The sequence below is a fragment of the Hyperoodon ampullatus genome (genome assembly GCF_949752795.1).
Source record: "Hyperoodon ampullatus genome assembly, chromosome: 11".
NCBI classification, from domain to species: domain Eukaryota; kingdom Metazoa; phylum Chordata; class Mammalia; order Artiodactyla; family Ziphiidae; genus Hyperoodon; species Hyperoodon ampullatus.
The window spans coordinates 18,174,165-18,318,343 of NC_136924.1; the positions used below are offsets into that span (position 1 = coordinate 18,174,165).

General features: G+C 39.7%; 3 protein-coding genes across 4 annotated transcripts; 2 read left to right on the forward strand and 1 right to left on the reverse strand.

Annotated features, from left to right (window-relative positions):
- Positions 1-11,131: 11,131 nt before the first annotated feature.
- On the forward strand, positions 11,132-24,645 carry NUDT4 (nudix hydrolase 4; the record flags this gene model as incomplete). 2 transcript variants are annotated; one of them, XM_079715257.1, is made up of 5 exons in its annotated part: positions 11,132-11,230; positions 21,308-21,418; positions 22,208-22,252; positions 24,063-24,150; positions 24,443-24,645. In XM_079715257.1, 5 exons carry the CDS (start codon positions 11,132-11,134, stop codon positions 24,643-24,645), a joined length of 546 nt encoding a protein of 181 aa, XP_079571383.1. The 2 variants fall into 2 exon arrangements, with proteins under 2 accessions (XP_079571383.1, XP_079571384.1); XM_079715258.1 differs by having other exon boundaries at positions 24,066-24,150.
- Positions 24,646-34,487: 9,842 nt separating this feature from the next.
- Positions 34,488-69,756, reverse strand: UBE2N (ubiquitin conjugating enzyme E2 N). Its single transcript, XM_079714380.1, has 4 exons — positions 69,698-69,756; positions 36,708-36,954; positions 36,374-36,514; positions 34,488-35,514 (listed from the first exon to the last, which is right to left on the reverse strand). The coding sequence occupies exons 1-4, from the start codon at positions 69,725-69,727 to the stop codon at positions 35,474-35,476; spliced, it is 459 nt and encodes a 152-aa protein (XP_079570506.1). The 5' UTR covers positions 69,728-69,756; the 3' UTR covers positions 34,488-35,473.
- A 21,180-nt stretch (positions 69,757-90,936) lies between these two features.
- On the forward strand, positions 90,937-122,571 carry MRPL42 (mitochondrial ribosomal protein L42). Its single transcript, XM_079714309.1, has 5 exons — positions 90,937-91,093; positions 95,594-95,657; positions 96,857-96,941; positions 103,018-103,181; positions 122,404-122,571. Exons 1-5 carry the CDS (start codon positions 91,024-91,026, stop codon positions 122,447-122,449), a joined length of 429 nt encoding a protein of 142 aa, XP_079570435.1. The 5' UTR covers positions 90,937-91,023; the 3' UTR covers positions 122,450-122,571.
- Positions 122,572-144,179: the final 21,608 nt, after the last annotated feature.

The following is a 144,179-nucleotide window of genomic DNA, read 5'->3' on the forward strand; positions in this document are numbered from 1 at the left end:
CTGTCTACACAACAGAGTCCAAACTCACTAGCCTGCATTTAAGTCTGTGAGGTAGCTAGTGTCTGCTTCTTTGGCCTTGTCTTCAGCTATTCTCAGCAAGCAGCTTTCGTTTTCCTGAAGATTCTCTTTCACACAGCAGTGCTTTTGAACATGACCTTCCCTTAGCCTGGGCCCGTCTTCTTTCCCTATATTGCCTGGACACTCTCATCTTAAGACCTCTGCTGCCAGCCTTCCTGGAGACCCAGGGAGAGTAGTACTCTGGACATACATCCACTATTGTTCTACATCCATTATTGTTCTTCTTTCTCAACCTGCAACCATTTATTTTTCTTCCCTACTAGACAGTACTTAAGGGACTTGTCTAAAATTGCACAAATTATATGCTACAAAATAAACAGCAAAGGCAAAATTTTCCTAGAGACAGTTTTCCTCCTCAACATTTTTTTTTAATTTATTAATTTATTTATTTACTTTTGGCTGCGTTGGGTCCTCGCTGCTGCCCTGCGGGCCTTCTCTAGTTGCAGTGAGCGGGGGCTACGCTTCCTTGCGGTGCGCGGGCTTCTCATTGAGGTGGCTCTTGCTGCAGAGCACAGGCTCTAGGCGTCCGAGCTTCAGTACTTATGGCACATGGGCTCAGTAGTTGTGGCTCACGGGCTCTAGAGCGCAGGCTCAGTAGTTGTGGTGCATGGGCTTAGTTGCTCCATGGCACATGGAATCTTCTCGGACCAGGGCTCGAACCCATGTCCCCTGAGTTGGCAGGTGGATTCTTAACCACTGCGTCACCAGGGAAGTCCTCCTCCTCAACATTTTACAGAGTGAGAAAATATTGTTTGAATATCACAGAACACATTTTTTTTTTTTGGTGTTAATTTTCGGTGTCCTTAGAGAGCTAATGGAGATTTTAGGGGGCCTCCAAATATGCACTACTCTATGTCTTTAGACAGTCTCTGCCCACAAAACCTTTAGTGAATATGATATTGCAACAATCTTATGCCAGAAAAGCTGCTTTAAGCCTTGATCAATTTCACAAAATGTTAACTGGGTAATATTAATTATTATCGTGAATTTTTAGTCTTCAAAAGAGAGAAAGGAAGAAAGAAACTGTCACATGCTCCAGTACCTTTTAAAAAGTCACTCTAAGAAATAAAAGGGAACTCGACTCCACTCCCACAACTGGGTCACAAGCTCCACTGGCTGAAGTAGTTGAGTGCTCAGTCACATGAAATAGTTCTATTTCTCAGAACTTGTCCAAAGGGATCTCTCCTACCTGCAGAGATAGAAGTATGGAAAAAAGAATCTTTCCAATACCTTTAAGTTTGACCTGCTTCCTTTTTTTCCTCCCTTCCTGTCCATTGATTTAAGTCATCGGAGAGGCATGGAAATAAAATGGGAAATTGGTGGGGGCTTCCCTGGTGGCGCTGTGGTTGAGAGTCCGCCTGCCGATGCAGGGGACACGGGTTCGTGCCCCGATCCCGGAAGATCCCACATGCCGCGGAGCGGCTGGGCCCGCGAGCCATGGCCGCGGAGCCTGTGTGTCCGGAGCCTGTGCTCCGCAACGGGAGAGGCCACAGCAGTGAGAGGCCCGCGTACAGCAAAAAACAAAACAAAACAAAAAAAACAAAAATAAAATGGGAAATTGGAAAGGGAAGAGGTAGTGAAGGATGAAGGGGAGGGCAGTAATGGGGGGGCTTTCGAGGTATCTATGCCTGCAGTGGCTAAGGTTAAATGAGGTCAACCACAAAGCTACAGGAACCTCACCACTTCCTACTTTGCACATAACAGGCTGAGCTCTAGCTCTGACTTAAAGGTGAATGGTCTGGAGAGAACTCATTCGTTGTACACCAGTTCCTTCCAGAACTTTTAAAAATCATTATTGTTGGGATTACACATGCTTTTATTCTTATTAACCAGTGTGAAAGCAATTAAGATTTGGCTGGGGGAAGAAATACAGAGACACTCTATTCTAACATAAAAACGAACATGCTCATGATAGAAAACTGGGAAAATACAGAAAAGTGTAAAGAAAAAAACTCCACCTATACTCAAGGATCTATATATGACTATATTGTATGTACTTTTTACACTTCAACTTTGTAACAAGTTCTTGCCTTGTTTTTAGAAACTACTTAAAGTTTTTTATAGTTACATAGTAAACTTTGAAGTGGATATTGTAATTTATATAACCATTTCTCTACTACTAGACATTTTGGTTTTTTTCAAATATTTTGGAATAATAATATGGATTTAACCCTTTTAAAAGCTCTCAATACCAGCAATGAGTAAACGAGAACTCCTCCAAGAAGGTGTAGGCAGCAGTAGGAGAAAAGTTTAGAAAGTACTGTAGCCACTGGTTTCCTTTAGCCAAGAAAAACAGGTACAATATCATGAATTATGGACAAAAGCAGGAAATACTCTGAAATTTCCTCAAGAAAAATGTATTTAAGCCTTTGTTGACTTGAAGGTAGGACCAGTTCTAGGAAGGCTTTGGGGGAAGAGAGGAATGTTGAACAAGGAGTACAAATAAATGAGAGGCGGTGTAAAGACATGCAGTTGGGAAAAAGAAAACTCAGGCTCTCATGTGACACCTCTCAGAGTTTTTCTCCCATCGCTGCTTTTGATGGTGACTAGACTGTCTGATAAGCTTTGCCACAAGTCCTTAGGTGGAACAGTTTCTTAAACAAAGAACTTTAACAGCCATTTGTTGACAGCAATCTCCTTTCTACCCTAACTGTCTTTTCACCACATCATTCACCTTTTCCTATGCTCTTTAAACTTTACCAGCAACAGAGTAGGGGGCAGATGTTATTGCACAGAATCCACATGGCTGGAATCACACTGTGGGAAGGAATGCTTTGAAAGTGATATAGAATTTAGGGTCTCCCTAAAATCTAATTTCCCTGGATTTTTGTGGCAGTCTGGGGAAAACAAAATGCTATTTTCATTATACTTTCATTTGATTTTCACTTAAATCAAGTTTTTTTCTTATAAAGTTACCTTAAAATTTTGAGTTCATTCTGTTTTGCGAAAAGTGTTTCCAATTATTATCACTGTTCGTCTTCACAAAACCCTGAGAGATGGGTAGGCAGGTATTAATACCTCTATTTCAGAAAGAAAAAAACAGATGAAGAAAATAAAGGCACTGCCACCAGAACCCAGATGTCTTGTCTTTTGGCCCAGTGTGCCTTTTCCTACAGACTGTCACAGTGGCTTTGGCAAATGGTATTGTTAGAAAGCCTATGGAGACATGGCTTGTGCTTCTGTGATCAGATATCTCAAAATGGTTTTGTACTTCAGTTTCAAACCTAACATACAAACCCTGAGTATTTTCCTCAAGCACATACTGATGTATTCTGTCTTAAAACATCCCTAAGTTTCTTCAAATGTCAATTTAAAAATTTTCTCATCTAATTAACCTACATATAAGTAGGAATCAAAGATAACTTTACCATTAATTTTTCCAAAAAGTTAAAAGGGATAAAAATGAATCTTCACATATAGTACCATATTTGAAAAACTATGGTTGACATTTAAATGGCAAACAAAACTAGGAAATGCAAGTGTGTCTCTTAAATATAGAAAAAAACACTATGTGTGGCTTAAATAAGTGAATATTTATCCTAACATTACCAAACTCTGTCAAATAAGATAGAACAATACTTTTTTTTTGATGACTAGATACATAAAGGTTCAGCCTGAAAAATTCATCAATAGAAAATGCATCTGTGTATGGATGTTTGCCTTTTAAACTAATGTGACTTTTATAGAAAACTGGAATACAGAGGACTCTTGGAGAACATAAAACTGAAATAGAAGACATCTTCTATACACAACACTTTAATGTATTACTAATTTTCTTTTCAAAAATGAAAGGAAAAGTGATAATGAAAGCTACTTTCATTAGCGATGGGGGAGTCTGTGTGTGCGTGCATGTGTGTATGCACATGTGTGTTATTGTTGAAGAGCAGTTTCCAAGAGCCTTCAACTAGCCTCTGAATGTGGTTATAATCTGGCACTTGTCCACGTTGAATTAAACACTCTACTCTATACTGCTATACTACTTTGTACTGTTTCATGTTTCCTGGAAAGACTGCAAGTATCTTTGAAACTGGAGGGAAGGGGGCAGGGCACAACCTTTGAAAAAATGACACAGCCTGAGGACATGACATAAACTGATTAGAACCAAATGGGTCCAGGATGGCAGACAAGTCCACTTCCACTAGACCTTGAGCCTCAGTATAAGCTCACTGTAACACATACCCACAGGCACCATGACAGTTCCAAGGCCAACCGTAAAGGTCAAAAAGTGGGCAGTGGCCTAATTCCTGGAAATCCCTCCCCCTTCCTGAAATAGCAGGAATACTCCTCCCACTCATTAGCCTATGAAATTACCCACCCCTATAAAAACTGACGACCCCATACCCTGGTGCCTTTCTCACCTTCTGAGATGGCTCACACTCTGTCTGTGGAGTGTGTTTCTCTCTAAATAAATCCAATTCTTACCTATCACTTGGTCTCTCACTGAATTCTTTCTGCAATGAGACATCAAGAACCTGAGTTTCATTAAGTCCTAAAACCAGGTGTGCGATCTCAGTTGGAAGACTGTGGGTTTTGGCCGGGTTTGAGTCCCAGCCGCATGGGTTCAAGTCCCAATCTGGGTTTTGGCTGGGTTTGAGTCCTGGCACGTGGGTTCAAGTCCCAATCTGAGGTGCATGATTTCCTCTTCAGGTTAAGAACTCTGGCTTCTATATCTTTTGTATCCTCCACAGTGCCTGCCACAATGTCTGTATTGCATTTTAAGAAATAACTTCATCCAGTGTTCCATGAGAACCAGTCCTATTAACCATCCAATCTTAGAAATAAATTATTCTCATTCTCTGAACTATAAAACCAAAGGTTATTATTATTTTGTGGAACATCTTGACTCTACAATAATCTGCATTTGCATATGGTTTCAAGAGGATGATGATGACGATGATGACAATGATGATGATGATAAATAATCACTTTTCTGTGGTCACTCCCTGAAGGTTTTAAAGCCTCAGACACAGTTTGTAAGTGTAATGGCGGTAGTAAGAAAGTAACAGAAAGCAGGGAGTCCCTCATCCTTGAATCTCTTGTAAGTTGTCCATAGGGTATGGAGAGACCCCTTAGGAAGGAGAGTTGGAGTAATCACATAGTTATCTGGGAGCTCAGACACATTAACTCATACTAATGTATAACTGTTACTGGGAAACTTCTTGTCTTACCCAAATCTAAAATTAATTCCTTTTCACGTGACAGGTATTTACTAAAACTGCCTTCATTGTGTTCTATCTGTTCCTCTTTCCTCGTTCTAGACAATTTCTGTCCCTACATCAGGATTCTGATTTACAAGCTTATGACCAACCCATGACTGTAATATCTTATTATTGAACCCCACATCTGGGTTATTGACAGTGTCACCTGATTCCAACTTTGACTCTAGCTTCCTAACAAAAGATTCAGACTCCTATTGCCCTTGTCCGGGATTTTTAGGTGGGTCCGTTTCAGGTAGTGGTTCTTACTCCTATTGAGGGGTTCCCTGAAAAATGTATGAAAGCTGTGAACTCATCCCCTGTAAAAAAGATATATATGTACGCAAACACACACAGATCTGCATATAATTTCAAGAGATTCATGATCCTTTAGAGGCTCCTTTTGAGGGATATCTACTGGTAGGTTAACCTATAGTATAAAAAAAAAAACTGCATCTGTTTTAGTCACTACAAACAGATGCAATTAACCTTTGCTGGAGTCTGAGAAAAGCTAGTGCTTGTCTTCATCACTCCCAAGATTTTCCTCCTAAAAAAATCACCAAAGTAATATATGTACATTGTAGAAATGTTGGAAAGTGAGGAAAAGCATAAATAAGAATTTTCAAATCACTCACAATCCCAGCACTAAAGATACCCAATTGTCAATATTTTAGTGTATTAATTTCCAGTCTTTTTAAATTCATATTTGTTAGACTTTCACAAAATCCTTCCTTCAAATTCTCCTTCACTTTTATATAAGAATCTGTTGTGCATTCAAAGACTTAGTTCAATCTTCAGGCGTATAAGAAACTTCCAGGTTGCCTAGGAATTGTCCCAGGCCTGCAAACTTTTGAGCTCTGAGTACAAATTTACCTCCCAGTTATCTTTATCTAAACAAAACATGGTCTCTAGATGAAGGTTAGGTGTCCAACAGAGACTGCTATTGTGTCTTCTGGTTATTAGTTCTGCCATCAATGTTTGTCACTATGATGATAATTATAGTTCTGGAATCCTGAGTTCAACTCTCATCTCCACTGCCACCTTCTAATTTTGTGAACTGGATAAATTACTTAACTCATCTGTGCTTCAATATTCTCATCTGTAAGATGGGAATGATGATGGAGAATAAATGAGTACGTGGAAAGTATGTAGAACAGACTATTACCCAGGAAGCACTCAATAGATACTAGCTATCACTGTTATCATTTATATATTGTTGTTGCTTCCATTCCTCCATGATGTTTTCTGCGTTGTTAGTTCTACTGTCACTGTTGATTGAAGAGGTAAAGACTCCCCTTTTTAAACATGATCACAGCCCCCAAAAGTAACAATAGTTGCTTAACATAAAATATTCGGTGTTCATATTCCCTAACTGTCTTCCAAATGTCTTTTGTTTTTGTTTGTTTGAATCTAGAGCAAAACAAGGTCTACACATTGCAACTGATTAACATGCATTCTCTTATGAGCAAACATTCTTTTTTTAGCCTTTATCCCCAAACAAAAATGCAGAATTTGTTTTTGTTTATGTAGCAAAAAACAACCTTCTTCGAATGAAGCAGAAGTTCAAAATGCTGTCCTGGAGGAGTCTGTGAAAATGTCAAGTCATCGCCTTTACTGAGGAGATAAGCACTTGGCATATACCTTTCTCTGAATGATAAAGAAGGAAAGGAGGAAGTGTGCTTCCCGGTAAGCTTTTTTATTAGCCACAGAGAGCTGAATACAAACATGATGCTCGTGAAACAAAGTGCCCTACAGTAAACAGAAATTGAGGAAATAGAAAATGGATTGTAAATCTGGAAACCATTTCTCTATTTCAGTGAAAGAGAAGATTATAAATGGCCAAACCAAATAGTCTGCTTTTAAAGTTTCGCAAACGCTGGTTGGATTGATGAATCCTTCTTAGGATTTTTAATCCTAAAGCTTGAATCTAATTTAAAGCTTTTGAATTTTCAGACTTTGCTCACTCCATTCTAGTCTGTGCCTTTGGTAAAAGAAAACAAATCACTTTAGGTGATATAAAATTAATCACGAGTTCCACTTTCATGCCTCATTGTAAGACTGTCTCTTACAGATTCCACCTTAAACAAAGCCCCTTTTTCATTTTAAAATGGAAAGAAATCTCAGAATACAACACACACAAAATAGTAATTACCACGTAATAGAAGAAGCAGGATAAGCACACAGTAATACAGTGCAGGAGTTAAGAATGTGGGCTGCAAAGAGAGAACGCTGTCCCCTGTTTCTTTGCCTGTAAAATGAGGACAATAAATAGAAGCTGTTTCATAGGGCTGCTTCTGGGATCACCCATGAGATCATGAGAAGCACCCAGCACTGGCTAACACTCTGTAAAGGCTGGTTATTATTATGATGAGAAAGACACAGGAAGGGATCTTTTGTCACAATTGGTTTTATCAGGAGAGGAGCTGACTTCATGGTAGCAGTGTGAGTCAGTTACCAGAGAAGGCAGCAAGCTCCCTGCACACATCCCTGTCACACCGCCTCCAAGACACTCTACTACTATTAACAATACATTGTTAAAAAAAAAACCCAGGTAAAAGAACTATCCTACACAGGCAGTGTTAAACGGTTTCCCTCTCTGGTGTTCTAAACATTCGAAAATAGTACAAGAAATGGCTCTGTGTATAGTAAGTTCTAGGTAAGATGATACTGTGGTAAGTGAACTAAACAGAAATTAACCTGAAATTGGACTCTGATCCCCTAGGGAACCCGCCGGTGCAGCCCAGTCCTTACTGGCCTTGAGGAGGAAAAACAACCTTGCTTCCATCTCCACTGTGATCTGACTAGATATGATCTAAGCTTTGAACAGTGCATTTCAGATGATGCATAATACGCATTAGACAACACTAAGCAGGGAGCTTCAGGCTGGGGTGTGCACCCTAATACTGAGGAACTGACACAGGAAAATGAAGACCTAACATTTGTAATTCAGCCTTTCACTATTCTCTCATTTCAGTCACACAAGTTTCCTTTTCTGTTAGATCCCTCTCAAATAATTGCAATAATATAGTAAGTTAATCAGTTAACAAAAAGGGGAGGGGGTAGTTATTCATAGTATCAAAACATTCTTCATTCTAAATGATTTGTTGCATAATTCCTTTTAAATAGACCTTCCCTCACAGTGTGAGACTCCACAGACCTCCCCAAGCGCCTGGCCCTCTCCATTACTCCTCTAGTCCTTGAGAAAAGGAGGGAGAAAGAGATCTCCAATGAAAAGTTCCTTGTTAATAACTTAATCTTATGTTTCTTTAAATGCTTTCTAGTTTTAAAGGATTTTCAGACCCACTGTGATATCGCAGTTAAGCTTTGTACGAGGTGGTATAAATCATATCATACCCACTTGAGAGGTGAGAAAAGCTATATATAGTAATTGGGTACATGTGAGACCTGAACTCAAGATCTTTTCAACCAAGCCCTATGGTCTGGAGCTGGAAGCAAGTGGCCCTGTTCTCCTGCTCACTAGTTTCGTGCTGCTGCCTTTCCTGCCTTTGGTGAGTTGGTTCCAGGCGTCTCCTCCTTCCTCCCCAGTTAATTCTGATTCATGCTTCGGCTCATGTAATTACTAAAATGGGAAGGACTGGAGTGAACCAGCATTCAGTCGATCAGCATTTAGTGAACGCCAACTAGAAGCCAGACCTCTGAAGAGTTTTAAGCAAAGAGAGACGTAATCTTCCTTGTCACTTAAAAAGACTACATAGAGTGAGACTATCACTTTATCAATTTGAGCCAATTATCTAAAAATAATATTTGCATATTAGCTGTACTGGGGTCCCTAGCTAGCCGTGCTCTATCTGGAAATAAACTTCAAGTGGTTTCTTTAAGAAAGCTAAGGCTTAGAAAATGTCTCTGCACAGACTTGATAAGGTTTCCAATTGTACCTTGGTAAAAATCTCATTTCTTAAATCACTTATTCAACATTAAGTCATTGTACAAACTTGCACCTGATGCAAGAAGATGAGTTAGATGCAACAGTCCTTAACCTAAAGGAGGTCAGAGCCTAGAAAAAGAAGACCAATGCCCACTTTGAGCTCTCCAAGGGCCCCCAGGCTCTCAACAGTCAGCCCCCACAGTTCCCTGGGCCAGAGATGGAACCCACCTCCCCACACCCGTGGTGCAGGCACACTGGCCTTTTTCTTTCATTTCTACAAACTCTCCTCACTCCCTCCCCCTCTGGACTTTGCGTAAGTCCCAGTTCCCCCAGCCTTAAAACTGCACCAGGCTCCCAGTCTACTTAGCTCCTCCTTCAACCTCAGCTCCTGCCCTGCTGCCTTCTCTGACTTGCAGATCTGGTCAAATCTCCCCATTAAACCCTCTACCACCTGAGACCTTGTCACATTTGTAGTTTCACACGTACTTGTGTGATTGACTGTCTGCTCTCAGGTGCCTAGGTTCCTGGCACGGCAGGGGCTGGTTTTAGATGCCAGCGCCTGGCACTCAGTAGGCCCTCCAGGAATGAAGACTGAACTGTCAAATGGGGCTGGACCTAAGCGGCCCGGGCTCTGTGGACAGGACAGGACGGAGGGGGTGAGGGTCTCCCCTGAGCTTCCTTACCACCTTCCTTAACACTAAGACAGGCCTCCTGGCTCCCACCTTGGCGCTTGCATGAAAACGTAAAAGTTGTTTGTCCCAAGTCCCCGAGAGACTGTACTCCCCTAGAGAGCAGACATTCCACTCTATTTAGCGTTGTGACCCCAGCACCTGTCGGTGCCTGTTAACTAAGCATGAGATACACTTAGGAGATATTAGCCATTGCCGGCATTAATGAATGCATTCTGGAGGGTGGGACAAAGTGAGAGACGTTATCCAGGGCTTTAAACAAACGTTTAAGCTTGAGTTGACTCTTGAGAGAATACAAGCGACGCTACCCCCAACCAAAGACTGAAAAACAAAAAGGAAATCTGCCTTCTCCCTTCCCCTGCAAAACAAAAACAGTAAAACCTCTTAACCAACGTCTTCACCTTTCCAGGCCTCCACTCTCTTCTGTCCCCGCACTTGACAGACGCTCTCTGGACGCGTACACAGTCACTGCGGAGACTGCCATCGCGGCGACGCCGCCAGGCATTTTCTGACCAGGGAGCGACTTTTCTGAGGAGGTATGTGGTTAGAACCCCTCTCGCGGAGAGGCTATTTAAGACCCTCACAGGGAAAATAACGGGATTTATACATAGGGAGGTAAGGGTCTTTGCTTCTCTCTGTCCCTTCGCTGGCATTTTGGAGCCCGGTCCTCCCACGCCGAGCTGGAGCTCCAACCCTCCGGCGCCGCCGAAATCCAGCAGCCTGAAGGCCGAAGCCCCGTCCCCGCCGCCCCTCCCCCGCCGCAGCCGTCTCGGCACGCAGGCACGGAGGCGCGCGCAGGGCGGTGCGCCTGGGGGCGGGGCGTGCGCGGTCCCCTTAAATACGGCGGAGGGGGCGGTGCGAAGCTGCCGCGGCGCTGCTGCCCAGTCGGCGCCAGTTCCTGCCGCTGTCTCCTCGTGGCGCGATCCTCGAGCCTCGCTCTTTCTCCGGCGGCGGCGGCGGCGGCGGCGGCGGTGGCGGCGGCTGCAGCAGCAGGAGAGAGCGGAGGGGAGCGGGCGGCGGGCTCCATGGAGAGCGGCGGACGCCCGGGAAGAGGCGGCGCTTCCTCCCCGGCACCCGGGCTCCAGTGACCGGCGCTCGCGCCCTGCACCGCGTCGGAACGGCCGCCGGCTCCGGGACTGACCCGGCCTCGCTGCCCTTCCCCGCGCCGCCGCCTCGCCTTCTTGCTCCCCGACTCGCCCTCGCCCCCACTCCCCGGCTGGGTGGCGGCGGCCAGGCCCCCGCGGCGGCGGCCGGAGCAGCAGCGGCAGCAAGAGCCCGCCTCTATGATGAAGTTCAAGCCCAACCAGACGCGGACCTATGACCGCGAGGGCTTCAAGAAGCGGGCTGCGTGCCTGTGCTTCCGGAGCGAGCAGGAGGACGAGGTGAGGGCGGTCGGCGCGCTCGGTGCCCTCCTCGGGGGCGCCGGGGCGGGGTTGGGGTGGGTGTTCGTGCTGGCCGGAGTAGGAGGGTCCTTGCCCTTGCCCTTCCCTTTCTGCATCCCCTTCCCAGCCGACCCTCCGTCTGGCCCCAGGACTGGAAGGGATTAGCCCACTCCTTCCTTCTCTCCCGCCCTCCCTCCCTCCTTCCTTCCTTTCTCTGGGTTGATTGTGGAAACAAAGGGGCTCGCCCAGCCCTATGCTCTCCCACTGGGTCGTGGTTAGGACCGGAGGCCGAGACACCTCCTGGCCCCCGGAAAGGTCCCGGGCCGTCTAGGTCCCGCCTAGGGGGAGTTACCACTTTAACCTGCGAACTGAGCGTGAAGCGAGATAAAACCTTGAGTTGTAACAGGGAGGGTAGCAATGGCGTGAGTGTTGCAGCCCAAGCCCTTCTGCCTCTGTTACATTTTCCTCCCGTTACAGCAGTTTGCGGTTTCAGATAAATGAAGGCATGATTATGGAATATCCAGTCCCCGTGCTTTAAAATAAAAACTCGTTCGATCTAGTTCTGTCATTTCCACTTTCAAGTGGATCCTTTAACTTACAAGCACTTGGCATATTTATACTTGATTTTTTTTTTTAAACAAGGCCTACTCTTGGAAAGTTTTCTGGCTATAGAATGATGGGTAGTGAAAAATGTGGAGTCACACCAGAAGGGAGAAGATGGACTAGAGTTGGGCAGAGTTGCCATTTTCAGACAGTAATCTCTAGCACTCTGCATATTTATCAGAGCTTCTTTGCTATGTTTGGCTTGACGTCTGGAGAGAGGCAGTCTTGTTCTAAGAGGAAGCAGCAGTCAGTCTTCTGTAATTCACCCATCAGCATTGGGTTGATAGTGAGGCCGTAGAGGTTTTCCTGGAGAACAGTTTTTATTTATTTGTTACATTTATTTAATTTAAAAATGGTTCACTGCTTTAAATTTCCATAGAGCAATAATAGTCGATTGGTAGCCGATGAAAATCTTTTAGCATTGCCACTTCTAAAATGGTTAGACAGGGAAAGCATTAACATTCTGAGTTCTACTTCCATAACCAATTATGTCCAATAAAATTACAGGGTAAAGCTGGAGACGGGAATTTAATGGCTTCCTTATTGCCAGTCCCTGTAGTTAGGGTGAGTATGACATAGCGTACTCTCAGTGGCTTAGTTGTTCTTACTATGCTAACAAAGATCAAAGTGCCTCAGAATGGTGCTCTTCAAACTCTTGTCTTGCCTTTATTTTTTGAAAAGAAACCAAGCCCTTTAGTGCTGATCCGGTGCTCAGTTGGGGGTCTCTAAGTGGTTAAACTTAAATTCCAAAGGAGTTTTCAAGGGAAATTGGTGTCTTTGAACTGGGCCTATTTAGGAGAGCCAGAAAGTAGAGGGGGAAAGGTTTTTAGCATTTACAAAGTCAACAAGCTTTAAGTGCATTCTGTTAAAAAGATTAGAAGGTCCTTGAGGGAAGGACCATGTTAGGACAAAGCAAACTTTGAATATAAAATAATACAGTAGCCAGAAGTGATCAAGATAGGTCAAGAATCTTACCTGGGGCTTCCCTGGTGGCGCAGTGGTTGGGAGTCCGCCTGCCGATGCGGGGGACGCGGGTTCGTGCCCCGGTCTGGGGGGATCCCACATGCCGCGGAGCGGCTGGGCCCGTGAGCCATGGCCACTGAGCCTGTGCTCCGGAGCCTGTGCTCCGCAGGGGGGGAGGCCACAACAGTGAGAGGCCCGCCTAACCGCAAAAAAAAAAAAAAAAAAAGAATCTTACCTGATTGGCTCCGTATTGTGTAATTATTTTCTTAGTTGGGTGCTTACTAGGTGCTGGGCACTGCCTGAAGACCTTTAAGTTTGTTACATTTAATCCTCCTAGTGCAGGTTTATAGGTGAGGAGACAGTTGCAGAGCATAAGCACTTTGCCCAAAATGACGTAATTAGGAAGTGGTAGAGTCGGAATTCAGCATCGGGTCCCTACTCCTGATGCTGAGCTCTTAGCACAGGGCTCAGCCCCTAGCGACTGGGCACACGAGATTTGCTTGAATGAGTGAGATTTTGTGAGACTGAGCTTGGAAGACTGCGAAAGTAGTGACTTTGAAGTCTTGCCATAACGTGAACTTGGAATTCAGGCTTTGTAAAAACAAAAGTTCCCAGGGGAAGATATGGGAAATGGGAGGAAATTGAAATGATCTGTATTGTGTGAATGGTAAAGCACAGTCTGCGGAGAGCTTCAGAAGTTATCCTTAGCAAATAAATGAGTTGTTTTTGTGCTTTGAAATTGTTTCTACTGTAATAAATGCTAAATTCCTAGCCTCTGGTCAACTCGAGAGACCAGTGCCATTATAAAATGAAGTAAATAGCAAGATTTGGAGAATTTAGTAGATAAGTTCATTGCATAAAACTTTAACAACCTGGAGGTTGTGAAACCAAGTGAATCGGTTTGTTAGAGAATATGCTCTGAGGGAAGACTCTGGAATTCTCTAAATAATGCACAGCCAACTTTAATGTCTGGTTTAGATCTTCATTTCTGTAGTTGTGTTTATAGAATGTAAGTTGAAATAAAATAGTAATTGCCGTTTGACCCTCAAAAGCTATGCAGTGTTCTAGTCTGGCTCTCAGTACTGAAGGGGTTCTCAGTAGACCTTACTTTTTTTTTAATTTTTCTTTCTTTCTTTCTTTCTTTTCTTTTCTTTTCTTTCTTTCTTTCTTTTCTTTTCTTTTCTTTCTTTCTTTCTTTTCTTTCTTTCTTTCGCTCGCGGTACGCGGGCCTCTCACTGTTGTAGCCTCTCCCGTTGCGGAGCACAGGCTCCGGACGCGCAGGCTCAGCGGCCATGGCTCACGGGCCCAGCCCCCTCCGCAGCATGTGGGATCTTCCCGGACCGGGGCACGAATCCGTGTCCCCTGCATCGGCAGGCGGACCCTCAACCACTGATAGACCTCACTTTAGAATAGGTTATTGTAGGAAGGAAAGATGTTCTAACATCAGGGGTGTTTATTCTTTTGGGTGTGGTTTTATGTATTTTCCCATTGTATCTCTTTCTGCCCTGTGAGCTAAATAATAAGTATTAGCATTTGTATAGGAAGAAATTAGGCAGCAGAAGTAACTTGTCTCGAGGTCACAGAAGCTGGCAGATCATTTTGAGCCCCTTTTTTTCTAAATCTCATGTTCACTTGATCCTCTCTCCAGCTAGTTATTTCTCTAGGGAACCACCCTTACTTTTGACAGTTGGGCTTCCAGTCAAGGCAACAAGTAAGTGTTCCATAGAGTAGCTGGGATACTCTGCTTGTGCAGTGAAAGTGAACAATCCATTCACAAAAGGTAACCCGAAATGGATTCCATTGAACATACTTGATGCAAAGATGAAAAGTGTCACCTCGTAAGGAACGTGCTCTACAGCAGGAGGTTAGACAAATAACTGATAAAAAGGAAATAAAATAAGGTTAAAAGTACCATCAGGTACTCCAGGGTTAAGATTCAACGTGAGTCATTTGGAGTTGGATTTCAGTGAGTGGGAAGGGAAGAACCAAGCGTCACAAACAGAGCAAGACTTGGGGCTGTGGTCTAGTTAAGCTGCAGCTTAGGATAGCATAGAACAAATAATGGCTGAAAAACAAAGAGCACCTTAAATGTAAGGTTAAGGAGTTGCTAGACAAGAAAGGAACTCTTACTTTTGGACAAGGAATATTTTGATTTTAGATGTATTCAAGTTTGAGGATGATCTGGCAGCAAAATAGGCTAGAATTCTAAAGAGAGAAATAGAAATGACTTGATCCTGGGTGGAATCCAGGCACAGTTGCAAGTGGGAAACATAGACAAAGAGTCTTAAGAACTTCCATTTGGACTTTTTGTTCCAATTAACTTTTTTTTTTTTTTTTTTTTTGCGGTACGCGGGCCTCTCACTGTTGTGGCCTCTCCCGTTGCGGAGCACAGGCTCCGGACGCGCAGGCTCAGCGGCCATGGCTCACGGGCCCAGCCGCTCTGCGGCATGTGGGATCTTCCCGGACCGGGGCACGAACCCGTGTCCCCTGCATCGGCAGGCAGACTTTCAACCACTGCTCCACCAGGGAAGCCCCCAGTTAACTTTTAAGCTCCCTGAGCCAGGGGCTGCATTCTACAAAATCATGCACTAAAACTAAGACTTGCTGGGAAGAGTAGAGTCTCAAAACCTATGGAACTCTAAAACCAGAGTTCTCATAAACAAAAACTAATATTAATACTTCTCTCTACTAGCATTTTAACCCCTAGGATCAACAGTCCTTTTCAGACATATATTCTGGGACTCTTACTTCCTCAGAGATTTAAGTCCTTGAAGATACTTCAAATGGAAACCACTTTCATGAGAATTAACTATCCAAAGGTAGCCTTTTCTAAATCCAGGGAAATGTCACCAGCCCTCTTCATCTGTGCCTGCAATTCTCCCAGACCTAGAGAGGCGCTACTTCGCCTACTCAGCCAGCCACTTCCTTCAAGGGAAGGCACTTCTGTACGATTCACATCTGGTTTTATTCTTGTGATTTTGGTTTATCGCCAAGGCTTTCTCTAATTTTGTAAAAGTTTACCTCATCACTTCAAAACATTAACATGCTAGGAGAAAAAGTCATGGTCAACCCAACTTACCATTATCTACCAATCCATATAATCTAATTTGGGTTAAACACATTTTCAACACAGTGTGCTGTTATTTCTGATCTTCTTATAGCACTCTGCCTCTATAGTCCAAAAAAGTAGTACTAGTTTGCTTAGTAATAGCAGTTGGTAGTGGTTAGTGGATATAATAACTATTGTTGTAACTTACTATCTTTTAAAACGTGTATGTGTGTAGTAGGTGTTCCTAATATGCTGTGGGCCTAATTTTGGCTAAATGCCTATAAAACAGTTAAGTACGGTAGAGCTAGTTTTAACCATTCATGCGATCCTTATTCATGATAATGTGGGAAGAAAGAACAACAACCCCAAAACAGCTTCTAAATAGCTACAATTCACAAAATAAACTTCTTCATCCTTAGATTTAGGCATCACTTGAGGGGTTCTCTGGATAGCTCTGTTTTTTCTAGGAAAGAAGCAGTAGTTTGTAGTGACTAGTTGTTCGTGGTAGCAGGCCACGACCCAGAGCGGTCCTGAGGGTAAAAGCTGAAACACGAAGGGCAATTTGGGGCCCCTTGATGTAGGGAACTAACAACCCCATGTACCTCCAGCCTCTGAGGGCATGACTGCATTATATAGACGTTGAACAGCGTTTTCTAGTTTACACACTTTTACACATCCCCAGTGAGGAGGACTTGGGCAATATAGGGTATAGAATCTATATTATAGGTTATTCCAATTCACAGACAAAGCTTTGTCCAGCAAGACTCAGGATTGGTTCCAAGTGGACCACTATCACTATACTGTTGCTACTAAAAGTGAGGAATACTTCCGTTCCAAATCTTAAAACATTAGGTATCTAAGAAAAAGACAAATGTGAGAAATGACTACTCAACAATGCCAGGGGAATAGTGTTTTATTCTGATAATTGCCCAGTACATGAAGAGGGGTAAGGTCTGATAGTATAGTAGGAGGAATGCTGATATGAAGGTGGTCAGGTTGAATCAGGGGAAGAAGTGTCTTCACTTTTCACCACTCTAATGCCATTGGCTTTGGGGTTTGATTGTGATTCAAGTCCAACACTGCAACTTGGTGGGTGGACTAGCCTCCTTTTTATAAATCTTTCCTTTGGTCTCAGCTCTGGCTTATCTGGAAGGTTAAAATGTCTACTTTCATCTTTGTCATCTTGTCACTAATGTGGTGACAGACTGTCAACTTGTTGGATGCATAAAATCTTATATGCCTAGAAAAGTAGTTGAAAGGGAATTTAAAACCTGTGAATGACCATGTGTGGATCTGTCAGCTGTTGATATATCCTCTTACTGAATAAGCTTTTGTAACCTATCTTTTGTTACTTCAGTAATGCCGTTCTTTTTTTTCTTTTTAAGCATTGGTCATTTCCTTAATAAATAACGGTAATATATAAGTATAAATATTTTCATATCCGTATATATGTTTAGTGGCAAATATCAGTAGACTTACTTCATAGCAACTGCTCTGTATGCTCAGTCCTTTTGTCTTTTACACCTTATCCCCACTCCCTTCACTCTTTCTCACTTCCTTACAGTGTAGATTGTTTTAACCTCCAGCAAATTTCACCACTTTCTCGCAGATTTTGCATCACAGACGTCTAAGAGTCAACCTAGGATTTTGGAGCCTGTAAAATTATGGATTCTTTTTGGTAGTCTGAGGGAAGAAAGGAGAAGTTTGTAAAGGTTAATGCAACCATAGAATTTAAAAATTGTGATAAGCATTATTTTGAGACAAAGTGTAGATGAAAGTGGGTAGTCTGAGAACCCTTTTCTCTAGAAGTTTTTGTTTGTTTTTAGTAACACCATTCTTAGAGCATTAGTTAGCATGCTAAAGCTACATTATAGATCTAGTACATTGGGGATGTTATAGAATGTTTAGATGGCTTTGCAGGGGGTGAGAGGGAGGTATTGAATAATAATGCTTTGTGATATGGTTCTATAGGTTTCGATTCTTCCAGTGTGTAGAAGGGGTTTTAATTGTCCTTGTTTCTGCCACCCTGGCAGACCTCTGCCATAATTCTGTTTATTCTTGTCTATGGAGTATATCCCTCAGTTCTTGCCTCTTTCTTAATCACCATCTTCCTCCCCGCCCCACCCCCCATGTAGCCTTGACCTCATTTGAACTCCAAATAAAGTACTCAGGACCAGTAGGCAAGTACTTAATAACATACTGGTTTCCAAATCTGTACCATCACCAAAGGCTCGTTATCAGATCTCTTAAGTTAGTTGTTTAGATGCTGAGCATCTAAACATTTAGATGGTGTACGTTAGGTATTACTCATTTTACATTGACCATTTTTTGAAAAGATACATTTGAAGTTAATGGTTTAATCGAATTTCATCACTTTGGAATGTCAAGAGACTCTTGCAGCATCATAAGTTCTTGATTTCAGCTAAATCATTTGGAAGAGAAGCTTAGTCATATGATAGTGATATCCTGTAGATGGATAAAGATTTGGTTTTAAATCGGAAGCTTAAGTGTTAGTTCAAAAACAGGCACAGGCTGTACTAATTGTTTTTCAACATTATTAACCTTATGTAATTTAGTTCTTAAAGACTGTCTTGGTCAGATAGGAACATAATGGTCATTGACCTAGATATATGACACTGAATTTCATTTTTTCAGAACTCAAACATTATAAATATTGATGGTTTTGAAACTCCCTATTTACTAAATGAAGATGTACTTTTCTGGTGGCTAGCCACCTGCATTGTCCTGTTCCATTATGAAGGTAATCAAGGGGGTTGCTTAGAGAGCATAGCATTGTGTAGTAAGAATTTTGTTCGGATAATAGAAACCAGATTATCCCTAACTCACACCTAGTAACCAGGAAAAGAGGCTTCCAACTCTGTGGTCAGGACTGATGGTTACCATTTACTTTTCCCTTGATGTAAGATATAACACTTCAGTACCTTAAACATTTTTGTTTTAACTTAAAAACTTACATTCATTTGCCAGTCTTGATAATAGAGTCAAAGTCTTTGAATACCATAGATTCTTGGCAAGTCTCGTTTTTGAATAAAATACAAAGGTGAAATCTGATTTGCAGTTCACTTTGTACAGAGTAGAATTTTAACTTTCTGGATTTTAAAAATTTCCTTCTTTTAGTCTTTTTTTAGTATCTCATCCATACTTAATTTGATAGCAATTTTAAAATTTTATTTATTTTTATTATTTATTTTTGGCTGTGTTGGGTCTTCGTTGCTGCATGCGGGCTTTCTCTAGTTTCAGCAAGCGAGGGCTACTCTGCGTGCTGTGTGCGGGCTTCTCGTTGCGGTAGCTTCTCTTGCGGAGCATGGGCTCTAGGTGTGCAGGCTTCAGTAGTTGTAGCACGCGGGCTCAGTGGTTGTGGCTTGTGGGCTCAATAGTTGTGGCTCGCAGGCTTCAGTAGTTGTGGCACGCGGGCTCAGTAGTTGTCGCTCACAGGCTTACTTGTTCCACGGCATGTGGGATCTTCCCGGACCAGGGCTCGAACCCGTGTCCCCTGCACTGGCAGGCAGATTCTTAACCACTGCATCACCAGAGAAGTCCTTGATAACAATTTTTAATAACACATTTTTAATGAATCTTTGCAGACCCTTTTTTGATAATTCCTTCTTGCTGTCATTTGTCATTAACTCTCAGTAATTATAAAAACAAGTACAACTGGCAAAATTTGGGGAGCAAGCTTATCTTTTTTTTTTAATTAATTGATTTTTTGCTGGGTTGGGTCTTTGTGGCGCTCAGGCTTTCTCTAGTTGTGGAGGGCAGGAGTTACTCTTTGTTGCTGTGTGCTGGCTTCTCATTGCGGTGGCTTCTCTTGTTGCAGAGCACGGGCTCTAGGCACACGGGCTTCAGTAGCTGTGGTTTGCAGGCCCAGTAGTTATGGCTCGCGGCCTCTAGAGCACAGGCTCAGTATCTGTGGCACACGGGCTTAGTTGCTCCGTGGTATGTGGGATCTTCCCAGACTGGGATCGAACCCGTGTCCCTTGCATTGGCAAGTGGATTCTTAACCACTGCGCCACCAGGGACGTCCCAACAAGCTTGTCTTGATAGGCTAATTCAACTCAATTGGTGGGAAAGCAGAAGAGCTAGTAATGGCCAACAGTGCGTATTTAGTCTAGGATCTAAGGTATTTAATACTAACACTCAACAGTCTTGAAAGGATAGTTACTTCTTTTTACAGAGGACGACACTGGTACCCATCGCCATGTGCATCAAGGAATGAAACACATCTTGTTTATGATTAGTAGAGTTATAAACATCTTCAAGTTGAAACCTGTGCTTTCTAGTTCTTGCTAGATTTGTTTACTCTGGCTCTTTAGTTTCTAATTTTGATACATAAGCCCTATTTGCTAATACTTAAGAAAGCTCAAATTTAAGGCTGTCTTACATTTTACTTTACCAAAATTGCTGTATTTGGACTTGGTGGTTCCCTCAGTGTCAGCCATTAGTACTTTAGCTAAGGCTATATCACCTGTTGTGTTAATTTACGGTGCTTTCTCTGGACTTGGCCCTGTTCTGCCAGTTATATACTTGGAGGAGTGATGCTGGTAGGAGCAGCAGAGTCCTATCCAGATCAAGAATGAGAGAAATGGAGCTCAGATCACTGGAGCATTAGTTGATCCACTGCTCTGTGGTGATGGTGCGTCCGTAGGCAAAGGTGTGCTGCTTTTTTTTCAAGTTGAGGGGGGTTGTGCACCTGAACAGGTGTTCCCTCATCTTCCAACCCTGTTTTAGAGGTTTGGGGGAAAGGTGGGACTTGCTAAACTACTGCTGTCGGCCGGGAACTTTCCATTTGGGGAAGATTGAGTTCTGGCAACTTACTCAAGTAGGTGAATTCTGGGCTGGCTGTGAACTCCTGAGGGCCGTCCGTTCCTCTGGCGGTAGGGAGGAAGCCGGGCAGACAGCTGGCACAGTGTCAGAAAACCAGAACCCGCATCGGGGATCAAGCTTTGCTCTCAGTTGATTAACTTCTGGTGAGAATTCTTTGCATTTACTTGAAGGCAATATACTAAGGTAATTTTGCAGACATTTTTGTTCAAGTTGGTCAAGATGTTACCTTCATGAACATTATTTGGTTATTTATCATAGCCTTTCCCCACCCCACCCCCAACTTCGGTGAACTCCAACCCAACCTAGCACACAAATTTTCACTTATAGGATGAATATATATTTCCTGTTTCAGATACCATTAAAAAGTGAACTAATAGGATACTACTCTGTGATAATAGAGTGTTTGTTTTTGTTTGTTTGTGCACATTTCAATCTTAATGCTGTTCTTGACCCAGATTTGCCGAGTTTCTTGTAAAGGCCAAACAGTGTTTTAGGCTTTGTGGGTCATACAGTTTCTGTTGAAATTGCCCACCTCTGCTGTTGTCGCATGGGAAAATGAATGTGAATGTCCATAGTGCTTCTGGGGCTGGAGTTTACAATTATGGTCGATCTTGCAGGTGCTGTTGGTGAGCAGCAGTCGGTACCCAGATCAATGGATTGTCCCAGGAGGAGGAATGGAGCCCGAGGAGGAGCCTGGCGGTGCTGCCGTGAGGGAGGTTTATGAAGAGGTAAGATGAAGAGTAGCACGTTCTGGGTGAGATTCACAAACAAGGCACTTTGCTGTGTACACCGGGGAGAAGACAAGAAGACAGGCAGATCCCACAGGTGCTGTTTGGTTGTCTAATTCAACATTTTAAAGCATGTAACTACAGCTAGTGCTTTGCTAAGCAGATTTTTTTTTCTACCTGGTAAAAATAGACAGTAAGTCTGATTGGTGATCAACATATAACATGATGGCCTTGCCCCAGGGCAAGATTTGTATTAACTGAGCAAAAATGTACAGAGACATTCCTCATATGCTACAATTCCTTTTCAAATGAATAAAAAAGCCAGTTGCTTTTATTTTACTGGCTTTTTCTTAAAGTTCAGTAAAATAAGGGGGCACACGTGCACAGAAGCACACTTGGCCTGCCTGTCTTCTCACACCTGATGAGAGATAGAGCTTGCTTTACTCAGGGGCAAAACTGCATAGATCAAGTGCCATAAAAACTTGAACAGCATTTAGGGCATAAATGAGAAGTGAATGGTAAGGCTCTCATTGGGTGTTGATGCATAATTGGAAAGGTTTTCTAGAGACGGGTCTTAAGGGATGAGCGTCCTCTAGGAGACAGCATGTGCCAGTTTGTTACTTTGCAGTATGGGTTTGAATGGGGCACACAGTGAAGTTCCAGTGTCACAGTACTAGGTAAAAGGAGCAGGACTGTGCAGTGGAAGTGTAACACATAGAAAGAAAATAACTTGCATATAAATTTTGTTATGTAGAGGTAAAAATTTTACATTTCATCTTTTTTTAATAGGCTGGAGTCAAAGGAAAATTGGGCAGACTCCTGGGCATATTTGAGGTGAGTTACAAAAGTAATCCTCATCTTGCTGATGATAGAATTAATGACTTCTTCCTTCCTAACAGGCCAGCAGCCTGAACTAGACATTCATCTAAAACTATCAGTAGGCAAGCAAGTCATAAGGATTAGGAGGGAGGGAAGTACAAGCTGCTTAACTTTCATATACCATTAATTTTATACAGCATTATTACAGTGGTAATTTGTTTTATATGACAGTACAGTGGGGCTGATATGACAGACTTACCTCTTGGTTCACTGTATACAGTTTAGGTATAGACTTTTTAGGAGGTGATATCCTCAATATCACCTAAGGGCTTAGGTCTCTCATGGATACTGTCTTGAAATGTACCCTTTGCCTTCAGCATGTAACATTGGGTGATATACATAATGACTTTATCCTGAAAGGACACCATGAGGATGCATAACTCAGATACACAGACTAGATACTGGAAACGTAGAATTTTCTTGTATAATTTGTTATGACTGAAGTCAGAATGGAATTTGTGGAGAGGAAATTTGGAAGTGACAGGTACTCTATGGAAGGTGGGGAGAAATGAGACCCAAGCTGTTCTCAAATATATTTTCATCCAAAATTCAGACCTAGGTACATGGTATATCAGACACATTGTGACTTTTTTTTCCCCCAAGATACTATTTAAGTGTTAGCTTAGTCCTGCTGGTAGGACTATGTAAATACAGTCCCTACAGATTTTAATTTTAAGCCTTTTACAGGGATTCAGAAAAAATTCTGATTGTACAGCACTTGATAGAATTGATGACTTCCAGAATACAGTAATTGTTAAGAATAAAGTTCTTAAGGTACTATTCAAAATTTTGCAGAATTCAGCACTTGCTTTACCCAGTTAAATAGCACCATCTCCTGGTTAAACTGGAAAACATATTGCGGGTTTTCTTTCATTCTCAAAGACATAAGACACTGAATGAGTGGATTACTCAGGTGATTTGTGGTAGGAAAAAAATAGGTCAATTATCTAAAGTCTTAGACTATAGCAAACAAGGCTAACTTTAATCAAGATGAAGATGAGCCCCTTCATCTTAAGGCCAACTTGGGTTTAATTTTGAACCTAGAGACAAGGCTAGGCAGCAGTTTTAATATGGTTAAAAATTGAGTTTGGGCATATAGGATTAAAATATCAATATAACATTCCAGAAATGGACTATCCTATTATTCTATACTATCCTATTATTCTCAACCTTTGCTGTGCAAAGTTCACCTGGAAGCTTTTAAATACTTAGGCCTCCTCTCAGACTCACTGAATCAGTGTCTCTGAAAAAAAATTTTCATCCTGGGTGATGAAGTAGATGGTCAAGGTTGAGAGGCCCTGGTCTAGGTTAATAGGGCTGTGCTCTGTATGCATCTTGTGACCCTCTGAGAGGCATGTTCTAAAGGAGCTGGGGCTATTTGCTCTTCTACAGAGGTCCTAAAGGAAGCAGTTTCCATTGTCACAAAAGACTGTTGGGATTAGCCCACAGGAATAGGACCTAGGATAAAGATGACAGGAATGCAGTTCTTTTAATATAGATTCCATTCCAATCTTAAGATTTTCTTTATGAAAATTGTCTAATGGACAGAAATCAGAGTGCTAAAAGTTTAGTATTGGGAGCTAATTTCACCATTTTAAATGTTTTGTCTCATATAAACTCACTTTTATGCTGGGTTATATGACTGAGTATACTTGCCTATGTTGGCAAATAGACTATGCTAATGTATGCCACACTGAATTTTTCACTCGAAAATGTGTATATGGCTAGCTCTTGTAGATTAACATGCTTTTCTTTTATATTCAAGCAGAACCAGGACCGAAAGCACAGAACATATGTTTATGTTCTTACTGTCACTGAAATATTAGAAGACTGGGAAGATTCTGTTAATATAGGTAAATTCCCTTTCCTTTTGCTATCTGAATTCTCTTAATTCAAATACTACATATGTGTATTCAGTTTTCACCCTAAATTATTTGGGGTTACTTTTTAGAGAAGATCAGTATACATCTCCAAATTTGAATTATCTTAAAATTGTTCCCCAATATATTGTTGTCTAAGCCATTCCCAAAAACATAGTCATTATTTGTGGAGACAGTTGAGGGGGCATTGTTAATAGCGTATAGCTTTTTAAAATTGACCTCATTATTTTTTATTTTTAGTAACCAATTTCATACTGTTTTTTAGGAAGAAAGAGAGAGTGGTTCAAAGTAGAAGATGCCATCAAAGTTCTCCAGTGTCATAAGCCTGTACATGCCGAGTACCTGGAAAAACTAAAGCTGGGTTGTTCTCCAACCAATGGAAATTCCACAGTCCCTTCCCTTCCAGATAGTAACACCCTGTTTGTAACTGCTGCACAGACCTCTGGGCTGCCGTCTAGTGTAAGATAGAGAGAATTGGAAGGACCTCTTCCACCATGTGCAGTCTCGTGGGCAGAGGCTTTATTATCCTTGGCAAACATCTGAATGACGCTTGCAAACTGTCTGAATTTGCCATGCAGGATTTTCAAATAATCTGCATGTTTTTCAGATGCTTTCAAATCTTCTTTTAAAAAAAAAATAGTGTAAAATATTTTAATAAGCCAAAGCCATGTGGAATTTTTTTTAGATGCCTTAACTGTGCCCCCAGCTCACCCACCTTATTATTTTGGTTGGCATTTTCACAGCATTTTTTTTTTCAGTTTTTTGTCCATTTGATGTCAGTCTGTGGTTTTTGTCAGTTCAGCTTATTCGTGGGTATATTTTTCCCTTAAATTGTTTCTCATTCACAATATTAACATATTCAACAAATCCTTCTGTTGTGGGCATTTACGACAGTAATTCTTGATATTAAAGCAGTCCATCAACCCAAAAACTTGTTTCATAGGATCACAATTTTGATTCATAGATTCCAGATTTGGACTATTTCTATATGGCCCTGTTTTCAGGAATTTGTCAACTCATTTGTCTCAGTTTTCACAACCGGTATTATGTCCCTAACTACCTGATATGGCCAATTCCCCTAAAACTCAATAGTCCTTTAACACAAAGTTTAACTCTGTAGAGCTGGTGATTGTTAGGCGGGTACAGTAAGCAAAATGCATGTAGTACATAACATCACGAAAACTGTATTCATGGAATTTGAGTTAGCGTGCTCCATTGCCAATTCCTTTCATCCATAATCTCTCTTTACACAGAATACATGAGAACCATATTTCCCTCAATGTAAATTGCTTTTAAAAACATATTTCCAGTTTTTTAATTTAGTGACATCTCTTCAGTTAAACTTGCTGGTTACCACCTTAAATGTCAGTCAGTGCTGACTGCATCACAATTGAGTAAATGGCCTTCTTGTTCAGCTGTTACAGACCTAGATTGTTAAGGCACCTTAGAACATCTCATCTTTTACAGCTGGTTAGTAGGTACTACTTATCATATAACTAAATATTGGGGCACTGGAACATACCTGAATTAAGAATTACTTTGTCTTACACTTGTCTTTATATTCACTTAAATCCAAGAATCCCATCTAAAACACATAAATACCTTGTCTGAAACACCTGTACTTCCCTGACCAAGTCAGAAATGAGGTGGGGCAAGTGAAAGATGATTCCATATGTAGACATTTGTTAGCTTCTTGTAAATAATTGTAACTGGTGGAATATAAAGTAGAAAATAAGCATAGTTATACATTTGTTCTATAAATTGTTAACCTTTAAAAATATAATTGCTGCTAAAAATAGAGTGCTGTTACACTTAAGGGAAATTGGTGCCACTGTTTTGAAAATGAGATCTTGTGCCATAAATGCAGCTGAACTAAATATAAATATTAGTTCACAAATTAATGCTGTCAAAGGAATGAGTGAAGTAGAAAAACTTTTAACCAATGATATTTCATTCTAAATTATGTAGTGTGATCAAACATGATCATCCAGAATTTTTATATTTTTCTTTGTACAGAGTTTATGTATTCTGGGTGTTTTTTTAAAAGGAAACATTTTAAATCCCACAGATTGACACTTTGTATCAATCTTCAATGGACTAAGAGTTTTTTTCTCAGTGATCTCTGAAGTTTCTTTAAATTATATACTTAACACAGCAGAGAAACTGGATTGTTTTTGTATATAAGACTGTGTCCACCTGAAATGTTGTCAGAAGTACTGGGGGTTGGAGGGAGGGCTGGGTATCTTGTATATGATATTATTAGAAGTAATAATGCATGAACTTATTTTATAAACCCTTGGACTATGTATTTGACATGTAAAATATGTACAGTATTAATGTCAGCCATTTCTTAAAAGTGAGCCTATAAATATTGTTGTATAATTTTCTTTGGTCAGAAACATTTGGACTAAGTAGTGCCACTGGGTTAGGTTTTCTTCAGTGCCATTTAGCAAACCACCTGTCTTTACTATGCAACTAGCAAAAATTTGTATAATGCATCAGAATATTTCAGTCGTCACACTTTAAATTTCACATGAAGGGTTCTTCGCTATTCTTTTGGAACCCAGCCTAGCAAAATTAGAGGAAAGGCCCTAAGGAGATTTATTTCTGTTAAGAGAAAAAAGCCTACATTTGCAGACTCAACAGTTGAATCTACTATAGATAACAAATAGTGTCTACTATCTCAACTCTCCAAAGTTTACAGTGTTGGGACTGTCATTTGTGCTTTCTGTGGGGTAGTTGGATAAAATTGGGCAGCTAAAATTTTCAGTTCCGTGTGGCTCCTAAATTTTAAAAACTTTGTAAATTGATTCACAGACACAAAGTAGCAACTATCTTGCATGTTTGTTGTTGGGTTTTTATTCGTTCATTTGTTTGTTTTTTTGTAAACCGGTGAAATTTTCCAACCAGGCACATGCCATTCAATTTTCTGTTGATCACACAGTTGTATAAAGCAGCAAAACTGAAGGGGGAATGATTGTTGTATACACTTTAAATTGCTTTGCATGGTCTCATTTGAGATAATTGGTGTAAGAATCTTGACTTTTTTTATATTTGGAAACATCAAATAAAAAATGGGAATGAATTTTTTTTTAACATATCTTAACACTGTCCAAGTGAAAACTTGTCTAGCATTCCACAGTAACAACTTTACTGTTTTCCCATGGGTGGCCATATAATTATCTCTTAGTAGTTCATTTATACACTTCCCTTTTATGATCCTTACTAGTGGAACTGAGTTAAAAGGAACAGCTCACCAGTAAGGTGTTGCCATTACTCTCCTAATGTATGTTTTCCATCTTATTGGACACCGGTCATGCCACTGTGGTTGTCTTATTTATTGCTAGTCCCCTTTCCTAATGGGGTTTGTGTTATAATTATTTTAACAATTTTCAAGGGCTCTTGGCTTATTCTGTATTTTGCTGTACTATGTTGCAGACACTTTCTACACTACCATCACATTATTTTTTTTTTTTAATATTTATTTTGGTTGCGCTGGGTCTTAGTTGCGGTACTCAGTATCTTTGTTGCCACCTACAGGATCTTCAGTTCCTGGATGCGGGCTCTAGTTCCCTGATCAGGCATCAAACCCGGGCCCCCTGCATTGGGAGCGTGGAGTCTTAACCACTGGACCACCTGGGAAGTCCCCATATTAATTATTACAGCTCTGTTTTAAAAGGGTGACTGGTGAGGCCATTATATTTACCCAAAATATTATTTACCTAAGCTGAGCTTTAGAATCCTCACATAAAAGTTCTACTCAAATCTCACTTGGTTTTTTATTAGGATTGTTAAATTGGAGGAAAAGAGAAAACTTGGCATTTTCTAATGTCTTCACGTTGGAATACAAGAATTCTCTACATGTCTCTTACACAGACTAAACACTAGTTGAGTTTATTAAAGTATAATTTGTAATGGATTTGTGACAGCTGGAACGTTGCTGTGTAGCTGATTGTCTTGAAGTTTCCATCCAGTACCTTGTTTCATAAATTCTTAATGTAACTGTTTACCATTAGCTGCACAGTAGTCAGCATCTGCTTTATGCCTAGCATTAGAGCTACAGAACAGAACAAGTTTGTACCCTCAAGGATCTTATATTCTAGTGAAGTAGAGATGAGTGGTAATTATTTAAGTTATTTATACATCAGAAAATTCCTTTCAAGGTGTTAGATCTATTTTTTTAAGACACAGGTACCATCTTCAAAAGCAAAATTTTATATAAAAATGTGAACCCCATCAAATACTTTTATACATACATTTTATATGGAATTGTAGAACAAAGGTTGAAAAGTGATCTCATCCCTGGTGCTACTTTCCTGATTTTTAATACCTTCCTGACTAGTGCCATTGGCTAAATCCTAGCAGTAAGATGAGAAGGTTCCTAAGGGCCATCTTGGCATTGCATTATGTCAAAAGACCCTAATTTACTCTGAAACTAGCTTTTGTTTGTTTGTTTTTGTTTTTGTTTTTTGCTGTATGCGGGCCTCTCACTGTTGTGGCCTCTCCCGTTGCGGAGCACAGGCTCCGGACGCGCAGGCCCAGTGGCCATGGCTCACAGACCCAGCTGCTCCGCGGCATGTGGGATCCTCCCGGAGCGGGCACGAACCCGTGTCCCCTGCATCGGCAGGCAGACTCTCAACCACTGCGCCACCAGGGAAGCCCCTTTTTTTTAAAATAAATTTATTTATTTTTGGTTGCGTTGGGTCTTTGTTGCCGTGCACGGGCTTTCTCTAGTTGCGGCAGGCAGAAGCTACTCTTCATTGCAGTGCACGGGCTTCTCACTGCGGTGGCTTCTCTTGTAAGCCAGGCTCTAGGCACGTGGGCTTAGTTGCTGCGCTGCATGTGGGATCTTCCTGGACCAGGGGTCGAAACTGTGTCCCCTGAGTTGGCAGGCGGATTCTTAACCACTGCGCCACCAGGGAAGTCCCCAGAAGCTAGTCTTAAATTCCTCTACTTTGATGCGATTTCAACTAATTATGATCCCAAAAGTTACTCTTCCCAATATGTGGAATACTACCCTCTGGACATCCCATTTCCTGGTTCTATTAAACACCAGTGCCAGACATTATAATAGCACCATTATTCTTAACAGCTTTTCTCAATTTTTACTCAAATTCATTCCTTAGTCAAATTAGTGAAATAAAAAATATTTGGCCATTACTGTGTATCAAGAAATAAAATACATTTTAATCAAGTTACTACACTAGGAATCTAATCTCCAGGAACGTGGACACAGATGTACCTACCAAGATTAGGCAATCAAAGTGGCGAGACATGGAAATAAAATGCCCAGGCCCAAAGGGGTAATGGTTAACTAATAATATATCCATATAATGGAATATTATACAGACATAAAAATGGCATTCAGGTTAAGGATGCAGAGTAAACTGGTATGGCCTTTTTGAGAGCAACAGTAGTAGTAACTATCAAAATTTTAAACGCATATAACCCTTTCACCAATTCCACTTCTGGGAATCTAGTCAACAAAAATACTTCAACAAGTTGCAAAATCAAAATATGGTCAAAGATGTGTATTGCATTATTTATAAAACTGGCATCAATTTAAATGCACAAACTAGGGGGTTAAATTATGGTCATCTACTTGATAAACACTACACAGCTACCAAAGAAATGTGCTGCCACAGATGGAGGTCCTTTCAATAGTGCTAATTGAAAAACAATACAGCATTACCTGTTAAGGTCACATTTTTTAAAGGAGCCTGTACAGATTTCATATTTTTTTTTAAAATCCTGTATAGGGACTTCCCTAGCAGTCCAGTGGCTAAGATTCTGCACTTCCACTTCAGGGGGCACGGGTTCGATCCCTGGTTGGGGAACTAAGATCCTGCATGCCAAGAGGCGCAGCCAAAGAAATAAAATCCTGTATAGTTTTTAAGTGAACGTTCTGAGAAATTTTCAAGGTGAAAATGTTCAATAATCTCAAATGAAAAAACTGGGTTTTATAAGTACCCAATCTGTATATAACTTATCAAAATATATATGTATTACTATCAAAGCAGAAAAAGGACATCTGCATCACAAATCTTTTCCGTTATTGGAGTAACAGTAACGTATCACTTTTTTTAAGGGCTTCAAATGCTTGGCTATTATTTTTTATTTATCTATCTATTTATTTATTTTTGGCTGTGTTGGGTCTTCATTTCTGTGCGAGGGCTTCCTCTAGTTGTGGCAAGCGGGGGCCACTCATTATCGTGGCCTCTCCTGTTGCGGAGCACAGGCTCCAGATGCGCAGCCTCAGCAGTTGTGGCTCACGGGCCCAGCTGCTCCACGGCCTGTGGGATCTTCCCAGACCAGGGCTCGAACCCGTGTCCCCTGCATTAGCAGGTAGATTCTCAACCACTGCGCCACCAAGGAAGCCCCGTATCACTTTTTAAAAGGGGGAGGAGAGACACATCTCCCTCGGTTCTAACACAAGAGCAGTGGAATAATCAATCACTGCCAAGGAGGTAGGGGTTAACTCAGCCTACAGAACAAATGGAGTCCCCAGCCTGTTTTTTGTATAATTCACAAACTTGGAATGTTTTTTACACTTCTCATGGTTGGAAAAAAAAATACCTTGTGACATGTGAAAATTAAAGTTTTGTTAGAGAAGAGCACAGCATGCCCATTTGTTTAAAATTGTCTATGGATGCTTTCTCACCACACTGACAAAGTTCAGGAATCGAGACAGACTCATGGCCTGCAGAGCCCAAAATATTTACCGTTTCAAAATGAAAAAACACGGATTACAAGAATTTGGCACTACTTCTTTGGTTACTAATGCTTCCTGCCAAAACATAAGGAAAACAGCACCAAGTTCAAATTTAGTGTAACCAACATATCGTGTCTGACCTGCTTTTGACAGGTCTGAGTAAGTCTTCTTGAGTAGTCTACTGTTGAACCTAAGCCAGAATGCTCTGTAAACTTGCTAGGTTATAATGAAACAAGAGTTATTGGGATTTACTAATCTAGATCATGAACTATTTCAAAAGGAGTCACATGGTGGGTGAATATGGATCAGGAATATGTAAAATGGAAATGTGCTAGTTATTCCACATGATAGGAACCTGAGTTATCAAATCTTTCATAATTTCTAAAACTTCTTTTGTCCCATAGGTAAAAATGCTTAGCAGAGCAATGTTAAAGCTCCTTAATGAGCACCATAAAATGTACTTCTACGAGATCATGGGATTTCAGTTGTTGCTCTGCTACGAGACAAGGAAGGTCTAAATATTCAGACAATTACCATATGCTTCTCCAACCAACCAGAAACAACTACATCAAGTCCACAGCGGCTCAGCTTGGTTAGCAAGTCTGCATTCATACGCTTTCGAAATGCTATGCCAACTGGCACATATGAAATGAGATCAGCTAAAGGGTAGCAAAGGTGAAATTGCAGGGAGAAGGGAGGAACCAGACTCTTCATGTTGAGTTCCATACTTAACAGGAAAAACTTTAGTCCAATTCCCAGTTTTGCAGCCAATGGGAACTTGTCCAATTTGTAACATAAAGCTGTAGCAAAGCCAACTCTTGGAACAAATCCTCCCAATTTCCAACCTCAGTGATAAAAATGGAAATTAACTCAGGGGGTGGGGGATTTGGTTAAGGAAACAAAGTATCACCAGTCTGGATGGTGGAGTACAGATTTTTATTCTTAATATTTCAAGTTATTACAGTCAACATATTTTGCTTTTGTGATCATTTAAAAATAAACCCCTGATATTTCTTAAACTAAGCAGCATGCTAAATAGCTAAATGAAATGTTGCCCCCAGCCCCAAAATACATTATTCCAATGAAATATTACATTTGTTTAAAATAGACTGTTGAATTAGCTGCCCTATAATCATGGCATTTTTTTCCCCCACGTTTTGTAGGCAAGGCTGTATTTTTAAACCTTTGCTACTGCAACTAACAAAAAGTTGATGTGGCTAGAGTAAATAGCCAAAACATTCCTGAACCATCAAATAGAAAAATAAAGCCGATTCCTATCATTCCCATGATACCATTTAGTTCCATTTAGCTAAAACTGTGTTTATGTCTTAAAGGATACCAGATTTCCCCGCCACACTCTCCTTTAATAGTGCTAAACCATAGCACCTATGGCTTTTGTGTATTGATCTATTTTTAAATGCTCTGAAACTATTAAAAGTGTGTTCTTGGTGTAGAACAGGGTTTAAGTTCTACATAATTTGAAATCTGAGATCTCATTAGACAGCCTCTGAGAGGACCAAGACTAACTAGTCTTGGAAGCAAATCACAGCAAAGGAGACAACAAAATTTAAAAATCACGTGAAAAACAAAGCTCCTATTAATACCTCAGGATTTCAGAAAAGCTTCTGAATGGGCAGAGTTGACTTTCAAGAAGCACTTATCAATATATTCAGATTCTTTTCCTCTCCCAGGGCTTTGCACATGCTGTTCCCCAGCCTGGAGGTGTTGAATCCAGAAGAGCGGCCCCTCCCAAGTGCTTACTTCCCTTCTCCATCAGAGTGGAAACTGCTCTTTGTCCATGCCCCCTCCCCCATTAGATTAGAAGGTCCACAAAGGAACGTCCCATGCCAGTCTCATACACCTAATCATCCCCAACAAGTAGTACATTGTTGGGCACATATGAGGCACTTTTACTTGACGAATAACTGTGTCCATAAGCTTAGGAGTTACAAAGTCAAAGGCTGACAAGCGAAAAGAACTACATAAAGGAGCAGGTGGACCGGGAGAGGACTCTCACCAGCTGGAGAGTCACTGAATTAAGAGAAGAATGACAAGCTCTTCTTAGGATGGCTGCTACTCAGCTCCTCCCAGAAGGTACCCTACATAAGGCAGGTCATGTCTGCTGCTGCCAGAACTTCAGATCATTCAAGTTACCAGAATTCTAGACTTTCATGGGAGTCTCCTGATTCGTTTAAATGTTGGCACTGAATTCAAAATGTTTTAACCAACCACGCTGTGTGGGCCAAGGAAAATAGGCCCCAAAGCCAGATGTAGCTCTCAGTTTTCGAACTCTTATCTTGGACTCTTCCAGAGCCCCTTAAATCCTAAGAAAGCTCAACACACTGGTTCTTGTTTCATCTCACTGGTTGAGAAAGGAAGTATTACCAAAATAATGGGGACTCTTATCAAAATTACAAAGGAAAAAACCATGATGCCATGAAATTAGGAATTCATGTATTTGAAATGAAAACTGAATTATTTCATTTCTGTATTTCTATAACTCAAAAACTCAGTAGATATCAGAGGCCTATTTTAGATACATTTTTGTAGAGCAACAGATTTAAATCTGGAATTTTATAACTTATAAATCACTATGTAATACTAGCTATCATCATGAGCAGTGCCATCTGCAATAGATAAAGCTGATCTCTATTTAACTGCTTGAAGTGTTCACTCATTTTGGCCCCAGAATGAGATTCAGTTTCCTCAGTGGCAAGACAACTTCTAAACAGCTCAAGAATTGTTATAAATGACAACTGCTGTTAAGTCTTTAAATTTACAATATTAGGGTTATGAACAATTTTATTCTGAATTAAACTAGCATTTGTTTCCAAGCAATGCATTTATTTGGAAGGATACCAGTTACCAGTCATCAAAAACTTTTGTATGTTGAAAATGTAATTTTAATAGATAATTCTTCATCTTACATAGGAGCACAATAAAATACACCACATTCTGAAAAAACTCCAGAAGTTACGAGAATAAGAGTGGGGGAAAATTCAGATGGGCTACAATATCCATTACCTTAAACTGCAAGAGACAAAGGTTCCAACCCACAGGTTAACATTTACATACTTATGACTGACTACATTTATGTCTTAAAAATAACAAGAATCAGGAATTAGATATGGAAGGGTGGGAAAGAACAGTTTTGTGGGGGAGGAACTCTGTCAATGCAGAAAAGAGTTGATTATCAAATTAAAGAATAAAAGGAGCTCCCGTAGCAAATATTAGAGGGATGACAGTAAGAATCATTAATTGAGGATATGATGCCCTCTAAAGGAGAAATCTTTCTGATGACACTTATGCAAGCTGGCTGCTTGAGATTTGCTCAGCAGGTCTGTAAGAAAGACTCATAAATGGCCTGAGCAAACCCCAAGTGATTATCAGATTGGTGTTTCCTAATAACACACACCAGTGGTCACACATGAAGTTCCGAGGCAAGAACTAAGAGCAAGGTCATAATGCAAATGCCAGACACAAATGTGGCACATGTGAAAGTCCCACATAAAGCCAGTCACGAGTGTGGCTGTGCTGTGACTCTCCTCTACAGTAATTTTCAAACATTGTGGCAAGACACCAATGATCATCTAACTAATCAGACAACACAAACACATTTATTTCAAATTTCTAGGAGGTAAAAAATGTCACATACTGATGCTTTAGGCATGCTCAGGGCCAGCTTATAAATACTCCATTCAGTGATATATCTTAACACAAATTTTGCATTAGTGAAAAGAAACGGGCAAAATCTACCTCTCGCCATTCAATTTGTCAGACGTTGAAGACCAAAAGAGAATGTTCCATCAGTTTTAATTTTTAAATACGATTGTCACATTGGGAAAAATGAAATAAACACAGTAAAATAAACTGTACAAAGGCAAAGTAGAATAACAAAAAATATTTTACTAAAACATAAGATTTACAGAAGTTTCCAGACAAGCCATACAAAATGGTCACAAGCTTTTTCTTGAAGGGAGGATTCTACACTTGACAGCAAAGTCACAATGTTATTAGTGAGGGCTGTGATGTTTGTTTAATGTTCCCATTTTGGTTCAAACAATCAAGCTTGTCCATCTACAGTGTCTAAATAAAGTTAGACTTGGCTAGAGAGCATATTCTAAAGAACTGGTTAGCTGCTTTTAACCAATGCAATTAGATCACCATAAAAAGGGGGAAGGAGCCCATAAAATTAAAATAAAACTACCTTCCCCCCCCACCAAAAAAAATAATAATAACAAAGAAAAACACCCACACCCCTGCAGCTAACCCTGACAACTAACTTCATTCACAGTGCTTTACACTCAAACCATGATGGGGAAATGAATAAAAGCAGAGAAGGGCCACTGCTTTTAAACATTTCGCAACAATCCAGATGACACTTCTAGCCTCTGCTCATGCTTTACAACAGTGAATCAGGACAAGACATAGATTTGCTAATGTGCATTTAATCACCAAAGGACTGAAGATGTCTGGGCTTTTATTCTGTAATGTTTCTAAGACTGTGTCCATTAAATGCAAACAAAAAAGGAAGAAGTCTTGGCAGAACAGGAGAAGTGATGCACACTTGATGATCGGATCGATTTAAATATTATTCATGGCATATAGCCTAGTCCATGCTCTAGCTGTAGACAAAAACAAGCACGCAATTATTACTTTACTTACTTCAATATGTTCCTTTCCAAACTCTATAAAAAGTAAACAAACAGTATTAAGTTAATTATGGAAACAGCATGCTGTAATCCCTTAAATTCATGCCATTTTCTATAATCTGGATCAGGGCAGAAAGATTGTCTGTATGTCTAATTACCAAAACACTACAATAGAATTTTAAAGTTCTACAAAATTCAACAGGATGAAAAGAGCTGTCTTCTTTTGTCTCCTTCATTTCTAGACATATAATGCTCCTCATTAATTATGTTAAAATCTGTAGCAAGAAGCTTACTGATTTCAAACTCCCTAACTAAAAACTGACACATAGTTTAGTTTAATCAAACAGATTGCAAGAACAGCTCAAAGAAGCTTAAAGGTCTTCCATTATCTTGAAGTATTGCTAGATGAATGGCAGGCACTCAGGTATTTGTTAAATCATGTGTAGTTATGCAAGAGTCCAAGATCTCCCAATTACAGGTCCTCTTTGAATTTGGGAGTCATGTAGCAGGCTATAAGATGGCGTTTGAACATCTTTTGTTAAGAGGTTATTTACATACTATAAGAAAGATCTGATTTTTTCCTTTTAATGTATTTTTCTTTTTCTTGTTAAGACTCTAAACGATGTTTTTAAAACGGTGGTACAGGGGAATTCCCTGGCGGTCTAGTGGTTAGGACTCGGTGCTCTCACTGCCCAGGAGATCTTAGGCCCAGGAACTAAGATCTGGCAAGCTGAGCACAGTGCAGCCCCCGCCCACCCCACCCCACCCCCAAAAAAGGTACAGGTTGTTTTTTAAAGTGGAAGTGGTGTGAAGGAGAATGAATATTAAATACCTGTTTCTATGGCTTGGGCTTCGTTGGTCTTCCACTGCTCCGCTACATCATTTGCTAATGGATCATCTGGATTGGGAGCACTTAACAAAGCCTGGATCGATAGCAGAACTGTGCGGATCTGCAGTGCTGGGGACCACTTATCTATGAAGGCAACAGGCCCAGAATGACCAAGCATGAAAAAAACAGCCACAGAACTGCTGCATTTCCCTCCTACAGAGTTCTGTGGTCTTTATATTATATAAGGTAAGATTACAATATTCAGATTCTCAAAAGGGAATGCTTAAGAGAAAAGGGAGAAATCTTAATAGCATATAATGATAAAGATAACACTTACCTTTCAAAATATCTAAACATATTCTTCCCAACTTGTCTACATTAGGATGATAAATTTTGGTCATGAAACGTACTTTAGGGGCTGCCATTGGGTATTCTTCTGGAAGGAATAGTTCAAGTTTAAAAGTCCCTCCCTCAAAGGGGGAATCCTGAGGGCCAGCAATGACCACATGAAAATAACGGGCGTTGCTCTCATCTGGTTCTGCTTTAATGCCGGGAACTGGCTCTGCCAGCAAACGCTGGGTTTCCTACAACAGAAAAACATAACACATTTGTGAAACAAATATCATTTTGCTAAACACAAAAATAAAAGTTAGAAAATTTATCTCTTGGAATTGGACATAAAAGAACCTCTCCAATCTCCCAAATGGTTTTTATTTAGCTTAATAAAATGCAAAGTTCAAAGGAAAATACATAAATAATCACAATCAGCTGAAAGCAACTGCAAGCAAATACTGATGACATCATATACAATTCCAGCTACAAATGTCTACAAATATGTTGAGAATAAAATTAGACTAATAAAACTGATCTTATACTCAAGGGAAAGAGAAAAAAAAAAACCACTAGAATTACTACATAGGTAAGGTTAACTTGCTCTGTTTAAACTTTACCAAAATCAAGCTGTTTCAAAAGTAAAATTAGTTTTTAAAGCCATTGAAAATCTCCCCTCTGCAAAATATAATGGAACAAAATAAGTACAAGTGCCTAGGCACTTAAACAGGGCTAGAGAAATATACACAACCACACCGCTTAGTCTCTAAAATTGACAACGACTCAAATGGACCCTTCCTGCTCCCTCAGCAATCATATCATTAGTTCTCTTTTCCATCTTTCTCCCTCTCTCCTAAATAACTGTAATATCCTTCCTCCTCTCTGTTCCAACCTCCAATATCTCCATCCACATCCTCACTTTTGGCTGATAACTCTGCTTTGTATTTCACAAGAAAATAGAAACCTCCTTAAGTTCCCACTGTAGCATTTGTATACCAACCCGCATGTGTGTGCCCGTGTGCTCTCCTGTACTGAGGATGAAATGGCTGTCACTCTAAGACCAACCTCTCCTCTAGATCTTATCTCCTTTTCACCTACTCAAGGACATTGCTCTAGCATCACTTTCCTCTCTTGAATCATCAGTTTCCCCTCTTTATTGGATCTTTCCCCAAACCGTACAAACTTACTGTAATCTCTCCCCCCAAAAAGGAGAAAATGACCTTGACCTGACTCTCCCCCACCAGCTACTGCCCCATCGCTTTGCTCCTCTTTTAAAGTTATCTATACTTGCATGTCTTCAATTTCTCTCTTCCCCTCCTATCTTGAACACAACTCTCCAATCAGGCTCTAGCCGCCAACCTGCTTGTTGAGGTCATCAATGATTCCCACATGGTAAAATCAAATGGCTAACGCTTAATCTTCATCTTAATTGACTTAAACACAACGTCTTACCCAGCTGGTCTGCCCTCTCCTTGGTCTGCAAGGCTTCATCCAGCTTCTTGCAGCCACACTCTCCTGGCTCTCTTCCTACTTGTATGGCAGCAGTTTCTTCCCGCCTCCCCAATACTCCAATATTGAAGTGCGCCAGGGCTCTGTCCTAGGTCTTCTACTCTGTCTACACACTTCCAGAGTGATTGCATCCAGTCCAATGAATTTAAATACTCAATCCACTCCATATATGAAGCCCCAAGAGCATATCCTGCACAGATATCTCCCTGAATCATGCCTCTTCTATCCATAACTGTCTGCTCGACAGCTGCTCTTAAATGTCTAATACGCATCCCAAATTTAGCATAACCTTTCCCCACGCTCAACCTGCTCCTCCTCAAAGCCTTCCTCATGTCAGTTAACCAGAAATCCATCCTTCCAACTGACCCACCTTTTCCTTCATACCCCACCCATCTAACCTGATAAGTAAACGTTGTTGGCTTGAACTTCGAAATCTACCTGGAATTGGACAGGAGCCTCCTCACTCCACTGCTACACTTCTGATCCAAGCCACCGCCAGCTCTCACCTGGCAGACTGCAACAGCCAACTAACTTGTTCTACCTGCTTCCGACCCTCAACCCCCATCTGTATTCCACAGAACTTTTAAAAATCAAAGTCCTTATAATGCCCCCCAAAGAAGCTTTACATGATCCCCTCATTCCACCTATCTCTTAGCCATCTTCGGCTATGCTTCTGCCACCCTGTCCCCCCTCCTCGTCTGCTTTGTTCCAGCCAGACTAGCTTCTCTGTAGTTCTTCAACCTGCGAGGCATACTCCTCCCTCAGGTGCTTTGTGCGCATTTTTCTTCCCCCAACTTTCTATAGAGCTCACCCACCCAGTTCCCAAGATCTCCATTCAAATGTGTTTTCTCAGTGAAGCCTCCATAATTGAATCTGCAAACCCCACTCCACCCTATCCCACACCCTCCCCCTCTATCCCTGCTCCCCCCACCACCAACTGTATCTCCAGGGCCTCCGAACATATTACATCTCACTTGTTTTGTTTGGAATGTAAGTAACACAGAAGGGGAGATTTGGGTTTATTTATTGCTATATCCTCAGCATTTGGATCAGTGCCTGGCACCATAGATGTTCAGTAAATATCTTACTGATTTATGAATCTAATGTTACAAAGAACGAAGAATAAACGATCAGAAATTTCATCTTTAACGTTAATGTTATTCAAAGCAGGATGAGCACATCACAAGAAGAAAAAGAATCCACTCAGGTGTGGGAAGAAATAATCTAATTTATATATATAAATTATTTAGCCAGAAAAATGTTAATATTCAATATACAAACTGACAATAATAGTACATGTAGTTTTATATATTAGTAATATATTTTCAACACTTTGAATACGTATGTGTAGTCAAAAACATTTAGAACACTGCAGTATTTAAGCTTTTAGGTATGAAAATCAATGAATGAGAATATTGTATTCACACTGCCTTCACTTAAAAAAATTAGACACCTTACACTACTTCACTCTACAGCCTGCAGAGCATATACTAAAAAAAGATTTCTCTGTTGGCATGGTTATATATTGAAATAGTCATAAGATGCAGATACAAAATCAAATCCTTTCCCAAAATGTGTTAAACTTATTTAAAGTAATGCTTTTAGTACTTTAATTCAAGACTAGTTTGTTTTGTTTTAATCATGGCAATGCAAGGGCAAATCAAAAACTGAAATGCTATATACTACTTTCAGCAAAATATTCTTTAGATTCAAACAAAGTAAAACATTTTTGGAGCATTAAAAATCTCGAGGCAATAAAGAAGCCTCCCATCTTGGGAAGTCCTCCAACATGTAACTAGAACAAAAGAGAAAAAGTAAAGATATAAGGATGAACAGCAGGCATGAAGGAATGAGAAAAGAAGTGGATGGTAAAATTCCTTGAATTTTGACTCCTCACCTCCATCCTCCTTTGGTTTTACCCCAGGTCTTCATATTTTTAGAAAGCCATAAAGAGAGAGACTGGGGGGGAAAAAAGAGAAAGCTGGGGTCCAAGAGCCCCAAAACATCATTCCCTGGTTACACGAAATAGTAGCTCTATTCAAAGCTATAAAAAGCTTCCAGAAGGGCCTCCAAGATCACATCCCAAAATAGCTTCAAAATCACTCTGTAGACATTGTCAGAGGCAGAGAGGGAATTCTCCTCATCTTCAGTTCACCCTCAAAATCAGTCTTTCTAAAGAATATACATATTAAACATATCATGTGGCCTGATCAAGTATCAGATTTAATCGGAACACATTCTAGAATAAGCTCTTGGGTATGGAAAACTTTTTGAAATAGTTTTTATATGCTCTCAAGTCCTAATGGATTTTGATATAATGAATAGATGCATAATTATTTGACGACACAGCACTGATTTCCCAAACCCACAGCATAAATTACAGGAGGAAAAAAAGAATAAAATCCAAACCAAATGGAACTCTCTCCCACAGAAGTTGTCGATTTTTTTTCCCTAAAAAGGCAAAAAACTGGGTAGGAAATAAAATCCTTCCTGCTACTACTCTCACACATGGTTAACTGTGAAACACGTTCTAGTTTTATCCTATCCTCTGGTAGAAAGACAGTGAAGTATTCAAGTCTAGAAATAAGGGGTTCAAATTACTAGTGCATTGCTTAACTACAGTTTTGAGCAAGTATTTTACATTGCTCTGAGCCTCAGCTTCCTCATCTATATAGTTAACATTACCTCTCACGCAGAGGTGCTATGAAGAGCAAATGAGATAACATTGTAAAAGGACTTGGCAAATGAAGTCACATAAGAAGGCCACAGTCACATTATAGCCAACTCAAAAAGAATCTAGGGGCCTCCCTGGTGGCGCAGTGGTTGAGAGTCCGCCTGCTGATGCAGGGGACGTGGGTTCGTGCCCCGGTCCGGGAAGATCCCACATGCTGCGGAGCGGCTGGGCCCGTGAGCCATGGCCTCTGAGCCTGCGCTCCGCAACGGGAGGCCACAACAGTGAGAGGCCCACGTACCGCAAAAAAAAAGAAAAAAAAAAAGAATCTAGGGTAAGAACAAAGCACAGTAACAAGTCTCAAGATTTATTAAATAACAGTGTTTGTTTTTAAAGAAAACAATAACCTTTAGTTGCATTTTGTGATCCTATTTGTTTAGAAGCAATCCTGGGACTGAATCCCAGGTAGAACTTAGGTTAGGCCATGCAGAATAGAAAGTAATGTAGACTAGTTTAGAAAATTGGCTACAAAAAGTAGAAAAGGAAGTACATAAAAGGAGAATATGAATTTAAGTGGAACAAGATTAGGTCGCAAGGAAACTATGTCACCTTACAGAATGTATATAGCAGTTCATGCTACAAATACTTTAATGGATTTAAATAACATCAAATTGATCTGATTATCAATAGATCTATTGGGACTCAAAGAGCAAATCCCAGAATAACACCACAGTAATGACAACACTTGACATTCAATCAACTAAACTCCATTAACTAGGACTTTTCCCATTTTTAGGTTCAGTAATAATTTGTGTGCACTATGAAACAATGTAAGGTCTTACAAATTTTAAGGCAATGAATTATGTACAGTAAAATTTTAGATAATAAACCACTCTTAGAAAAAGAGTGCTAATTTTCATGTAGGAAAAGCTGTCCCACTTATTAACTGTATATACCCCCAACACATTATATCTAAAGCAATTAGGTTTTTCCCCATTTAGAATATTCTCTGAAACACAAAACTGCAATTGTGGATCTTTTAGCTGATCTCGCCTAAGGTCTGACTATACTCAATAACTCTATCAGGGACTCCCCTGGTGGCGCAGTGGTTAAGAATCTGCGTGCCAATGCAGGGGACACGGGTTCAATCCCTGGTCCAGGAGGATCCTACATGCCGTGGAGCAACTAAGCCCATGCGCCACAACTACTGAGCCTGCGCCCTAGAGCCCTCGAGCCACAATTACTGAGCCCACGTGCTGCAACCACTGAAGCTCACACGCCTAGAGCCCGTGCTCCGCAACAAGAGAAGCCACAACAATCAGAAGCCCGCGCACGACAACCAAGAGTAGCCCCCGCTTGCCGCAACTAGAGGAAGCCCACAAACAGCAGCGAAGACCCAACGCAGTCAAAAATAAATAAATTAATAATAATAAAAAAAAGAGTTCGCATGCTGCAACTAAAGATCCTGCACACAGCAGCGAAGATCCCGCGTGCTGCAACTGAGACCTGGTGCAGCCAAATAAATAATAAAATTAATTAATTTTTTAAAAAAGTGTGGTAAAAAGAAAAAGGTAAAATTAATTTTAATATTTTATTTAACCCAATATATTCAAAATAGCATTTCAACACGTAACCAATATAAAAATTATTGATGTATTTTATAATCTTTTTTCATAATGAGTATTCAAAATCCAGTGTGTAATTTATACTTAGGGTACATATCAATTTGAACTAGACACTTTTCAACTGCAATCTCTACATGGGACTGGTAGCTACCATATAGGACAGTGAAACACAGGACAATCAATCCTGTTATGTGATGATTTTACTTACAGGTCATTAAGAATAATTTAACTTACTTCATATAGTGAGTAAAATTTGGTAGAGAAATTTTAAAGCATCACTATATTCCCCTCAAAAAATTCTTTATGAAAAGTAACATCAGAGAATTCCTTGGCAGTTCAGTGGTTAGGACTCGGGGCTTTTCACTGCCAGGGGTGCAGGTTTGATCCCTGGTCGGCGAACTAAGATCCTGTAAGCCTCACAGCACGGCCAAAAAAAAAAAAAGTAATGTCAGAACATCTGAATCACCAATGACGGGAATGTGTGTTACTGTTTTTACAGTCACCAGATTGTGTTTGAAAATGATTTGTAGCAATTAAAAAAAAAACACTGCATGGAGAAAAATTAATTCAAACAAGGCAAGTTCACAATGAAATAAGGGTTAATCGGTGAGAAATAATTTTAATTTTTATGGTCCACACTACCCTCTAGTGGACATAAGACATCATCTACTTATATCAACCCCTTTTCCTTGGCAAATGAAAAATCTGACAATCATAAAAGTTAATTATTTTACCCTAATTCACTGTTTTTTAAAATGCTTATCCTAAAGTTAGATGAGAATAATAATTCTAAAGGCACACCCTCCTCCTCCTTTTTCTCCCTCTACTCCCATACCCTTAAATCTCATCATTTCTTAGGTGGTACACTCAGAGGTGGAAAAATGGAGGTAACTGTTTCAGAGGCTCTGGATACCAAGATATCACTTTGTTGAAAAGCTTTACTTCCAGTCAGACCGATAAGTAACAGTTAAGAAAGTACTCCTGTGTTCCACTTGGAGTAACACCCAATAGATAGGGTGGGATGACTTGGGCAAGAAATCTCTCCATTCTAATTTTTCTCCTCAACCCAAGACCAGATCAATACTTCTGTTAAGTTCAGTGAAAAGGAATGGAGACTTAGGAGCCAGAGAAGGACTTTTCAAAGGCTAAGTATATCCAACCAACTTATTTCTCAGGTCTGAATTTGTCTGGAAGCATCTCCCTATACTTCCAGTTTCCTGCGCATTAATACCTCCACTCCTCTTACTATAACTAGCACAATAACTTGGTTTACTTGTCAGACCCTACACTATTGGAAGATGGGAACTCCAGCTAGCAAATGGTGGTGGTAAGTGCTAAATAAAGGCTTCTTCCAGGAGTAAATGCATGCACACTCAGGTCCCACACAGAGCTGATGAGAAGGATTACTATACCCGCTGTCAGTTAGTAACTTCTACCCCAGGAACGGCATGTACGATTATTCCAATCAGTGACAATGGACAAAAATCTGAAAATCCTACTAACAAACTGTGCATCCAACAGGGAAAACTATTAGGCTGAATTCCTTGACTTCCTTGTCTACTACCCCCAATTCTTTTGCCCCCTAAACACATCAGGTTATGTTGCAGTCTGTTTCTTTTCCTCCCGCATCACTAGCCTGTAAATTCCATAAGGTCAGGGACTCTGTGCAATTATCAAGCAATGTTCCCAGATCAGCAGAGAATCTATAAAAGCTCAAGGAATAAAAAAAAAACTAGGTCAAATACCGATCTAAATGCTTTAAATGTATTACTAACTCATTTAATCCTCAGACCCATTTTACAAATGAGGAAAATGAAGAACTAAGAGTGAACACTTAACAGTATAACCAAAGCTAGCAAGTGACAGAGCCAGGTTTGAAACCCAGGCTATTGGGCTCTACTCACTGTAGCTTCAGAGCCTGTTTTCTTAATCTCAATGGTAAATAGAAAGACAAGTAATACAAACAGTGTAAATATCAAATGTTTGGCAGGACAATAAATAGCACAGAAGTTAAGGAAGGGCTTCATAATCCTGAGGAAGTGCTTCATGAAAAAGGTAAATTAAGCCATGTCACTTATTTTTTTCTTTTGGGATTGTCAACTGAAGAAGTATATAGTCTTACTAAGATAAATAGGGTAGGAAAAAAATCTGCTATATTTGATTTAAAAATTGGTATAGGGGCTTCCCTGGTGGCGCACTGGTTAAGAATCTGCCTGCCAATGCAGGGGACACGGGTTCGAGCCCTGGTCTGGGAAGATCCCACATGCCGCGGAGCAACTAAGCCCGTGAGCCACAACTACTGAGCCTGCGCATCTGGAGCTTGTGCTCCGCAACAAGAGAGGCCGCGATAGTGAGAGGCCCGCGCACCGCGATGAAGAGTGGCCCCGCTCGCCGCAACTGGAGAAAGCCCTCGCACAGAAATGAAGACCCAACACAGCCAATAAATAAATAAATAAATAAATATAAATTTATTTTTAAAAAAATTGGTATAGACCAATTTTTGCATTCTTTTTAAAATTTTAATAATGGTTTTTTTAATTTATTTATTTATTTTTGGTTGCGTTGGGTCTTCATTGCTGTGCGTGGGCTTTTGACCATTTTGACCCGAACTATCTGTTATATGGTAAGCTATTCTGTCTCTGACATTACAAAAACCATTATGCTCTGAAATGTTCTGTGACTTTGAAATATGAACTTACTAACAAATGTATTAATTCCTTATTTTGCTCGTGGTATCGTGGCATCAACTAACTCTAAGTAAAACAGAGTCCCTTGCCTCCTCCCACCCCAGGAATTTATTTCAATGTGAGTATAAATATACATAAAAGTCAGGGTTTTTTTTAAACATCTTTGTTGGAGTATAATTGATTTACAATGTTGTGTTAGTTTCTGCTGTATAACAAAGTGAATCAGCTATACGTTATACATATATCTCCATATCCCCTCCCTCTTGCATCTCCCTCCCACCCTCCCTATCCCACCCCTCTAGGTGGTCACAAAGCACCGAGCTGATCTCCCTGTGCTATGCAGCTGCTTCCCACTAGCTATCTATTTTACATTTGGTAGTGTATATATGTCAATGCTACTCTCTCACTTCGTCCCAGCTTACCCTTCCCCCTCCCAAAAGTCAGTTTTTGGAAGATGCGTTTTAGAATGGGTATCTCAAGGTCTTAGAGTAGGTACAGGTGTGAGTTAGGGACACTATATGAACAACAGGACTAGACTGGGGGCATATTTTTTCTTGGCTATTTCTAAAGACACTTTAAAAGTTTTCTGGAAAGACAGAAACTTTACATCTCCATCTTTTTTTCCCTTTGTTTTTTTTTTTGAAAGATTTCTAAATATTGGCATCACAGTTAAAGACAGTATCAACTACTCCTTTATACAGCACTCATGAAATTCTTGGTGGTAAAAATGTCCTTTGAATACCCAGCACTGTAATTAGTAGACTGATAGAAGTTATGTTTCCCCATTTCTCTTGGTTTCTTATTTGATGATGCCATAACACTTCATGGCTTGAAATGACTTTAGCACCAGCTCAAAAAATAAAAATAAGTCCTTAGTGATTTGAATACTTTAACTGTCCATCTTAATGAATTCTGTGTCTTAGGAATGATATCTTAGACCTCTGAATGAAGAGAGGACCTAATAACTTAGTAACACTTCATCAGTGGGATTGCTATTGTGCCAAGGTACTTAAGGCACTGTTAATAAACCCATTAAAAAAAAACTTGCATATTTAAGATTCAGGTAGGGAGTGTGTAACTTAGCAGGTGGGGAAGGGAAAGTCTTCTGAATTCATCCTGAATGGAAACAGGGAAAAATTTTAAATGCCGGTTCCTGTATGGTGAACACTAATTATGAGTGATACATTAGCAAAAACCAGTGAATACGTACTTTTTAAAAAATTCATCTTAAGTTAGAGATGATCTAGATTGTGGGTTTCTTTCTTTCTCAAAGTTTTAACTCATTGTTTGAAGTTGATAATTCATTTTAAGGCCCTTATGTGTGAGTTTAGACAGTTGTCTATAAATCTATCCACTATTAAGCAATGGTAAAAATTCCCCATTCGTTCATACCTTTCCCTCCTCTTCCTTAGAGCAATGTTCAGGTTGGGAGCTTAAGAAGAATGAGAGGGACTTCCCTGGTGGTGCAGTGGTTAAGAATCGTCTGCCAATGCAGGGGACACGGGTTCAAGCCCTGGTCTGGGAAGATCCACATGCCGCGGAGCAACTAAGCCCGTGCGCCACAACTACTGAGCCTGCGCTCTAGAGCCCGTGAGCCACAACTACTGAGCCCGCACGCCAAGAGCCCATGCTCCGCAAAAGGAGAAGCCACCACAATGAGAAGCCTGCACACTGCAATGAAGAGAAGTGCCCACTCACCACTACTAGAGAAAGCCAGCACGCAGCAATGGAGACCCAACGCAACCATAAATAAATAAATAAATATTTTAAAAACATAACCATTATATAAGTAAAAAAAAAAAGAATGCGAAAATTTGAAGTAACTGTTGTAGAAAATAGAAAAACTTATCTATGGTCACACAGAAGGACTGTCTGGCAGCAGAAGGCAAAATGAGGTTCGTAGTAGACATTCGTCATTGCTTTTGGCTACCCAACAGCTAGAACACCCTTTTTTGGGAAACACACTCCCCAACCTTCATGGATCCTCACCTCCCTCAACAGAAGCTTTAGTATTATTTCCTAACTCTCTTGCAACCTAGCATGTGAGACCTAGGCTCAGTCAAAAACCTGTGCATCAGAAGTTAAGAAATAAGGATCCATTCTGGAGAGAACAGCAGTAGTTACCTCTAGACAGCCAAGTGCAGCCTCCTGTACTTGGCATCAGCAATCACACTGTAGTGTGTGTCGCATACAATGCCCACAGTGAAGTCCGTGATGTGAGTCTGAGCCTTGTTCCTGACTGTCTCTCTCTTTGGCGCTCCTAAAGACTGTGTCAGGTATCTCATAACTCAAAAAATACCACTGCAGATTAAAATAGCCAAAGTTGGCTTCCATTGTTTGCTGAAAACAAAGTCTAAATTAGACAGGAAAGAAAGTGAAGGAAAGGTTAAGAGCTAATAGACTGGGGACTTCCCTGGTGGAGCAGTGGTTAAGAATCCACCTGCCAGGGCTTCCCTGGTGGCACAGTGGTTGAGAGTCCGCCTGCCGATGCAGGGGACATGGGTTCGTGCCCCGGTCCGGGAAGATCCCACATGCCGTGGAGCGGCTGTGCCCGTGAGCCATGGCCGCTGAGCCTGCGCGTCCGGAGCCTGTGCTCCGCAACGGGAGAGGCCACAGCAGTGAGAGGCCCGTGTACCGCAAAAAAAAAAAAAAGAATCCACCTGCCAATGCAGGGGACACAGGTTCGATCCCTGGTCCAGGAAGATCCCACATGCCGCGAAGCAACTAAGCCCGAGCGCCACAACTACTGAGCCTGTGCTCTAGAGCCTGCCAGCCACAACTATTGAGCCTGCGTACTGCAACTACTGAAGCCCACGTGCCTAGAGCCCATGCTCCACAAGACAAGCCACCGCAATGAGAAGCCCGTGCACCACAATGAAGAGTAGCCCCCCAGGCTTCTCTGGTGGTGCAGTGGTTGAGAGTCCGCCTGCCGATGCAGGGGACATGGGTTTGTGCCCCGGTCTGGGAAGATCCCACAGGCCGCGGAGCGGGCTGGGCCCATGAGCCATAGCCGCTGAGCCTGCACTTCCGGAGCCTGTGCTCCACAACAGGAGAGGCCACAACAGGGAGAGGCCACAACAGGGAGAGGCCCGCCTAACGCAAAAAAAAAAAAAGAGTGGCCCCCGCTCGCTGCAACTAGAGAAAGCCTGCACACGCAACAAAGACCCAACACAGCCAAAAATAAAAATAAAATTAATTAATTAAAAAAAAAAAGCTAATAGACTGTGGGTAAAATGAAGAGGTTAAGAAGCAGCTATCTCTTTGGAATGAAATGGGGCCAAAGGAGGAGAGCCCTGAAGCTGGCTAATGTCTTTATCAAAGAACTTCTACCTAGTTTAGGAGCCTTTGAAGACGGAGCTAAGTTACGTGAGAGGGCTAACTTCAACGAGGCATCCTGGTGTACCTACCAGGGAAAAAACTTTAGAGCTAGGAATCAGAACTTGATCCCAGTTCTACTTGTACTAAATTGTTATACAACCATACAAACCCTTTTACTTCCCGAATCTACTAAAGTTTAGTCCCTTGAACATTTCAAAGGTTCTCTCTAGCACTAAACTTGGCTAAACATTTTATTATTGGAATGGGTTAAATCTTACTGCTATATGCTTCCTTCTACTGGACGGTCCCTTTTTGTAATACGCTTTAACCTTGTAATTACTGTTCAATACTCAGTATTTCATCTTCCCTGTTGAGGGAAGGGATATAAATGAATATACTGTATCCCCAGTATCTATGACAATGCTTAATACCTAAATAAGGAAGAAATTTGTTGTGAATGATACCTGCTTTTTCCCCCAAGTTTATTTCACCTGCTCATTAAAGAAAAATACATACGAAATCAACTTAAAATCGCTCTATTCCTAATAACCAAAATCCGGTTAATATTCCAGTACATTTGTATTTGTTCTGACAAAGACAAAAGTCCTTAAAAACAGTTTAATGTGTTTACACTTTTTCACTTATTATGTACCTGCACTTTATAGATAATCGATATTCTTTGCAAACCATATGACATAAACAGGCACTTATCCTGGCCTACCAGCTAGTGGCTACACTTCTACAACTACTATATAGTATTTATTCAATCCTTTTCCTTGATTACTAGTTATTTCAGGTTTCAAATGTGGCAATCACACAAAATTTAAGTGCTAAATGCCTGATGACTCCACTAATAGGAAAGGCCTCTGTTGATATTAACAGACAAGAAAACAGATGGAAGCTCAGCAGTCGAAATTTTCAGTGAGGCAAACAAAAACAAGTTACAGTTGGTCCAGATTTGAATTCTCAATCCATCTGTGTCACTGACATAATTTTGTCCAAAATCCAAACCACCAGAAAGGAAAAATTAAGTTTTTTTCACACTCTGCATGCAACTGTGTGATAAATTAGGAAGCAATCCGATATTAGGGTCTGTCTCCCCCAAATAAGCATCCTTTAACAAGTCTGCCACACTGCACAGCTCCAAGAGAGGACCATTCACATCACAGTCTGCATGAATAACACCCCTTGAAGTTGTGCAGTGCAAAATCCTAAATACTCTGGGTCAAAATAAAACTTCAGTTTAGCGCCTGTAAAAATAAAGTTTAGTATTGTCTAACACATGGAAAATTGACTACATATATGGTAATTCTAATAAAATCAAAATATATTATTTACCCCAAACATCCCATTTCCCTACCCACTGTTGACAAATGGGTGTTCACTATGCTTTAAAAATCTATGCCCCATGGAACTTCCTTGATAGCACAGTGGTTAAGAATCCGCCTGCCAATGCAGGGGACATGGGTTTGATCCCTGGTCCAGGAAGATCTCACACGCCGCAGAGCAACTAAGCCCATTCACCACAACTACTGAGTCTGTGCTCTAGAGCCCGCGAACTACAACTACTGAGCCCATGCACCACAACTACTGAGCCCGTGCGCCGCAACTACTGAAGCCCATGCGCTCTAGGGCCTGCGTGCCACAACTACTGAGCCCGCGTGCTGCAACTACTGAGGCCCGCATGCCTAGAGCCCATGCTCCGCAACATGAGAAGCCACCTCAATGAGAAGCCTGCGCACCACAACGAAGAGTAGCCCCCGCTCGCCGCAACTAGAGAAAGCCTGTGCGCAGCAACAAAGACCCAATGCAGCCAAAAAAAAAAAAAAAAAAAAAAAAAATCTGTGCCCCATTTCAGAGTTATGTTTAATATTATCTATTTTGTTGAACAAATACGAAATGACAATCATCGGTTTCCCACACAAAAGACGTTCATTCTTCTTAGACTTACAGTGAGGCAGTATCTTTGCAAAATCAGAAAACAGTAATAAGCAATATTAAATAAGGGTCAGAATTACATTAGGCTCTGTTCTATGCAATCCAACTCTCCCAACCACCCTAGAGCAAGATTAGTATATTAAGCAGATAAAGAAACAGAGAGGTCAAGTGAGGATGTCCAAGCTAGTATTTGGCAGAGCTAGAAATCAAGCCCAGAGAGCCTGGCCCCAGATTCTGTACTCCTTCCACACATAACCACACATCTCCACATACACAAAATCCTTTTGCTCTTGAGAATTAGGAAGTAGACTTAAGCCATTTAAGCCATAAAACATTATTTTGCCCACAAAGCAGCATTTCTACAATTCTGAAAGTCAACTGTCAGTTAAGACGTAAGCAACTGACTAAATGCTACTGAATATTGTTGGAAAGCAGGGGTACCTTCTGTAGAAGGCCATCCCTTACGCAATTCACCACCCTACTGTTGGTCTCCCAACTACACCAGTTCCTATAGGTCAAGGCCCAGGTCTACTGTTTGCAGTCCCAATGCTGAGCACCACACCGTGTCTCACATTCTGTACCAGCTGAATGAACAGATCTAACTACTACTGACTGGGTAAAGGGGGATCCAAGAACTTCCAAAAATGGTAGGCCCAAGGCTTTAAGGAGCCAGATGGTGGCTGTATATGGCTGGAGCATGCGAAAAAAAAAAAGGACTTTTTAAAAATTCCAAACCCAATTTTCACAAACTATTTCAAACTTTTTGCTCAAAAGCTTTGGCCTTGGTACCTTCCCTACAGGTTGTGCACTTAAAGGACCAAATACTAAGCACCAGAGATAGCAGGCTTAAGTTTCTCTAGCCCCTTTAGCAACTCTGAAGATCCAATAGTCATCTTCCTCAACTTTAATAATGATCATTTGCTCAGTACTAACTGGTTGACATATAAAAGATTCAGTCCTCTACCTCCAGGTTTTTGGAAGAATTTGGAATGAAATTGCTCAAGAAACCAAATTAACATGAGGTTAAGGATTTTAATATTTCAAAGACTATCAATCTGGTTGAAAGTTAAGTAATCTTAAGAGATCCAGCTGCAGTATAACTTAGTACATATAATATTTTTTATTCTTCTGTGATTTCATATGATTATTTTGTCCTATGCTACTGAGCCACAGGAGAAAATGACCACGACAACTCAGACTTTAATATAACTGAAATAAGCACAAATTTACATACTAAGGCAGAAGTATTATATGATACAGCACCTGTGTACAGTAATACTGGTCAAATTCATCCACTTCATGTGGATAGCCTGAGTCTCTGAAACAATGCAACCATACATCTTAAAGAATATGAATGCTAGACTTAGGGCTTGCTGGCAATGTGAGCTAATATATTATGTAAAAATACGTCTGAACAACAACAAAAAAAACAGGCTACAGAATCATAAAATAACTGATTTAAATTGTCCAAATAAACAATGGCTTCTTTGAGGAAAGGAATCACCTGAAAGTGGAGACACTTTTCAATGAGTACCCCCCTTTGTTGAATTCTGTAACATGTGCAAGACCAAAAAAAAAAAAAGTTTTTAAATAAAATCATCTAAAGAAATTGTGCATTTTGAGTAACCCTATTTTGAAAGTAACAATGTCTCATTATCAAGACAATCCTTAAAACTCAGAATAGTCAAAGATGAAAAAAACAATGCTATTTAGTGCTGTGGAGAAAACTGGATCTCATACACTTGGCTGGTGGGACTACACGCTGGCCCAACCTCTAAGAATTCCACCTCTTGGAACCTATCCTAAAGAAAAACTGTGGATGTGCTCAAAAGTACACCTCCAGGGCTTCCCTGGTGGCGCAGTGGTTGAGAGTCCGCCTGCCTATGCAGGGGACACGGGTTCGTGCCCCGGTCCGGGAAGATCCCACATGCCGCGGAGCGGCTGTGCCCGTGAGCCATGGCCGCTGAGCCTGCGCGTCCGGAGCCTGTGCTCTGCAACGGGAGAGGCCACAACAGAAAAAAAAAAAAAAAAAAAAAGGAAAAAGTACACCTCCAGAAATAACGATCACAACAAAGAAAAAAGATACTGTAAATGTAACAGTGTAGAAAAATATTCCTTCTATATAAAGTGAAAACACACTTCAAAACAGTATGATCTTTTAATTTAAGTGCTGTGCTGGGGTGATGGAATGTTCTAAATCTTAACTGAGATGGGTTTCACAGCAGTATACCTTTGTCAAAACTCAAGTTGTACACTTAAAATGAGTGTGTAACTGTATCAAATTGCACATTAATAAAGTTGATTTAAAAGAAAAAAAAGTACAGTATGCACCGTGCCTCAAGCTTACTGAGGGAAGGAACTGGGTCCTAATTTAGGGAAACAGGGTTCTTTATTCACCTGAGTAATTGCCAGGATTTGGGGGCAAGAGCTACGCAGTTTGACCAGGCCTTAGAGAATCTGAGCAGTGGAGCAATGCAAGTGGAGAGAAATGAGAAGAGAAGAAAAAACCGAGAGCCAACAAGGTGAGTTACACCATTTGCTGCTAAACTCCTAACTCAATAAAAAATCACTAAACTTGCAAAACGCTTTGCAACTAATGGATTCTTGTCTCAGTTAATAGCATGTACAATCCCAGAACCACACAGACAAAAGGAAACTTCAAGACCTTAAACTACTAATAAATGGCCAAACTTTGGGCAGGACATTAGACTTTCAGAGCCTAAAGAACTGGAGACCTAGATAAATTTAGTTAAAACTCCCATGTGCAGGGACTGACAACTGGTTAATCCCTAAAATTGAGTTGGATGTTCACATACATTGTTTCATTTAATTCTCAGAAATGCGCACAGAAGCCTATCCAGTAGAAGTCCACTCTAGAGTCAAGGGCTCTTTTCACACATCACAGTTAGAGCCTGGAATTCTCAGCATCCAGCAGTGCTTCACACCTCTGCCTTCATGTTAGGTGAATAACAAAGAGTTTATAACTAAAAGGTGTAAAGAGAAAATATGTCTCTTAACTTGCTCTGGCAGTATATGAAGCACTGTCCTTAGGGCTAATGCAGAGTCAAAGGCAGGTGGAACTTGTCCCCCTTGGCATTTTCTCTCTTTAATCCCCATTTGAAGGCATGCAGTTCTGTCTTTCCTGAGATTTGATGGCTGGCCAAATAAAGTGGAGGATTCCAGTGATTTGGTACAAAGGCATTTCTCTGTAGTATATAATACTTACAAAAAAAAAAAAACCCCAACAAATCAAAACAAATACACAAATTTTTAAAAACTGTATAAATTCCTAATTCTGTAGGACTAAAGTCAAGCCAAATACTGCCACATCTCAAGAGCTTCTTGCCCTTCCCTATCATGGGCTGGACCAGAAGGTCAGGCAGCTTTCTATGTTTAAAACGTCTATACTGGGGACTTCCCTGGTGGCGGAGTGGTTAGCAATCTGCCTGCCAATGCAGGGGACACGGGTTCAAGCCCTGGTCCGGGAAGACTCCACATGCCGCGGAGAAACTAAGCCGTGCACCACAGCTACTGAGCCTATGTGCTGCAACTACTGAAGCCCACGCACCTAGAGCCTGTGCTCCACAACAAGAGAAGTCACCGCAATGAGAAGCCCCCGCACCTCAACGAAAAGTAGTCCCCGCTCGCCTCAACTACAGAAAGTCCACACGGAGCAACGAAGACCCAACACAGCCAATAAATAAATAAATAAATAGATTTTTAAAAATTAAAAAAGAAACCAAAACCCTCTACACTGGGAAATTTATATCTGTGCCAGATGTAAAGTAAGTATCTCTCACTTATCCTTCTATACTTTGTGATTCTGGAGGTGGGACTCTGCAAACCACATTTCTGCTCTGCCAGGGGCTCCCTATTAAACTCTGCAGATGAGGTGGGCAGTGCTAAAGCTGCTAGAGGGGACTTGCCTCTTCCAGGCTTCTTGTCCACCTGAAGTGCCTGTGAGCATCACCCAACATCCCTGCAGCAATTCATCCAATTTGCAGTTTATCCCACACTGAGAGAGCCAGTTTGTCACAGCACCTCTCCCCGCACCGCCCCACCGGCTCCCCCACCAGAGGGCAAGACTCTCTTCAGAGTTCTGGATCCCAGCTAGGGCTCCTTCTCTCAAGTTTCTAAATTTTAATAACTTCAACTTTTTCTCTTTGTTTCTCCCCACCCCAGACTTAGGAGACGTAGCTGCTTCCTACAGCTGCTACCTCCACAATACCTTAAAGTTCTCTTTTCATCTTTCAGTCACCTAAGTAACAACTTGACATATGTGACAGCTCCCAGGTGTTCACAGACTGCCAGAGTAAGGATCAGCCCAGCCGCCTGCACTCCACCTAGTACCACCCCACCCCTCTGGCCCTCCACTCAGCAAAAGACACGAAAGACAGCTGGGAAGCAGGAGGGAGGCTGTGCCACTTAAGGAAATGACAAGTCTAGAGGGAGCCCACACAAGCATCTTGGCCCACAGATGTCTGGGAGCCTTTCCACTTGACACAGGCAAAAGCCACAGTGCCCATATCCAACAACTAGAAAATAATCAAATTCGGGATTCAAAGGTGATTTATTGGTATCAAAGTGAGTTTCACAGAAGTCAGAACCAACCCTACACTAAATAAAAGCCACCTTTCCTCGCCTTTCAAAGCAGAGGATCTCAGCTAGATGTTCTTTAGAGAACAATCTGATAATGTGCTCTAAGTAAGCCACACCCAAGTGTGAATGACCCAACAGAATTTCACAATCATGGGAGAATTCTGAGACTCCCAACCACTATCCAACCAACTTCTCCCCAACCGTACTTCTCCAGTACCCTGATAAAAGATTTAAAGTCCCGGGCTTCCCTGGTGGTGCAGTGGTTGAGAATCTGCCTGCCACTGCAGGGGACACGGGTTCGAGCCCTGGTCTGGGAAGATCCCACATGCCGCGGAGCAACTGGGCCCGTGAGCCACAACTACTGAGCTTGCGTGTCTGGAGTCTGTGCTCCGCAACAAGAGAGGCCTGTGCACTGCGATGAAGAGTGGCCCCTGCTCGCCGCAACTAGAGAAAGCCCTCGCACAGAAACGAAGACCCAACACAGCCAAAAGTAAATAAATAAATTTATTAAAAAAAAAAAAAAGATTTAAAGTCCAGCAATTCTGCACACGGCTTGGTAATACTTTGAGGCAACAATTTCACATATGTGGGCATCAAATGAATCTAAAGAAAAAGGTAAGCTGCACAAATCAAGATTAAGGAAAGTGATCTTCCTGCCAGAGGATATAAATAATGTTTCTCAGTCTCTCTCACTTCCATTATAAAGCTTTTTCAGTGGATGTGAGAACAATAAGACTCTTGATACTGAGCAAAATGGGCAATATTTCTGTAGTTCACAATCACATTTTTGTTTTCCAACAGAAGTTATATGATTAACTCTGTGATATAAATAAGAGAGACTAACTAGTATGATAATGTAAACACCTACAATTTTATAATTACAAGGTGAATCTTTGGGCTTGGAAAGCAACATCTGGGGCTTTAAAAAATACAATCTTCATACAATCTTCTTTTTTTTTTTAATGAATGTTAGTGTGTTTCTATACTACCCCTCTCCTCCTGCTCCAGCCATACACTGGCTTTCATTTTACTAAAATCAAATATGTGAATTAAATCATTCTACTACACATGCCAGCTAATGGCAAAATGAAGTAGCTGATATGTACCAAGCAGAAAAAATTATCTTGAGTATTTGTTTTAGTCTGCCATAAACAATAGAGGGACCTGTCAACAATCAGTACAAGAAACACAGTAGATATTCAGTGTACTCACTAATACTCGTAATGTTTAAAATATTAACATACATTGGTCATAATTTACATAAATACATAACCCCAATTGGCTTAATGATTCAACCAAAGAAATAAAGTAGCGGGACTTCCCTGGTGGCGCAGTGGTCAAGAATCCGCCTGCCAATGCAGGGGACACGGGTTCGAGCCCTGGTCCAGGAAGATCCCACATGCCGTGGAGCAACTAAGCCCGTGCACCACAACTACTGAGCCTGCGCTCTAGAGCCCTCGAGCCACAACTACCGAGCCCATGTGCCGCAACCACTGAAGCCCACGCACCTAGAGCCCGTGCTCCTCAGCAAGAGAAGCCACTGCAATGAGAAGCCCGCGCACTGCAACGAAGAGTAGCCCCTGCTAACCGCAACTAGAGAAAGCCCACGCGCGGCAACGAAAACCCAACGCAGCCAAAATAAATTAATTAATTAATTTAATTTATAAAAAAAGAAAAAATAAAGTAGCACTTTGCAGTAAAGAAGTGCATGTGTGCACTCTTAAAATATTAAAACTGCTGTAACTTATGCACTCTTAAAATATTAAAGGGCTTCCCTGGTGGCGCAGTGGTTGAGAGTCCGCCTGCCGATGCAGGGGACACGGGTTCGTGCCCCGGTCCGGGAAGATCCCACATGCCGTGAAGCGGCTGGGCCTGTGAGCCATGGCCGCTGAGCCTGCGCATCCGGAGCCTGTGCTCCGCAACGGGAGAGGCCACAATAGTGAGAGGCCCGCTACCGCAAAAAAAATATATATATATATATTAAAATTGCTATAACTTGATTACTCCTAAGAGGGAACACATGCAAGTTCTACTTTCTTTTTTCATTATAGTGGACCTAAATATCTGCATTTTTACATCCACACCTGAGGGGCTTAGGGAGTGAAAGCCTGCTGAGTAGGACTGGGTTCTTGGCTATCAGAGTCCCACTGCATACTAATACAGTAAAATCTGCTAGTGAAATCCCTACAACAAACGGAGATGACATTGGACTTCTCCAACTCCTATGTTTATGGCCCTGTTACAACTAAACCACTATTATCAATTAAGCAGTAGAAAACAAAAGGCTAGTGTGTATGTATGGGAACCATGAGGGCAAGGGTATACAGGCTTTTTAAAAAAGTATACATGGCGCTTAAAACCCTGACCCAAGGAGTGTCAAATATTTTATTTTTCTGACGTCTACAAAGAGCAAATTAAAATATCTTTTCACCAGTTTTTAAAAAAGAATGAAATCTTGCCATTTGTAACAATGTGGATGAACCCAAAAGACATAATGCTAAGTGAGATAAGCCAGACACAAAGACAAATAGGCATGTCACTTATGTGCAGAACCTTAAAAAAAAAAAAAAAGTCAAACTCAAAATAACAGAGATTAGAAAGGTGGTTACCAGAGTCTGGAAGGTGGAGGGAAAGGGAAGATATTGATCAAAGGATACAAGCTTTCAGTTAGAAGATGGAGACCTAATGTATAGCATGCTGACCATAGTTAATAGTAATGTATTATATATTTGAAATTTGCTAAGAGATCTGTAGACCACCAGAACAAAAGAGATCTCTCTGACCATCAGAACAAAAACAACAAAGGTAAGTAAGTATGGAAAGTGACAGATAATGTTAGTTTGTGGTAATCATTTCACAATGTATATATATACCAAAACATCACCTTGTACACCTTAAATACACACAATTTTTATTTGTCAAAAGTTAAAAAAGGGCTTCCCTGGTGGCGCAGTGGTTGAGAGTCCACCTGCCGATGCAGGGAACACGGGTTCGTGCCCTGGTACAGGAAGATCCCACATGCCGTGGAGCGGCTGGGCCCGTGAGCCATGGCCGCTGAGCCTGCGCGTCCGGAGCCTGTGCTCCGCAATGGAAGAGGCCACAACAGTGAGAGGCCCGCATACCGCAAAAAAAAAAAAAAAAAGTTAAAAAAAGTTTTTTTCACTATGATGACTCAATTAACAATAGGACCAACATTTGTTTCCTAGAGTGCCTTTACAGGATTTCAGAAAATAGAGCAAATGACTTAAATTTTATCCCTGATTTTCTTTTCATGCAGAATACAGTATTTCTAGTTTCTGTACCACAACATACTTCATACTAGGAACATAAGCAAGATGACTACAGTCAAGATTGTCTCAGAAGGAGAAAAAAAACCCAATCCCAACCAACACAGAGTGCTGGGCAGTCACATTTCATACAAAGGATGTTCCCTTGCCAACATGGCATAATTCAAAAGTTGGAAAATACATCATTTTAACTGGTAAACACCATCAGTATCAGAGGCTGTATAGGAGAGGGGAGACAGGGAAGGAGATGGCAATGAATTAAGATGAAAAGACCAGGTTGTGAAAAAGCCTTGCATATGCCAAGTTAAGGAATCTGAACTCTAGCCTGAACACAGTAGAAAGTAACATGATCACATTGGGTGTTTTTAGAATAATGTGGCAATGTGGAAAATGAAGAGAGAAAGAGAGAAACAGCACGTGTGTGTGTGTATGTGTCAGAGTGAAGACAGATTTGTTCTCCGATTACTGCAAAAACGTGCAGGAGAGGGTAAGAGTCTGAGAGGATGGGAGACAGGAATGGGTTAGAAGGACAGGCATTTCTAAGGTTCGGTCGGCTTATGATTGAATGTCTAAGAGAGAAGAGCGGGGAGGAGAGAAGAGGAAACAGAAGTAAATTGTAGGCAACTGGGTAATGTTAATGAATAAAGAAAAGAAACACCAGAGGTACTAATGCATGGGAGGGGGAGACAGCAAAATGAATACAGTCCACTGTAAAATAAAGTTGATTTTAAAATGTCTGCAAGACATCTAAGTGGAGATAAAAAGTAGACACCTGGAGAGACCTGAAACTCACCACTAGATTTTGGAATCATTGATCAATGCTGGCTGCAGCCAAGAAAATGAATAAATGTGTTCAGGAGAATATACAATGAGAAAAGGTCCAAGGTCTGAACCCCAAGAGAACATGCACATTTAAAGGCTTTAAAACTATCAGAGGGCTTCCCTGGTGGCGCAGTGATTGAGAGTTCGCCTGCCGATGCAGGGGACACAGGTTCGTGCCCCGGTCCAGGAAGATCCCACATGCCGCGGAGCGGCTGGGCCCATGAGCCATGGCCGCTGAGCCTGCGCAGCCAGAGCCTGTGCTCCGCAACGGGAGAGGCCACAACAGTGAGAGGCCCGCGTAACGCAAAAAATAATAATAATAATAATAATTAATTTAAAAAAACTATCATAGCAGATAGGATACAGGCCTTCATATTAGCTATACTGGAAAGCTATTCAAAATTTCAGAATACTGCTACTACTCAGCATTTGTCCTGGGTTGTGTTTTTTTTTTTTGAGAATTGCTTAAAGCCCAATTTAAAAGCCAAAAAGGAAAGTCAGTTCCAGGATTAAATGATCATGGCTTTGTCTCAACGAGAAGTTTTTAAAAAGGAACTAGAAATAATGGAGGCCCAGGAAAAGTGAGTTGGCCAAGGTCACAAAGTTTCTTAATACTTAAGACAAAAATAAAAGTCAATGCTGTTCCTACCCATTATTCACCAGAATTGGCTCAAGTTTTTCATTCTCCAGCAATCAAAACCAATCTTTTTTTTTTTTTTGGCCGTGCTGTGCAGCTTGTGAGATCTTAATTCCCTGACGAATGATTGAACCCAGGCCAGGTGGTGAAAGTACCCACTGGACTGCCAAAGAATTCCCCAAATCCAATCTTTAACGATAAAAACTTACTGGCTGCTGACAATTTAAAAAATAATAATAATGGTTCACAAGGCTAAAGGATACTTCTTAAACATTAGAAAGCAATGCAGCTTGCAAATGTGATTAGTTTTATGGGAACCAATACAGATTTACCTGCTAAAACTTCTGCTTTGCTTCACTCAGCATTGTAATTTCTTAAAAGTATTTACTTAGAGAAATTTCAGCTAAAAAAATTTTAAAAAGGAATGAAGTACTGATACATACTACAATATGGATGAACTTGAAAACATGCTAAGTGAAAGAAGTCAGACACCAAAAGCTGTATTGTATGATTCCATGTATATGAAATGTCCAGAATAGGTGAATCCATAGAGAAAGTAGCTGCACGGGTGCCAGGGGCTGAGGGAGTAGGCACAGAGAGGGACTGCTAAAGGGTAGAGGGTTTCTTCTTCAGACGATGAAAAAGTTCTGGAATTAGAAAGCGGTGGTCGTTTCACAACTCTGTGAATGTTAAAACCACTAAACTGTACATTTGAAAAGGTGAATTTTATACGTGATTTGTATCTCAAAAAAATGAAGCATTTTGGTTTTCCTTTCATATTCAGTAAGATTTTAGCATTTTTTCTATGAAGTAGAGACTGGAATAGCAAAAGAAAGTGAAGGGGAAATCATCTGTACTGCTTGATTATTTTTAGTTTGTAACAGTTTGTATATTGACTTTTTACTAATGACTATATATCCATGAATTACACTTCTAAAGGAAAAAAACTCTTTCAAATTAAAAGACTGTATTTGAAGTGTCTGTGGTCCAAGCGAAGAAGTGCTGACTCATGTTACAGTTTTAGCACTGCTCAAATATCTTCCTAGAGTTTGATATGTCTAACCTGGAATGATATTCTTCTCCCCCCACCCCGCTTTTCTACTTATCTTTCAAAATTCAGCTCAAATGTCACCCCCCTAAAAACCTCTTTCCCTAAACCAAACTTAGAGGGTTTCCCCATCCAGAATGTCACATCTTCGGTGCTCCCACTGATGCTTTTGTTTTCTATATATGAGAAACTACTGGCTTTATGTATGATTTTAGTTCTACCACATTCTACCCAACTTTGCATTGAAGCCAAACATATACTAGGCCATTGTTTCTGCAAGGTACACACTAAAATCATCTGGAGATCTTAAGACAAAACATAACCAAAAAAACATTCTGGGGCTGGCAACTGTTAAATTTATAAACACCCAGATAATTCTGATGCACTACCATAAACTAACTGCTCAGATTATAGACCAGTATTCACAGAAAATATCTTCTACTTCCTACCACTCAAGACATCGGCAGCCTGCCCAATTAAACTAAGGGAAGATTCTGATAAGAAATAGGCAAGGTTTGGCCAAGTGTTCACTGACCTCTAATCACAGTCAGTGGCAGGAACCTGAACGGAGATGGCAGCACTTTTAGTTTAAGTTAACCCTTATTTGAACCACAACAATAAAGACAGGGTAGACAGAGTACTTCATTCATGGGGAAAAAAAAATTTACTTAATGGGAATAGCTCTTTTACAGCTAAAGGTAAGAAACTTCAAGCTTTATAGCTGTAAATCACTGTGCCTCCAACTGTGAAAAGAAATGACTTTTTTAAAAAAAGCCAAAGCAAGAACTGCAGTGCCAATGTAGGGGGAATTTTACTGGAAAGCACTTTTCCTTATTCTCTCTAAATACAAGTGAGGAAGTTAAGGAGGTACAAATACCCTCCGCTTAGTGGAAAACACAAAATTCAAATTAATATATAAACAAGTGTAAGATAATTCTATCTTTAGGCTTACTGAATGAAAAACATCTTGTTTAAAACTCACATTAGAGTGGTTATGGTCTGATGCAGTGATACCTCAAATGTATTTTCCACCTGCTCTTTGGTTCCTTCTCACTGGAATCCCGAACTTCCCCAAATCCAGGGACCCAGGAGAGCAGGAGAGGAATATGCCACCCCAGAGAGGCAGTCCATCTTAAGGTAAACTATATTACTGAACAGGATTCATGCAAAAGCCTGTAATTAAACTACAAGAAGACACTATCCACCACACATAATGGATCTCTGGAATATAGAATGCAGTCATGCTCTCTCCCTCTCTCTCTCCCTCTCCTTCCAGCTTTCATATCTACTATTCCCTGCATCCACTCTCCCCCCTGCTCTTCAAGTTTAAAAACACTCAACAGATATTGAGACCTTTCCTCAGACTATGGTAAATCCCAGATATTCCTTCTTTTATAACACACCTCACTGTATTTTCTTGTTTCACAGCTCTATTTTTCACCAGACAGGGATGCCTATCTTTTTTACTGGCTTAGTGAATACATACTATGCATTCAATAAATGTCCATTTAATTGAACTGAAACATGTTTTATGAATGGATAATAAAAAGGCAAACAAATCGCAATGTTATCGAAGATTGAAATTTGGCCTTGGGCTCTTACTAGCTTACTAAAGCCACTTTTACCCCTGCTCCACAATAAGGGGGTAAAGGGGATGGTAATCCCAATGGTCCTTAAAGGTCACTAAAAACACAGTGACTTTACAGCAATAACATTTTCCTTAGTATAAACTATAAAGAAATCTTAGAAAGCTCTAAAGAAATAAAAAGCACTCATAGTCTCAAGACACAAAGATAACATTTGTGTTAGATTTCTTTCTAGTATTTTCTCCACTACAGTGCCTTCAGTCACTGGATTGTAAAGACTTTAAAAATAAAAACTGATTTGCCCACAACAGACCAAACCTCTGACAGTGACATATTGTGATGGCATTGAAAACTAAAGGAGTTTGAAAATATGAAGAGGAAAGAGCCAATTAAAAAAAAAAAGCAAAATATGTCAACATAAGATTCTGAAACCAATGCCTAGAAGTACTTCAAATTATAGCCTAATCCTAATTATTCCGAAACATCTGAGTTACAGGCCAACTCAGAACTATAAAAATTTCTATGCCTAAGTATCCCTAGGGGATTTTAGAATAGCTACATACAGGATTTTAACAAACACACAATGCCCTGAATAGTGTGGTGTAGCTCTTGGAAAAATGGATAATAAAGAATGCTTTCTGTTGATTCTCTGAGGGCTCTTAACCAGTTACCTACCCATTTCTTCCGATCACACATTAATGGTTTCTGTCACCAGAGATGCCAGGGCCACAGATCTCACTCTCAGACTATGGTGATCCCACATCCTATTTAATCTACAAATTGAAGATGACTACTTAATATTTAAAATAAAAAAACTTGGGAAGCATTTTTAAAAGTTGCTAAGATTTTAGCTGAAGTTAACTGATTCCCTATTATTCATCTCCTAATTTGTATATCCATGCTGATGTCCTTCATACATTACATTTCTTCCATATAGGAAAAAAAAGAATTCTTATTTCTTGAGGTAACATTGCTACATATATTATGCCTTTCAGATCTATTTCGTTTTTAGAAAGTAAAATTATATAATATAGTAATTAGACACCCACATCAGAACTGTGATGACTACAACCATAATGTCCAAAGCTCCTGCTGCATGCCATCCTCATTTCCTTGGTTCTGCTATTTATTTCTACAGTGCTTATGCATCAATGTTCATGATAGCACATTCAAATGTATGTTCAGAATCCATACTACTTGAATCCGAGGTGCGTAAGTTATTTTCTTCTTAAATCCATTTACACACAGGTAAACCAAAACACTAGATACAGCATAGGGAAAAAAGCAAAGATACTGACTTGCAGGCCAGGAATCTTAGTCATCCAATTTCTTTGGCCTACAGTCTCCTCATCAGAGAAGGAAAAGGAGAGTGTTCTCTACTGTATATGGCTGTAAGTCATCACAAGTGTGGGAAAAAACTCAATTTCTACAAAGCAAATGCATAATATTTCTGATATCATTATTTAGCATGCTGGATACTCAGGAAGTACTTAAGAATTGGACAAATTTCAATTTCTATTGTGTGAGAGCTGATCAATCTGGACTGAAGAAAGTGCTTGACAAAGAAGTGCTTAAAAAACAACACTCGACTCGATTTTTAACCTACTTTCAGTTATGCCTACATTCCATAATCAAAACATTAGGTAGTATATTAAACAATATCCATATAGCCTGAAAGTTTAATCACTACCAAAAGTAGTTCAGGGATTCTTAACCTGGAATCCGTGGAGACCAAGGGGATTCACATATATGCTTGTCAAGAATCTGAATCCCCAGAAGTCATATGCAAATACGGTTTATTGTACTAGGAAGAAGGTCAGAAAATTATTAAATTGGGACAACAACCAAAAGAGCTAAAAACTACACTGTTTCTGCTCAAGTTTTTACTATATGAGTTTATCTGCTTCCTAAGAATGTTTTAATTACGATTTATAACAAGTCCATCTTCATCATGGTAAGTTTTCATGCCTTTTTTTTTTTTAATGGGAAAAAACATTATGAGCCAAAGATTCTCAGGGCTTAAAAAAAGGGTCAGTTTTCTGAATTGCTTTTCTTACTTATGTACTAAAATACATATCAAATGAGTGGCTTTTAAATGGTGATAAGAGGGACTTCCCTGGTGGTACAGTGGTTAAGAATCCTCCTGCCGGGCTTCCCTGGTGGCGCAGTGGTTGAGAATCTGCCTCCCAATGCAGGGGACACGGGTTCGAGCCCTGGTCTGGGAAGATCCCACATGCCGCAGAGCAACTGGGCCCGTGAGTCACAACTACTGAGCCTGCGCGTCTGGAGCTTGTGCTCCGCAACGAGAGAGGCCGCAGGAGTGAGAGGCCCGCCCACCGCGATGAAGAGTGGTCCCCGCTTGCCGCAACTAGGGGAAGCCCTCGCACAGAAACGAAGACCCAACACAGCAAAAATAAATTAATTAATTAATAAACTCCTACCCCCAACATCTAAAAAAAAAAAAAAAAAAGAATCCTCCTGCCAACGCAGGGAACACGGGTTCAAGCCCTGGTCCAGGAAGATCCCACATGACGCGGAGCAATTAAGCCCATGCACCACAACTACTGAAGCCCACACGCCTATAGCCCGTGCTCTGCAACAAGAGAAGCCACCACAATGAGAAGCCTGCGCACCGCAACAAAGAGTAGCCCCCGCTCACCACAACTAGAGAGAGCCTGAGTGCAGCAACAAAGACCCAACGCAGCCAAAGATAAATAAATAAAATAAATTTATTATAAATAAACTATAATTTTAAAAATATGTATTTTTTAAAATAAAAATTATTAAAGTAAAAAACAGAACTCAAGACTCGGTCAGCTCATTACAGGTTTTTAAGAGTTTGAAACTAAACCTCACCAAACAGAAAATAAATTGTAGGGAAGACTGGTGAAATTCTAATTTCAGAAGGTTGGTTTGCTAGGTTTTAATCAAATAAGTCAACTGCTTGAGTAAGTTAACTGTTTCCTAAACCTATATTTTATTGACTTCATGATTAATTTTGAGAAGAAAATTAAAGGAATGTCATTTTGTCAGTGTAACATGTAAAGCTGAAATAAATCTGTTTTTGACCAAGCCACAACTACAGATTTCATTTATTTGTTCGCAAAATACTCCGGTTCTTTATGACAGATAGATTAAGGAGGATCTCTTATTTTAGGTGGCTTTCAACTTATGTGACTTTAAGCTTTAATTGCTCTGTCACTTTTAGAAACTAAAAGAGGTTTTGTCCAGGAAAAAAGAGAAAAAAAAATCCTATAATTCTAGCTAAACACGTAACTGCCAAGATTCAGTATAACTCATACATGTGCAAAATATCACTATATATAAAACCATTCATTACCGCACTGTTTGTATAGCAAAATATGGGGAACAATCTAATAGTTATCAATATGCACTTAGTTAAATTAAGGCCTAACCACAAGGTTCCACAAAACAGCTCTTTAGAAAATGAGTCACCTCGAAGACATAGGTGGGGGCAAGGGAAGGAATCAAGTACAGCATTTACTTGGGGAGGAGGGGACTAGGCCTGACATATATGCACTAAGTCTCTCTGGTCTTTTGGAAATAATATACAATAAAAGTTGGGGCTGTCTGGGGAGGGAAACTGGAATGCTGAAGGACAGATGAGTCTTAATTTTCCTCTATGTACCCTTTAGAACCTTTCAAAGGTGCTCTATGTATTTCCTAGTCAACAAAATAAAAGATTGATTTGTTTTGTTTTTAATGAATTTATGGGTAGAATTAGAAACTTTTAGCTCAGGCACAGATTCAGATAGAATCTACTGAGCAGTAACAATGTCAAATTATATAGAATAACTCTCCTGAAACTTTCTTTCAAAGAGACTGAAGCTCGGGCTTCCCTGGTGGCGCGGTGGTTGGGAGTCCGCCTGCCGATGCAGGGGACACGGGTTCGTGCCCCGGTCCGGGAAGATCCCACATGCCGCGGAGCGGCTGTGCTTGTGAGCCATGGCTGCTGAGCCTGCGCGTCCGGAGCCTGTGCTCCGCAACAGAAGAGGCCACAACAGTGAGAGGCCCGCATACCGCAAAAAAAAAAAAGAGACTGAAGCTCATTCATTCATTCAATCAGTATTTCAGGGCCGAGACATTAGATTTGCAGATTATGTGTTCTAGGCATTTGAGCAATGCCCAAGTCATCCAAGAATTCCTGCTTTCGTGGAGCTTTAGTGGGAGTAGAGATAAACAGTAAATAATATAACTTTGAGTAATGATATGTGCTATACAGAAGAGACAAAATGGGGGCTAAAGAGCAACCATGGGGGAGGAGGGAGGACTGTGTTTTAAGACAGTTAAGGTAAACCTCTCTGAGAATATGACATGTGAGCCAAGAACTGAACATTATGACAAAGCAAGCAACGCAATAAACAGGAGGAAAGCCCTGTGACTGGAACATGCGTAGCCTCTTATTGTTCAGGGTACAGCAGAGCAACAGTGTGGCTGCAATGGAGTGACCCAAGGGGAGAAGTGTGGGAGATGATCTCAGAGGTAGGCAGATCCCAGATGGATGGAGGGCCTTGTAGCTAGGAGGGAAAAAAGTCAAGATTTTAAGTGTGCTGCAGAACCTCTGTGGAGTTCTCATCAGGGAAGTAACAAGATCTATGTTTTTAAAAGTAACACTAGCTGCTGTTTAAAAGGAGATCAGTACAGTACGCCAGGGAACAAATGATGGAACTGAACAGTGGTTTCAGAGAGATAGGGAAATGTGTCTGATTCAGGATATAATTTGAAAAATAGAGCCCAAAGAATTTGCTACTGGATTAGAAATGGGAATCTGAGTGGGATAGCAACTGGGTGAATAGTAATTCAAAAAATCATCTTTATATGTATGGTTACAGTTGTTAAGGTACTTTGACATATATTACGTCATTTCATAATAACAAGAGGCAGGGGAAGGTCACACTGGGTCAAGATCCAAGTTCTGCCTCCTGCCAGTTTTAAGACCCTAGGAAAGTCCTTTGAATGGGTTTCTAGCCTATATAATGTATTGTCTACTTCACAAGACTTCTGCAGGTACCAAGTGGTTGAAGAATTTTGCAAATGTAAATAATGCCCATTTTGAGGTAGAAAGCATCACACTGTCCAATGAGAGATGGTACATTCCCATCATTCAGGACAGTAGTGCTACCCCATTATATTCCACTGCCACCACTATTATATTCCACACAGAACTTTGTATTGTAGTTGACAGAGAAGAGACAAGCTTCTTTTTTTAAATTCTGACAAAAAAATAAACATTTTCACAGATTATGGAAAAGCCTATATAATATAAGCATGGGCACTAGGAAAAAATGCTATAAATGGCATTAAAGTAAAACCACCGAACTCTTACAAGATAATACCCAAATCAAGGGACCTTTCATTAGAGAGATGTTATCAACAAGACTGTAAAATTAAAGAGTTATCACTGTCTGGTTTTAAATAGCAAAATGCAAAAGCCTGATGTAAACTAAATTATTCTGTGCCAAATGAACTGAATTATGAGGACTTCAACTTATTGCTTCAAGTCATATCTGTAAGTTTATATACAAGGTCCCACAGAATTTATTTTTCCATCTAAGACTTTCATATTATTGCAGAATATCTCCAGCATTAAGCAAAAATGGAAAAATATATGTAAAGTCTTTAATTCATTATGTATTTTGGAGAATTATCTTGAATGTCAATGTGTACTAGGTACTTAGTCGATAACCTGAATAACAGTAAATAAAAATCCAAGGATATCTGATGTATAGCTCTATCTTCCACCCCTCATTTTCAAGTGGGGCCTCAATAAACATGACCACTGGGGCCATGTGATCGTATTACAACCACATTGTTAAGTACCCTCCAACACACAGCCATTAAACTGCCTTGGACGAGTAGAAGACAAATCTTTAACACAACAAATGAAGGTTTTGTTTTACACAACACTATGAAGGTTCACATCATTAGACTCCAGCGCACAATGACAATCTGTTCTACTTCTCTCCTTGCTAAAACTTGCTACTTTACAAAACACGTCTTATTTCTCTAAATTAAGCACCTTTAGGTCAGAGACACCCCCATCTCAGATATATTTCATTGCAATCGCACTACACAATACACTATCCTTCAATCACTTAGCATGCATCTCGCCCCAAACTTTAAGGGCAAACTAGATTAAATATACGTTCAGAGTTACAGCAAACAAAATGATGCTGCAATTCAGACACTTTAACTCGCATACTGAGCAACACAGAGGTTCAACTAATTTCCTTCACTAAAACTGACAAAAAAGCCCTAAAGGTTTGGTCTTCGTGGACTGCAAGAAACATTTCACGTCTGAGGACTTGATATTTATGTAAAGAGTTTACAAAACCAAGATGAATTTTTCATGGTTCCACTGGTACCTGTCCATATTCATGACGAGCTGAAAAATGGTATTGATAATTTAAAGCGCACAAAATCGAGAGGCAAAAGGTTTCACAAGGTCCCCCGTACCTGTACTGCACCCCCTCCCCCAATCCCCGCTCGGTCTCGTGTTAGAACTATTTCCTCTCAACAGAAACAGTCCTAAAAGAGTTTGCCAACTAGAGTAAACTTACTTCGCGGAGATAACGAACGGAAACGCATTTCAAAAAGAGGAGGAGATCGAGGAAGCGAGGGCGGCGGGGCGCGGAGGCCCCACGTCCCACGAACCCCTGCAGCAAGGGCTGAGCATGTGCCGGCGGCTGCAGGACGCGCGGCGCTCCCGGAGCCGCCTCCCGTGGCACAGGGCCCCGCCCGGCCTCACCCTCCCGGTTCATTCATTCTGAACCTGCAGCTGCCGCACCCCTGCGCTCCCGCCCGGGCCGAGACACGGATCCGAGGCCGAGGGGCCGTGTCGGGCCACAACCCCCGCCTAGAGTCCGGGCCCCGCCGCGATTCCCGCGCGCCCGCGGCCTCCGCTCGGGGGTGGTCTGAGAGGCCGCGGAGGCCCGCTCCCAAGACCAGAGCCCCGCAAGCCCGCGGCCCCACCCTCCGTCAGGGCGCGGGCCAGGCCTTCCCCGCTCGCGGGCCGACCGCCTGGGAGCCCCCAATCCCCGCTGCCGGGCTGCCCCACTGCGGCCGGAAGTCTCCCCGGCGCCCCCTCCCCAGCGCCCGACTTCCCTCGCCGCCGCGGCCAGACCCTCTCCGCGCTGCCTCGGGCCTCCCAGCGCGGGCCGCGGGCCGGAGGAAGCGAGGGGCCGCTCCGCCCGGTCCGCCGAGAGGGCAAGAGCAGAGCGGGTAGCCGGAGGCGGGCCCGGGCTCTTACCTTGATAATCCTGCGGGGCAGCCCGGCCATCTTGTCAGATCCCGAGTTCGGCCTCTGGTCTCGTCTCCGGCTCCGCTCGCCTCACGCACGAGTGGAAGTCCCGGGCTCCACTTCCGGGGAACGTTGCCGCGCCCGCCGCCGTCGCGCCGAGGCCCCCCGGGAAATGTAGTCCCTGCTAGGGCGCGGGCGGGCTTCCCTCGATCCTGGCCCCCTCCCCCGCGCTCCCCGCCCCAGCCGCGGCCTGGGGGTGGCGGAAGTGACGCGCCGCGGCGGGGCAGGGACTTGGGAGAGGCGGTGCGGAACGGCGCGGAGCGGCAGAGATCCCCGTCGCTAGTGGCCGGTTCTGCTGCGCGCTGGTGGGACTGAGTGGTCTGCGACCAGCAGGCCTCTTATCCGCGGCCACGCCCGCGCCAATGGGCGACGAAACAGAGGCCCGGCCGCAGACGTAGCCCATTCATTCATTCGTTCGTTCGTTCGTTCATTCAACGCTACTGCAGGGCGCGCGGTCGGGGCTGGCGCTGGCCGAACGACTGAGGTCAAGTTGATCCGCGAGCTCCTTCCTCACAAGTAGGGGAAGACCAAAAGTCAGTAGCAAAGCTCCCAACTGTGGGTCTCGAAAGTTATCTAGGAAAAGCCTAGCCAGAATTTTGAGGTTTAAATTTCGCATAAATCGGGTGTCTTTGACACACCCCTTAGACCCGGGAAAGCTTAAAGGGTTTGGAGAGAGTTGGGGGCGGGGAAGAAGAATGGCCTCTGAACGCCTGGCCCTCGTGGTTGACTCGCGGATTGGAGAGCTGGAGGAATGACCCAGGAGAGGATTAGAGATCCCAGTGTAATCCCTAAAAGAGGGATTACCTTTAGAGTGCGGGGCCCTAAAGGAGGATTAGAGTGAGGGTGCCCGGAAATGGGATTGTTGGGGAAGCATTTCCTAACATCCTGATGATTGATTGCTTGCTCTGTAATGGGCTTTTTGCGAGAATTATTTTACTTTATCGTCAGAGCAATCTTAAAGTGCTTCCTCCACTTTACAAGTGAGGCTCGGAGACATTCACTTTTTCCAAGGTTATAAGGGAAATGGAGCTGTTTGCTTCCCACGCAGGTCTGCCAAAACGTGGACCCCTTAACTCCTTAGCCACCGTGTTTCCTAGCACAGTAGCACAGACAGTAGTTGGTGAATAAAGATGTGCCAGATGCTGTGTTAGTGGATGAGAATACAAAGAGGCTGACCCTAGGGAATTCCCTGGCGGTCAAGTAGTTAGGTCTCGGGGCTTTGATTGCTGCGGCCGGGTCCAGTCGCTGGTCGGGGCATTAAGATCCCGCAGTCCGCGCCAGGTGGCCAAAACTCAAAACAAAAAAGAGGCTGACCCTGCCTTCCAGGAACTTAGAGTCCAGCGGAGAAGAGAGACTAGTGAACAATAATTACAATCCAGTGTGTTAAGGGCCATAATAGAGAGTTCTCCAAGGTGCTCTTTGAGCACGAGAGGCATTAATTGCTTGAGAAGTCAGAGAAGGCTTCTCAAATGAGAAGTGGCATCCTAAAGGATGAGTAAGAATCTAACTGACCTGGTGGGGGGAGCATGCCAGGCCTAGAAAAAAGACTGTGAAATGGCATTGAGCTATAAGAGAAAAAAAAAAGTGCATTAAAGAAATGGAGAATATGAATGCAAGAAACCTAGTAAGAGTAATAAGAGAAAACATTATCATTAGCACGATGCTAAATGATTACATGGATTATCTCATTTAATGATAAAGTATATAAGGTATGCTTTCTTATTACTGTTGCTTTTTAGATGAGAAACCAAGCCTCAGAGGCAATAATGAGAACTTCAAATAACCAAAAGTCTGAAATGAGTGGTTCTGTATTTAGAAGAATCTGGGAAAGTAAATGACATTGGAGAAAGATACTTCCAGAATATTTTAGAGAGGGTCCAGAACCCACCCTGATAGGAAGAAAGGCAGAGTGAATATGGGGTTAGAAGGGTACTAGTCCAGTTAGCTCTTGCATAACAATTCAGCTCCAATTTAGTGCTTAAAAGAACAATAATCATTTGTTTAGCTCTTGAATCTGCAGTTTAGGCAGGGCTTGGCAGGAAAGGCACATCGCTGCTCCATGCTGTGTCAGCCTGGGCAGCTTGACTGGGACCAGAACCACTTCTAGGATGGCTCATATAGCAGGCAAGTTGGTACAGACTGTTAGTTCCTCTCCAAGTGGGCCTCTCCCTGGAGCAACTTGGGCTTCCTCACTGCATGGTGGCTGGGTTCCAAGAACGAGTGTTCTAGCAGGCAAAAGTGGAAGCTGAGTCACCTTTTTCGACCCAACCTTGGAAGTCACGTAGCATCACTCCCACCATAATCTATTGGTTGACTCTTCACAAAAGCCCACCCAGTTTGAAAAGTAGGGGACATGGACCCCCTCTCTTGAAAGAAGAGCCCAAGATTCTGGAAACTAGCTGGGTATGTGTGATACAAGATACGGTTGTGACCAACTTCGAAAAACACAAACTGCCACAGGTATATTTATCACAGTATGCTTACAAGCCACCATGCTTACAATCACCTGCAATGCTGGTTAAAATAAGCATTCCTGGAGCCCTTCCCAGAGATTCTAATTTTCTAGTTCATTGCTGAGGCCTGGGACTCTGCATGTAAATATCACGGGTAATTTTGATAGATCCTAAAATTTGAGAACAAAAGCTTTTTTTTGTTTGTTTGGTTTTTTTGTTTGTTTTTTTGTTTTTTTGCGGTATGTGGGCCTCTCACTGTTGTGGCCTCTCCTGTTGCGGAGCACAGGCTCCGGACACACAGGCCCAGCGGCCATGGCTCACGGGCCCAGCCGCTCCGCGGCATGTGGGATCTTCCCAGACCGGGGCACGAACCCGTTTCCCCTGCATCGGCAGGCGGACTCTCAACCACTGCACCACCAGGGAAGCCCAGAACAAAAGATTTTGAATAAACAACAAAAATTGTTGCTGTGTGCCTTCTTTTGGCTATTCTCTATTGGAATAGATAGTGAGTATCCTGCAGATTAAGAGTGAGGACCCCGAAGCCCTGCCTAGATTTGAAAACTTAGAATTTGCTTAACTTGTCTGACCTTCGTTTTTTTCACCTATAAAGTGTACTTCATGTTCTTGTTGTGAAGTTTCAATATATATTAAGTACTTAGAAGGTATTATTTTCATAATCTTGATAAGAACCAGGTATAGTTTTCTTTAGGAAACCAGATTTTTAAAATTTGACAGTATAACCTTGTTTGGCAGAGATTCATTTGATGGCATGAAATTCTCTTAGATAAATACATAATTTTTAATGTCTTTTCCCATTCTTTTCCTCCTTGAGAACAACTCACACTATACGCATCTGGAAAATAAAATCCGAACTTCTGATTCATGTAAGTCCTGTAGAACAGGATATATTCTAGAAGGACATGTTGCCACATGGCTGAGATGTAGTGTTTATTCTCAGGTTAGAAAGCTGGTTAAGAATCCTACTTACTATACCCATAAAATATGGTTAAAATAAAGATAACCACAAAACTAATTTCTTCAAGGCAGGGGTGTTAGACAGCTGAAGAATAGAGGTAAAACAGACATTTTACTTTATACTCTTGTACCTTTTGGATTTTGAGCTGTATGAATGTGTTACCTATTCAAAACATAAAATAATCCAATTCACTAATTTCAAAAGTCTAATCTAAAAGGTGTTCAATGCTCTTTACATGCTGACCAAGAATGATATCATACAACTAAAGGGGAAAAAAAAGAAAAAATAATTTAAAAAAAGAAAAAGAAAAAAAAGAATTATATCATACACTCAAAATTCAAAAGTTTCTGGTCCATGGTATGGAATAAATAAGAGTGACCAAATAGCTTCACTAAACTGAACAGTGCTAGGCAGAACTCTTAGCTAGTTCATCTTTTTTTGGCTCTTCATCAGGCCTCATTCTTGGCCATTAATTTTTTTCCAGGCTTTGCTCCTTTCAGGACTCAAACTCCAAGTGCCTTTGCATTATAATATAAGAAAGAGGGCCCAAGAACACTGTGTTGAAGAAATTAGAGGAATCCTGATCTATGCAAATCTTACTCCCCAGAATAATATTTAGTGCCTCCTGTTCCTTCCCCACCCCCTACCCACAAATATTTCAGTTTCACTACTTTGGTCCTATAATAGCAGATGCATAAGTACTGTTTACCCTGCAGGTAGTATCTTAAGACATTTATACCTGAGCTCCTGAGAGCCATGGATCTCTTCCATCTTGGGCACCCCTCGATCCCTGGGGCCTAGCTCAAGGCCTACAACATGAGAGCTCTCAAAAAGTACTAGTCAAGGGCTTCCCTGGTGGCGCAGTGCTTGAGAGTCCGCCTGCCGATGCAGGGGACACGGGTTCGTGCCCTGGTCCGGGAAGATCCCACATGCCGCGGAGCAGCTGGGCCTGTGAGTCATGGCCGCTGAGCCTGAGCGTCTGGAGCCTGTGCTCTGCAGCGGGAGAGGCCGTGACAGTGAGAGGCCTGCGTACCGCAAAAAAAAAAAAAAAAAAAAAGTACTGGTCAAGGGAATGAATGCATGAGTGCAGGATGAAGATCAACACCTGTTTGAGAATGGTTGCCTTAAATTCATGATCCATAAGTGAAACACAGGATGTTTATGTTCATCCCTAAACTTTTCAACTTGACTTCCTGGAAGACAACAGAGCTTTTTCCACAAACTCTCTCATACTTTGCAGAGACAAAATAGAATAGTTTGGAAAATGATAGATCAGTCACCTTTAACAGAAGTCCTGTTTCCATTATGAGCAATAGTCTTCATGGAGATGTATTTGTTTGCAATACCCATATTGTTTCTTGCAGCATAGGAAAACTTCCATGGGCTATCAAGCAGAAGTATCTGTGAGAAGAGGGTTCCTGAACACTGACTCGGAAGAAGTGGGTGGGGAGGATGAAAAGGCTGCACACTGATTTTTAAAAAGAAAAAAAAACCAAAAAACACCTGCTGCCTCACATTCATGACTTCAACATAAATAGCTGAGTACTTACAAACGGTTAACCAACACAATGCCAGTCCGTGAGAAGGATCTGAGCAGGGTCATCCAGGGTCATAGGAGCACTATCTCAAAGTGGAAGGACTCTGGAAAGAAGACACCCAAGAGAACTGGAGTAATAAGGCTGACCTTTGTTTAGCGCTTCATGCTTTACAAAGCATTTTTGAATGTTATCTCATCCACAGAGAGCTTTAAGTGCATGCACCACTGGAGGCATTCTGCAAAGCCCATCACTGATTCTGCGATGTTTCTATAAAGGTAGAGGAAGGGGGGTATTCCTCTCTTTGTGCCAGTTCCCAGTGGAAACAGGATTCCAGAGGATGGTGACTCAAGGCTTGGCCAGAAGCCTGGATGGAACAAGAACTCTGAAAGCAAGGCTCTTTCCCATGCCTCTGTGTGTCACCCATTCAGGTTCCCAAGAGAACTGTTTACATTCCATGTCCTTGGGCTCCAGTCGCTCTGTGACTCCAGCTGTGAAGTGCTTACTCAGCCTATCCAGCCTAAACTGTTCCCCCACTTCCTCCCAGCTGGTGTGCCCTGCCCAAGCTTCTTGTCAGTACACTCCCATCACCCTTCTTCCTCCCCACCATCACCAATCTCTCTCCAGTCCTACTGATTTCTCATATGCTTCTCACTTGTGTCTCTTGCTTTCTGCAGAAAACTGCCCACCTGCTTCCAGTATGATTAGAAATGTTTTGAAAACTTCGTTTTGCTTCTAAGTACAATGATTTCGGATCTGATACACTCTGAAGCAGAGGTTTTCGAACTTTGGAGTGCTAACCACCTCCTAGGCTGGTTAAATATACAGCTGCAGGAGCCCCACCCAAGATCTTCCGTATGCAAGTCCCAGGCCCTATGCATCTGTGATTTTAACAAGCTCCCCCGGCACCACTGAAGGGTCCAAAGCTTGAGAGTCACTGTCCCATATGTCCCATACTGCTCAAGAAAACAAAACGGTTCCAAGAGCAACCTCGACTTATACATTTCTTTTATATTTTTTGAATTTTATTTTTTATACAGCAGGTTATTAGTTATCTATTTTATACACATTTGTGGAATTATATATTTCTTGTTCCTGTTTTTTTAATTCCTGTTGGCCCAATACCCATCTTTCCTCTTGTCTGTTCTAATTCTCTTGATCCAAGTGTTAGATATTCCAGATAGTTGGAGTTTAAGTTGGCCCAGGTGTTCAGTATTCCAGATTGCTGGGTTTTGAGGAGGTCAATAAATAACACCCAATTTCCACTCCTGAAATTATAACCAGTTGAAAGAGATGGAGTCCAAAATGTTGCCTTCATTATCAATAAAGCTGATTGGAGAAAACAGTTCTAAGTGGGCAGTCATTTGGGCTTATTAATAGTCCTCCCACCAGCTCCCCAGTTACAAGCACAGCCACCCAGTCACTTAGCACAGCCAGACAACTGCAGGCCCCTTAAGCCAAGACAGAGCAGATGCGCATGCATGAGAGCAGAAGACAGACTGCTTTAAAAAAAAGGGGGGAGGGAAGGAAGGAAGAAGGAGAGAAAGAAATAGAAGGGAGAAAGGAAAAGAGAGGGAAAAGGGAGGGAGGGAGAAAAAGAAAGGAGGGAAGGAGACAAGGCTGAGAAGACCCAGCTCATTATTTTATTTTTATTTATTTATTTTTTATATATATATATATTTTTTATTAGTTTCTGCTTTATAACAAAGTGAATCAGTCATACATATACATCTGTTCCCACATCCCTTCCCTCATGCATCTCCCTCCCTCCCACCCTCCCCATCCCACCCCTCCAGGCAGTCACAAAGCACCCAGCTGATCTCCCTGTGCTCTGCGGCTGCTTCCCACTAGCTATCTACCTTACGTTTGGTAGTGTATATATGTCCATGCCGCTCTTTCGCTTTGTCACAGCTTACCCTTCCCCCTCCCCATATCCTCAAGTCCATTCTCAAGTAGGTCTGTGTCTTTATTTCTGTCTTACCCCTATGTTCTTCATGACATTTTTTTTTCTTAAATTCCATATATATGTGTCAGCATACAGTATTTGTCTTTCTCTTTCTGACTTACTTCACTCTGTATGACAGACTCTAGGTCCATCCACCTCATTACAAATAGCTCAATTTCATTTCTTTTTATGGCTGAGTAATATTCCATTGTATATATGTGCCACATCTTCTTTACCCATTCATCCGATCATGGACACTTAGGTTGTTTCCATCTCCGGGCTATTGTAAATAGGGCTGCTATGAACATTTTGGTACATGTCTCTTTTTGAACTATGGTTTTCTCAGGGTATATGCCAAGTAGTGGGATTGCTGGGTCATATGGTAGTTCTATTTGTAGTTTTTTAAGGAACCTCCATACCGTTCTCCATAGTGGCTGTACCAATTCACATTCCCACCAGCAGTGCAAGAGGGCTCCCTTTTTTCCACACCCTCTCCAGCATTTATTGTTTCTAGATTTTTTGATGATGGCCATTCTGACTGGTGTGAGGTGATATCTCATTGTAGTTTTGATTTGCATTTCTCTAATGAGTAAAGATGTTGAGCATCCTTTCATGTGTTTGTTGGCAGTCTGTATATCTTCTGTGGAGAAATGTCTATTTAGGTCTTCTGCCCATTTTTGGATTGGGTTGTTTGTTTTTTTGTTATTGAGCTGCATGAGCTGCATGAGCTGCTTATAAATTTTGGAGATTAATCCTTTGTCAGTTGCTTCATTTGCAAATATTTTCTCCCATTCTGAGGGTTGTCTTTTGGTCTTGTTTATGGTTTCCTTTGCTGTGCAAAAGCTTTGAAGTTTCATTAGGTCCCATGTGTTTATTTTTGTCTTCATTTCCATTTCTCTAGGAGGTGGGTCAAAAAGGATCTTGCTGTGATTTATGTCATAGAGTGTTCTGCCTATGTTTTCCTCTAAGAGTTTGATAGTGTCTGGCCTTACATTTAGGTCTTTAATCCATTTTGAGCTTATTTTTGTGTATGGTGTTAGGGAGTGATCTAATCTCATACTTTTACATGTCCCTGTCCAGTTTTCCCAGCACCACTTATTGAAGAGACTGTCCTTTCTCCACTGTACATTCCTGCCTCCTTTATCAAAGATAAGGTGACCATATGTCCGTGGGTTTATCTCTGGGCTTTCTATCCTGTTCCATTGATCTATCTTTCTGTTTTTGTGCCAGTACCATACTGTCTTGATTACTGTAGCTTTGTAGTATAGTCGGAAGTCAGGGAGCCTGATTCCTCCAGCTCCATTTTTCGTTCTCAAGATTGCTTTGGCTATTCGGGGTCTTTTGTGTTTCCATACAAATGGTGAAATTTTTTGTTCTAGTTCTGTGAAAAATGCCAGTGGTAGTTTGATAGGGATTGCATTGAATCTGTAGATTGCTTTGGGTAGTAGAGTCATTTTCACAATGTTGATTCTTCCAATCCAAGAACATGGTACATCTTTCCATCTATTTGTATCATCTTTAATTTCTTTCATCAGTGTCTTATAATTTTCTGCATGCAGGTCTTTTGTCTCCTTAGGTAGGTTTATTCCTAGATATTTTATTCTTTTTGTTGCAATGGTAAATGGGAGTGTTTCCTTGATTTCACTTTCAGATTTTTCATCATTAGTATATAGGAATGCCACAGATTTCTGTGCATTAATTTTGTATCCTGCAACTTTACCAAATTCATTGATTAGCTCTAGTAGTTTTCTGGTAGCATCTTTAGGATTCTCTATGTATAGTATCATGTCATCTGCAAACAGTGACAGCTTTACTTCTTCTTTTCCGATTTGGATTCCTTTTATTTCCTTTTCTTCTCTGATTGCTGTGGCTAAAACTTCCAAAACTATGTTGAATAATAGTGGTGAGAGTGGGCAACCTTGTCTTGTTCCTGATCTCAGTGGAAATGGTTTCAGTTTTTCACCATTGAGGACGATGCTGGCTGTGGGTTTGTCATATATGGCCTTTATTATGTTGAGGAAAGTTCCCTCTATGCCTACTTTCTGCAGGGTTTTGATCATAAATAGGTGTTGAATTTTGTCGAAAGCTTTCTTTGCATCTATTGAGATGATCATATGGTTTTTCTCCTTCAATTCGTTAATATGGTGTATCACGTTGATTGATTTGCGTATATTGAAGAATCCTTGCATTCCTGGAATAAACCCCACTTGATCATGGTGTATGATCCTTTTAATGTGCTGTTGGATTCTGTTTGCTAGTATTTTGTTGAGGATTTTTGCATCTATGTTCATCAGTGATATTGGCCTGTAGTTTTCTTTCTTTGTGACATCCTTGTCTGGTTTTGGTATCAGGGTGATGGTGGCCTCGTAGAATGAGTTTGGGAGTGTTCCTCCCTCTGCTATATTTTGGAAGAGTTTGAGAAGCCAGCTCATTATTTTAAATTCACCAATTAGAAAACTTACTCCTTTCACCTTCTAATCACAAAACCACCTGACATTTTCTTAAACTACTGCTTACTTTCTACCTCAGTTCCCCAAAGGCAACTCACTCAGCCTACAGTCTGGACAATCTCATCGTTGCTTTGAATATCCTGTGATCCATCATACATATGCTCTCTCTAACATCATCATTTTCACATCTTGTTGCCTTGCCACTGATGTCATATTGCCTTTTTACCCACCCATATTCTTATTTGCTGTGTGTCCAGCAGTAACACAGTGCTTAGCACATGTCCCCTCCTTCCTGCCTTCCTTCATTCTCCACCTATTATGTACTACACCTTCCCTAGGAGATGTTTTTTTTTAAATGAGCAAGATAGGATCTTTGATCTTGAACTTATGTTCTTATAGGGGAGACAGACATTTAAACAAATTAATATATTTGATGTGATAAGTTCTGTAATTGAGATGCCACATAAGATACAGTGAAGAGTATATGTAAGACACAGGGAAGGTTTTATTCACTCAGTTATTCAATAAACATTTAGTAAGAGCCTGCTAAGTGCTAGGCACAATATTAGTTTCTGCAGGGAAAATGATGAGCCAAACCAGACATGGAATTACCCTGGGGGAGAATGGATGCAAATATATATTAATGACATTAATACAAGGTAAGTGTGAAATGTTATTTTAGTCAGGGTTCCTGGGTGCAGGCATAGAAGCTGATTCAGACTAACAAACAGATACAGAATTTATTGGGAGGATATCAGGTGTTTCATATAGTCACAGGGAAGGCTGCAGACCAGAGGATGCTGGCATTCCGGAGGTGGGCAAGGAAGGGAGCCCGGGGACTCACCTGCTCAGTTTCCTGTTGGACGCTTCTCCCTTGCCCTCCTCCAGGTATAGCGTTCCTGAGTCTAGAGCTTCACAGATTCAGATTCCCATTTCTGACCAGGATGGGCTGGCGTGTATGGGAGTCTTGGGTCTAACTGCACCTTATACTGACCTTCAAATATTCCATCAGTTTTCAGCCCCTTCCTCACTCCCTCTTCCTGAATATATGGTGCTACCAATTCCTTGAGCCTTGGTACAACCTGCATGCTTAACTTTCCTCTGCTCTGCTAAGTCAGGAGCCATTCCTGCATCTCTTGACTTTCCCATCTTGTTCTCATTGTTGTTTGAGTATAATTTTTGAGAGAGGAGGGCAAAAACATCTTTATGCTGACAAGAGTATTTTTGGTGTCTTTGAGGCAGTTTTCCTGCACAAGGAGATATTTCACAGATTAGTTTTTAATTAACATTCAATTTACTGTAGTGACAGTAAAGTCTAGTTTTTCCTTAAGCTTTCAAATTCAGTTTACAAATCTTATTATTCTGTTTATAAGACTAGCAACTAAAATAAAACTCTTTTAAGGGAATTTTTCATAAAAGTAAATTACCTACATTTAAACATTTTAAATTGCACTTGTAAATTTAACATATTCAATTTTCTTTTCCAGCCCGTCAATTTTGACAGATAAACATTCCCAAGCACCTAAATAATTCTTATAAATGAAAAAAAAATTTTAATACAGTGAGTCTTCTATTAAGTATTGTAATACTGCTTCCAAACAATATAATTCTTTCACACCCTTCAACATAGAATCATAAACCTAAATCAGTCACCTAATGACAAGTTCAAATTGGAATCACAATTTACAGAAAACACAAGGGACTTAGGAACATGTTAAAGTTTGCTCCAGAATGTACTCAGCAAAGCCCAGATTGTGGGAATCTCTACAGGAAAAACACCTGGTTTCTTTAACAAATAAGTACAAGGAAAAAAGAGAAAGACAAATGGAGAAGGAACTTATAAGTTAAAGACACTTAAAAATGATATTAATCAATCGAAAGGTGAGGATCTAATTTGGATCTGATTCAAACAAACAAACTAAATAGAAAATATGACATTCCTGAGCCATTTGGAAAGTTGCATGTTGACTGGATATTTAATGATGTTAAATAATCATCGTCTTTTTTTTCAGTTGTGTAATATTGTGGTTATGTTAGAAGAAAGGAGGCCTTATCTTTTAGCATTTTTTACTGAGATATTTATAGATGAAATAATAGGCTACTTGAAATTTGCTTCAAAATGATATAGGAGAAGGAACATTGTGGGAGTATACATTTACTTATTTATTTATTTATTTTTGGCTGTGTTGGGTATTTGTTGCTGCATGAGGGCTTTCTCTACTTGTGGCGAGTGGGGGCTACTCTTGGTTGCGGTGCGCGTGCTTCTCACTGCGGTGGCTTCTCTTGTTGTAGAGCACAGGCTATAGACGTGTGGGCTTCAGTAGTTGTGGCACATGGGCTCAGTAGTTGTGGCTCGCGGGCTCTAGATCACAGGCTTCGTAGTTGTGGCACACAGGCTTAGTTGCGCCACGGCATGTGGGATCTTCCCGGACCAGGGCTCGAACCCATGTCCCCCGCATTGGCAGGCAGATTCTTAGCCACTGCGCCACCAGGGAAGTCCCCAATGGTGGGAGTATAGCTGAAACAAAATTGCGCATAAGCTGATCATTGTTGAAGCTGAATGAGGGGTACATGGTGGTTTATTATACTTTTCTTTCTAATTTTGTATGTGTTTGAAATTTTCTGTAATAAAAAGTTTTTAAAAATTAGAATCAAAAAGCTATCTAACAGGGCTTCCCTGGTGGCGCAGTGGTTGAGAGTCCGCCTGCCGATGCAGGGGACACGGGTTCGTGCCCCGGTCTGGGAAGATCCCGCATGCCGCGGAGCGGCTGGGCCCGTGAGCCATGGCTGCTGGGCCTGCATGTCCGGAGCCTGTGCTCCGCAACGGGAGAGGCCACAGCAGTGAGAAGCCCACGTAATGCAAAAAAAAAAAAAAAAAAAAAAAAAGCTATCTAACAGCAAATTTAACAGTCCAAATTCTCTTATATATTCTAAATACTTAAATATAAACATAGAATACACATGTTTGTGTGTTATATTCTCAATGCTAACTGGAAAATAATACTACTCAGTGGGTTTGATTTACATCATCATTTCTACATTTAATTCAAAATCTTTATGGAGCTAAAAGTCACTTACACCCAAGGAAACAAGTAACCCCCAAGTAACCTGGGGTAACCTACACAAGCAGTTTGGGGTGCCTTCCAGGTTGGTTGTGAGGGTGAGGTCTGGAAGTGCAGTCTTCCAGGACCTTCTTCTATATGACCTGAAAGGAGAAGCAGAGCCCTCTTTTATGGTTGCTGTGCCAATAGGAATTCCAGTCCATACTCTCCAAATGGAGTGGTCTCACCACCCATGTCACCTAAATTCACGTTATACATTTTACCAAATCTTCAGTGTGATTTGAGTTTCTAACCTCCTACCCAAGTTGTTTCACTTATTTATCAACATATTCAATAAAGGTATTTACTGCTGGAAGCTATTCAGAATTCTTTTCACTTTCTATCAGTATGGGAGGGTCACCCTGTTTATATTTAAATAACATCCAATTGGATTACTAAACCAATCTCTGGCTTTACAGTCAGAATACCAAAGGCGTCCTAAGGACACTTATTCTGACATAGTGCCAGGAACCTCCCTTTTGTTCCTCCAAATCCACTCTTCATCTTGTCCACTCTGCTCTCTGCCCAGGAAGCTGACTTGAAAAGACTACACTATATGGAGGGGGTTCCTTCACCTCTGGTTTCTGTTTGGTTTGGGCCAATGAGAAGCCCTTGCAGGAGATTAGAGAGGGAAAGGATGGGGAAGTCAGAGTAATTATTACCCTGGGTTGCTCCTGGCAAGGTCACCTCAGGCTGGCTATGCCCTTCAACAGATGACTGCTCTCCTCAGGGTAGCCAACTACAGGATTCTCTCCTTCTGGGGTCCAGTTACTGCTCCCTCTCTTTGTCCCTTCTGGCCTGGAAGGAACAGCCAGTGGTACTAAGCCCACGTTATACCACTACTGCTCCTGGAATGATACCAGTTTGAATATGTCATTTGCTTTCCTCTGAGACTAAGTGATATGCCAACTTAAAGCTAGAAATCATTATTGTCCATTTTAGACTAAGTCCATTTTTTCATTTTTAATTACATTGAGTAGATTATTCCTGACAGTCAAAATATATATTTTAATGCCAAAGAAATAAGTAATCTCTTTGGGTCAGATGTTCATAAAATTTATTATACAAATATTTATTAAGCCCCTACAAGATACAATTATTGCTAGTATTGATTGAGTGCTTACTTACACCGCAACCAGGTACTTTGCAAAGCATTTTACTTACCTTCTGTTATTTAATTTACCCAATAATTCTATAAAGTAGGGAATATAATTATTATTCCCCCTTTTATAAAGAATAAAGTGAGACTAAAAAGTATTAAGAAATTAAATTTCTCCAAATATCATAGCTAGGAAGTCACGGAATCAAGATTCAAATTTAGGCAGAGATTCTCAGAATCTACTTGTTAACGTCTGCGCTCTACTGCCTCCTTAACATTATGCTATACATGTGAGCTATATAGTTGGAAAATAAGGTCCACCTACATGCAGGAAGCCCAAGATCTTATAGGTAAAGAAGACATAAATGTAAAAATCACTTGGAGCACTCATAAGAGAGCTTTTGAAGGAAAAGCCGTTTATAAATTGTGCTCCGTATTATGTTCAGTGTTATGGAGGCCCTTACATTTTATTTTATTTATTTATTTATTTATTTTAAGAAGGAATTTCCATCTTCAGGAAACAACTTTATTTTTTTATAAATTTATTTATTTATTCATTTATTTTTGGCTGCGTTGTGTCTTTGTTGCTGCCCAGGGGCGACTCTTGGTTGCGGTGTGCAGGCTTCTCATTGCAGTGGCTTCTCTTGTTGCGGAGCACAGGCTATAGGCACGTGGGCTTCAGTAGTTGTGGCACGCAAGTTCAGTAGTTGTGGCTCGCAGACTCTAGAGCACAGGCTCAGTAGTTGTGGTGCACGGGCTTAGTTACTCTGCAGCATGTGGGATCTTCCCAGACCAGGGCTTGAACCCGTGTCCCCTGCATTGGCAGGCAGATTCTTAACCACTGTGCCACCAGGGAAGTCTGAGGCCCTTACATTTTAATCAGTACTAATCCTTTAGATATATTTTTCTTGAATCATTTGTGATTTGAACTATTTTCATTCTGTCATTTCAGTGAGGATTAGGTTCCACTATTAGAAAAGAGGCTCAAAGTAACATTGAGTTAAACAAGATAAAAGTTTACTTCTCTCTTGTAAAAATCCCTAAGTAGGAAGTGCAGGAACTAGGAGATCTGGTCCACAAAGTTATCAAAAACCCAGACTCCTTCCAGCTGACTACTCCATCATTCCTAAGTCTAGGCCCTCTAAATGCTAGTGTTCTAAGATAGTGACCATAACATCCACTCTCCTGGAGAAAGGATGGAGTAAGGGGCAAAGAGTGCCCACCAGCTATCTTTAAGAAAGAGAACAAAGCTGCTGCAAGACACATTTGCTTACATCTCATTGGCCAGCACTTAGTCACATGACTACATCTATGCTTGCAAGGGAGGCTGGGAAATGTAGATTTTTAAATTCAGAGTAGACATACACTCAGTAGAAGATCAGGGGTTCTATTAACATGGAGGAAAGGGAGAAATAGCTATAGGGGAATAACAGTTTCTGCTGTACATTTCTCACAGTTTCTGGTGAGATTATTTATCAATGTGATTAAAGGTGTGCAATTAATCTTCACAAGGCAAAACAAACACTTCTTAAGGACAATACTCAATGCATACTAGAAAAACGGGGTCTTGTTATTTTGGATAAGTTTCAAATATATGTGGTCTTCCAGAAAGCCCTTTATAAGCATTACCTGCCAAGTGTGAAATAGTCCTTAAAAATATAAAATAGATCTGCCTTTGTCACCAGCCTCATTGTTTGTGCTAGCACTCTGTATTCTAGTCACATTGACCTTATTTTTGTTTCTTGTAAGAATCACACTACTTCCTACCTTAGGGCCCTCTCTCAGGCTGTTCTCTCTTGTACTCTTCATCTTTGTAACTTCTACCCTTCCTTCAGATTTCTGCTTAAATTCATATCCTCAGGGGAGCCTTTCCTAACCCTAATAGACTAGTCAGACACCAACAGACTAGTTATATGCTCCGTGGCATTTTTTTCCCTCTGAGCACTCAGGACAATGATAATAAAATAATTAATTACACAATTATACATTAACTATCTGTCATCCCCACTTGATGTATAATCTCTGAAGACATAAACTGTTGCTCTGGTGTTTGGTACATCTAATAAGTGCTCAATAAATAGTTGTTGAATGAATGAACAAAGTAGAATAAATTTAAAATTTAAGAGTCGCAGGAAAGCATCTAATAATGAAATAACTTTAGACTATAGTGTGAGGATCGTTAATAATCTAAATTAAGTCCTGATGATTTCTAGGAGGCTTGCAGTTTGATACCAACAATATTTAAGCTATTCAGAGGAAAGATGTTCATGATACACTGTTAAGTGGGGGAAAAAAAGATATATTAAGAAAGAAAATCTATTGTGCATGCATGTTTATCTGTATATGTATATTAACAGTAATAAAAGAAAACCTAAATATAATGTGTTTGTGTGAAAGAGAGGGAGACTGAAAGAGAATCAGGCTGGCTGGTTCACATCTCAGCTCCATCACTGGCCAAGGGCTTTAAAATAGTACACATCATTTGTCCAGTAAATGTTAGCTATTATCATAATATAGATATACGAAGAGATAAAAGTGAAAGGTTTTACATCAAAATATTAGCAGTGATTATCTCTTGGGTTTTGTTTTTAAAATCTGTGTTAGCACTTTTTTTTTTTGGCCACACTGCGCAGCTTGTTGGATCTTCGTTCCCCCCCACCCCCAACCAGGGACTGAACCCGGGGCCACAGCAGTGAAAGTGCAGAGTCCTAATCACTGGACCACCAGGGAATTCCCGGTGTTAGTACTTTTTTAATCTACATTTTCTATTTGGAAATGAGCATGGCCTAGTCTAACTCAGTGATTTTAAGCTCGTGGGTGATTCCTGGGTTCAAATCACGGTTTCACCACTTGTAACTTGCATGACTTTGGACAAGTTATTTAACCTATCTGTGCTTCTGTTACTTCATTGTATAATGACAGTCACAATAATTATACCCAGCTCCTAGAGCTATCAGAAGGAACAGACAAAAACAATACATGTAAAGCATTTGAAGAACAATGTCTGATACATAGTAAGTGCTCAAAACCAGAGCCAATTTTTTTTTTCGATCCCTGCCCTCCAGCCCCCAGAGCCAATTTTATGTAATAATTTTTTTTTTTTTTTTTTTTTTTTTTGTGGTACGCGGGCCTCTCACTGTTGTGGCCTCTCCCATTGAGGAGCACAGGCTCCGGACGCACAGGCTCAGCGGCCATGGCTCACGGGCCCAGCCGCTCCGCGGCATGTGGGATCCTCCCGGACCGGGACACGAACCCGTGTCCCCTGCATCGGCAGGCGGACTCTCAACCACTGCGCCACCAGGGAAGCCCAATAATTTTTGAAAAAGTTTTTAGAAAGATTTTCTCTAATGGCTTGGCAGTTAGATTGCTCTGGAGTCTTCAATCTCTGATTTTATAAAAAGTGACTTTATTCTGCAAAGTTAGAGAAGAAATAAAAGTCAACCCCCTTTTCAACTGAAGCCGTTTGAAACCAACTCCAAAGTTCTACAATTTTGTCTGTTTTGTCATTTTACTAGCATGAATTTGAACTGCTTTTATGTAGGACAATGTAAGTTATTAACTGGTACTTGAAGTTTGTAGTTTAGGAAATTATAGCTTTAAACTTGCTGGCACCGAACTCTAAAGTTATGAAACTCTTCCTGACCTGCCTCTCTTAGCTACTCTCATATTGCAGTCTCTTGGTTTTCATACTGCCTCTCTCCCTGCCACTTCTGAGAGGTGCTGGATGGCTGTCCTCCTCCACTGGACTGCTAAATGTTGGAATTCTCTGGGGCCAAGTTCTGGGTCCTTTTCCTTTTTTTCTGCACTCACTCCTTATGTGCACTCAACATTTCCATGGTTTTTAAATCTACATCTAGCCCAACTGCTATTTTCCAGACACATTTGTCCAACCACCTGCCTCATTTTATATCTCTACTTGGATATCTCAGAGGTATCTCACACTCAACAACTCCCAAATGGAATTATTTATTTCCACCTTCATCAGACCCCCCAGATCTGTTCCTCTTTCAGTCTTCCCTATCTCATTAACCACCCACCTTCAAGCCAGTCATCAAGGCATCACCTGAAGTGTCTTTCCACTCTCTCAATTCCCACAGCTAATCAATCCATCATCATGTTCAGTTATCATTTCTGTACTTTTACACTATATCTGGACTCCTTTCCTTTCTCTCCACGCCCACTGTTGCCGCCATCCATCACGTCATCATCACCATCTCTAAACTTGACTGCTGTGCAGCATTAGCCTCATTAGACTTGCTTGCAGTCTTGCCTCTCTCCAAACTGCTCTGCACAGTGCAGCCGGAGTAATCTTTTTTTAAAAAATAAATCATATCGTGTCACTTCTTTTGTGTTAACACCCTTCAGTGATGCCCTACTGTATTAAAATAATATCTACACAAATGGATCTGTGTCCTAATTCCATTTTATTACCACCAAGGCCTATAAAGCCCAACATGACCTGCCCCTTACCCCATCTCCTGCTGCTCTCCTCTACACTATACTCCAGCATATGATAAGCTGTTTCCACCCCCTTTTAGACTTTTAAATTGTTCCCTCAGCCTAGAGCTGTCTCTGCTCTCTTTCGCATGCACATGGCTGGTTTCTTTCCTGGTCTCAGCTTTGTGAACTTTTCCTGGCTGCACTGAGTCTCCCTGTTGGTCAGTGGTCCCCACTCTACTCACAGCCATCAAGACGTGTCCTGTGGAATCATCTTTGATCCGTCCCTCTTCTGCTTTGCACACTGAATGTTTGACAAGTCCAGCTGATAGTTTATTCAAATATGTTTCTCCTCTCTGTCTCTTCCTACAGCATAGTCCAGAAAGACATTACGGAGTGGCTTTGAAGGATGGACAAGATTCGAAAGGACAGAGATGGGTCCTCAATGTGAGCTTCCATAGGAGCAAAGATAAGCAGCAGAACCAGACTGATATTCTGTGGGAAGTGAGGAGAGACATCACAGCAGTCCACATTTATGCTGTGAATGTAAGTGAACTTACATTCACTTATTTTCGATATTAAGGACTACTTCAGGACTATGGCCCTTAAATTTTTGAGAGGTTGATTAACCCCCTTGATTACATGTTAAAAGCTATGAATCCTTTTCAGAAAAATGTACATAAATCCGAAATTCTGCAGATCATGGAGGAAAGGAATTCCCAGGTGAAACTCGGCTTTATCAGTCAATCACCTACTATCCTGAATACATGCAGTGTTATTTAATTGTTTTATTCATTCAACAAATATTGGAGGCCTACGATGAGGCCAAGCACAGTTCTAGATATTAGATTTGTATACCGAATAGAACATACCTGTCCCTCTCGGCCTACATGGATCTTGAATTCTGGCATAAGAGACAGACATTAAACAAGGAAACAAATGAAAATATAATGTCATATAATGGTAAATGTTATGAAAAAAATAAAGGAGGGTAATGGAACAAGGGCGGGTGAAGCTATTTTAATGATGTGGTCCTCTCTGAAATGATATTTGAGCAAGAGCTGCATAAAGTAAGGCAGTGGTCATGAGAAGCAGTGAGAGAAGACCATTGCTGGCAATGAGAACAGAAAGTGCACAGGCCCAGGGGCCTTTTCTTCCGTCTAAGATACATAGCGAGGTCCAGGATCCTGCACGTCCTCCTCCCATAATGAATAACTGTGCCGGTTAGCACAGTTCTCAGAACATAGCTTAAAGGCTGTCCCATGCTTCCCCATTTCAAACGTCAAATCCAACCCCACCCCGCTTCAGTACTTCCCTGAAATGCCTCTTCCCCTGGGAAACCTAACTCATCCAAGAAGGGATCTCAAGTTGCTCTAATTATTAGTATAAACTTTAAAAAATAGTGTTCGTTACTTTCTAAGGATATGTGTGGGGACAGTGAATTTGTTTTTTTGGGTAGCGCCGGTAAAGCTGCAAGCAAACTGCTGCAACTAAACGCGGGCGCACGTTGGATGGATCCCCGCCTTACCCACAGCACCCGGGGCTCTTTCCCGCGGAGACTACATTTCCCAGAGTGCCCCGCGAGCCAGGAAGGCGCGTGGAGCGGTGTCTCTAAGGGCCCGGGTTGAGGTAAGATGGCGGGCTCGCGGTGAGTCGCAGTCAAGGTAACCATTTCCCTCTCCTTCTCCCGTCTAGGAGTCCCTAAGAGCTGGGCAGGCCCAGAAAGTTTATAGGCAGCTGTCGAGGTCTCCTGCCTGTCGTTTGCGGCAAGATAAAGCCTCTGGCATTACCAGACTCGGTCCGTCCTGCAGAAGGGCCGGCGTGTGGCCGCGCGCTTGCCGTGGAGTCTGGTTCTGGTAGCCTGTTCCTCAAGCCTCAGTCCCTCCCAGGCTTTCCGCAGTCCTCTGTTGCTCCAGCGTTGAATTCCGGGCCACGGGGTTTACCCTCTGAATTCTCTCTCTGGGGTGAATAATGTGACCTCTGGGTCTCGGACAGAGGGGACCTAACGTCCTCTAAAGTGTTTTGTTTCTCATTTCGTGGTTAGAAGCTGTGGGCTTGCATTACACCCATAGTACCTATTAAGCAGCGGTAAAGTGGCAGGTAAACCGTTTGAGCTTTCGGAGCCTCGATTCTTAGTGTTTTAAATGGAGACGCCTACTTCACAGACTTGTGAGGGAGCATATAATGTATAGGAAAATGGGTCGTAAAGTGTAGGAGGCACACTGTAGGTACTCAGGGACGGCAGTGCTAATGTACCGACAGCGCAAGGAATCAGCCTGCATAGTTCAGCGACTAAGACTGATGAAATACGCTTTTATCACTGTGCGGGGGGTGGTGGGAGGGGAATAGTCATCGAGCCCAATTGAAAACAAGGGATGTATGTCATTTATTCACAACAGACCTGGAGCTTGTGGTTGTTTTCCCCCATTTTACTGTGGAAGGAACTGAGGGTTGCTTCGTTAATGACTTGCCCAAACTTTTCCAGTTTGTAAGGGATTGACTCTGAAGTTCTTGGAAGCAATTTATTTAAATTTTGTACCTTAGTTTCTTCATGAATCAAAATAAAGATGCCTCTTATGATTAGGATGAGAGTAAAATGAATGGTAGTGGAAGCACCTTGGAAAGTTAAAAAGCTTATATAAGAGGGTGAAATTTTATTTGGGACTTTGGGTGTTTATATGTGTTTTTCCAAGTCAGTATTTAATAAGCCAAGGCTAGGCCTTCTTGTTTAATATTCCATTTAATCAGAAACAGAATACTCCTTTAAGAGATGTGATAAAATCTTGTGTATGGTACCTGGGAGGTTGTACACCGACACATTTGCTTTATGAAAGGAGGAGAATGCTCTGTGTAGCATGTGTGAGTGACTGTTTCTAAGAGTAATTACACATTGGCTGAGCACTCATTGAAAGAACTACACTAGGTGTTGAGAAGTTTGCATTTAAGAGAAATAGTAATGGACATAGTTCTTGGGTTTCTGATCTTACTGTACATTTTGATGATGTTGCTCTTTATACTGTATTGCCTGGAAATGGAAAGTTGTTTAAAAGTTCTGTTAGGCAACTGTAGTTCTCGGTAGTGATCCTATTTTGTAGTGTTCAGTGTATTGTGTCACTTTAATTTATCATAGGTAACACTGATTTTTCTTTATCTCTTATACAGGGGTGAACATAGGTATACCTAGAAGCAGTTTTCTTTTTTTTTTTTTAGAAGCAGATTTTAAAAGCAGTTTCTCTTCAAATCATCTTTCATACCAACTGATAAGCATCTTGATTCACCATGGCGTTGGCAGCAGTAAAATGGGCTATATCAAGCAGAACTATCTTGAAACATTTATTTCCAATTCAAAGTAAGTGAGTTTTTTAATGTTTAAAAAGTGTTGTTTTTTTTTAAATATTTATTTATTTATTTTGGCTGTGCCAGATCTTCGTTTTGGCACGCATGTGGGATCAAGTTCCCTGATCAGGGATCGAACTCCGGCCTCCTGCATTGGGAGTGCGGAGTCTTATCCACTGGACCACCAGGGAAGTCCAATGTTTAAAAAGTTTTAAACTTTTTGAAATTTATAGTAATACATGTTCATTGAAGAACATTTAATTTAGTTATTGTGTATGCCTGCTATTGTATAGGAGTGTAACGTGGAAAGATCTCTGTATAGAAGGGGGAAAAAGTATGTCATAGAACAGTATATATACCGTATGATCTCATTGTGCATTTAAAAGATGATCGACCATATATGTGTGTGTGTATATATGTATAAATGCAGAGTAAAAGATGTGGACCAAATAAATTATCTCTGTAGACCACAAGTGGGATTTAACCAAGGGCAAGGGAGGGATTGATAAAGAGGAACTTTTTCTAGTTTGAATCACTTATATTTATATTTTCACATACTGTTTTTTTAGTAGTTCTTAAAATTAGCAAAGGGCAGATTTACAATTCCATCTTACAGGGTGATTATTGTTACTATTTTGGTGTGTTCTTTTGTGTTTTTTCTGTGTAATTTAAGAAAAAATGTAATTTATTCCTTTCTTTTCTGAAGAAACATAGTCACATATTTTCTTCAAAGCCTATTAATACATGTTTGATAGTCAAAACATTGATCTATATAAATGGTCTATTAAAATCTTATTTCCTGACCAACCTTCTTTTCACTTTACTTTTCCTCAGTCTGTGAACTGCATTTTCCCATTTGTAAAGAAGACATGGTTAGAAGGCTACAATAGGTTTGCTTATTCATGTTTATTCAGCCAACTTTTTTTTTTTTTTTTTTGCGGTACGCGGACCTCTCACTGTTGTGGCCTCTCCCGTTGCGGAGCACAGGCTCCGGACGCGCAGGCTCAGCGGCCATGGCCCACAGGCCCAGCCGCTCTGCGGCATATGGGATCTTCCCGGACTGGGCACGAACCCGTGTCCCCTGCATCAGCAGGCGGACTCTCAACCACTGCGCCACCAGGGAAGCCCCAGCCAACTTTTTTTACACATCTCTGCCTGACCTTAATTGCTTCCTTCATGTTTCGTATTGACTACCATTTGTAATTGAACATTTTTATTGAATTAAGAGGAAAAGAGTTGTTTGAAGACTAGGGTAAAAAGCTGTATAAATGAAAGTATAATTAAGTAAACAGAGGAGATTGCCAAGAGACTGTAGGTATACACCAAAATCATAGTGAAAACAAAACTGTAGTCAGCTCTTGATTACCTAGGAGCATTTTTTGTTGTTGTTGAGAATTGGGTGAGAGACCTCTGCTGCTTAGCTTCCCTTTTGCCCTGATAGGAACTCAGCCCCAAGGCTGATGGGAACTCAGACGTCATCAGTTTTTACCTAGCTCATGTCCTGAAACAGCAACTTGTCCTCCCTTAGGTTAACCTGCAAACCAGTTCATCTGCCCCTGGATAAGTTAAAATTGCCTGTGTATACTTTACCAACTAGATTGTAAATTTGTACAGTGTCTATATTGGTGTCCTCAGTGCCTCTCATACATGATAGGTGATAAATAAATGTTTGTTGAATGGATCTCAGTGAATCGCAGTTGTCAAAATATCTGATTAGTGAAGAATGAATTTGGGTTACCCCAGAAAATTATTCCATTATCACTCAGTCATCCTAGTAATTAGTGACTACCTAACTTCTTGCATCCTTAAGCCTCTTGTTCTACACAATTTCTATTATTACTATTGAAGGTAAAGTATTATTACTGTTACTATTGATATTTTATATGAAAAGGAAGGACATTAAGATTAGAGGCAAAGCAAAACTGTGATTGGAAAGTTCAATGAGCACAGATAAAAAGGCCTCCCTGTATTCCAGAAGGAACATTTAAGACCTTCCAAAATATACAGTCAATGTGGGAATTTTACAGCTGAAGGAGCATTTAAAACCTTCCAAAATATACAGTCAGTGTGGGAATTTTACAGCTTTTAAGCATATTAAGTCATTTGGTCTTTACAACTTTGAATTTTACAATAACTTACCTATCACGTGGCATTATTCTCTTTCTGAAGATGAAGGAACTTGAGTTCTCTTGCCCTCAGAAGCTCAACCAGAGTTGCATATCTGGTAAATTAGAGCTCTGATCAAAACCTATGTCTTCCCAATATATTTTCTGCTACACTGCCTTTGTTGTTGTAATTTAAAATATTCAACATTTGAAAATGAAGTGGGACTATCAGCTTTTATAGATTATGTCAAAATGCAATTAAATGTGTGTGTGTATAAATATATATATGTAAAACAAGAAAAGCTTGTGAGTTGTGGAGAGCTGACTCTCATTGAAATTCTTTTCGGCACATTGAGTTGTTATGGATTGATTAATGTTAACTTTGGCATCAGTTCTAATTATGCATTTAGAACCTCTGATATTTAACCATATCTAGAATTTTTCTCTTGATAAAATGTCAAATGCATTTTTCAAGTATTAATTATGCAGAAATTAACATTTTAGAGGCAGTTTGGCAATCTCTTCTTTATTAGTAGGAACTATAGGGGACATAGTAATGAACAAGGTGAGATTCCTGGCCTTAAGGAACTTATTTAGACTTGTAGTTGAAACAGACACCTATGGAAACAATACCTGGAATATGATGTGGTAGTATGTGATGTATGTCATGAGGGTACAAACAAATGTCTAAGTTAGTGCAGAGTACAAGTTTTGCAGTTTCCTGTTGAACTAAATACTGCTGTCTTGAGTTTTCCCTCCTGCCTAGTTAAGAATGGTAAATTCTGTCTGTCCTGCCTCTGCCACCCAACCCTGTTTCTTTCAGCAAACATGTACACCACTTAGCTGGTGTATTCAGAGAATACAAACTGCTTTTAATATTAATCCATACATAATTAAGAAGATCCCCAACAGTGTCAAACAAGAAAATAAAATATGTGTAAATGATTTTTACATTACCCTCTGATTTGTCTTAATAAATGCTCTTCTGTATGAGCACAGATAATTGAAAATTAATAAATCTTTTGAAAGATGAGGTTATATTTCTAATTCTTTGTATCTTGTTATCTTTACATCAATAGAATTTTGGGGTTGACATTTTGCTGAGTAATCTTTTATGATACTAATGAATTTTGTTAAGGTACTTTTAATGCCTTGGAGTAAGAATTTATATTTAGACCTCTAAGTATATGCAATCCTTGGGGAAAGGAGAGTTTACAAAGATGGAAAACACATCTTTCTTTAGACATCTTTGATACATATAAATAACTGATGCATTACCAAGGACACAGTGATGGTATAGCATTGTCATGTGGAGTGTTGGTTGTGGGACATGTAAAATAGACAACTCTTTCTGTGACGGGGGATGTAGGGCAGGAAGGGGGGAAAGGATTTCATGGAAGGGTAGCATTAGACCCTTGGAAGATGAGTGGTATTTGAACAAAGTGGGGATGGCATTCCACACTGAGGAGCAAGTGGCTCAGCTGAGAGAAGCTGATCCTTGGTTTTAGCCAAGATATATTCAGAATTTTTTTTTTAACCATACTGAGCTACATTTACGTTTTTTCTTTATATTTAAAAGAACATAATTTCTCTGAACATAGAGGGACCTTTCACAAACTTAAAAAAAAAGTAGTTATGGCTCTTGAATGTGCAGGTATTCTAGAAACGGAAAATATGCTTTGAAATGTTGCATTTTGATTAAGAAAAGTTGATTTTGAACAGTTTATTTTGTATTTCATTACTTAAACACTTGCCCTTTATGAACTATGCACTCCAGTCACCTAAAGTTTTTATTTTATTATATTATTTATTTATTTATTTGGCTGAGCCGCGCGGCTTGCGGGATCTTAGTTCCCCAAGCAGGGATTGAACCCAGACCCCAGCAGTGAAAGTGCTGAGTCCTAACCACCGGACCACCAGGGAATTCCCAACACCAAAGTTTTTAGAACACTCAGAAACTTTATGTTCTTTCTTTCCTCTGGTCCTGGCACTTTTTATTCCCTCTGCAAGGAACACTGTACTCATCCCCTAACAACTCCAGCTTACTCCGTCATCCTTCAGAACACCTTAAACATCGTCTCCACCGGAAGAGCATTCTTGAACCTGTACACTCCTGTTCTGTAATCTGTCCATGTGTCCCTTTCACTCCCAATGCTTACCCTTCCTAGCAGGGCTTATCTTTATATTGGAATTGTTTGTTTACTTGTCTCTCTCTCACCAGACTTGCACCCTTTTTGAGGTCAGGGACTGGATCTTAACTTGTTGAATCCCTAGCTCCATGTGTAGCCCTGTTTCATAGTGAATACAGTAGATAGTGGTTGAATGAGTAAAACTAGCTTTCTTTACATTGGTGTGAGGACATATGCTCAAATTAACTAAATCCATCTTACTGTTTGGGGTTTTTGCAGATGGAGCCTTATATTGTGTTTGTCATAAAACTACGTATTCTTCTCTTCCAGATGACTATAACTGGTATGTATTGAAATCCAATTGAAAAAAAAAGTTCGTTAGCGCTATCTGAAATGATTTAATTTTATTTCTTGTTTTGGTATTTTCTGCTTTCTTTTCTGATTATTCTTTCTTTAATTTTGTTTTTAAACATTATTTCAGTGATCTTATTTACCCAGTGTCTGGGCTTATAAATGGTTTAAATAAAAATCATTATCATTGTGTTTCAGTGAATACTTCATTTGTTGTAAGACAGACTTGCTGATAGAAATGCTGTCTTTTCTTCCTGAAACATTCTTTACCTTTTTGGAAAAGCTAAATACTTCTTATGGTTTTCTCTTAGGGTTCATATCTGTTAGCTTAAGCAGTTATTTATCTTATCTTTTGTTAACATTGAATAATCCTAAATTACAGATATTTAATTCAACCACAATTTATTTGGTACTTATTCTAGTCAGTGTGCTAAGAACTAGGACTAACATATGAATGAAATATTGTCCTTTATCTTATAGCAGCGTCTTATGTGCAGAAACTACAACATGTTTTCTTAAGTTACATTGTTTTTATTGTGAATTTTAGTAAAAATATATTTTCTTCCCTCTTGACACCAGTTTTAATTGTAAATTTAGTAAGTGTTAGGATAGTGATGAAATAAGACTAGGAAATAGGTAGCACTTTTGAACCTGAAAAGATTGCGTCTTATATGACGTGTTTTGTATTATGCCAAAGGCGCTTGGAGAAATGCTGATCTAGAAAAAGTGCTCAGCTACAATCTTTATGATTGGAAATTCAGGTGATCCTTTACCTGGAAGATTATGTATTTTGCTGATCTTCGGCTTTAATAATTTAAGTAATCTCCTTACAGCTTTTTGAAGGTAGCTTTTAGATAAGGAAAAGAAAGTCTATTAATAGTGATGAATGAACATGAAGATCTCTTCCAAAGGTTAAGAAAACAAGTAACTTTAACAAAACAAATAATTTGAAGAATAATTTAGATTAAATAGTGGGTAATGCAGTAAAGGTTTGTTGTGGTAGTTAAGCTGACATATTTTGTGGGATGGTATGAGTTGTCCCCTGTAATATGGGTACCCTGGTTTGTCAGTCCAGTGACATGATGGCATTTATTCTTCAGGGATTTGTGATTAACAGATTTTGGCTCTAATAATCATTTTGCCTTGAATACAGTATAACTCTGTTTCTAAAACATTCTTTTTTTTTTTTAGCAAAGTAGAGCTTGCTTTGACATCTGATGGCAGGACAATAGTATGCTATCACCCTTCTGTGGACATTCCGTATGAACACACAAAAGTATGTATAAGAAAGTCTCTTGTAATTTTAAATTTGTTGTTGGACCATTCAACCTTCTTTACAGTATCCAAAGAGAAGGGAATTGTTTGATTTTCTTTATTTGGTTTAGATCTTTTGGCTTTTTTATTTTACTGTTTTGATTTTTCTCTTATTTCTTTTCATCATTTTTCTCTAAAGGTTTTTTTCAGTACACAAAGTGAAACATTTAAACACAATTACAGCATAAGTTTTCTGGTCTAAAATTTGGTAGATTTCTGACTAGGGATCAAACACACCTAGTATAAATTTTAAAAACACATTGTCCCGGGCTTCCCTGGTGGCGCAGTGGTTGAGAGTCTGCCTGCCGATGCAGGGGACATGGGTTCGTGCCCCGGTCTGGGAAGATCCCACCTGCTGCGGAGCGGCTAGGCCCATGAGCCACGGCCTCTGAGCCTGCGCGTCTGGAGCCTGTGCTCCGCAACGGGAGAGACCACAACAGTGAGAGGCCCGCGTACCGCAAAAAAAAAACAAAAAACAAACAAACAAAAAACACATTGTCCCATACTACTTACTATATATTGCATTCTAATAAATTATGAAAAGTTTGTATTTTAGTGTACTGTTTCATAACTTTTATATTGTGTTGGTTTTGATAATCCTTTTAATATTTGGTGAATTTCTTCTTTTTTCGGTTAGTTTTTTCTTTTGCTTTTTTTAAAAAAATAAATTTATTTATTTATTTATTTTTGGCTGCGTTGGGTCTTCGTTGCTGTGCATGGGCTTTTCTCTAGTTGTGGTGAGTGGGGGCTACTCTTCATTGTGGTGTGCAGGCTTCTCATGGCGGTGGCTTCTCTTGTGGAGCATGGGCTCTAGGCATGTGGGCTTCAGTAGTTGTGGCTCGTGGGCTCAGTAGTTGTGGCTCACGGGCTCAGTAGTTGTGGCTCACAGGCTTAGTTGCTCTGTGGCATGTGGGATCTTCCCGGATCAGGGCTCGAACCCGCGTCTCCTGCATTGGCAGGCGGATTCTCAATCACTGCACCACCAGGGAAGCCCCTGGTTATTTTTTTCTAACGGGCCAACATGGGCATATATTTTAAGTGGCCTAGTTTAATTTTTTCCATATTTCTTCAAAAGCCAGCACTAGATAAAGGAGTTTTTGTTTTTATTTTTAATATAATTTAACTTGACCCAAGTCTTTTTATTATTTTATATATGAATAGCTTCCTCTTATTTCTTTAAGCCCTCTTCTACTATATTCCGTAATGTTTGATTTGCTTTTTGAGGAGAAAATAATTCGTCACATGATGCATCTAGTGATACCTATTTTTAAGAATCATGATTAGGGCCAGAGTACCGGTTTGACAAAACAAATTAATGTTATTTTACTAGTTTGTATTCCCTTTTTACAACCTCACCATTTTGTCTGCCTGCTTTGTATTCTAGCTAGATACCGTAGGCAATATTCCAGTATTCCTTTTTTGTTTCATTTCTTTGGACAGTGTGTAGAAAATAGGAGTAAGTCACTGACTTTTGGCCTGTAAACCTCTAGCTCATACTATATTGTGCCTTCTTACATTGTTATTTTTTGTTATATTTCTGGTTACGTGCTTTATCCTTGTTTTAGCAGTTTATACTAAGAAGCCCAGGACTGTGTGGTCATTTCTCAGTATCCAAACTCTCATCCCCATATGGCTCTTTGCATCCCTGAATCTGATGCTTTTCCTATCTTTCCCAACTCTCAAAACTTTTCCATTGTACTTTTAGAACTTACTGTCATCATTAAAATCTCTCATAACCTTAACTTCTTCCAGAATGTTGAAACCTTCTGACTCTAACAGAAACTTAGCTGTACTCTGGTGTCATTGCTTCCCTAGCACTCTTAAGTAGTTGTGCTTTTCTCTCTTAAACCCTTTTACTACTGAGCATAGAGATGGAATAGGTGTCCCTGTGGCTCTTCACTGTCATATCCAGATCATCTTTCCTCCTCCATAACAATTTCTAGCTTTGTAGTTTGTATCATTAAACCATACCATCTACTTATCTTTTTTCTTTTGCTGTTATCTGTCATCACGCATTTCACTTCTCCTCACCCTCACGTGCCCCCATCCCCCCACTCTTCTTTGAAGATTTTAGATGTACTCTCACACTCTCCAACACTGTGTCCTAATTCTTCGTTATTTCAGCGTCCATGTAGATGATCTTTCTACTACCCCAGCCTCTTAACTTTTTGATCTTTTTTCTGCATGGGAGTGGAGCCCCACTCCTGTGGTTGTACCCTAGAGATGTTTTAATCACAAATAACTCCTCCTCCTTCCTCCCAATCTAGATTTTTAAGAATTCCACTAGCTTACCACCAACTCCCCCTAGTTTCCCAGCTTCAGGAATTATTCATCCCCTCATTAAGACCTGCATCAGTTGATCGAACCACTTGTTCACAGTCCTTCATGTATCTTGTACATTCTCACTTCTTTCCTTACCCAGCATAGATTCCATGGTCATCATCATAATCACTCCCTTGCATACATACCCATCTCCCTGCCTCTTTCTTTCTTTTTTTTTTTTTTTTTTTTTTTGTGGTACGCGGGCCTCTCACTGTTGTGGCCTCTCCAGTTGTGGAGCACAGGCTCCGGATGTGCAGGCTCAGCGGCCATGGCTCACAGGCCCAGCCGCTCCGCGGCATGTGTGATCTTCCTGGACCAGGGCACGAACCCGTGTCCCCTGCATCGGCAGGCGGACTCTCAACCACTGCGCCACCAGGGAAGCCCCTCCCTGCCTCTTTTTCTGTTGAACTCCCTTTGTTGTATCAGTTGTCTCCTCTCCTATGTCCTCAGTATTCCTCTCTCTAGTCTAGGAGATCACTCCTGTCAGCTCACACTAATCACTCTACTGCTACCACACTGGCCTCCATGCTGTTCTTTAAAGTACGTACTTAGGAAGCTCCTGCCTCAGGGCCTTTATAGTTACTGCTTCCTCTGCCTGGAATGCTTTTCCCCCAGAAATCCTCATAGTTTATTCCCTTTCCTTTAGATCTTTCCATATTTGTTACCTAGAGACCCTCCTTGCCACTACATTTAAAATAGTACCCCTGCCCCTGGAATCCCTATTGTCCTTCACTTTGCTTTGCTTTTCTTAATAGCGTTTATCATTTCTGGCGCACTGGATATTTTCTTGCTTTCCTGTCTGTCTCCCTCCATTAAAATGTAAGCTCCGTGAGGACAGGGGCTTGTCTGTTTTGTTCCTTGCTGTATCCTCAGCACCTGGAATAATACCTGTACGTGTAGGTGCACAATAAATATTGTTGATTAAATAAATAAATTTGACCCTCTCTCTTGATGCTTAAGAGTTTTCTGTTTTAAGGCTAAGAGAGATTTACATGGAGAAGCATGGAAATTGTTTGTTTCTAAAGTAATAAATTATAGATTGGACTTTATTTACAATAAGAAACATTCTCGAAAACATGTTACTGTTAAAATATGTTCCTTTTGAATCAGATTTACAAATTTCATGAAGATAGTACATAACATTAAATAACTATATTTAAAGGTGACTTAAAATTTAGATTTGATTTTCTTCTTTTCTCAAGGAAGGAGCTGCAACTCTAGTGGGCCCTTTCATTCTCTAGGCCCTGGAAAGCATATTGCATACAGAGATCCTGGTCATAAGTAGAAATACCTACTGACACTGGCTTTAGGAAAGTTAAGATGATTTGTATCTTTGGTTTTCTGGTAATTTACATTTGAATCTAAAAGATGTCGATTATTTTCCATGAATCCAGGTAAAAAGATCCTTCTTTCTGTTTCGGCTAGGTATGTGTTTTATTAAAACTAAAAATACTTTTCTAGAATTTAGGATTTCTAGTTTAGGAAGATAAAGATTTTAAACCAGGGGCAAGAAATAATGATTTGGAAAAATAAAGTAAAAATGTAAGTACTCGAAATTCTTTTTAGTGGTTGATTTAGTGGAAAATTTCAAAAGTCAAATTTGAAAATTCTTAAGAAAAACAAGGGAAATTCAGGATGACAGTTCTGAATTTTTTTTTAAAGTTGACATTCAGTTTTGTTTTAGTTTTTACTTTTTACTGAAATATTCATGTACCCTTTCTTTGAAGTTTGATCAAGGAGATCAAATACAACCTAAAAATCAGTTCTGAGTCTGCAGAGGCTTTTGGTTTAGACTTCTAAGAAGCCATTAATTCCAGTGTCTTTTATCTGTGTGCCTGGAAAAGAAATACAAAGCAGAGAGAATTTGTGATATATTAGAATCGAGCCTGTTGGGAATAGGAAGAGAGACAATGAACATTTATTAACACTTGAAAATAACTGTTTGATAGTAGTTAAAACATTTGATCTTTAGCAACAAGTAGAGTAACCTAAAAGAGAGAAAACTATAGGCTCTAATCTAGCATTTGCTAGTATACCTCAGGGTCTGATAGTAACTTGCAAAGACACAAATATTAATATTTCACTCTACATGTAAGAGATGATCATATAAAATTACTTAAAATGTCTAAGGAGCACTTTTTCTTTAAATAAATTTATATCACTGTTCTCCTGTTTGAGGCCTTAAAATAAATGTTACAGCTACCTACCATTATTGAACTCAAAGAGTACGAGGGACAGCTCAGCATGTTATCATTTCACTTAATCCTCATCAAACCCTTATTAGGTAGATAATTACTCCTTAGATTTTATGAAAGGGAGATTAAGAGCTTAAATAACTATTCCAAGGTCACAGAGATAGTAGTTATTGACCAAAGCCCAGTTCTTAACCTCTTTACTATACTTTCTCCTTATTCCCTCCCACACTAAGGAAGTGATTCCTTATTTCTACTTAAATCAAATTGTTACACTTAAATCTAACTTTGAAAGCTTTTCATAATGTGATTTCTCGAGATCCATTTTTTAAGATCACCTGCTTATTGTATGTTTTTACCTACCTTGCTTTATTTATAATGTTTGTTATTCCTTCTAGAATTCATTCTGCACTCTGTGACAAGGCTCTGACTTGGCTCCTGTTCTATTTCTCACTAATATCTTTGTTAATTTGCATCTCTATAGTACTTAGTCAGTTGTGCCACCATCATGTACTTATGTATTGCCTTTTAAAGAGGTTTTATTTTTTCATGTACATAAACTAAATAAATATGAGTCTATGCTGTAACATTCAGTACAGTGGTAGAATGTAGCAGTTGTCATTAATAGTGTGTGAATGTAAAGAAGACATCTGTGTTTGAATCGTTTCCTTTTTGATGGTAAATTCAGGTTTTCATTGTGTTGTAATACATGTCTATGGTATTTGTAAAGCAAGGCAATGTTACAGTCTCGTGTTACATATGTTATCACTTAATATTTAAAATATAGGTAGCTTGACTTTCCAAGACACTGATTTTTAAGGGCTTTAGTCAGCCAGCGTTGCTGATGGGCATATGTTATATCACTCATGTGTTGGGAGGAGGTGAGATTTTTTTTAGTAATTAATGTCTTTGGGGGAAAAAACTACTCGAATTACCATAAAGCATCATTTGATGGCATTTCAGGCACCTAAAATGAAAACATTGAAAAATTTCCTGCTTCTTTTGGATATAAGAAATATCATTTTCTATTAAAGGTTTTTCATTGTATCTCACTTTAATGGTATGCAAGGTAGAGACTAAACTTTTAAGTTAAAAAATAATAATGGGCACAATTTATAGTTTTGAGAAATAGAAACTAAAGTAATAAGTACTTTATTATTGGGGGAAAATAACTTTAAATAAGAACTTTATTATTGGAAAGGGAACCCAAAACTTGATATGAGAAGAAAAATATTTCTGGGGAATTCCCTGATGATCCAGTGGTTAGGACTCTGTTCTTCCACTGCAGGGGGCATGGGTTCGATCCCTGGTCAGGGAACTAAGATCCTGCATGGTGTGACCAAAAAAAAATTCTGATTCTTGAATGAATAGTGCAGCTAAGTGAAACTGTTCTGATGACTTATTTACCCACCTTTAGGTACGATAATGAAGTACTCAGTGTGGTAATTATTTTACTGTAAACTCAATCAGATGCTGGCTAACATTCCTACATTTTGATGTTGTTCATTGCTGATTATTTTGCAGCCTATCCCTCGGCCAGATCCTGTGCAAAATTATGAAGAAACACATGATCTAGTGCTGAAAACCAGATTAGAAGAAAAACGTGAATACTTAGAGCAAGGACCCATGATAGAACAACTTAGCAAAATGTTCTTTACTACTAAGCACCGTTGGTATCCTCGTGGACAGTAAGTTCTATTTTCTTTTCTTCTTCAACTCTCACTGAACACTATAGAAATAACTTTCCTTCTATTAACAAACTTCTGAGGTTGTACTTTGTATGAAGGAATTAACACCCAGTATGATCACCTATTAAATTGTATTTTTAAGTCTACATATATAGAGTGGCTAAAATGAAATAGTACTTCTTTTCCTTTATTTTAGTGGGGGAGTTTAACCAAAGCTTTCAGGGAATTTTGCAAGAGTTCTTGAAAATTTTTCCATTCCATGATGTAGTCATTTTATGTATTGTTTTTATTCATCTTCTTGATGAATACTTGATCTTGTCCTCAGCCCTCTATCCATTTATTTAACAGATTTTGAGTTATTGCAGAAAAAATTGGGGTACAGCAAATGATTGGGCAGTATATATATTTTTCAGTTTCTTTAGGAACTACAGTTGCCCCTCTGTTTCCCAGTACTCACATTTTATTACATTGATTCTTACCTCGTATCTAATTCTGAGTTTAATTTGTTTACTTCTTTTTTTTTTTTTTTTTTTTTTTTTTTTTTTGCGGTACGCGGGCCTCTCACTGTTGTGGCCTCTCGCGTTGCGGAGCACAGGCTCCGGATGCGCAGGCTCAGCGGCCATGGCTCACGGGCCCAGCCGCTCCGCGGCATGTGGGATCCTCCCGGACTGGGGCGCGAACCCGTGTCCCCTGCATCGGCAGGCAGACCCTCAACCGCTGCACCACCAGGGAACCCCTGTTTACTTCTTTTGATTCTTATTTCTTTCATATCTATCTTATTCCCTACTAAACTAAGAAACTAAAACCAAGAAGTGGCTTTTTAAAATTGTTTGTTTGAGCAAACTTTGTTTTTATTCACTTGTTTTATTCACTTTGCTTTTATTCACCCAGTAACTAGCACTGGGCTGGCACATTTATGGCAGGACATGCTTATGGAATTAATGAATATGCAATCATCGAGCTGCTTGAAGTGATGAGTGATCAAAAACACAATCGTTGTTTGTAAGTTGTTTATAGTCAAGGAAGGAAGATAGTAGAGTAAATAAACAAATCAAGAGATTGACATTTGAAGGATGGTTAGGAGTTAGCCATGCAGAATGGGGAAAAGGCTTCACAGGCTGAGAACAGTATGTCATAGAGTAAGCTGGGGAAACTGCAAGTAGTTCAGCTTGGATGGGACCCAGAATATGAGGAGGGAATGTAAGAAGGGTCTCATGAAGGATTTTGTGTTGTGCTGAGGAGTTTAGGTTTTATTTTCATTGCCAAATTCTAAGAATCAAACTGACATCCCCAAAGTTTATGCATTAGGAAATCCTTAAGTAGGTTCTGTATTTGGGATAAGGTGATACATGGAAAGATTGGAGTCAGAGGGACTTGCTATGAAACTGTTACAATAGTCCAGGTGAAATTTGTTGAAGACCTACATGAAAGGACCAGCAACGGAACAGAAAGGGGGAAAGTTAAAGAGAGAGATAGGAGACCTCTCAAGTTTCTGACAGAGGTGTTCAGGTGGATGGTGGTGCCACTCATACAAGCGGGGAAACAGTAGAGAGTGAGGAAGATGAACCTATTGTTGGTTATGTTGAGTCTGAAGACTCTGGATCATCTGGTGGGGAGCAGTTCTGAAAGCAGGTGCATGTATGGACCTGGAGCTTGGTTTACTTTTTTAGTTTCTCTTTAGAAGGTACTTTCTCCCTTATCTGTAGTTACAGTAGAGATTCCTCAGGGCTCTGCCTTATACTCCATGTCTTGCTAAAATTTGTTCTGAGAGCTTCAGTTACATTCATTATCTAGATGACATGCAACCTGCTCCATTATACATTTTTTAATTTCCTCAGCCTTATTTCCAATGTCATGGTTCTTAGAATATTACTAACTAGATAACTGTCCAAAGTTTTAAATTCATTATAACAAAGCACAGCTCTTCTTTTCCTGTCTTAAAAAAGCCCCTCCCTTAATAATCTTTCTGTAATAAAAGTGATATTTCTGTATCAATTTCCCAAGGAAAAAAACCTGTGATTTTTTTGGACCACTGTAGTGCCTTTTTTAAAAAAATAAATTTATTTATTTTATGTATTTATTTTTGTCTGTGTTAGGTCTTCGTTGCTGCATGCGGGCTTTCTCTAGTTGCGGCAAGCGGGAGCGAGCTTCTCATTGTGGTGGTTTCTCTTGTTGTGGAGCATGGGCTCTAGGCGCACGGGCTCAGTAGTTGTGGCACATGAGCTCTAGAGCACAGGCTCAGTAGTTGTGGCGCATAGGCTTAGTTGCTCCGTGGCATGTGGGATCTTCCCGGACCAGGGCTCGAACCCGTGTCCCCTGCATTGGCAGGCAGATTCTCAACCACTGTACCACCAGGGAAGTCCCCTGTAGTGCCTTTTTTTTTTTTAAGGTAAAACAGTATTTGTTTTTATTTATTTGTTGAAGTACAGTCAACCTACAATGTTACATTACTAGTGTACAACATAGTGATTGAATATTTTTATAGATTATACTCCATTTAAAGTTAATAGAAAATAATGGCTATATTTTGCTGTGTTGTGCAATATATCCTTTTTGTTTATTTATTTTATACATAGCAATTTGTGTTTCTTAATCCCATACCTGTATCTTGACCTGTCCCCTTTTCTCTCCCCACTGGAAACCACTAGTTTGTTTGCTATATATGTGAGTCTTCTGTTTCTGTTTTGTTATATACATTTGTTTGTTTTACTTTTTAGATTTCACATGTAAGTGATAACATAGAGTATTTGTCTTTCTCTGTCTGACTTGTTTCACTAAACTTAATACTGGGAATCCCCTGGTGGTCCAGTGGTTAGGACTTCACGCTTTCACTGCTGAGGGCATAAGTTCAGTCCCTGGTCAGGAACTAAGATCCTGCAAGCCACACTGCGTGGCCAAAAATAAATAGATAAATAAAACTAAAGTTTTAAAAAAATGTATAATACTATCTAGGTCCATCTACGTCACTGCAAATGGCAGAATTTTGTTCTTTTTTATGGCTGAGTAATATTCCATTGTGTGTATTTATCACATCTTCTTTATCCATTCACCTCTTGACCACCAAGTGTCTTTCAATTTCTGCATCTGTTTTATGTCCCCTTCCTTGATTTTTCTTTCTTATTTAGTATCCAATTTGTTTATGCATGCAGTCTGGGTTTTTCCCTCTTTGTAATTGTAAGTTAGGTTATGGGAAAACAAATTAGCAAGCCATTATATAGCCCCGTATCTAAATCACTGCTGTATTCTAAGATTTCTTTCCATGATTCATAACATTGTTCATGTTTATCTTTTATTTCTGTTCCATTAGGTAGATACTTTAGTTCAAGCCCCACCTTGAAATTTTTCTATAATGGCTTTCAGTACCTGTTTCTTTCCTGCATGTTTCATGTTGCTGCAGTTTTTTTGCCATCTTTTGTTCATAACCAAATCGCTGAAGTTATGAAAATCCTCTGTGGATGTGTAACATGAAGGGGGCAAGACTGAAGGCAAGAAGCCCATTGGGGAGTCTTAAAACCAAACATGTTATCTCCAGACATTTTTGCCTAGTACCCCACCTATGTTTAATCTTATTACTTACTTAATCTTTAATTACTGCTAATTAGATTTGACTGCTAATTAATTTAAACTCTATGGTATGTCTTGTCCCATCAGGATTTCTAGGCACTTTCAGTTATAAGCAGACTTTAATTAGACACAATTGATTATCCCAATGTCTCTCCTAATAAAGAGTTCAACAGGAAAACTCCAGATGCTAGCTTATGTATATAAAGAAAATTTTAACCTGTAGGCATTATCCTTGTGATGCATCATCTTTCAAAATTTTAAATAAGCTAATGTGTGATTACTGATACTCAACAAGTATTTATTTGGTATCTACATATATATTTTGGATTAATGTAAGCCATTTTCAAATGTTGGTTTCTAGATGTTAGCACCTCTTAAACATCAGGCAGTATATAGAAGGATGTTTTACTAAATATTTAACAATTTTAGATTTATAACAGAAGAATGGGACCCATTGTGAATTTAATAATTAGAGATATATAACATCTTTCTAAACATTTTTTAAAATTTATTTTTATTTATTTTTGGTTGCATTGGTCTTTGTTGCTGTATGCGGGCCTTCTCTAGTTGCGGCGAGCGGGGGCTACTCTTTGTTCTGGTGCACGGTCCTCTTATTGCGATGGCTTCTCTTGTTGTGGAGCATGGGCTCTAGGTGCATGGACTTCAGTAGTTGTGGCACACGGGCTCAGTAGTTGTGGCTTGCGGGCTCCAGAGCGCAGGCTCAGTAGTTGTGGCTTACGGGCTTAGTTGCTCCACAGCATGTGGAATCTTCCCAGACCAGGGCTCGAACCCACGTCCCCTGCATTGGCAGGCGGGTTCTTAACACTGCGCCACCAGGGAAGCCCCCATAACATCTTTTTAAATATGTTACTGAAAGGTATAAAATGCTTGTTTAAGAAATATTTTTAAACAATTCAGAAGTATTTAAAGTATAAAATAAAAATCTTTTTTTATACCTACTAATGCCCTATTCCCCGTAGATGAACACTGTTAAACTCTACCTATGTGAACAGCCCAACCTCATATTATACTCAATTTTGTGCTTTTTTTTTTTTTTTTTTTTTGCGGTACGCGGGCTTCTCACTGCTGTGGCCTCTCCCATTGCGGAGCACAGGCTCCGGACGCGCAGGCTCCGGACGCGCAGGCTCAGCGACCATGGCGCACGGACCCAGCCGCTCCGTGGCATGTGGGATCCTCCCAGACCGGGGCACGAACCCGTGTCCCCTGCATCGGCAGGCGGACTCTCAACCACTGCGCCACCAGGGAAGCCCCAATTTTGTGCTTTTTAAACTCCAATAAAGTAGAACACTTTGCTGAGAGTACAAGTTTTTGTTAAAGAGGCCAGACTGACTCAAATCATCTTGTCTCTGCTACTTACTAGCTAGTTATTCAATCTTATTATCTATTAAAGAAAGTAGAATTAATAATGCCTAATTCACTTGGTGTTTTTGAGATAAAATATAATCATTTAAGTTAAGCACCTGGCATACAGTATATGTACAGTAATAATGTGGTAATGATAATTATTAACATTGTCTCCTACTCATAGTTTTTCTCCTATTCTTTTAGAAGCATCTTTTTTTTTTTTTTTTTGACTGTGCCACTTGGCTTGTGGCATCTCAGTTCCCCGACCAGGGACTGAACCTGGGCCATGACAGTGAAAGTGCCAAATCCTAACCACTAGACCACCAGGGAACTCCCTGAAGCATCTTTTCTTAAATAGGCTCTTTTGAGGTATAATTTACATACTTCAAATTTACCAGTTTTAAGTATACAACTTCATGAGTTTTGACAAAATGTTTTAAGTAAAGCATTCACCAGTTTAAGTACACAGTTCGATGCATTTTAACAAATGTATACAGTTGTATAATTGTTACCGAAAATGGGGGTCCAGCTACTTGCCACTCAAAAGCCAATAAAGAGGCAAGGTTGGTGGAAAGGAAAGTTTGCTTTATTTTGGAGGCTGGCACCCAGGGTGGGGGTGGTTTACTGCTGCCTGTCCAAAGGCTGAGCCCCCCACTGACTATCAGTGGGCAAAAGCTTTTATAGACAGAGGGAGGGAGCTACATGCAAAAACATCACAGTCAGCTCTGACAGTCATCTTGAAATTGGTTATCAGTGGTCTGGCCAGCATCATCTTGATTGTTTTAAGTACAGTTAATCTTCAGTTCCAGGGTCGGTTTGTTCCCATTTCTTTGAGGCCAGCTCTCGGAATTGTGGCAGCTTATGTCATGGCTACAGTCTGCTCATCATGTAATTAACTTCTTCCTCCTGGTGGGGGTTTCAGTATCTATAAGACAGCTCACAGGACACGGCTCAGAATATTATCTACAGCCCTTGAAGAGGAACTGAAGGTCCTTGACTACGCTTAATGACTAAACTTGTCTTGTTGGGCTGTTAGTCTTGTTGGGCTGTTTTCCTTTGTTTCTGCATTTTCTCACTTCTCTGATTAAACCTATTCTTTGGCTAAAGTTTTTCCACAGACATAAGGCAGGCTGAGGACATGGGGGGCAAGGACCATAGCATCCTGCTACGTTTCATAATCACTACTACAATCATAATATAGACTATTCTCATAGCTCCAGAAAGTTCTTCCATGCCCTATTGCAGTCAGTTCCCTTCCTATAACCCTCACCCTGGGCAATTACTTCTCTGCTTTCTTTCACTTTCCAGAATTTCATGGATTTCTGGAATTTCATGTTTTACCCTTTCTAGAATTTCATGTAAATGGAATTATACAGTACGTAACTTTTTGTGTCTGACTTATTTCACTATGTACAATGCTTTCAAGATTCATCCATGTTGTTGTGTATACCAGTAGTTTGTCCCTTTTTACTTCTGAGTAGTATTCCCTTGTATGGATAGACCACAGTTTGTTTATCTATTAACCAGTTGGACATTTTGGGTTCTTTCCAGTTTTTTGGCTGTAAATAAAGCTGCATAAACATTCAAGTACAAGTCATTGTATGGACATGTTTTTATTTCTCTTAAGTAAATATCTAGGGGTAGGATCACTTGGTCATGTGATAAGGACATGTTTAAATTCATGAGCCACAGTTAAAGTGGCTGAACCATTTTACATTCCCACTTAGCAGTGCGAGAGTTCTAGTTGCTCTACATCCTTCTCAACACTTGGTATCATCAGTTTTTAAAATTTCAATCATTCTGTTGGGTGAGTAGTAGTATTTAATTGCGGTTTTAATTTATGTTGCCCTAATGAATTACTAATCATTTTGAGCATCTTTTCATGTGCTTATTGGCAATGCATACATCTGTTTTTTTTGTTTTTTTTGTTTGTTTGTTTCTTGGTTAAGTATCTGTACAAATCTTTTGCCTATTTTTTATTTTATTTTTATTTATTTATTTATTTTTTTGCGGTACGCGGGCCTCTCACTGTTGTGGCCTCTCCCGTTGCGGAGCACAGGCTCCGGATGCGCAGGCTCAGCGGCCATGGCTCACGGGCCTAGCCGCTCCGCGGTATGTGGGATCTTCCCGGACTGGGGCACGAACCCGTGTCCCCTGCATCGGCAGGCGGACTGTCAACCACTGTGCCACCAGGGAAGCCCTTGCCTATTTTTTAAAAAGCAGATTGGTTTTCTTATTAAGGTGTAAAACTTGTGGATCAAAGTCCTTTATGAGACAAATGTTTTGCAAGTATTTTCTCCCTGTCTGTGGCTTGGTTTTTCATGTCCTTAATAGTGTATTTTGAAGATCAGAAGTTTTTTAATTTTGGTGAAGTTCAGTTTACAAATTTTTCAGGCTTTTTGCATCCTACTCAAAAAATCTTTGCCTAACCTAAGGTCACTAAGACTTTCTCCTATGTTTTCTTCCCAAAGTTTTAATTTTTATGTATGGTGTGAGGCATAGGTTGGGGATCTTTTTTTTTTGCATATGTATATCCAGTTGTCCCAACACCACTAGTTGAAAATATTATCTTTCCCCATTAAATTGCCCTAACACCTTTATTGAAACCATATATGTGGGTCCTGGACTCTATTTTGTTCCATTAATATATGTTCGTCTTTGGAATACCACACAGTTTTGGCTATTATAACTAAAGTCTTGAAACCAGGTAGAGTAAGTCTTCTAATTTTGTTCTTTTTTAAAAAGTTGTCTCAGCAGTCATAGGTCTTTTGCATTTTCTTACAACTTTTAGAATCAGCTTATCCGTTTCTACAAAAAGCCTGCTGGGATTTTGAAGGAGATTGCATTCAGTCTCTAGATCAATTTCAGGAAAATTGATGTCTTAACAGTACTGAATTGTCCCATTGATTAAAATAGTATATTTCTCCATTATTTAGGTCTTTTAAAAAATATCACTTAACAGTGTTTTGTAGTTTGCAGTGTATGAATATTGTACATTTTTTGTTAAATTTATCTCAAACATTTTGTATTCTTTATGCTATTGTAAATAGTATTTTTAATTTAAATTTTCAGTGGATTATTATTCATATGTAGAAATACAGTGGATTCTTGTATATTGACATTGTATCCTGTGATCTTGAGATAATTCTAGTAGCTTTTTATTTTTTTTCAATTTTATTTTATTTTTTTTATACAGCAGGTTCTTATTAGTTACCTATTTTATACATGTTAATGTATATATGTCAATCCCAATCTCACAATTCATCCCACCCCCCAACCCGCCCCAGCTTTCCCCCGCTTGGTGTCCGTACGTTTGTTCTCCACATCTGTGTCTCTATTTCTGCCTTGCAGACTGGCTCATCTGAACCATTTTTCTAGATTCCACATATATGCGTTAATATACGATATTTGTTTTTCTCTTTCTGACTCAGTTCACTCTGTATGCCAGTCTCTAGATCCATCCACGTCTCTACAAATGACCCAACTTCGTTCCTTTTTATGGCTGAGTCATATTCCATTGTATATATGTACCACATCTTCTTTATCCATTCATCTGTCGATGGGCATTTACGTTGCTTCCATGACCTGGCTGTTGCAAATAGTGCTGCAGTGAACACTGGGGTGCATGTGTCTTTGGGGTGCATGTGTCTTTTTGAATTATGGTTTTCTCTGGGTATATGCCCAGTAGTGGGATTGCTGGGTCATATGATAATTCTGTTTTTAGTTTTTTAAGGAACCTCCATACTATTCTCCATAGTGGCTGTATCAATTTACATTCCCACCAACAGTGCAAGAGGGTTCCCTTTTCTCCACACCCTCTCCAGCATTTGTTGTTTGTAGATTTTCTGATGATGCCCATTGTAACTGGTGTGAGGTGATACCTCATTGTAGTTTTGATTTGCATTTCTCTAGTAATTAGTGATGTTGAGTAACTTTTCATGTGCCTCTTGGCCATCTGTATGTCTTCCTTGGAGAAATGTCTATTTAGGTCTTTTGCCCATTTTTTTTTTTAAATTTATTTAGTTTGGCTGTGTTGGGTCTTTGTTGCTGCACGCAGGCTTTCTTTAGTTGCGGCGAGCAGGGACTACTCTACGTTGCAGTGGGCAGGCTTCTCACTGTAGTGGCTTCTCTTGTTGCAGAGCATGGGCTCTAGGCGTGAGGGCTGCAGTAGTTTTGGCACTTGGGCTCAGTAGTTGTGGCTTGTGGACTTCAGAGCGCAGGCTCAGTAGTTGTAGCACACAGGCTTAGTTGCTCTGCGGCATGTGGGATCTTCCTGGACCAGGGCTCAAACCTGTGTCCCCTGCATTGGCAGGCAGATTCTTAACCACTGCGCCACCAGAGAAGCCCCTTCTGCCCATTTTTTGATTGGGTTTTTTGGTTTTTTAATATTGGAGCTGCATGAGCTGTTTATATATTGGAGATTAATCCTTTGTCCATTGATTTGTTTGCAAATATTTTCTCCCATTCTCAGTGTTGTCTTTTCATCTTGTTTATAGTTTCCTTTGCTGTGCAAAAGCTTTTAAGTCTCATCAGGTCCCATTTGTTTATTTTTCTTTTTATTTCCATTACTCTAGGAGGTGGGTCAGAAAAGATCTTGCTGTGATTTATGTCATAGAGTGTTCTTCCTGTGTTTTCCTCTAAGAGTTTTATAGTGTCTGGCCTTACGTTTAGGTCTTTAATCCATTTTGAGTTTATTTTTGTGTATGGTGTTAGGGAGTGTTCTAATTTCATTCTTTTACATGTAGCTGTCCTGTTTTCCCAGCACCACTTATTGAAGAGACTGTCTTTTCTCCATTGTATATCCTTGCCTCCTTTGTCATAGATTAGTTGACCATAGGTGTGTGGGTTTATCTCTGGGCTTTCTATCCTGTTCCATTGATCTACATTTCTGTTTTTGTGCCAGTACCATATTGTCTTTATTACTGTAGCTTTGTAGTATAAAGTCCGGGAGCCTGATTCCTCCAGCTCCGTTTTTTTCCCTCAAGATTGCTTTGACTTCTTGGACTAGGCCTCAAACCCATGTCCCCTGCATTGGCAGGTGGATTCTTAGCCACTGTGCCAGCAGGGAAGCTCATACTTAATGTTTAAATACCCACTAAAACTGGGAAAAGGGCAATGATGTCCACACTCAACACTTATACTCAGCAGTGTACTAAAGGTCCTAAGCAGTGCAATAGGACAAGAGAAAGAAATAAAAAGCATACAGATTGTAAAAGGAGAAGTAAAATTGTCTTTATTCAATGATGGCATGATCATCTATGCAGAAAACTCCTAGGAACATATTAAAAAGCAGCCAAAAATAAATAAATTAATTTAAAAAATCATCTAAACATTAAGTATGATGTTCAGTATGGGTCTTTTTTTTTTTTTAATAAATTTTATTTACTTATTTATTTTTGTCTGAGTTGGGTCTTCATTGCTGCGCGCGGGCTTTCTCTAGTTGTGGTGAGCCAGGGCTAGCTACTCTTTGTTGTGGCATGCGGGCTTCTCATTGCGGTAGCTTCTCTTGTTGCAGGGCACAGGCTCTAGGCGCACGGGCTTCAATAGTTGCGGCATGCAAGCTCAGTAGTTGTGGCGCATGGGCTTAGTTGCTCTGCGGCATGTGGGATCTTCCTGGACCAGGGATCAACCCCATGTCCCAGGCATTGGTAGGCGGATTCTCAACCACTGTGCCACCAGGGAAGCCAGTATGGGTCTTTTTGTAGATGCCCTTTATCAGGTTGAGAAGGTCCCTCCTATTCCTAGTATGGAGAGTTTTTATCATGAATGGGTGTTGAATTTTGTTTGACGCTTTTCCTGTATTTTTTAAGATGATCATATACTTTTTCTTGTTTAGTCTTTAATATGATGGAGTAAATTGAATGATTTTAAATGTGAACCAACCTTTCATTCCTTGGCTAAACCCCAGTTGATCATGATATATTATTTTTTTAATGTATTGTTAGTTGTGATTTGTTAAAATTTTGGGTAGAATTTTTACATCTTTGTTTTTAGGGATATTGGTCCATATTTTATAATATTTTCCCCTGGTTTTGGTATCAAGTAATGCTTGTATGTTAGAATGAGTTTAGAAGTATTCCCTCCCCTTCAGTTTTTTTGCAAGAGTATTTGTAGGATGGTTATTATTTCTTTCTCAATGTTAGAATTCACCAGTGAAGCTGTATGGGTCTGGAGTTTTCTTTGTGGGAGGATTTTTAACTACAAATCCAATTACTGTAGTCAATAGCTAGGGCTATTCAGTTTATTTGTTTCGTCTTGAGGGAACTTTGGTAGTTTATATCAAGGTATTTGCCCATTTCATCTAAATTGTATATTTGTTCATATTTTCTCATTCTTTTAATATTTTTATAATCTGTAGTGAACTCACATTCCTTATTCCTGGCATTGTTGTTTTGATCTTTTTGAGAACCAGCTGTTGGTTTAATTGATTCTATTGTTTTTCTGTTTTTTATTTCATAAATTGTTTGCTCTCTGTTATTTTATTCCTTCTGCTTATTCTGGGTTTAATTTGTTCTTTTTCCTCTTTCTTAAGGCTTATTGTTTGGAAGTCTCTTCTTTAAGCATTTAATGCTATAAATTTCCCTTTCAGCCCTCTTTTAGCTACATCCCAGCAATTTTGATACGTTTTGTTTTTCATTCAGTTCAAACTACTTTCTAATTTCCCTGTGATTTCTTCTTTGACCCAAGAGTTATTTAGCAGTGTGTTAATTTCCAGGTGTTTTGAATTTTTCCTATATCTTTTTAAAAATTTGCTTATTTCTTTTGGCTGCACTGGGTCTTAGTTGCGGCATGCAGGATCTTTAGCTGCGGGATCATGGTGTGTGGACTCTTAGTTGTGACATGCGGGCTACTTAGTCGTGACACGTGTGTGGGATCTAGTTCCCCGAGTAGGAATCGTACCTGGGTCCCCTGCATTGGGAGTGCAGAGTCTTACCCACTGGACCACCAGGGAAGTCCCTTCAATATCTTTCTGTTCCTGGTTTCTACTTTAATTCTGTTGTGATCACGAAACATACTTTGTATGGTTTCAGTCTTTAAATTAATTGAGATTTGTTTAATGTCGCAGATTATTGTCTGCCTTAGTGAATGTGTATTTGAAAAGAAAGTATATATTGTGCCATGGTTGGGGGTAGTTTTCTAAAAATATTAATTAGGGCTACTTGGCTGGTAGTAGTGTTCAAGTTTTCTACAGCCTTACTAATTTTCTGTTTGTTTAATCAGTTATTATGAGAGGAATGTTGAAATCTGCAACTGTAATCACAGATTTTTCCGTTTCTCCTCCCAGTTCTGTTTTGTCTTCAGATATTTTGAAGCTCTGTTATTAAGTGTATATTCATTTATTATTGTTATATTCTCTTGATAAATCGACACCTTATCTTTATGAAGTGTTCTTTTTTATTTCCACTGATATTTCTTATTATGAAATCTAATTTGTCTAGTATTAATATAGCCTGTTCAGCCTTCTTTTGATTAGGGTTCGCATGATATATCTGTTTCTATTCTTTTACTTTTAACCTACATGTGTCTTTATATTTAGAGTGTTGTGTTTTTTTAACATGGTATAATATTTATTTATTTATTTTTGAAGTTTTTAAGTTTTTATTGGAATATAGTTGACTTACAATATTGTGTTTGTTTCAGGTGTACAGCAGAGTGAATCAGTTATGTGTGTGTGTGTGTGTGTGTGTGTGCGCGCAGATTTTTCGGATTCTTTTCCCATATAGGTTATTACAGAATATTGAGTAGAGTTCCCTGTGCTATACAGTAGGTCCTTGTCAATCTATTTTATATGTAGTAGTGTGTATATGTTAATTGCAATCTCCTGATTTATCACTCTCCCACTTGTTTCCCCTTTGATAACCATAAGTTTGATTTCAAGATCTGTGAGTCTGTTTCTGTTTTGTAAATAAGTTCATTTGTATCATTTTTAAAATTAGATTCTACATATAGATATGCTATTATATGATATTCTTTCTGTGTCTGACTTACTTCACTTAGCATGGTAATCTCTAGGTCCATCCGTGTTGCTGCAAATGGCATTATTTCATTCTTTTTTATGGCTGAGTAAAATTCCATTGTATATATGTACCACATCTTCTTTATCCATTCCTCTTGTTGATGGACATTTAGGTGGCTCCCATGTCTTGGCTGTTGTAAATAGTGCTGCAGTGAACATTGGGGTGCATGTATCTTTTTGAATTACGTTTTTCCCCAGATATTTGCCCAGGAGTGAGATTGCTAGATGATATGGTAGTTCTATTTTTAGTTTTTTAAGGAACCTCTGTCTGTTCTCCATAATGGTTGTGCCAGTTTACATTCCAAGAACAGTGGGGGAGGGTTCCCTTTTCTCCACACCCTCTCCAGCATTTATTGTTTGTAGATTTTTTGATGATGGCCATTCTGACCAGTGTGAGGTGATACCTTAGTGAAATTTTGATTTACATTTCTCTAATAATTAGTGATGTTGAGCATCTTTTCATGTGCTTTTTGGCCATCTGTTTGTCTGTCTTTGGAGAAATGTCTATTTAGATCTTCTGTCCAATTTTTGATTGGGTTTTTTGCTTTTTGATATTGAGCAGCATGAGCTGTTTGTATATTTTGGAGATTAGTCCCTTGTTGGTTGCATTGTTTGCAAATATTTTCTCCCATTCTGTGGGTTGTCTTTTCATTTTGTTCATGGTTTCCTTCGTTGTGTAAAATTTTTTTAAGTTTAAAGTGGGTCTTTTTTAATGAATAGAATATAGTTGGATTTTGCTTTTTTATCCAATGTGACTTCTCATTTCAGTGTCAAGTCATCTTAAGTGCTTTCTGTTTTGATTTTCAGGACTTTCACTCTTCCTCTGCCATTTGCTCTTAGCTCACTTTTTTCATGAAACTTAATTTGATTATAGTCACTTTGAATAGCTACTATACCCCTGTTAGCATAACTATATGCAACATATTAGATATTAGATATCTGTTATTAGAGATCTGTTAATGTTATATTTGTGGGTAATTTTTTGTTTTCATCGTTTGCTCTCGATTATTCTGTCTTTATCAGGAATGCAACTTCTGTTTTGTAGTTTTCCAGAAGACCTCTAATACAATATCTTTAATACAGTGTATGTGTGTTAAGTTACTGTCTGATGGAATATTATCTTACCTAATTATCTTCACAGCTTCTTGAAGGTGTTCAGTTTTCCTTTGAGACCACACTTTATGCTAGTCTTTTTTTTTTTTTTTTTTTTTTTTGCGGTACATGGGCCTCTCAGTGCTGTGGCCTCTCCCATTGCAGAGCACAGGCTCCGGACGTGCAGGCTCAGTGGCCATGGCTCACGGGCCCAGCTGCTCTGTGGCATGTGGGATCCTCCCGGACCAGGGCACGAACCCGTGTCCCCTGCATCGGCAGGCGGACTCTCAACCACTGCGCCAGCAGGGAAGCCCTATGCTAGTCTTTGGGTTGGTCCGCTGGTAAATTTCCCAGTGATTCTTGGAATTTTTATTCCCAGAGTTCAGCTATCAAGTCATGTGGATTTATCTAATTTCCATTTTATCTAGGTAGGTCACCTGTGGATTAAGATGTTCTTCATTATCAAATTCTGAATCAAGGTCAGCAGAGGCTTTATGATCCCAGGCTGTTGCCCACCTCATCCAATCCCGAACCTACCTGCATTGAATTACTGGCCTCACCCAAGGTGGGGTGGACTGAGAGTATAGGTAGTATGACTATACAGAATTGATGCTGAAATAGTCTAGTAGGCAATAAACACTGGAGATTAGATTATCTCAAGTCTGGAGATCAAAGGTTAAAATTGTTACCACTGAATTTATGATTTGGATATTACTGTTTCCTAATCCTGGTGATCCTGTTTGCTTTAGGATGGCAGTTCAAAGAGTCTTAGATTTAGGCTTTATACTGAAACTGGATACTAGAACTGTTTGAATTTTTAGTGTGAGAGATTAGTGGTGAGGAAATCCAGGACATTGGGTTTGAGGTTAAATTGAACTTTTAGTTCCCTGCTCTCTGCCTTTGCCTGAATGACTATTTTTATATTCAGTTGTGCAAAGGTTGATTTAAAAAAATAGCATATGTAACCATGAGGCTCCTGCTACTTCCTGTTTGATGATATTACAGGTGATGAAAGCAAATTAGACTAGCTTAGCCACTGCATTATAATTTACCTGAACTAATGGGGCTTCGAACATATTCTTTGAAAGGTGCTCCTTATGCAAATCAATTTTTTTGTACTCCTGTAGCAATTTGCATTAGATAGCTCCTCTGTAAATAGTTGCTGGGGACATGATTCTGAGTTGTTTTGCCCTTCTCTGCAACCCCTGAGGTATCTCCTGTCGGCCTCTCGTGTTGCCCAGTACTCAGGAAGCAGGACATATCAGTGCCCTCACTTGCCAGCACCTGTGTACAAGCTCTTTTTCCTTTTTTCAGTCTTCCTCAATTGGCATGAAAAAAATAAAGTCAGTGGAGCATTCCTTCCATTATAATTCTTTGCAAAATACATCATTTTAGCAATATGGCAGAGTTCCTAATGGTTTTCTTTGAATTTTCCATTATTTTTCTCATTAATTCAATCTTAATAAGTTTGTTGAAACTCTTTTTATGTACTCAAAGTTCATATACTGTCTTGGTTTCTCTTGCTGATTCCATTTCATTTCCCTTATCTCTGCTCTAAATTTTGGAGTTTCCCAAGGATCAGTCCTTGGTTCTCTCCTCTTTTCTGTCCCATTCCCTAAGACAGTGATCTCATCCAGTCTCATGGCTTTAAATACCATCTGCATTGGCTCCCGAATGTATCTCTTCCTGTCCCTTCACCTCCAGACCTGTATATCCACGGGCCTACTTGTCTAATGGACACCCCTAACTTAACGTGTCTCTAACTGAGCTTTTCGTGGTCCCTCACAAACCAGCTTCTTTTGCAGCCTTCCCTGTCTCAGTTAATGCCAGTTCCATTGTTCTAGCTGCTTGGGCCAGAAATCTTGGTGCCATTTTTGACTTTTCTTTGTGTCTCACACCCAACATCTTGTCTATCAGCAAATCCTGTTGGCTCTATCTCCAAAATGTATCCAGATTTGACCATTTATCGCCATTCCGTCTGCCATCATCCTGGTACACGCCACCATCTTTTGCCTGGTTCATAGAAGTGGCTTTCTAACTGGTCTCCCTACTTCTGCCTTTGCTTCCCTGCGGTCTGTTCTTAGCACACAGCCAGAGTAATCCTGTTAAAAGTTCCATTAGGTCTTATAATTTTTCTGTTGAAAACCCTCCAACAGCTTTGCATCTCACTTAGAGAAAAGCTATAGGCCTTAACTATTATCTACTAGAACCTATGTGATCTGACCCTCTTTCACCTTTCCATTCTCATTTCCTACTATTCTCTTCCTTCTTCACTCTGTTCCAGCCACATGACCTCTTTTCTGTTCCTTGAACATGCCCTTCCTTCTACCTCAGAGCCCTTATACCTGCTATTTACTCTACATAGAATACTTTTTCCTACTGATATCAGCAAAGAGAGCTGTCTTACTTATTTTGCGTTTTTACTCACTGAAGCCTTCCCTGGTCAACTTGTTTCTCTTGTTTTTCTATCTAATACACTGGAATGTAATCTCCATGAGGGTGGGGATTTTGTCATGTTTTGTGTACCACAGAAACCTTAGCACCTAAAAATGGTGCCTGGCATGTGGTAGATGCTCCACACATTTAAAAATGAATGAATAAATGAATGAGCAAATGATTCTGATTTTCATAATATCTCTTAAAAAAGAAAATAGCTAACCTAACTCCACTAAATGTAAAGTTATGTTGAAAGAAAGAAGGATGGAAGGATTGAAAGAAGTCTGGATAGAAAGTAAGAAGGATCTGGAAAGTAATTCTAAATTTCTGAAATATAAAGCAATTCTATAAATGTATGAATAGCTGCACAACTTTATTTAAAGGACTACTTTAATATTTTTCCATGGAGGCAACAAAAATTAGCTACCACCATGAGTAGGAGACATTTGAACATCTAGCTGCATTGTGAACCAGGAGGTGAAGTTCTGTCTTGGACTAAGAACTGTAGACAAATCTTTTAGATATCACTGAGTCATTGTGTAATTTAAGAAGGGTAACAATATGTTTTGGTTTGCCAGGGACAGTCTCAGTTTAACTATTTTGTTAATTATTAATAGAGTGGGTTTTTATTCTTTAAAGGATCCCAGTTTGGATGATAAGTTATAAGGGCACCCTAAAATTCAGGTGCTTGCTTCTGAGTGATTATAGCATATATTGACATTCATGCATGATAAGAAATCTGTAAATGCTATTTAACATTTATTGAGCATATTTCAGAGTTTGACTTTGTTAGATTTAGGGCTATCAGGGTCTCAAGCATTTTCAGTCAGTCTTGAGTAGTGAAAATGGTTGAGCATTGTAAGCTGAATCACATTTTTATAGGATAATGCTTAGATTTTTAGGGCCACAGACTTCATTGAGAATCTGATGAAACCTATGAATCCACTGCCCAGAAAAACACATATAGAAAATTTTTATAAATAATTTCAGGAAGTTTGTGACTTCCCAAACCCCCCTATTCTGGTACCTAACTGCTTTGAGAGAACACCTTTCAGGGATACTGTTGGACTAGTAAAACCTTGATTATCTGACACATAACTGGAACCCTTAAGAAAACCATAATTTTCTCAATGCCAATATAAGCACATGTAGAAATGTTTATTTAGATAAGTGATATTATGCTATATGTATTATTCTACAACTTAGGGTTCCATGTTAGTATATACAGATATGCTTCATTTTTTTAAGTTAATTTCTGTATTTTGCAATTTGTCAAAAAATCAATATCAAAAAACAGTGTATAGGAAAGTTGCCTTATGAAACCTTAAAATAAGCAAAAAATACTGAAGATCATCTTTTTTTTTTTTTTAGTTCATTTATTTATTTAATTGGTTGTGCCAGGTCTTAGTTGCTGCAGGTGGGCTCCTTAGTTGTGGCTTGCTGGCTCCTTAGTTGCAGCACGTTGGCTCCTTAGTTGTGGCATGTGGGCTCCTTAGTTGTGTCATGCAAACTCTTAGTTGCAGCATGCATGTGGGATCTAGTTCCCTGACCAGGGATCGAACCCAGGCCCCCTGCATTGGGGGCACAGAGTCTTATCCACTGAGGCACCAGGGAAGTCCCCCCAGATCATCTTAATCACAACTAAAGAGCATAAGAACATGTCTTATCATTTATGGTGTAGAAATCTTTACATTGAATGTCCACACTAGCAAAAAAAAATTAAAAATTAGCTCAGACCAACTTGCAAGATTCTGGCCTTAAGGGAATTTTTGAAGAGAATTCATCACCGAAAGCAAATGTACTCTATGCAGACATTTTCTTAACTCAATAAAGAAAATAAGGAAATGTTGAGAAGAAGAAAGAATTCTCCATGGCGAAATCACTTAGTCACTGCTAACAATGCATTTTATTTCTCTTTTTCTTTCTATACATAAATTTTATTAGTTTGCATAAATTTTTACATGGTTTTAATCATACTGTATATATAAATTTGCATCCTGTATCATCCCTTTCCTCATTAATATTTTAATATTAAAATAGTTAATATTTTAACTGCTTACTTATTGCTTTAGGATAGATTTCCAGAAGAGGAATTACTAGGTCAAAAATTACAATTATTAAAAAAAATTTTTTTAAATATTGCCATACTGGTTTTCAAAAGTGTTATACTGATTAATACTTTAAGCAGTTGGGTCTGATATTACTTGCTTCACCATACTCATACTTGGATTGTGCATTATAATTTTTAAAATATTTGTGATTGCAAAAAAAATAAAAACGTTTCTCACTGTTTTAATTTGCATTTCTTCCATTTTTGTGATATTGCACATTTTTCCATATACATAGTACTAATCGTATTTTATTATTAAAACATGATCTTGCAGCTTTAGAGGCCTCCATTTAGAGCTGATCATCCCCTTTTGAATAAAACTTTAATAGAGCACGTTCTGCATGTTCACAATGTTTAAGGAACAGTCATCCAGATTGCCATGTTGAAACTACCTCAAGATCTGAAAAAAGACTTTCCAAATGCTTAATTAATAGAAGATAATTTTCACAGCAGGAAAATGTGACTTATTATTAAGAAGTATCTTCTACCTGAGGTGTGTCTAACTGTGTGTGTGTGTGTATTAGGTTTCACTGATTTTTTTGAATACCAGTAAACAGCAGGGTAATAGAAATTTGATATTTCTATCAGGAACAGTTGACTTTTATTAAAATAATCTTAAATATTTTCTTCTTTTCAAGGTATCATAGACGTCGTAGGAAACTGAATCCTCCAAAAGACAGATGATATTGAGGTTTTCAGGAATCAAAGAGAAATGTTATCCTGCGTCTCATTTGCCATTTGAGAAAATACAATTGGGTATATTAACTAATATGTTACATAGTAAAATAATAAAATGTCTTCTTATATATTAGAATGTGTATTTCTTTATATATATTAAGTAATTCTGGATTTCACATTCTTATTTACGGAAGCCTATTTTTATTTTCCTTTTGAGTTATTAAAGTCTACTATTTATTTTTATGTGCCTAGTATGATTAAGTACTTTTACATTATCAGCCATATTAGTAGTATAAGTATGATTAATAAAAACGTGCATGATTCTCCTGAAGATTTTTACACTGCCTTTGAAAAGAAACTCATGAGATCCACACAGAAAATAGATGTTACAATGTTTCCGTTTTTGTGGCTCTAGGAAATAATTAGTTACATTTTAATCAGTTTCTACTACCTGCTAGGTCCTTAGTTTACATTATTATTAAATTCTCACAATAGTCCTTTGAAGAAAGTGCATCATCCCCATTTTACAGATAAGGCTAAGTGACTTGAAGCCTACCTACCTAGCAAGTGGGAGAGCCAGGATCCAAACTGTCCAGAGCCTTTTTTACAAGGCATCAATCACTATGACAAGAGGTGTTTTCTTTCACCCAAGAATGTGCTTTCCTAGAAAGAATATTATATTATTCATTTTGAGGTTTTTTTTCTGGCTGTCTTAAAAATTATGCTTGCTTCAGAGCACATGCAACTCTGTGATTAAAATGTTAATATAGGGCTTCCCTGGTGGCGCAGTGGTTGAGAGTCTGCCTGCCGATGCAGGGGACGCGGGTTCGTGCCCCGGTCCGGGAAGATCCCACATGCCGCGGAGCGGCTAGGCCCGTGAGCCATGGCTGCTGAGCCTGCGCATCCGGAGCCTGTGCTCTGGAACGGGAGAGGCCACAACAGTGAGAGGCCCGCGTACCGCAAAAAAAAAAAAAAAAAAAAGTTAATATTACTAAACTAGTCTTACAAAAATGTTAATAGTCTGTTCTGTTGATTATCCCTACCAGCTTATATATGATCCTTAATAGCATTGATGCCCCTGTGATTTCTATTTAGGAGGTGAGGAGTCTTTCTTAAGAAGGTGAAAAGGTGCTTTATTCAAACTTGTGCAATATTTGTGATATTTTAAAATTTGGTGTGAAAAATGATTTCACATTCAAAGTCTATTGCTTAATCTAGCTCTTTGAATAAAGGAAGGTGAAGGGTCAAGTGTTGAGTAAAATGTAAGGAATAGTGAATAGGAAAGAGTAAAGAAAATAATTAATAATGGCCACCCTCTATTACAGAAAGGAAGTGGGTTTTTTTTGTTTTGGTTTGGGTTTTTTAGATGTTGGGGGTAGGAGTTTTTTATTAATTTATTTTGCTGTGTTGGGTCTTCGTTTCTGTGTGAGGGCTTTCTCTAGTTGTGGCAAGCGGGGCCACTCTTCATCTCGGTGTGTGGGCCTCTCACTATCGCGGCCTCTCTTATTGCGGAGCACAGGCTCCAGACGCGCAGGCTCAGTAGTTGTGGCTCATGGGCCTAGTTGCTCCGCGGCATGTGGGATCTTCCCAGACCAGGGCTCGAACCTGTGTCCCCTGCATTAGCAGGCAGACTCTCAACCACTGCGCCACCAGGGAAGCCTGAAAGGAAGTGTTTTTAAGTGGTTTATGCTCTTTTCATTAATATATTATTCATTTGGGGGGAAAGATCAAAGGAAAAACAAGTCAATAGAATTTGATAATGAGAAATATTAACTGGCTATGTTTGGTGACATCGCTTCGAAAACAGTTTTTTTCTGGTTGATTTATATCCAAATTTTTACAAAGATTGAGATATGCCATGTATTAAAAGTAGGAAGAATAAAAACTAAATTAATTAAATAACAAATTTTCTTCTAAGTACAAGGATCTACTAAGTAGAGATTGTTCAATTGTAAGATGCCCAAACCACACATTCACATGTCAGTGCTTTGGAGAATTAACTTAGTTTTTGTTGTACTGGAAATATAGTACATTGTAGTTAACACTGTAGTTCCTGGAATTTTGGTCTTCATGAGTTGCTGAATAAGTACGTATCTCATCACCACTATCACTTCCCCTCTGCGTCTCCACCTCAGAGGAGTAACCTATTATCCACTATCACTAACACTTTATGAAAGGTCAGTTTGTTTTTTTCAGAAATTTAAAAAGTACATAAAGTCTGATGGTTCTTTAAATGGAATAAATTTAATGAAATAAATTTAATGAAATAATAAATTTCATGAAAATCTTACTACCCGGTTCTTACTCTCATATTTCCTTCCATTGGTGATGTGGATTAACACACTTCAAATTCATAAAAAGCATTGTCAGTGAAACCACCAGAGGGCACTCTCACATAGGGTTTAATTTGAACATTCCTCAACCAAAGGATAGTCTCTTAACATTCAACAGACAATATGTGGATTTCTTTAGGTAAGAATGACTAGTAGAGTAAATGACCTAGTGAAATTAAGTGTGGCCGTTATTGTATTCATTCTATTGATCTAGTCATTAAGCATTTATTGAACCCCTACTACATATGGAGAGGCATTATACTTTTTGGCAGGCCAATAACAAAAAAATGGGTCCTTCTTAAGGAGCATAGTATCTACTTAACTAGTATCTATTGAGCTACTTAACTTTTCTAATGACGTTGCTTTTTCTTTTTTTTTTTTTAATTAATCTTTGGCTGTGTTGGGTCTTTGTTGTTGCGCACAGGGTTTCTCTAGTTGCAGCGATGGGGGCTACACTTCGTAGCAGTGTGCGGGCTTCTCCTCGCGGTGGCTTCTCTTGTTGCGGAGCACGGGCTCTAGGCACGTGGGCTCAGTAGTTGTGGCTCGCGGGCGCTAGAGCACAGGCTTAGTAGTTGTGGCACACGGGCCCAGCCACTCCTCAGCATGTGGAATCTTCCCGGACCAGGGACTGAAGCCGCGTCCCCTGCACTGGCAGGTGGATTCCTAACCACTGCACCACCAGGGAAGTCCGACGTTGCTTTTTAACCTTGAGTATAATGCATCATTATTTTTTTAAGTTAGAGACTAAATAAATAGAAAATAAAATTACCCATAATTGCCCCAGCTAAAGATAACACTAACATTTTTGCTACCTTTCTTTCTTGTTATTTTGCTGCATAAATATATTTCAAAAATAATTGTATTTATTATGCATGTTGTTTTATAACTTGCTTTTTCACTTAATATCATGAATTTTTTTTGCCATATCAGTAAATACTCTCACTTAATGGATTCATATTATTTTATAATCTAGATTGTCATAATTTAATTAACTCCATACTGTTAGACATAATCGTTGTTTCTGTTTGTTCCCTGTTGGGAAGAATGCTGTTATTAACATCCTGGTAGATACTCTTTATTGAAAGCCGTTTTATTTTGTAAAAATTTTATTCTAATACAGTTGATTTACAATGTTGTGTTAGTTTCAGGTGTACAGCAAAGTGAATCAGTTATACATATATATATATATATATCTCTCCATTCTTTTTCAGATTCTTTTCCTATATAGGTTATTACACAATATTGAGAAGAGTTCCCTGTGCTATACAGTAGGTCCTTGTTAGTTATCTATTTTATATGTAGTAGTGTGTATATGTTAATCCCAATCTCCTGATTTATCGCCTCCCCCCATGTTTCTCCTTTGGTAACCATAAGTTTGATTTTGAGATCTGTGAATCTGTTTCTGTTTTGTAAATAAGTTCATTTGTATCATTTTCAAAATCAGATTATACATATAGATGTGCTATATTATATGATATTCTTCTTTCTCTGTCTGACTTCACTTAGCATGGTAATCTCTAGGTCCATCCATGTTGCTGCAAATGGCATTATTTCATTCTTTTTTATGGCTGAGTAAAATTCCATTGTATATATGTACCACAACTTCTTTATCTGTTCCTCTGTCAATGGACATTTAGGTGGCTCCCATGTCTTGGCTATTGTAAATAGTGCTGCAGTAAACATTGGGGTGCATGTATCTTTTCGAATTATGTTTTTCCCCAGATATATGCCCAGGAGTGGGATTGCTAGATGATATGGTAGTTCTATTTTTAGTTTTTTAAGGAACCTCTGTACTGTTCTCCATAATGGTTGTACCAATTTACATTCCCACAAACAGTGGAGAAGGGTTCCCTTTTCTCCACACCCTCTCCAGCATTTATTGTTTGTAGATTTTTTGATAATGGCCAGTGTGAGGTGGTACTTCATTGTAGTTTTGGTTTGCGTTTCTCTAATAATTAGAAATGTTGAGCTCTTTTCATGTGCCTGTTGGCCATCTGTATTTCTTTGGAGAAATGTCTTTTGTCCATTTTTTGATTGGGTTGTTTGTTTTTTTGTTGTTGTCATTTCTATCCCTTTATTTTTAACCTATATGTGTCTTTATGTTTAAAATAGGTTTCTTGCAGACAGCATATAGTTGGTCTTGTTTTCTGATCCACTCTGAAAATGTCTGTCTTTTAATCGGTGCATTTAGACCATTGACATTCAAAGTGATTATTGATACAGTTGGAATACTATCTGCCATATTTGTTACTGTTCTCTATTTGTTGCCCATGTTCTTTATTCTTATTTTGTCTTCTACTCTTTTTTGCCTTTTGTTTTAAATAATAATTTTATATGATTCTGTTTTCTCTTTCTTAGCATATTTCTCATACTTCTTTTTTTTAAAGATCTTTTATAGTGATTGCCGTAGAGCTTGCAATACATATTTGCAACTAAGCCAAGTCCACCCCATACTGCTGGATTATTTTGTTATTATAAGGTTCTTGCACTACCCCATAACCCTATACTGCTTCATGGGTAGTGCAAGAACCTTATAATAACAAAATAATCCCGATTCCTCCCTTCTATCCCTTATATCGTTGCTGTCATTCATTTCTCATACACAAGCATATATATGCATAATCAAATACATCGTTATTATTTTTATTTATTTATTTGTTTGGTTGCGCCAGGTCTTAGTTGCTTCCCGGTGGGCTGCTTAGTTGTGGTTCTCTGGCTCCTTAGTTGCAGCACGTGGGCTCCTTAGTTGTGGCTCTCCGGCTCCTTAGTTGTGGCGTGCAAACTCTTAGTTGCAGCATGCATGTGGGATCTAGTTCCTTGACTGGGGATTGAACCTGGGCCCCCTGTATTGGGAGCGTGGAGTCTTAATTAGTTCCAAAAAAAGTTTTTATTTCACCTTCACTTATTCCTTCTCCACTGCTCTTCCTTTCTTTATGTAGATCTGTGTTTCTGACCTATATCATTTTACTTTTCTCTAAAGAACTTCTTTAGCATTTTTCACAAGGCAGATCTACTGGCAGCAAATTCCCTCAATTTTTGTTTGAGAAAGTATTTATCCTTTACTTTTGAAGGATAATATTGCAGGGTACAGAATTCTAGGTTGGTGGATTTTTTAATCTCAGCATTTTAAATATTTCACTTCATTCTCTTCTTCCTTGCATGGTGTCTGAAGAGAGGTCAGATGTAATTCTTTTCTCCATAATACTTGATAAAAGTTTTTAATTAGGAATTTTTGCATGTGTGTGATTATTTGATAAATGTCCATCTTCCCTACTAGACTGTAAACTCCATGACTTGCAAAGACCCTCAGTGGCTATGTGTACCACCATGTCCCTAGAGCCTAATATGGCCTGGTACATTCATTGTACCACAAGCATCTTAGTATGATTTGTGAAAGAAATTACTCTAGTGCAGAAGAATTTTTTTTTTTTGCGGTACGCGGGCCTCTCACTGTTGTGGCCTCTCCTGTTGCGGAGCACAGGCTCAGACGCGCAGGCTCAGCGGCCATGGCTCACGGGCCCAGCTGCTCCGCGGCACGTGGGATCTTCCCAGACCGGGGCACGAACACATGTCCCCTGCATCGGCAGGCGGACTCTCAACCACTGTGCCACCAGGGAAGCCCTAGTGCAGAAGATTTTAACCTAAGGATTCTGTAAATGGGATTTAGGGTTGGGATTATCTATGAAACTCCTGAAATTGTGTAGAATTTTGAGAATTTTGTATCTGTGGTTTTTCCTGGGAATAGTTTTTCAGCAGTTCCTTAAAGACTGTGTCACATTATGCCCTAGTTCTTATTTGCCTGCAGCTAAGCACATAGTAACATTAGTACTGGAATGATATTGATATGCCTGAAAGAAAGTGTGGTTTCCACATATTCTCAGAAGCAACCTTAATTAGATTCCAGCATTTTTAAGAAAAGAGGAAAACAAGACATCATGTGCCTTCCTTTTGGATGGGATAATTCCATCAAGGAATATTTTTCCAGTTTCAGATGTGTATTCGGAAATGAGTCAGCTTGGATATCAGTGCATAAACACAAGAAGTTAGCAAACCATTTCTTTTGCTGAAGGCATAGATAAATGTCTCCATTGCTTATAGTCAAAGGGAATGATTTCTTAGATTTTTTTTCCACGGAAGTTCAAAATTACTTGCTAATATTTTTACCAAAGTAATTTGCAAATATTCTAGTGCTAAAGACATTTTTCCCTATTACAGCTCAGCTATTAGCCCCTTACTGTTTTCTAATGTGCTGTTTAACCTTTGAAAGTTTAACAGTTAAATGCACTGGGAAGAAATGCTCAGAAAGAGTATGTACTGTGTTTTCTAATTCTGCAGAAAGGCATCCAGTTAGATTTAGTAACATCACCTCACATTTATATAGCATCTTCCTGCAGGAAGCCTAAAATACTTCACAGCCATGATTGCCTGAATTTTTGTTATGTTGCTTAAAAAATGAGTGCCTGTTTTTAGATGGAGAAACTGAGGCAGAATCTCACTGTTACACATGGTAATCTCAAGTAGAACTTCATTTCAGCAGGATTTTATCTTCTTTTCTAAAGTTTTATCCAGGGGCTAATCATTTCAGCAAATTTTATTAAGCACCTACAGAGTTCAAGCCACTGTGGATTCAAAGTTGAGATCTCATTCCTGATTGATAAAATATCTTGCCCAGACCTTCTCTTCTTTCCCCTCTACTCAGAATTCACCTCTTCCTCCATAACCCAAAACACATTTAATTACTACTATACCATCACTTTAGTTTGCATTGAATTAGAGCAAAGTTTGTGGTTAGTAGCGTGGTCATTGTGATCATTTGAATTGCTCCCATTGGCCTTTTCCGTCATTGCCATCCAGGTATAAATACCATCATTAGGATCATAGAAGATAGAATAGTAGACCTGAAAGAAACCTTAAAGATAATTTTTGGGCACGGACTGATTTTACAGATATGGGAACAGATTCAGCAAGACTAATTGACTTGCCCAAGATCATATATCATGGCAGAACCAACCAATGTTGTCGTCTTTTTTTTTTTTTAGATTAATTTATTTATATATATTTTTTATTTTTGGCTGCATTGGGTCTTCGATACTTCACGCGGGCTTTCTCTAGTTGCGGCAAACAGGCTTCTCATTGTGGTGGCCTCTTTTGTTGCGGAGCATGGGCTCTAGGTGCGTGGGCTTTAGTAGTTGTGGGCTCGACGGCTCCAGAGTGCAGGCTCAGTAGTTGTGGTTCATAGGCTTAGTTGCTCCATGACATGTGGGATCTTCCCGGAGCAGGGATCAAACTCTTGTCCCCTGCATTGGCAGACGGATTCTTAACCACTACGCCACCAGGGAAACCCTAAGGATGTTTTAATGTATATATGTATGTATACACCTGCTGATGAAATTTGCCTCCAATAGCAGATGTGCCCAGTGGTATACTAGTAAAGGTTTAACAACTGGCTCTGATTGGGAGTGCTTGCCAATTTCCATGGTGTAAATACACTCATCATGGCTGATTTAATCTACCAGTGGTTTAGCAACTGGCTCACAGAATTTCTGAAAATTTAATAATTGGATCTCACAGGTTGGTGTGAACTAGCTCTAGCATTCCTCTGGCTGTGCCCCTGAAATCATACACTTACTATTAAAGCATTAGATTATTTCCTCACTCATTCTAGTTATCTATTCAGAGACACTTTACCTTATTTTCTGATTAATATTTCCAGGGAGAAATAAACTGTTCCTTACGTGGCAGCTTCAACCTTCACTTTCAGTTTCTTTTAAGGATTTAATGACTTGTTGATAAGCATCTAAAATTATTTGGTCTGTCTTTTAAGAGAACTTTGTATGAATCCTTGAGTATTTGTTATCTATTGCTAAGTTACAAATTACCCCAAAACTCATTGGCTTAAAATGACAACTTAGTTCACAGTTCTTTTGGGTACTCTTCTGGTGTAGGCTGGGCTTATACATCTGAAGTTATTAATTGGGTTGATGAGACTGGCTAGTCTTGGATGGCATCATCCATATGTCAACAGCAATTGAATGGCTGTACTGTTTTCCATAGTGGCTGTACCAATTTATATTCCACCAACAGTGCACAAGAGTTTCCTTTTCTCCACAATCTCACCAACATTTGTTATTGGTGGTCTTGATGATGGCCATTCTGACAGGTGTGAGGTGGTTTCTCATTGTGGTTTTGATTTGCATTTCTCTGATGATTAGCAGTGTTGAGCATCTTTACATGTGCCTGTCAGAGTATTCTGCCTATGTTTTCTTCTAGGAGTTTTATGATTTCTGGTTTTACGTTTAAGTCTTTAATCTGTTTTGAGTTTATTTTTGTATATGGTGTGAGAAAACATTCTAACTTCATTCTTTTACATGTAGCTGTCCAGTTTTCCCAGCACCACTTGTTAAAGAGACTGTCTTTTCTCCATTGTATATTCTCACCTTCTTTGTTATAGATTAATTGTCCATAAACGTGTGGGTTTATTTCTGGACTCTGTTCTGTTTCATGTGTCTGTTTTTGTGCCAGTACCATGCTCTTTTGATGACGGTAGCTTTGTAGTATAGTCTGAAATCAGGGAGCATGATTCCTCTAGCTCTTTTCTTCTTAAGATTGCTTTGGCAAGATAGAGAACATTTCCATCATCCCTCAGATTGACCTCTTGCCCCTTTTGCTGTCTGTCCTCCCCAACTCCCAGCCTTAGACAATCAGAGACAAGTCCAAAGAATTCTCTTTTTCAGCTTCATTGTGACAAACATAACTAACTGTAAACAACAGAAAGCTGTGAAAGATTACATTGTCAATGAATGTGGTTTGAAATTTTGAGTAGGAATACAATTAGATGCATAGCTGCAATGATAAGAAAACATTCTGGAGTAGTTGCTTAAATTAAGGACCTTGACTCAGAATATAAGTTAACATACCACTCCTTTCTTTCAGAAAGTCTTAGTATAAAAAGTTCATCAGCTGAATTAAAGTGTGCTAGTGACTTAGTAAATATTATAAATTATGTAAAGGCTAATGCAATAAATTTGAAATTACTCTTTATTATGTGATAATTGGGAAACATCATAAAGAACTATGATTTCATGCTGAGATATGATGGTTATCTGGGGGAAAATTCTATTGAGTATATTTGAATATTTAGCATCATTGCAAGAAACCAGCTTGGTCCCAACTTTTTACATATAAATTGGCCAGCTAGAGTTATTAATTTGTTTGATATCTCCAGAATTTTAATCTCCAGAATTTGTCCACTCAAAGGAGGAACGCAAGGTGTTTTTCAGTGGAAGATAAAATCAAAGGGCAAAAACAAAATGTAGAAACCTGGAAGAACAGGGTTTCTACAGATTGTGATTACATGTTCCATAATTTAACAATTGTCAGTGGAAGAGGTGATTATCTTGATGTTGCACATCTGCAAAAAGTTATCATCAAACTATTATTAATTTGACAGAATGCTTTGAATTTTATTTTCCATTAAAAGAATGTCCAGACAGTAAATTCTTAGATGTGGTATCCATTTATTTCATCAAAAGATGATTTAAGTTTAATTATAGACTTACAGGATACATTGTTCTGTCAACTAATGAAGAATTAAAATAATATATATAAAATTTGAAATTGCAGGATCACTCCCTTCATTTTGGACAAAAGTTAAAAATGAATAGTTTGAGCATGCTGAAATTATTTTAAAACCTCTCTTTTCCATTCCCATCATCATCCCTTTATAAAGTCAGTTCTTTTTTTTTTTTAATAGTATGAGCCATAGGTTTTTTTTTTTTAACTCAGTTCTTTCTTATGAATGATATTAAAACATCTTATAGAAGTAGTTTAGATGTACATCATTCCCTGAAAGTACCATTGTCGTCAACCCAACCTGGATTAAATTTTTTTAAAAAATAAATTTATTTATTTATTTAGGGCTGCGTTGGGTCTTTGTTGCTGCGCACGGGCTTTTCGCTAGTTGCGGTGAGCGGGGGCTACTGTTCGTTGTGGTGCGCGGACTTCTCATTGCGGTGGCTTCTCTTGTTGTGGAGCATAGGCTCTAGGCATGCGGGCTTCAGTAGTTGTGGCTTGCGGGCTCTAGAGCGCAGGCTCAGTAGTTGTGGCGCACGGGCTTAGTTGCTCTACGGCATGTGGGATCTTCCAGATCAGGGCTCGAACCCATGTCTCCTGCATTGGCAGGCGGATTCTTAACCACTGCGCCACCAGGGAAGCCCTGTTGTAGATATTTTAACAAGAAAGAAACAAGCTCATTTGTCACACAGTGTTCTAAAATATTAAAACTTTAAAATATTAATATGCAAGGCATTTATTCAAAGTATGCATATATTGGGCTTATCTAGAAAACTGCTAATTCACTCAATTTTTTTCAGTTACAATTGAACAAAAAAATGTTAATAGAAATTTTCTATATTAATCCTAAATGTACATGTTCAATGAACAAGTTTTATCATTTTTTTAATTTCCTTTATGTTTGTTCTAATTCTATTTATTAAAATTTAAGTTTATATTCATTGAATTCATTATATTCATTGAATTAGGTAATAAAACTTTTGAGCTTGTACTTTTAATTTTTTTTTTCTTTTCATTCTACTAATTTAGTTTTATTATAATTTATAAAAGTATTGGACCACAATGGATTAAAAAACTGTACTTTTATCACAGATGGTTTGACATCTCCTGTTTTATAGCATTCTTTCCAGACAGTTATTCAGCTTTGGCTTGAACCCTTTTAGTAACCAGGAATTCATTACCTTTCCAGACAGCTAACTCATTGAACAGTTCCAATTATTAGAAAATGTTTCCTTATACTGAGTAGAAATCAATCTTCCTATGATTTGTAATCCTCAGAACTATACAAAATATATTTAGTCCCTCCTACATATGACAGCTCTTTGGATATTAGAAAATACTTGTCATATCCCTATTTTTCTTTAAGCTCCACTTTTTCTGATTATCCATATGACATGGTTTCACTGTCCTGGTTGCCCTCTTCTGGACATATTTTAAAAATAATGTCTTAAAATGTATTACCTAGAACTGAACTGAACATCATTTTCTTGTTCTGGACAATATACTTCTGCTAATGGTGTCAATAATGCATTGTTTTTTAGCAGTCATGTCACTCTGTTGATTTGTATTTAGTCATAAGGCGTATCAAAATAGTGTCTAAATTCAGCTGATCCTCGTGTAAAAGTAAATTCTTCCACCCTTCTTAATTCCTTTTAGGGAGAAAAGAAAAGTTTTATTTCAGTGCTAACCTCAGTGATTTTTAATTTTACCATTTAAATGTTAGCAACATGACTGATAATGTAATAACCAAAGAAGATTTTAAGCAGGGATGATATTTTTAGAAACTTCATTCTGGCTAACTGGGGGAGGGTAGAGGATGGACTGGAACAGGAGCAAGATGAAATGTGGGGTGACTGATGTAGTAATTCAGATGACAAATGATAATGGCCTGGATTAGAGAAGCAGAAAAGAAGATGGAGAGAAGGGAACAGATTCTAGAGATATGTAGGAAGTAAAGTTAAGAGGACTTGGTAAGAAATTTATATGTGAATGACAGAGAGAAATGAATGAGAAAGGGGGGAAAAAGCAGCTGTTGACATCCAGAATCTGACCTGGCATTCAGAGTTAAGCCATGTTATTTTCTGTTGGCATAAGAATCTCACAGAATACCAGCATCAGATAAGATTATTCTGAGACCATCACAACATGAGACAAAACAAGTCCAGTGGATAATTTTGTCGAAGCACAGACAAAAACAGGGTCACCGTGCCATCCACAAAACACAAAACGCCCCGCCCCTCTCTCGGCTAAAATGAGTGACAGCTACTTCTTTACCAATATATAGTGCTATCCTTGCTCTGGGGCGTCCTTCCTGTAGATAAGATGTATTGAGATGCCGATCATAAAATGCCTCTTCTTTCCAACAGTGGCTGATCTAGAGCAGACCCCTGCTTCCTCAGCCCTCTCTCAAATCACTCAACCAAATCTCAAATTCTCTAATAGGTTCCTTCAAACACTCTCTTTCTGAGTCCTGGGGTTCCCTAGGCTGTGTATCCTCCTTCACTACAATGAGTAATAAATTCAGTTTGTTCAACTAGAGATGTGTTTCTGGTGATCTCTGGCTGAAGTGCACTGACATTAAGAATAACCCCAGAGTTTCTTGCTTAGACCGTCAGGCGTTGGTAGTATCGGTAATAGAAATAAAGAATACTAGACGAGGTGACGAAAATGTCTTCAGTTTTTAACAGGTTATCTTAGAGATATCAGTGGGTTAACTAAGTGGAGATATCCAGGAGGCAATTGGATGGACTTATGGTTCTGGAGCTTTAAGAGAGTTGTCTGTGCTAAATCTATCCTCTGCTACCTACACATAAATATACTTGGAAGTATATATTTGAGAGCCATTGTTTATATAATAATTGAAGCTGTGGGATTAGCTAAGATCACCCAGGGAGGGAATAGAATGAGAAAAGCGCTGAGGACAGAACCCCAAGGAACACCTGTATTTATGAGGTGGGCAGAAAATGAGATACCCAGAAAAGGCTCTTAGAAGGAGCTGTTATTGAGAAAATGACCAAAAGTTAGAGGACATGAGAGTTTCAAGAAGGAGGATGAGATTAATAGTTTTATATACTGCTAAGAATTCAGTTAAGATAAGGAGCCCTACAAGCTCTTTGACATTCCCCATCAGTTTTGAGCGCCTCTGTATCTGCTGGTACAATAAGATGTTTCAGGCTCCTCTTGTACTTCCCTCCTCTAGCTTTGGAATCAGCCATTTCTAAGGACTCCTGTTTCCTTTGAGTGGAAAATGGTACTTAGAAACCGAGATCTTGCGTATTGCTCCTTTTAAGAAGCATGTCTGTGAAGGGCTGTGGCTATGCAGTGTCACATAGGAGAATGGAAGGACGGAGAGAGGGGAAAAATTGGCTTAGGTGAAGATGAGCAAAGCAGAGGTCTGATTATTAGAATTGAAACTTAAGGTCAAAAGCAGGTGAAAGATGATTTGATCTTGAGTCCCAGAGTGACACATAGAACTCCGAGGTTAAGGTTAGGATTCATTTTAGGAAATCTGAGCAGAGCTCTGACTTTCAACAGACATTACGTGATCTCAGCAGGGTAGGGAGGCCATCTGACAAGGGTGGACAGCGAGCAAAGCCTGACACCACCTGTGAAATGTTTGGGTTATCTACCTGTGCCAAGCATTTTATCTTGGTATGTGGTCTTTAGCATTGAAATTGTAACTCTCTACTTGTTAAAGTGATAATTATGTTTATTGGCATTAATATCCCTTATTATTAAGGAAAAAATTGGATGTTTGATGTGAACATCTCTGGTTTTGTTGACCTAGCGTTTCAACCCTCTTCTGGAAAATGCTTATTTTTCTAACACAAACATCTTGTAGGGAGTCCCAACTCCTGGCCTTAGCAAATTGGACTAGAGATGAGTAACCATATCAAGTAGGGCTGATCAAAATACAGTGTTTTGGTCCTGAGTTTGCAGATAACCTAAACCAGGCCAATGAGAGTCCTTCTTCAGGATTTGAAAAACTGGCCCTGGGCAAAGAGGCTTACTCCCTCCCTAAGACAAATTGAGAAGTGGAACATTCCATTTGTTTTTGGCATAATTCCTAGGAATAAAGCCAGCATACGAGAAACAGAGATAAGGGATTAAAGGAGAAGACTCGGTGGTGTTTGAATCTCTGATTCCTTGTCTGTGAGGTCCAGGTGTGCCCTTGCCATCTCAGGACTATCTGAGCCTTCCCACATAGATTCTTTTTTGCCTAAGCTAGTTTGATGTGGGTTTCAGTCACTTTTTACCCAAAGAGAGAGACCGCACTCTATGACTTCAAGTAAATCTGGGTTTAACTGACATTGTCGAAAGCTAACTTCACTTATATTGTCAAAAGTTAACTTCATTTTGATAAGCATCTCAAACATCCCACCCAAAATGGTAAGAAATAAAGTGACCATAAACGGCTGTTGTATTTTTCCTGATAAGAGTAGCAGTTGTCCAACATGGTTTTTTTCTATCTATGCCTAACATTAGAACACCTATCCACGCAGTGTCCCAAGGATCTCTTTCTTGTTAGCAACCTTAGTTTAAATTGTATTTCCATTCCTACCTCCCCCATCACACTATTACACTGAATGTGTATTATCTTGTCACTTTATCAAATACTTCCTTTTGTAAAGCAACAAGAAATCAATCAGTTTTGTAAGAGAAAATAATCTTTCTTTCCTTTACTTACAAACAACTTCCCAAGTGCCTACTCAAGCTTACACTTTCTCTAATGAAGAGTTACTTTAACAGGTTTTACTGTCTCTATTAGCTTTTCTAGTCCTTAAGGCTAAGTAGAAACCCTAATCCTTGTGTTTACCCAGACATTTGCTGAGTTCAAGGACAGCTATCCAAGCTGGTTAATGGCTGCATTCTTTAAAAAGAATCTGGGTTTGGTTCAATGCTTATAATCATCCAATGCTGTCAATGGTAGTGTTAATCATTGCATTCCATCATTTTTCTTTGCCTACCTCTCCTTGCAGAATCAGCCTCCAGTTTTCTTCTGGGGATTTACCCTTTCCCCACTCTCAGTCTGTGAGGCCTCAGTGGCATTCTGATCCCTACCTCGAGTGGAGCCATGACCCAGGCCCAAGACAGCCTGCACATGTGTTCCTGAGTGGGTACCTGACCTAAACCAGTGCAATTCAAGGACATTTCAAGACTTTTATGAATGCCACCAGCAGATATATTTTTTCTCTCCACTGGATATGAACTTAAGGGTCTGTGAGGCTGGCATTCCTGCAGCCATCTTATGACCATGTGGGGATTGTCTGAGAATGGAGCCAACCCAAAAGACAGGAAGCTGAGAGATGGAGAAAGAAAAACTACGTTCTAGTTAGTTACTATGAAACTTACCTTTTGCTTAATCACAATTGAATGGATCTTTCTTTTACTTCCAACCAAGAGTCTTAACTGATGTAACAATGATCACGTAAAATTCACTTGAATAAGAGTCAAAATTGGATAAATACATATAAATCTGAATTTTTTAGGAGCAAGATCTGAAAACAAATGAAAACTCAGAATCTATTAGCCATGACAGCTCCTCCTATAGGCTTGCCAAAATTAATTGTCTAGAAAAGAGAGTAAAACATAAGAAAGCAGGCTTTGAATATTCTGAAAAATCCAACCAATTGCTTGGGATAACTGAGAGGCTGAGATTTAATCTACTCCCTTAACAATGCATTACAATGAGAACAGTTCTGAGTTGTGGCCATGAGACACTAGAAAGGCACAGTTATCAGAGAGTAAGATTCATAGGGTCATAGAATTTTAGGTTACTACTTAGTAATGCAGGGTAATGAACTCATGCCATTTTCAACAATATACGGATGAGCCTTGAACAACACAGGTTTGAACTGTGTGGGTCCACTTACACGCAGATTTTTTTCAAGAGTAATACTTCAGTACTACACCATCCCCGGTTGGTTGAATCCAGGGATGCAGAACTGCTGATATGGAGGAACTGCATATATAGAGGAACAGGGTATATGGAGGGCCAACTATACATCTTATGTGGATTTTAAACTGTGTGGAGGGTCAGAGTCGGCACCCCTAACCCCTGTGTTGGTCAAGGGTCAACTGTAAATTCTTAAATAACTGAAAAATATATGAAAACAATGGCTTTCCAATCCCTTCTACTGACGAAGGCTCTATGATACAAGGGGATTTTACCATGGCTGGGCCATCTTAGGTCTTGGGCAACATAGAAGCTTAAAAACCAACGCCTACCTCTTTTCTCCATCCTATAATTCACATGTGGGATAAATGGTCTACTTTTTAAAGTAACCTTTGAGGAATGTCACACATTTTGATTCACATTATTTGGAAGGAAGCATGTGAAATAGAAAATGGAAGAAATTTAGAGTTAGCAGATTTTCATTTGTGTCTTATCCCTGTCCATATCTGTGTCAGCTAGCTACTAGATGTAAGCCCATGAGGGCACAGCCCAGATCTATCTTAATTCACTGATGAACACACCATGCCAAGCACATATATTACATTCTCAATACATTTTTTTAAAACATCTTTATTGGAGTAAAACTGCCTTACAGTGTTGTGTTAGTTTCTGCTGTATAACGAAGTGAATCAGCTGTATGCATATGTATATCCCCATATCCCCTCCCTCTTGCGGCTCGCTCCCACCCTCCTTATCACACCCCTCTAGGTGGTCACAAAGCACCAAGCTGATCTCCCTGTGGTATGCAGCTGCTTCCCACTAGCTATTTTACATTTGGCAGTGTTTATATGTCAGTGCTACTCTCTCACTTCATCCCAGCTTACACTTCCCCTCCCCGTGTCCTCAAGTTCATTCTCTACATCTGTGTCTTTATTCCTGTCCTGCTCCTAGGTTCATCAGAACCTTTTTTTTTTTTTTTTTAGATTCCATATATATGTGTTAGCATACGGTATTTGTTTTTCTCTTTCTGACTTACTTCACTTTGTATGACAGATTCTAGGTCCAGCCACCTCACTACAAATAACTCAATTTCGTTTCTTTTTATGGCTGAGTAATATTCCATTGTATATATGTGCCACATCTTCTTTATCCATTCATCTGTTGATGGACACTTAGGTTGCTTCCATGTCCTGGCTGTGGTAAACAGTGCTACAATGAACACTGTGGTACATGACTCTTTGAATTATGGTTTTCTCAGGGTATGTGCCCAATAGTGGGATTGCTGGGTCATATGGTAGTTCTATTTTTAGTTTTTTAAGGAACCTCCATACTCTTCTCCATAGTGGCTGTATCAATTTACATCCCCACCAACAGTGCAAGAGTGTTCCCTTTTCTCCACACCCTCTCCAGCATTTATTGTTTGTAGATTTTTTGATGATGGCCATTCTGACTGGTGTGAGGTGATAGCTCATTGTAGTTTTGATTTGCATTTCTCTAATGATTAGTGATTTTCAGCATCTTTTCATGTGTTTGTTGGCAATCTGTATATCTTCTTTGGAGAAATGTCTATTTAGGTCTTCTGCCCATTTTTTGATTGGGTTTTTTTTTTTTTTAATATTGAGCTGCATGAGCTCCTTGTAAATTTTGGAGATTAATCCTTTGTCAGTTGCTTCAATTGCAAATATTTTCTCCCATTCTGAGGGTTGTCTTTTCATGTTGTTTATGGTTTCCTTTGCTGTGCAAAAACTTTTAAGTTTCATTAGGTCCCATTTGTTTATTTTTGTTTTTATTTCCATTTCTCTAGGAGGTGGGTCAAAAAGGATCTTGCTGTAATTTATGTCATAGAGTGTTCTGCCTATGTTTTCCTCTAAGAGTTTTATAGTGTCTGGTCTTACATTTAGGTCTTTAATCCATTTTGAGTTTATTTTTGTGTATGGTGTTAGGGAGTGTTCTAATTTCATTCTTTTACATGGAGCTGTCCAGTTTTCACAGCACCACTTATTGAAGAGGCTGTCTTTTCTCCATTGTATACGCTTACCTCCTTTATCAAAGGTAAGGTGACCATATGTGCATGGGTTTATCTCTGGGCTTTCTATCCTGTTCCATTGATCTATATTTCTTTTTTTGTGCCAGTACCATACTGTCTTGATTACTGTAGCTTTGTAGTATAGTCTGAAGTCAGGGACCCTGATTCCTCCAGCTCCGTTTTTCTTTCTCAAGATTGCTTTGTTTATTTGGGGTCTTTTGTGTTTCCATACAAATTGTGCAATTTTTTGTTCTAGTTCTGTGAAAAATGCCATTAGTAGTTTGATAGGGATTGCATTGAATCTGTAGATTGCTTTGGGTAGTATAGTCATTTTCACAATGTTGATTCTTCCAATCCAAGAACATGGTATATCTCTCCATCTGTTTGTATCATCTTTAATTTCTTTCATCAGTGTCTTATAGTTTTCTGCATACAGGTCTTTTGTCACCTTAGGTAGGTATATTCCTAGGTACTTTATTCTTTTTGTTGCAGTGGTAAATGGGAGTGTTTCCTTAATTTCTCTTTCAGATTTTTCATCATTAGTGTATAGGAATGCAGGAGATTCTGTGCATTAATTTTGTATCCTGCTACTTTACCAAATTCATTAGCTCTAGTAGTTTTCTGGTAACATCTTTAGGATTCTGTATGTGTAGTATCATGTCATCTGCAAACAGTGACAGTTTTACTTCTTCTTTTCTGATTTGGATTCCTTTTATTTCTTTTTTCTTCTCTGATTGCTTTGGCTAAAACTTGCAAAACTATGTTGAATAATAGTGGTGAGAGTGGGCAACCTTGTCTTGTTCCTGATCTTAGAGGAAATGGTTTCAGTTTTTCACCATTGAGAACAATGTTGGCTGTGGGTTTGTCATATATGGCCTTTATTATGTTGAGGTAGTTTCCCTCTTTGCCTACTTTCTGGAGAGTTTTTATCATAAATTGGTGTTGAATTTTGTTGAAAGCTTTTTCTGCATCTATTAAGATTATCATATGGTTTTTATCCTTCAGTTTTTTAATATGGTGTATCACATTGATTGATTTGCATGTATTGAAGAATCCTTGCATTCCTGGGGTAAACCCAACTTGATCATGGTGTATGATCCTTTTAATGTGTTGTTGGATTCGATTTGCTAGTATTTTGTTGAGGATTTTTGCATCTATGTTCATCAGAGATATTGGCCTATAGTTTTCTTTCTTTGTGACATCTTTGTCTGGTTTTGGTATCAGGGTGATGGTGGCCTCGTAGAATGAGTTTGGGAGTGTTCCTCCCTCTGCTGTATTTTGGAAGAGTTTGAGAAGGATAGATGTTAGCTCTTCTCTAAATGTTTGATAGAATTCACCTGTGAAGCCTCTGGTCCTGGGCTTTTGTTTGTTGGAAGATTTTTTTTTTTTTTTTTTTTTTGTGGTACGCGGGCCTCTCACTGTTGTGGCCTCTCCCGTTGCAGAGCACAGGCTCCGGAAGCACAGGCTCAGCGGCCATGGCTCACGGGCCCAGCCGCTCTGCAGCATGTGGGATCCTCCTGGACCGGGGCACGAACCCGTGTCCCCTGCATCGGCAGGCGGACTCTCAACCACCACGCCACCAGGGAAGATTTTTAATCACAGTTTCAATTTCAGTGCTTGTGATTGGTCTGTTTATATTTTCTATTTCTTCCTGGTTCAGTGTGGGAAGGTTGTGCTTTTCTACAAATTTGTCCATTTATTCCAGGTTGTCCATTTTATAGGATAGAGTTGCTTTTAGTAATCTTTCATGATCCCTTGTATTTCTGCAATGTCAGTTGTTACTTCACCTTTTTCATTTCTAATTCTGTTGATTTGAGTCTTCTCCCTTTTTTTCCTGATGAGTCTGGCTAATGGTTTATCAATTTTGTTTATCTCTCAAAGAACCAGCTTTTAGTTTTATTGATCTTTGCTATCATTTCCTTCATTTCTTTTTCATTTATTTCTGATCTGATTTTTATGATTTCTTTCCTTCTGCTAACTTTGGGGTTTTTTTATTCTTCTCTCTCTAATTGCTTTAGGTGTAAGGTTAGGTTGTTTATTTGAGATTTTTCTTGTTTCTTGAGGTGGGATTGTACTGCTATAAACTTCCCTCTTAGAACTGCTTTTGCTGCATCCCATAGGTTTTGAGTCATTGTGTTTTCATTGTCATTTGTTTCTAGGTATTTTTTTATTTCCTCTTTGATTTCTTCAGTGATTTCTTGGTTATTTAGTAGTGTATTGTTTAGCCTCCATGTGTTTGTATTTTTTATGTTTTTTTTTCCTGTAATTGGCATCTAGTCTTATAGCGTTGTGGTTGGAAGAGATACTTGATACGATTTCAGTTTTTTTTAATTTACCAAGGCTTGATTTGTGATCCAAGATATGATCTATCCTGGAGAATGTTCCATGAGCACTTGAGAAGAAAGTGTATTCTGTTGTTTTTGGATGGAATGTCATATAAATATCTATTGAGTCCATCTTGTTTAATGTGTCATTTAAAGCTTGTGTTTCCTTATTTATTTTTATTTTGGATGATCTGTCCATTGGTGAGAGTGGGGTGTTAAAGTCCCTTACTGTGATTGTGTTACTGTCGATTTCCCCTTTTATGGCTGTTAGCATTTGTCTTATGTATTGAGGTGCTCCTATGTTGAGTGCATAAATATTTACAATTGTTATATCTTCTTCTTGGATTGATCCCTTGATCATTATGTAGTGTCCTTCTTTGTCTCTTGTAGTAATCTTTATTTTAAAGTCTATTTTGTCTGATATGAGAATTGCTACTCCAGCTTTCTTTTGATTTCCATTGGCATGGAATATCTTTTTCCATCCCCTCACTTTCAGTCTGTATGTGTCCCTAGGTCTGAAGTGGGTCTCTTGTAGACAGCATATGTATGGGTCTTGGTTTTGTATCCATTCAGCCAGTCTGTGTCTTTTGGTTGGAGCATTTAATCCATTTACATTTAAGGTACTTATTGATATGTATTTTACTATTACCATTTTCTTAATTGTTTTGGGTTTATTTTTGTAGGTCTTTTCCTTCTCTTGTGTTTCCTACCTAGAGAAGTTCCTTTAGCATTTGTTGTAAAGCTCGTTTAGTGGTGCTGAATTCTCTTAACTTTTGCTTGTCTGTAAAGCTTTTGATTATTCCATCGAATCTGAATGAGATCCTTGGTGGGTAGAGTAATCTTGATTGTATGTTTTTCCCTTTCATCAATTTAAATATGTCCTGCCACTCCCTTCTGGCTTGCAGAGTTTCTGCTGAAAAATCAGCTGTTAACCTTATGGGGATTCCCTTGTATGTTATTTGTTGCTTTTCCCTTGCTGCTTTTAATTTTTTTTCTTTGTATTTAATTTTTCATAGTTTGATTAATATGTGTCTCAGTGTGTTTCTTGTTGGGTTTATCCTGCCTGGGACTGTTGGCGCTTCTTGGACTTGGGTGGCTATTTCATTTCCCATGCTAGGGAAGTTTTCGACTATAATCTCTTCAAATATTTTCTCAGACCCTTTCTTTTTCTCTTCTTCTTCTGGGACCCCTATAATTCCAATGTTTGTGCGTTTAGTGTTGTCCCAGATGTCTCTGAGACTGTCCTCAATTCTTTTCATTCTTTTTTCTTTAATCTGCTCCCTGGCAGTTATTTCCACCATTTTATCTTCTAGCTTACTTATCCATTCTTCTGCCTCAGTTATTCTGTTATTGATTCCTTCTAGAGTATTTTTAATTTCAATAATTGTGTTGTTCATCACTGTTTGTTTGCTCTTTAGTTCTTCTAGATCCTTGTTAAATGTTTCTTGTATTTTCTCCATTCTGTTTCCGAGCATTTGAATCATCTTTACTGTCATTACTCTGAATTCTTTTTCAGGTAGGTTGCCTATTTTGTCTTCATTTATTTGGTCTTGTAGGCTTTTACCTTGCTTCTTCATCTGTCACA

Coding starts and splice junctions, on each gene's coding strand:
- MRPL42 (XM_079714309.1), top strand. CDS start 91,024: ATGGCGTTGGCAGCAGTAAAATGGGCTATATCAAGCAGAACTATCTTG. Junction 91,094..95,593: donor ACATTTATTTCCAATTCAAA/GTAAGTGAGTTT, acceptor GGGTTTTTGCAG/ATGGAGCCTTATATTGTGTT. Junction 95,658..96,856: donor CTTCCAGATGACTATAACTG/GTATGTATTGAA, acceptor TTTTTTTTTTAG/CAAAGTAGAGCTTGCTTTGA.
- UBE2N (XM_079714380.1), bottom strand. CDS start 69,727: ATGGCCGGGCTGCCCCGCAGGATTATCAAG. Junction 36,515..36,707: donor ATGTTTAGATATTTTGAAAG/GTAAGTGTTATC, acceptor TTGCCTTCATAG/ATAAGTGGTCCCCAGCACTG. Junction 35,515..36,373: donor AGCCCAAGCCATAGAAACAG/GTATTTAATATT, acceptor TTTTGTCTACAG/CTAGAGCATGGACTAGGCTA.